Genomic DNA, 103988 nt, shown 5'->3' with positions numbered 1-103988 from the left:
CGTGGCGGCCGTCATGACCTCCCCTAAACCCATTCACCGATGGTTAATTTCGGGCCCCTGGAATATTTACTTGGTTACTATTTGCTGATTTATTTGCGATCGTTTCCCGTGCCTGCCAGTTGGCCCTGTCGTCATCGGTAAATCGTTAATCGGTGCCGATCGACGCATCCCAGAATCGTATTGGACACCGTTCACCTGCGACCGACCATCCTCTTAACTGAGGCTGATTGGTATTTTCTCTACCGGCGGACGTGTTGTCGCGAAACGATGGGCGGTTCTCTTTTCAATATGCAAATTAAAGGGAACGGTGCTTCCGGTTTTGATGGACACGCTTCGAAATACGGCTGGACTCGAGAATCGAAAGAATCAGGGGCGCGTGACGTCAGAGAAGAAAAGAACAGAATAGTTACTATAGGTGAACAAATTAGGGACAAAAATTGATCGAAGTACGATATAAATGCAAAGATATTCCGGTTTTTGTATATTACATTGAAGTAAGATCGAAGGTGCTTAAATCGATGTTTAGAAATTAAACAATTTCTTCAACGAGATAAAAAATGTTTTAGTTTATTGATAGAAAAAGATCTGAAATGATCAAATTCATAAATTCCTTAGTAGTCTATATAGCATCGTGCGTATTGTAGAGGATTTTCTATTAATGATTAATCAAAAAGCTTCAAATTCATAGAAAGCTTAATAAACGTTGCACCAATTTCTTAAGTGTCTTTTTAATGCTACGTCGATGACTACAAGATACAGGTATCTTTTCAAAGTATTATATCGTATAATAAACTTGCATTCGAAATCTGTAATATAAATATATTGCACAAAGCTTCAAGTAAATCATTAAAAATCATTAAAACACAGCAATTTACTTCCAGATAATCTGATATTTCTCTAAAAAATTCTTCATTGAAAAACGTTGTGTAAGAAAACCAGCAGTATGTTGTTAAGAAAACACCGAAGAAAACTTAGAAAAGGAAGTACCTACATTACACGATATCAATACACAGTCTCCTCTGTGAACGTTATCTGAAGCATGGCTGTCCCATTTTTCAATCGATTAACCCTCTAATGAAAAGCTGCGATTAACGATCATTAATTCATGACGCAGCTATACAGACGACGCTTGAGTAGACACGATCGATGAAGAAAGAAAGAGGAGCAATTACAAAGCTGATTACTCGGAACAATCGGGAGAACAATTTAATCGTCTAGAGTATACCTTTTTCATCTCGAAAAGAACTCTCCTTTCGTACCTTCGATACCATCTCGCCAACAAGAGTCCACCCCACCGCCCTCCTCACTAAGTAATCAGCTACTACGAATCGTTTCGCATTCCGGACAAATTCTTTCGAAAACGATGCACTTCGGTACAACTCTCGATTTAGTTACATAAGAACATTTCGTGATAGCTTCATCGGTCGCGTGTACATATTCCAAGTCGCCGTGTCTCCAGTATATTCGTTGCATGTACATAATAGTCGTCCAAATGCACGCGCCACCGCAAGACCACTTTAGAGAATATACGGACTTCACGAAGGAATTCTTACGTGTCTAACTGAGACTGGCTCTTTGAGCTTCGTTTCTTCATCATCCTGTTGGATATTTGCTCGAGTTAACTTACTCGTCGCATGACTAAGTAGATGTAAATGAACGTTCGGTAATGGCGATTGGAAACTTAGGCACGTTACAACGTGATAATGTTACATTGGACCGTAAGAGATCTGATGATGACGTTACAGTTACGGTATTCAGAAATTATAATTATCTTCTCGCGACTGCAACAATGTTCTACAAGATCGCGAATTAGTATACACCGTACTTTACAATTTCAGCGACACAATGATATAACCCACATCGTACTCAATTACACTGGGTCATTCTTAATGACTGCATTAACTTTGCGCAACGTTGTAAACCAAAACACAGCATAATTCGATAGTGCCACGATCTAAGAAACTCGTAAACATCGCCAATTGCCTATATCAACATTCAAGTTGATTAATGTACGATATTTTACGTTTCCATGCTATAAGAATGCACGATAGCCTCCACAAGGACTTTGCATAAATTGTTTCACATGGTTACACGCAGTTCTATCTTGGAATCATCCAACGATGCGAAATATCAATCACATTGTTATAAAGCTTTCGGCAACAATGTTGAACAAAATCGGTAACCACTGAGTGTAATCCGGCATACCTAATTGCTATTCAACAGATATATCGCGAGTCGTAACTTCCCTAACTATTATCAAGACGTTCATTCATCCTCGATAATACATCTCCGACAATAACCGTTGTTACCTTCAACTAACTCGTTCCACGCGAAGGGAAGTAACAAAATTTCACCCTAAACCACCCCTTTCTCCGTTTTAACGATGCAGATTGTTGACCTTCCTGCATGAAGTCCCCCTTAAAACGGAAACGAGACGCTGTTGGTACTTTTCAACGACAAACAGGAGCGATTATGGAAATTCGTGGAACGTTTGAAATATTCGACGAGAGGGTGGTTTAAGGCAGGGTGAGAGAGATCCAATTAAACACAGCGTGCCATGGCGAACGTATTTACCGCCGCATAAATCTCGACAGTTGTAATATTTCAGTTGTTTTTTTCTCCTTTTTTTTCGGTATGTTCTCGTCGGCATTATGCAGCGTGTGTTCCGTGACTTCCCCTTCTCGGCGCGTTTCCTTTTTTCCCGCCACCACCCACATCTCCTTCCATCGCCACTCTTCTTTCCACTGAAACGATGCGCCACATATTGCACATAAATTTTGCACGCACCGCCATAAAAACTCCCAGCCGTCTCTGTATATTATATCGCTATAATAGTGACCAGGAAGGCGTGGCGGTTCTCCCCCGTGGCTCCGCTATTAGACGGAAAATAAGATTCGTTTTTGCATAATGCCACCGTGACGACGCGCCAAATGGACTTTATCCGAGCCACGTAGCCGGCCAACGAGCGCCTTAGAATTTTTAACAGGCTCGTCACGCGGAATCGCCACTTGCTTGTGTTTCGAACGTGTTCATTAATTTCATACTTTTTCTAAAAATCCCTCCTGTAATGTACAGTCGACCAGAAAAGTTCACTCATAGCGAATTGAATTTCATGTAGCTATAACTAGCGTATCTACGCTTTTGTGGTAGTACAATTCCCGGTTTGTTGCTTTTTCTTCCTAATAAAAATATAATGGCTTGTATCGGGTATTGAATGTGTCCTAGTTTAATTAATGGAAAATTCGATACAGTTGGAAAATTGCTGGAACCAAGACTTTTGTGACTGACTGTAAGCCCTACTGACATCAATCGATTATTGTAACCTATAATTACATACTAAATTACAGACCAACAGCGGTAGTTATAGAAACTCTTTCGTTTCTCGTTTGATACGAAAAGAATAAAGCTACTTAGTATGAAATTGATAGCTATCTGAATTCCAGAAACCAAAATCAATCGTAACCCCTTCGTATTGTGTTAAATTGACGTAAGATGAGAGAAATAAAATCTTGAACAGTATAGTGCCCACTTATAAAGTTCTTTGATCAAAACAGAGACTTGCTCTTTAAATTAAAATAAAATATCATCTTCTCATTAACGAAAACACTAGGTAGAGCTACCAATTAAAGATTAAACAAAGGAAACCGAACGATACATCCACAAGAAGAATAACTAAGCTATAAACCTCCTAATCGCGTAGCTCTCTAGATGCATCTGCTTTCCCACACAAAAGGGACCGAGTCCTCTTGTTTTCTATTTCCTCTGGCCGCCTTATCAGGCCGCGATCGTTGAAATCCAGCAAGCATCTGTTCCAACGCGCTAAGAAGAGGAGCCAGAACGGTGAAAGGAAGCGAAGGAAGATCCTAGTGGGAGAGGGAATAGTCCATGGGATCCCGAGGCACGCACGCTTCCTCTGGGTGTAATCTTGCGGTCCAATCGCGGCCACAGTTTTTTCCAAGCGTGTGTGTCAGAAGAAACGGTGTATCAAGGTGTTCCGGTTGAATCGAGGAAATTCGGCGAAGGAACAGACGCGTTATCGTCGTTCAAATCGCCCGAATCCGCTGGCAATCGATCTGGCCGATCGTGGATTTCAGGCGTAGCCGATACTCGAGCCAAGCTTGGGGATAAAAGACGCTGTGGTCGGATATTCGTTGATAAAAAAATGTGTTAAGGATTAACCGTTCTCCAGGTATTCTCATCTTCTAACAGCGGTTGATCGAAGGTTTCGTCGAATAGTAAATTAAGAATTTGACAAATGAAGAGACTCATAAAGAAAGAAAAAACACCGTAGCATTGAAGATGAGAAAATGTATCGCGATTGAACTTCTCGCTTTCTTTCAGTTACGATACACGAAAGTTTCGTGAAGTAGTAAATTGAGAATTCAACGAACGAATAGCGATGGCTATGATGAATTTTACGTTAGGCTGAGGAACTGACGTTCTTTTATCGTCTCGTCGTCCGTATGAATTTATATCCGTGGCGTGCACTCTTCGCCGGTGGATCTCCTGCAGAGAGAGAAACGGCAAGGAAACCGGGATAGGAATAGCCGTAAGCGCGGTTCTGGCTGGAACTTTGCCGCATTATCTGGCTCGGGACGCTTGTACGGTAAATGGAATGGTAATTCCGGAAGGGGAATCTTCCTGGATGGAGATTAAAATATATTCTTTTAACGTAATGCCCGCTTTCGAGCAAACTTGGACACCGTTCGGATAATTTGAAATAAATATTTGTAGAAGATACGAGTTATTCCGGTGAAGTTCCTTTGAGACTTTCATTACACTATTCGTTTGCATATTGTACGTATAACAACCTCTTTCTTTTTTTCTTTTTTATGATAAACGCTTTATAAATTCGAATAATATTTCATATTAAATCGTATTGTATTTTGCCCGTTTTATTCAAACGATACTTTCAATAATAAGAGAAGCGAGAAATGTTATTTAGATACCATTTTGAGCGATATTCAACGTGTTATTGATACGATATTATGATGCATATATTTTTCGACAGGTCTTTCAAAAAAAATGAGTGATTGAAAGAGTTTCACGAACGATTAATACTAATCCCGTGAATTATATAAATATAAAATTCCAAGAACAATAGAAGATATAGGCAACATATGACGCAACATTTCAATATAATCGCGTGGTATGTTTCAATAACGTATAAATATTTATCCGTCCTTCTAGGCTATACAAATAAATTTTTATTCAATTGAAAAGCTATAGGTGAACGACCGGCGAGAGTCAATCAGAGTTTTTGATATTCGAGAGCGGTTATACGTGAAAACCGCGCTTAATAATCGACTCGCGGTGGACAAATCTCGATAGCGAGAAATTTGATATGATTTCATTTCTAACTGTGAAACCGATAGGACAGACAGGAGAAGAATTTAATTTATTTACCAGCCAGCTTATTTCACGCTCCGACATGTCTCTTCGAGTTCACTTAATTTGAAGAATCTCTTTCACACAACCCCAAGTACCAGGATCTGCATGACCTGCATTTATATTTAATCATGATTTAAGGGGGACGCTGTGGAAACCCTATATGAGACGATTATTTATTAAGTAATCGAGCTTTGAGGTTGGTTTACACATGAAAACATAAATATCGTAGAAATACGAGGGATCTCTGTTTTTGATTAAAAGGAAATGCAATGTTTATCTCGTTTCGTACCCGACTGGACTGCTAAAATTCCTAGATCCTTTCAACTTTGAACCGCTGAAAACATCATAGTAAAATTTTCATTGCATCTTCATCGAAATATGCTCTTACCTTGCACAATCATCTTGTGCTATTGAACTAATATATTTCATTTATAACTTGAAAATTATAGAAACGATTCAACACAAACATACAACCTACAACCCGTTATTTTCCTACGTTTACCAATTTCATTTTTATTTTCACTAATTTATTAATACTGCTCGGTAAATGATTACACAAAAAGACTGAAAGGTATATAAACATCGATAACAAAGCACCCGAACACCCCCAAAAACCCGATTCCCATTTCCTCTGAAAACCGCCCATTCTCAAGCCCACCGAACCATCTCATTCTACCAAAATCACCCTGCTGTACCCACCGCCAATTATCATCCCCTTCTCACAAATATCCACTATCGAGCACGATCTACGAGCAAGATTACTCCGATTCACCAATAAATAATGCACCGTTCGATTGCTCTTCGTACCCGGAAGAGAACCGGGAATAGTCGCGGAATCGTAGGGGGTAGTTGGTCCCGCTGTGGCATGTATCATCGCATAGCGTCGGTGGTCGAGCGTGAAAACGCGTTCTTATCTACGTCAGACTACTCGGAGGGTGAACTTGGCGTATCGTGGCGCGCGTATTACAAATAAATGACGTTCTCAGCAACGGCTGGCTCTCCTCCACGAAGAGAATCGCGGGGGTGAAGAGTCGTTTTCGCGCGTGACTCACTATGCCGCGGTCACGCCACCCTCGAAAACATCGCACCACTTCGATGCCCGATATTCCGAGTCTCTTTCTCCCTTCTCATAGACATGGTCTCACCCCCTTTGGTGTTTCGCTATCTGGCAAGGCGTACAGGGGGGTTGAAAATACCCTCGCTCGTACGGCATGCATTATAGATCCTTTCGGTTCGGGCTGAGATTAGAGAAGGCGGAGTGGGCGTACGCCGCACCGGTGCAAAAATAGTCGTCGCTTGGAAAGGCAATACCTTTAACACCGCGGATCCGATGAATATGTGCGTCGTGACTGTGTCTACGGTTATAAGCGTGTATTTTAAGCGGACGCGTCGTCTATGGACGACGGCCACTCCTCCGGACGGGCCTCCACGAATTTTAATGCGTGCGCCAAGAAAAAGTTGCCGGAGCCCCTCTGATCCCTGCGCGACAACAATCGACGATAAATAAGCCTATACGACCATGAAGGGAGATAGTGATGCGGCTTGCAATTATTCGAAGGTGTGTGAGAGGGTTGAAGAGTAAGCGTAAGAGTTTTCTGGTGCGAAAAATATGGTGTGCTGTGTAAAAATCTTTGGGCAATCCACGACAGCGATCTTGTTACGGCAATCAGTACTTATTTTTAGAAAATATTTTTCACAAAAATGAATCTTTAATCCTTCTCTTTGTCGTGTTATTTGTTTGCAACTTTTCTCCTGGTTTGTGCATTTTTTTGAAAATAGTTTAGCAAATGCAGTTGTAAATTAATCGATGTAAAATATATATGGAATGGATCATGAGAAGAAAGAAAGTCAAAAACGTGGATAAATTGTTTGAGATACTAGAAACGGAATGTCAGATAGTATCAAAAATTATTTGGCAAAAAAGAAGGGTGTCAAAAAAGCAAAACAAATAGATTGAAACTGACAAATTTATGATCAAATTTCGTATTCATTCATAAAAACATAACGCATAACACGTAGATTTTTGGGCAATATCGTATATCAAATAATTGAACTGTATTAGAATGGATATACTTTATAAAATATTGTGAACATTGTTGTTAAGATTGTTAGGATGAACAAAAGAAATAAGGATAGTTTTAAGTTTTCAAAGTTGAGGGCATGAATCAGATGACCTAGTTTTACAATCCTTTCAACCGAAATGGTGGATACTCATGACACAGTTTGTAGTACATACTGCAGACTATCGGTATTTTATGATATAAATTTTGAATAGAATAATATATATGCATGTTTGATACATGCAAGCTTTTTCTGTTCCTATTCTTTTCTCCGTATTCAACGCGTGTCTAGCGTATATGTAAAATGTGTGAAAATCCCAGGATTTTACATACGAAACGAAGAAAAAGTATCCACTTTACATATGTCCGTAAATATATTTCGTCACAGTAATATGCGGCAACGTTGATCAAACATTTGTGCAACCAAGAACAGGTATGCTTCGATCGCGCGTCTTAAAATAAAACACGTTCTACGGAAAAAATATAGTCACAAGAATAATCCATGCTGTAATTAACATAAAGCTGATAACAAAGTATTATATAACAATTTCAACTTCTAACATTAAAAGGTTCAAGTTTAATATTAACATTCTGCTAATGAAGTTCTTGTCGTATTTTAGTGCACGTGACGTATTTAGGCTGTTATCGTATGTGCCATTATGTTCGTTACGATTCACGTTTCTTTTATCTAAAATAGTAGCTTGATTTGGTTTTGTTCGGGATATTCTAAAGATAAAACATAAAAATGGAAAAAACTAGCATAAATACAATGCTGCAAAAATTGGATTAGTTACAAAGAATTATAGTAAATTTCTTTTACTAATTTTGCTACGACTTTTACGCATGATATTTCACTGCATGATCCTCAATGGAATAAAACCTACCCTTTTTGCGTATTAAAACGGGAAACTGACAACGAACTATTGTCTCTCATGATGACGATATTATTTCCTGTCTTCGGGATCGTTTACAATAATCTAAACGACAATAGTAAATAGCATCATTTGCAATTACAATGGACCACTTAGCGCGCTATAAATTACAAAGTGACGCTCGGCCGAATTACGGGAATCATTCTTTCCGCGGAAGTCGGGATAAGAAAACTTTCTTTTCTCATCTCCGTCCAATTCCGGACGGCCGTATCCCGGAAGTTGCCGCAAAGGGGACAGCCAGAATTGGTGGCTATTTAATTAGCGTCTCCTCGAAAGGCGACGAGTTTCCGCTATTCCTCTCCCCTCTCCATCCTCTACTTCTTACTCTTTCTTTTATACCACCAACGAAGAAACTGTAATGCGAATTGCGATTCCTTGTCGGGACGAATAATAACGCGAGACGAGCTCGATAATTAGTTCTCGATGATAAGAACCAATAGAGATACCGGGTGGTCTGTTAGAAACAGAACATAAAGATACGAGGAAACGTTTCAGGGACGAGTTTAATGATCCTAAAAATTGAATGAAATACGGGAATCATGTTTCTGGTTTATGAATTTGATCGATTCCAGGAAGTGGAAGTATAGTGAAAGTCTTCTTTGTTTTAATCTTAACGAGGATTCTCTTGAATTAAAATGATATTATTCATTACATTTTATAAATTGCAGGTTATTCTAATAAATACATTCTAATAAATTGTTTCGAATAATATCAATAACTTTAATAATAAAGCTAGTAACGTCGTAATATTGTTTGCCAAATTTTGAAAGAACCAAATTACAAGTATCAAAAGTAAATGTAGGAGTATCAAGTGTCAGTACCAAAATATACTTTTGCGTGACAAGTAAGACAACAGAACTACGGAATTAAACCTCTTGATTGTTTCATTTGGCGTTAAAAAGCTTATTCAAGTTGAATAAAATATACCATTCCCAATATGCAACGCGTAAAAGTCGTTCTGCATAATTGAATAACGTCACCAAAATGCGAGAAACTCAATTTTATTCAGAAATACGAAATTTATTCTGTTTCAACATTTGTTATAGCCTGTTGTCACGTTTAAAATTCTAACAATTTATCTGTACTGCTTGAAGATAAAAAAAGTAAATAACCAATAAAAATTGATTAATCCCTAAATAATAACCTTAAATTGTCGCAAAAATTATTAGTCTTCCAAATATTGTAAAAATTTTCCAAGTAGATTTTCATAACCTACAAAATCATATTCATCATATGATAAAAATAATATTGATGGAACCTGTAATTTATAAAATCACAAAATTATAAGATTTACGAATTACAGAATTCAAGAATTTTTACAACTTTTTTTCTTCTTCTCTAAGATTCACCAACATCAGAAGCTTATAACCTACAACTTGCATCTTCTTAATTTACTAACATTATCACGGACAAATTATCGCGCTAATCTCTAACCAAACACAGACACGCATTAACCAGAAGCTATTAACGACCTATACGATGCTTTCGATAGATTACTATACAAAGTTGCCCTGAAAAAGGGCATCTGAAATTCAGAATTGAAACTCCGCCGGTCAGCCGTTTATTTCTTAAATTAATCCCGGCTTAAATCCGGATTTTCTTCGCGATATCGATCGTCCTTTGCAATCGTGTCACTCGTCGCACGTCGCACGGTTCGCCGAATAAATCGTTCTTCGTTCACGTCGCTGATAAATATGTATCGTAAATCCATGCACAGAAAAAGTGAGAAAGAGAACGAACGAAGAAAGACAAAGAAAAAATGTTCTATATGGTACACCGGGCTAGTCGGTTTTTCGTCGTATGAGGCCACGCTGTTTTATAAAGTATAATTTCACTGCATATACATCGAGAAAGCGCCCTCCCTGTACACAATGTACACCGTGATGTCACACACGCGACCGTTTTAACTTTCAAACGCGATCCTAATATCAGATATCGGGGAAATCGATAACCATCCTGCCGCTTTCGACTCCATTAATTGCTCGTAAATGTTGGAAATTGATTTTTTAAAACTCTGCCTCTCATACGTATATATGTATGTACATGAATGTATGGTAGCCTATCTACATACATGTATGAAAATATGTGGTATATGTATATGTATAGTAATATAGACGAATAGGAACTTTAATAAAGGCTCAACCGTAAAACTTTTTACAATTATGAGAAAACACGGGAATGCGACCAGTTATGAGTGGAATTCCGGTTACGAACGCATTTTAAGAAGCCTCGCAAGCATAGAATGCCTGGGGTCGAAAAATAAGGGGAGAAAGCGCGTAAAATGCTTTTCGCTTCGATAAATCGATATGGATATGCGTCACGTGATTGCTTTTGATGTAGACATTTTGAAATGTGACTCTCCGTAACGTTCGTGTACCGTGAATTATGGCGAATCCGTCATAGTAATAGCAAACTACATGGAGCCTTCAAAAAGCGTTTTCAAACGATATTTTTTCTTCTAATTAATAATCTTAGTCGATAATAACGCGTTATCAAAGCATACTTCGTAATGTATAACGTGAAAGTGTTAATAGACTCACCGGTTTCGTTGCAGTCCGTTCATGATATTTCCAACTTTAACTTAAATGTACGCTGGATGTTCGAAGTCGCTAGTTTTCTGTTTGGACTAATAAAACTTTCCGTTTATCTTCGATCTGGCACAGTTTAAAGTATTGTCACAGGCCACGGACTTTTCGTTTGTCGCGCTTAATCGAAACGCGGGATTTTGCGTGTTGGACGGCACTAAACGAAACTAAGATGGTGCTGTCATCTGCAGGAGGACTGATGAAGTTCTTGGCGGGAATGAAGCGGGACACGGACACCATTTTAAAAAGGTAACTACACATATACGCACATATAGTGACTTTTAAAAGTATTTCAACATTTACCGCAGGAAGCTTTTAAAAATATCTGTAGTATTAATTATATATATACATATATTTGAAACCAATATTCATGTTGTATACTTCTATTTCTGACTGAATATATGATTATAGCAAATATTCTGCAACTTCTATATACATTTTTAGATTCGTTTTAAATTTTACTGATACGACCATAAGAGTCAAGTCTTACTATGGTGTTACTAACATTTCAAAATGTTTTGCACAACTCACATAATATATTCATAAAAGGTTCCTACAAGAATGCTTTCATATGCTACTGTACATACATAAGTTAATTATTTAAATTAATTAGAACATTAATGACAAATATAATTGAATAAAGAAAATAATTACAAGTTTATCTTGTGCTGCATGAACTGGATATCGCCAAGTTTCCACAAAATTAGATTTTATTACTTCCTTTTTCTTTACAAGAACACGAGTCTTTATTACGTATCTGTAATATGTATAAAAATTAATTTACATGCTCGTTAGAATGAAACAATGAGAAAGAGGATATTAAGCTCGAGTTATACTTTATTCCACCGGTAATAGGAATCGCGGAGAACTTTCTTTGCATAAGCGTTGTTATAACTTCGAAATAACAACAAAGACAAGAGAGAGAGACAGAGAGACAGAGGGGGAGAGAGGGAGGGAAGGAGGGAGAGGGGGAGAGAGGGGAAGATAAAAGATATTCATATTACAAAAATGAACAATTATATAGCTTTTACCGCTGAAAACTTTCCGCTTGAAAAGTTCAACGCTTTCGCTCTTCTCGCGTACGAGAATAACTAGAATCGTGCAGCTAATCCTGACAGAATAACATATAGCACCTGAACTTCGGAAACCACCGTAGCCGCAAAATTTCGTGATTTCAAAATCTCTCTGAACGAACCTAGATACATAATTACTGAAATGGAATGTCGTATATCCTTATGGTGTCCTAGAGACAAACGAAATACAGTAGAACCTCGTTTATACGAACAAGTTAATACTCAGCTTTAGATATACGAACTTATATCTAAGCTTCTATTATTCGAATTAATACGAGGTCGAGCTTACGTATGCTCGACTTAGCTTTAATTATATGAACCCGTATTCTTATATCGAATATATGCAATCATTTACTTGTATTTAGAAAAAAGTCCCTATATTAAAAATGGAACGTAGCTTTCACATTAACTTTAGTTTTCTGGAATGTCAGGTCCTTTTGCACAATTGAGGAGGTTAAAAAAGAGCTCTGCTCCTATATATTTTGTTATTCGTATTTATTTTATACTTTATTATTTCGAATTTATGGAAAGTTGAAGGCAGTAGCTAATAAACTATTATCAAAAATACTCGATTATCCCAACTGTCTTACAACTTATTCTTACCCCGACTTATCCAGATAAAAAGCTTCCACTGTAATTATTCCGCTTCGTGTAACAATTTTGCGGTTATGGTCGTTCGCAACAAGGAAAAATGGAATGCTTTATATATACCATCGTTATAATACGAAGAACTTAGAAGAACAAAGCATGCGCTTTCTTGAAAACGAACCATTCCTCGCCGATTTTATTTTCATAGATCGTTTATCTCGATCGATAATTTTGCTCGTTTTTATCGACCGATCGAAAAATCAGCGGATCGTGTGCATATTCCATATACATAAAAGCACCTCGCGTAACGAAGTCTCGTTCCATTCTGTCCAAATATCTCGAACGCGTAAAAACGAAACGCGATTCTCGACATTGAGTTAAAGCGGACCGAGATAATTGGGATTAATGCTTCGAGTCGAGGCGAGAAAGTTTGATTAATGCGGTCGGAGCGCGATGGTCGATCTCCAGAGCTGGTTAACTTATAATTGCCAACTTTCTCGCTGAAACACGGACGACACGATGGTCGCCGCGCAAAAGAATCGGCGAATTTTAAATAAGGACCCTATTAAACACAACTTATCCTTCGACTAAGATTACTAGACTGCAGATTTTTATGCGTTTGTGGAACATTTTAAGATGCAAAAATGTATAGAATGCACGTAGTATGCAAAAATATATCAAATATCGAAAATGCAATTACTCGTTATAATGTTTAATAGGTGAAACGAATTTCTCCTACGTTCTCATGTCTTACAGTCGTGTTTATAAAAACATGAACATTGCATAAATATCCACAATCTAATGATTATATTCTCAAACACATCTCAAATAAGATAATAATCGTTATTACAAACTACGAAGAACGTGGAGGTAGCGCGTCAGATCGGAATCGTTCTCGCATTCGGTGACATTTTTCAAAGTTCCTCGTGCCAAAGTTTCAAGAACCAGTTGTTCGAAAACCACCTTCCCCCTTTGTTTTCTTGGCTATCATCGTGAAAATCATCTTGCATAATCGTCACCTTGATCGACTCTTTAGTTGACTCTTTAATCAATAGTTTACTGGCAAGTAAAGGCTAATCTCGTAGATTAGTTCTTACACGTCACTCGAAGTTCCTCAAATTCATAGTTAAGAAGGAATGTATCCATAGAAATAAAGGAAATAGAGAAGAACACGATGATAAAAGAACTTGCAGCACCTTTAGTCTAGTCTCATCACATGTACCAATTTATACACGCGATGTATTTCTTCGTATCCATGTATCGAATCGATCCAGCGAAATCGTTATATTGTATATATACTATATGCATAAAAATACGAAATCGTAGTCGACGTTGCTAGTTCCTCTTGCTGGAATTAATCAGATACTTGCAGCAATGCGTGAGCAGGTGCTTTTCACCGGTGATGTCGTGGGGAACATTCGTGGGACTCGTCGATTCCCTGGTGTAAATATCCAAACCGTACTGACCCTCCTCGGGAAAGCTGATCGAGAAAGTCACCACGTCGTCGTCAGCGATCGAGTGCGTTACGTATTTGGAGAGTCGTTTTTCCTCGATTCCGTTTTTATGCAACGTCGCCATGAAGTCGGTAAGCGGTCGCGACATTCGGAATTGGATCTCCAACTCGCGACCAGCGAACACTAAGGCCTCCTGATTATAAAAACAAAAAAGTGGTTATAAAAATATAGCTTTTGTTAGAGCGACATATATCTTGTAGAAGCACCTTAAATCTTGAAATTGGCAATTCCAAATTGACATGATAAAACTCTCAGTAAAACTGGAATTCTTTCGTAAAAGTGTCTCGAGTTATATTTTTCAACCTTGGAAGCTTGTGACTGCATAAAATTTAATTATTGTTAGTTAAAAATGTCTTATTTGTGTACCTGATGAGTTATTGGTATGAGACCAAACAGTCTCGTGGCTTTGGTTGGACCCCATTCGCCACTCGCGCAGTCTGGCAATGGTACCATCACTGTTTGCAATTCTTCGCATGCAATTTTGAATTTGCACACGCTCTTGAACTTCATCGGCTCTCCGGTTAAGTATTCCTTGGGTGTCACCGCGTTGGCAAAAATATCCAGGAGAAAAGCTCCTGAACAGGGCGCGTGCACACGAAACGCAACGATATTCCCAACGACAGACTACGAACACAAATTTCCGAATAAAATCTTAATATGTAATATCCTAACGGTAAAAGTTCTTCGAAAAATTGTACAGTTAATTTTAAAGCTCGTATCATCCATACATAACACTGTACAAACGTAAATAGTACTCTGATATGTAGTGTCGTTAAAATTTGACTAATTACGTGGACTGTCCAAACAACTCGTTAAGGCCACATTGAAAATCAATATTGGAAAACGCTAATATCGTCATAAACATGGGAAATGCTGATGTTTAAACAGATCTGAACCCACCTAACTACGAGCCTTTTGCGAATTTCTGTCGGCCAATTAATTTCACTTGGCGAGTAATTCATTAGCAAACGATTCTTAAACTCCTATTAAGGGTCTCTTCCTTTAATGACACTTCCTTAATTTGTTTATACGAATGCGGCTAGCGGATAATTAGCCCGTAAAACCATGAAAAGATGTCGCTCTCCGTAGCCGTTTTGCGGCAAAGTATCTCGAGTTACCTGCATGACGAAACGTTTCAATGACACGCCGTCGTATCCGTCGCCATCGTTGTCGTAGAACTTGAGATTATAGTGAAAGATGAGGGACGACTGCATATGAGCCGGCATCGCTATCCTGACGGTCGCGGCGCCCGTAGAATCCGTGTACATAACGGCATTCGTGTTCGTATCCGGAAAGTAGAGGCCGTACCTGTCGAATTTACATAAAACGTGAGTAAATTCTTTTTTTCCGTGTACACAGTCGGCCATAAGTATTATATAGGACACCTACTCGTTACATTTATTGAAGATTCTAATAAATTTTAATTTCTCTATTATAAGTCTCTTCTAAGTTCGTTAATGTATTCGCATCAAAACATAATGCGAATGAATTGATAGATTTACTCATTACAAAAAATTAAAAAATAAAAGCAACGAATAGCACTCAATTCGTACTAAATATCCGCAAGTGTTCAAATACTTATGATCGATAGTGTATGCTATGAATAGTTTTAATGAAATGATTGGGTACGCAACTTTGTTAAGCGAGAAAGTTAAGGAATTTAGTTTTTTAACGAATATTTGGCGAAAGAGTTGCATTACCTGAAGAACAATGAACGCACGAAAGGCAGCTCTTCGAAATCTTTGAGCGAAATCGGTTGTTTAAGCAATTGCCACTCCTCTTGAAGGGGGAAGAACTCGTAGATGAACTCTCGCGGGTCTGTCAGGAAATAATGATCGTCGTATTCGTATCTGCGAAGAACGAAGAGTTGAACAGGTTGAATAATTGAAAAAAACTGTGTCATGTCAAATGTTCGAAACAGAAGGTAGGTTTCAGGGAAATACCTCAAACTATCGTTCTTAGCTTTTGGTTGACCAGGACGAGGAACTTCTTTGGCATTGACCAGATGTCGTGCCCCCCAATTGCATTGAACGAATCTCCACGCACCAGCAACGTAAACTGCGTTCCAGCTATTCCGGAATCGGTTGTCCTCGAAGCAAACGCCTGGCTGATAACCAGCCGACTTGCTGTAACCCTTTATAACCACACAGTGCAATCCAGCGTAACTGTAAGAATATGATATTCAAAGTGAGTCATGAAAAACAGAACACCAAATCTAAAATATACGATTGATCGAAATAATGGAGATCGTAATTGTATTTAATACGTTCGATCAATGTGTGAAACTTCCGGTCCGTTTGAAACGCTAGTCTATCATTATTGTTTCCATTCGTATAATTTTGAAACATGGAACCAGTCTTACGGGTGAATTATTATTTTGGGCGTGTCGTGAGAAAGATCATCGAGGTGTTAAATTAGTTGCGTTTACCTGCATAGTCGTTTGAACAGAACGTGGTAACTTTCAGTCCCGTGCTTTATGCCTCTCAGCAAGCCCATAGGCGTGTCCCCGCGCAGATTCTCGTCGAACTGCATGGTGTTTAGATTCTTCACGGTGATCCATCGGAATATCGTCCTAGCTTTTTCTATATCTGATCCGCATCTGCTCACCAACTGCCGTACCAGATCCGTGAATGTTTTCTGATCTTCTTGAGCTACCTGATTTATTAAAAGAACAAAAAAAAAAAGAACATAAAATAATAACGATGGACTCAGCAATGTTAAGACACATAAAATCATGTTAAATTGAATTATTACTATTATTAATTCCAAATAACAATTTCTATTATTTTAATAAACTTTTGCCTAAATAGTTTCCTAATGTAACAGAATTTTAATAAAATCGCTAACAAAGTTAAGTTCCGAATGCTAAGTTCGCGAACAAAGTTAAGAAAGGTATTTTCGAGACCGTGATTCCTTTTCAGTTCTATCCATAAAAATACAAATTCATAGAAACATTCACATTCTACTCATCACCCAATTTCCACCGACTCCGTATAACTTAAACATTCACGAGAACTAGCACAATACCTCTTTCACCCTTCCATCACACTAATGGTACGGTACCGTTCAATGGTATCATAACGAATAGCCTCGACACGACACCGTTGTCATAGGCGATCAACCGTTTCCTCGCTATCCTTCGAATGAAAGAAAGGTCGTAAATCGATTACGCGAGGTCTTCGTGTATAGACGGAGACCGGATAAAAGCGAGGCCGTCTCGAATATATGAAAATATCGGTCCGCACCGATTCCAAGCCGTCCGTTTAAAATTCCACGGGTGTAACACACCCCCTTTCGACTCTTCCTCGACGTTACATTTACAAGGGGATGACGGTGTTAAAGGGGGTTGGCACTACGACGGGGGCTTACCGAAATAGCTATCTGATCCATGTCAGCAAACTCCAGAGGATCATTGTAGATGTGATACTTTGCGAGGGCAGGGGGTTGTGGGGGTGGAGCACGCGATGGATAAGGCAAAGGCGGTGCTTCCTGGGCATAACCGTCCCCTTCGTCGAGATACAAGCTCTCCTGCCGCATATACTCGCTTCTTGCCTCATTGATCAGCTCCAACATCTCCGAGCTCTGTTTTTCCACCAATGCTGCGGTCGCCGCCCTGAAAATTGATCAGGAGTTACGAGAATTCGCGGTTCATCAGCGAATCGCGAAGAACCAATTCTCGAAATGCTAATGCAAAGGCTGGAACTTCATTCTGATTTTAATATCTTCAGATCCAAATTTAGTTGATACGCGTATGTGGCGAAGATGTAGATTGGTTATGTGGTTAAAATGATGAATCTCTTTTATTTTCATTTTAATATGCATATGAGACGATGTTCGTGTAAAATTCGCTTGATTTGAAGAAGAACGTTTCGACTTCTGATCTGTCTTTTTCTTTTTTCTTTCTTTTTTCTTTCTTTTTTTTCTTTTTTGCTGTTTCATATTTCTCGAGGGGGAATATTTTCTTGCTAAAATCTCTGTATTTTATGATTCCTGCGTAGGATGCGCTTGATCCCCGGCTCATGAATATGTATCTATTTTTTTGTACAACTCGAGAAAAGTTTATTAAACTCACGGATGTTTTTTTTAATATGTGCATACGTAGACGAGATGTCTTACGTAGTAATTCATACGACGTTTCAGGTGAGTATCTCGCATATTTTTTCCATTAACATACGAGATACCTTGTCTACGGATTCGAATGGAAATCACTTTCTGTACTTTTAAAAATAAATTTTTTTTATACGAAACGACATTTAACTGCGCCTATTGAATGTTAACTTCTTTTTCCAAATGAATCCCATAGAACTTAACTGAATTTTTAGATTACTTGAGTGAAACTTAATCATCGATAGATACAATAAACCAGGAAGGAATTTGTTAATTAGCAAGTAGAACGATCGTACTTCATTCGTGAAATACTGAGAAAGAGAAAGGAGAAGTTCTTGTAAAATTGTTCAATGTTTAGTGAACTCGACTGCTGCTGTGTAAACAAAAAGCAACATTTTCTTAGAAGAAATGCAAAATTATATAGAACGTGGATATAACAATGTAGTACTAACGAAGAAAAATCTCACTCGATTTTCTTTCTAACGCTCCAATCCACTTTCTACAATGTAAATCCCATTGTGTAAAAAATACTCGCTACACTACCAGGAAAGACTTTGTTGTTTTAGTCTCTGACACTAAGTTTCGTAGGTGAAAATGGGTAGTTTTCCCGCAGAAAAGTTAACAATCGTCAAATCAAAGGGTTAATCGTGGGTCAGCTAGCCCAAGAGTGTTGCTTGCCTTTCTTGCATTTCATAATGAACGTGATCAGAGCAGCGTGCAATGGAATCAGCTTAATTAGGTAATAACTACCGTTCGTGCTCCAGCATTTTGCGCGTGAGACTTTCCTTTTTCTTGTCCCTACGAAGAGTCATGTTCTTCTCCAAGTCCTCCTTCTCTTGTTGAAATTGCTGGGCTCGGGCTCTTCCACCTTTTTCGCGTTCCCATCTGGCCGATAGTTCCTCCAGTTCCTTCTCCCATTCGTCCTATTCAATTAAGAAACACGATCTTTTAATCACAGAGCTTGCTCGATATTGATCCAGATATTCCCAAAACGATTTTCTTCTCCAGGTACTTGGAATTTAAATTGGAATATATTAATTAACCCTGTTGCAAACTTTTCATGCTTCAAATTTAATTTCAACCCAAGAAGGGGCTCTCAATTTTTTCTCAAGATTTCAAGATCACCTATATTCTTTTAAACGAATTATAACGATATATAAACCAATAACTCTATTTTCTTTTTTTTTTATACAACAATCGGTGCGTCTTCTTTTATTTTTTAGACAAAAATATTAAGATACCTGGGTCTGAGAATGATTAGTTCAAGAGATACTTTCACTTTAATTTTATGAAAGAAATATTTAGGTGACCTATTTAACTGTAACATCCTGTATAATGTTCTCACGTTTTTCTAATACCAACTATTAACTCCGTTTTTATTCATTTCCATGATTGCACCATCTAGTTCACAAATACAGTATTAACAGAACTGTATATACGTGTAATATGATAGAATTAAATTCGGTTCAAGATGAAAGAAGCACGTACCCTAAATTCCTCTCGAATTCGTCTGTCTTCCTCCTCACGATGGTGAGCGAATTTCCGATAGAGGTCATCCTCCTCCTTGCGATGTTTCATCTCGAGTCGCGTCTGCTCATCTCGATCCTGATAATTGCAACAAAAAAAAAAGGGTCATCAAGGGCCTTTCTCTTAATTATGAAAGAAAAAGAAGGCCGGAATTTTTTGCATATCCTCCTCGTCTGCCGCGCGGGAAATTTAAAGGAACTCGTTGGATCGGTTTCGGGAATCGCGTTCAGCAGAAACTCGAACGAGTTTCACCAGGGATGGCTCGCAATTAAACCGAGGTATCTTCTTCGTCTATCAAAAAGCGGAGGCCGCACCTAAACGTCCCAGCGACGGTCGTCCAGTTTTTGTCGGCTTTACTTTCACGCCGCGTTTCTGCTTTCCTTTTGGCTGGAAACAAGATGCGCGCTCCAGAATCGTTCGACAAATCGAAGCGTTCGTAGGGAAAGAGAAACGAGTACCGATGGAGCATTAGTGGATTCGTTCTCCGTTTACAAAGTAACCGATGGAACACAGATAGACACTCAGTTTGAAAAAGGGTTTCTTCAGATTTGGTATAGCGTTACGCAAGCAATTTCCTGCGCAAGTCGGTCGCGCGTACAAACTCAAATGCCCACGCTACAGTTACGTCATAGCAGCGCACGTTATTGCGTGAAATAACCGCAAATAAGGACAATGTTAGAGAGCACTGACATTTCGAAGCTGTTTTTTTTTACGCTTAGAGTTTTTAAGAGTTGTATGAAACGATTCGACGGAGATATTTGAAAATTTATAGATGCGTCATGTATTGAAACATGAAAAGTAGGGGAAGAAACTAGAACAGCCTGTAAGGATCGCGTAAAATAATTCAAACAAAAATTGAAAAGATTGCAACGTAGATAACGCAAGTAAGATAAAATCTTTTTGAATATTTATAGCGAATTAACAGCAAATTATTTGCATAAAAAACCACAGAGATACAAAATACAACCGTAAGATTCTATCTCTATGGTCGAATCGCTCTGTACAGTAAGGAATGTTGCGGTTGTGCTTGCTGAAATTGCTTAGACGAGCCTCAGCCTCTCGCGGCGACAGATGCAATTAGGCTGTTTCCAGAAAAAAAAAAGAGACAACAATTTCTTGTAACGACCGAGAGGTTGCTATTTTCAAATCGATAGTCATAGTATGTTACTTGTTCTGTTAATCTTGTCGTTTGCACTCGAGTGGATCGGTAAAAATTATCGACGAAACGATGAGAAAGCGCGCTAATAGAATTAATTCGGACCATCTGTTTACTCGCGTCATTGAAGAAGCACTTTCCTGTGACTACTTTACTACAACTGACTGGTTAACCAGCATTCCATACCATAGAGTTCTCTGTTTTCTGTTTGGAGAAACACTTCTTGTAATAGCCAAGAACCGTCTTCGTCGTTTGCTATCGTTTCATATTCTACGTTCGATAGAATCTTTCATTTCGAAGTTTGTGGATGTTGAACTATATCGCGATTTTCATTTTATTTAGTGTGCTAACTAAAAGATTTAATAAAGATCTTGTTCTCTTTGGATGTAATAAAATAGAATAAAATAAGAAATCACGTTAATAGGATTAATTCGATCGATCTGTTTGCTAGCGCCGTTAAAGAAATATGATTCTTTTTGATGCCTGTTTTCGTGACTGGTTCGTGACCAAGATTCCGTCACGAACCTTCCAACTGCTGTTTGCTTTTCCCTCGAACGGACAGACGTGTTTGATCCGCGAATACGTTTTTGCTAAAGTCGATTTTACTAAAAATTGTCACGTTCAATAAGACTCTGGTTCTTCGCGCGTATTGATAAAAAGCGATACAGATAAAAAGCGTATGCTGTCTATTCAATTCCATCTTGCTAATCCCGTCGTTCGTAAACAGAAGATTTGTATCGGTCTGTGATTAAATTCAAACAGAGCTCCGCAAGATTGTCAGCTTCGTGTAGTTCGGATACTCTACCTAATTAATTTTTCCTCGAACGAAAAAATTCGTATAAAATTTATTAGAGAATTCTCAGATCATTCGAATATTTTGAACACCGATAGACAATTCTCCTAAAATTCTTCAAACACCAACAAAGACAAATATTTAATTCCAAACTCAAAGAACAGCTCGATCTTGGTAATACAATTTTAGAATCTCATTCTTATGGTTATCACATGTATATAACAGAAACATTCTTTACGAACATCCACAAAAATGTCTACGAAAATAGAAAACTAAATTAATAGCAAAACGTTATGAATAATTTAATTCCATCGTTACACAATAATCGTACGTCAATGTCCGAGACGCAAGATCAGTCCATTTGCGCCAATCTGTCGTTCAATCCGCCAGTCTGGCCGAAAAAGGAGCGAGAAGAAAGTAAGAATAAAACCGATAGACTGTGGCACACAGCATTGACCGCAACAGCGATTCCAATTAACATCCGTGGGTCGTTTGTTGGCGAAGGCGCGTGAGAGGTGAACCACAATCGTTCTTTAAAACAGGATACGCACACGGTGGCCCTCTCCGCCCCTCATTTGCTCTTTCTTCTCCTGTATACGACTTCTTCCGTGGCCGCGGAACGATTCTCTAATTAACTGTCAGCCGTGGTAAGCGAGTACCGCAAGCGGAAGCGATTCTGGGTCCGTGCGCGAGCTTTCCTTCGCGTGTGCACGCTGTCATGGAAAGAAGATACAAGGGAAACGCGTTCTTCCGTGGCAACAGTTCGGTTAATGTTCACGAGGACGTTCGTCGTTATTGTTCTTGGATGTCACGGAAGCAGGTGAAGAAAGTTGAGTCGCCGCGTCGCGTGAAACCTTGACTGAGGGACGCGTTTATAGGAGATAAAACAATAGCACGATAGTTCTACTCTTAATTTGCATCGCACGCGTATCGTATCGTAAAACTACTATTGACTTTGATTCAAGATATTATAATGAATATGTTAATTAGTCCCGCTTTATTCGATTTATTCTAGACTCGGAAGTTGTATAATTTAGTATATTTCAAAATATTCCAATTGTTCACTGAATTACCACATTCATATTTGATTCAAGTATCGTGTTATTCAAGATGTTATAATAAATGTATTAATTGATCGCGTCTAATTCAGTTTATTCCAAGCTTAGAATTTAGTATGTTTTTAAATATAAAGCATGTATTACAATTTTTTATTGAATTACCACATTCATATTTCATTCTAGTACCGTCTTATTCAAGATATCATAACAAATATATTAATTGAGCTAGAATTGTTTAGCTCGATTTATTACAGGTTTACAAGTTGTACAATTTGATACGCTTTGGAGTATTACAATTTTTCACTGAATTACCACACTCGTATTTGGTTGAAGCATCGTACTATTCAAGGACCATTCGCAGTAGCCATACGTGAAAATTCATTCCGCTCTGATAAATCCATAAAATCCAACTGTTCTTTTTTTTTATTTCAATATCGATATCAGGCTGGAGATCGCGTGAATCTCTTCTAACAGTTCGATACACAGAACGATCTCTATTTTATTGCAACCGATAATAACCAGCAGCGCGTTCGACGGGACCGTTAGCTAAAACGAATCATACTTTCTACGTTCGAGAGGATGACGGGCACGCCCGAGATCGGTTTGCCCACGCGGCTTCCCAATTATCGACCTCTCGTAAACTTTCCACGATCGTTCTCTTTACCCAACCTATAGACAATAAGACGGAAACCCATGTTGGGTTTCTACGATTCGCAGAACCATGATCATCGCCAGATCACCAGTGTTTGACGATTCACGAGGCGTTCGAACGGACAATTTCGAAGTTGATCGTCCGATCGTAAGAAACCGCTACCATTGCAACGAGCGTGAAGCGTAAACGACCGAAAAAATCAGGCGATGAAAGAAACTCCGCAGACAGTTTCGTCTCCTTTCTATAATTTTCTAATATTTTTCTAGATACTGGCAATTGTAATTATTACTGTATGATAAAAATGGCTAGTAATAATATGTATACAGAATGTTTCTGTGATCCTGATATAAGCGAGAAGATGGCAGTTTTTTATGCAAGATTATAAAGTATAGAATAAAACCTTCGCGTATAAGGCTTCATTTTTAAGGAAACGTCTTTGAAGATTCGCCAATATTCGATTAACTGTAAGTTTCAAAAGTCACGAGACTTTGTACGAAAGTTTCTATGGAAGAGATTCGCGAAGTTGTCGATGTAAAAATATTATGAAAATATAATAAGAATAAGTCATTGCACAAAATGGTGCACGTGTTACTCTACAAAACATTAGTTCTACGAAAATAAATAGCCCTTAAATTTGTTGATTTTCTCACAAGCTTCCTAAATGAACCAGTAAATCAATAATTAATATATATTTAATAGAATTAATAAAAAAAATTCTCCGATCAACGAACTTAATAACTACGTCGAAGGACGTTCATATCTTTCGATTTCTCGTCAACGGGACGCAGAAGGAAACGAAGCGTAGACACGGTGCACGACCCTGCTCGTTGCCCACGCTACTTTCGTTTCGTAAGAGTGTGCACGCAGGTAGGCTGACATTCACGAAATACTATAAATAACAGCCGTAGCCGGCGGGAGGCGTTTTGCTGAATGTACACGCGAAAGCGGATTGAGAGAAAACGCGCCGATAGTGGAGCGACTAGCGGCTCGGCCTTCTTCTTCTACGCCGACACCGATGGGAAAAGCAAGCCGGCAATCTCATTTTCATGTAGGGTCCGTCTTCGCGGCGGTACACATTCCTCGCTTGTCAAGCGATTCGCGCATGAAAGTCACGGCTGCTGGCATGGAATCCCGGTACCCGGCCCGCATTCCATCGCGATCGGAAATTCGGGCTTCCGACCATTTTCCATTAAAACGCGTCTACCTTCTGTCAACGCGTATTTCTCGCTCCAACTAATCAACGAACTTGGTTATCGTATATATTCCACTCTTCCTAGTATCTTCACGCGCCGCTGAGCACAAGCGAAATACCAGATTTTGTTCTGCAGCGTCCTATGGCTCTCAGAAACCGGATATCGCGCCATATTGCTCGGAGAGCGATTGATTGATATTTGAAATACGTACGTTTATAATTTCTACAATGAGTGGAAGAAGCTTTGGCGCGTTATTTCTCAGAGGTTTGCTAAGCGATTAACAAGAGAGTTCAATCTGGCAGATGTAAGAGTCGTTATTTATTACTATCGACTCGACTGGCGAAAAGTAATTCTGCCTAAATATCCAGAAAAGCGTGAAATTCAAATCTGATTTTCTATACTTCGACGCGAACTCTCGTAATCAGGTCATCGTTAAGAAGTTATATTAATCAAGAAACGTAATTAACGCAGTCCTGAAGCAACTTGCTCCAGATATTTTTGAAATAAATATCCCAACTATCCTCGTCTTTAGTTTAACGTACTCTTTGTTTATTGCGATCTATCATATAATATATATGTAACAAAAACTATTACGAGTGCTTCAGAAAAAAATAACGATGCCTCATAACGTCGATCATAAGCATTAGCACACACACATTAGTCTACTTACCGATTACACTTATTCAGCGATTGTAACAGATTTTACTTTATTTAATATTTTGCGTTACAAAGCGCGTACGATACAGTTTAAATAACAGGTTTATAATAAAATAAATAGAAACTAAAGTCAGAGAGAACCATCCAATTTACGTTAAATACCAGCAAGTATCTTGATATTGACTTTTTTGGTCCAAAATGCAAATACAAAGTGCAAATGCAAAATCGCAACACGATTGTTCATCCCGAAAAGCCAATATCAAAATATCTCATCATCTTAAAAGTTCAAAATCCAAAAACCAATAGCTATTCGAATACTTATGGTAGACGGTATATATAGCTTCTATATCAAATAAGCAAAACGCGAGTAACCAAGATTCGGATTAATCAAACCGCGGATAATCGAAGCTGAATTAATCGAGGGCTCCGCCGTAATAATATTTTGATAAAACGATGGCCCGCGTAGTGGTAATTAAGCTCGATACCTCGCGTAATTACGCGGCAGATCGGTGTTGGAATAGAGGTAACCCGCTCCTAATATGGCGGTGACCGTGACGAATGATTTCACCGGACTATGCGAATGACTCACCAGATAATAATCGATGGGCTTCTCGCGTGCCTTGCTGTAGCCCTTCTGAAGCTCCGTCTGCTTAAGGGCATGGGCGATGTGAAGCGCGCTCGCGTCGAATCTCCCGTACTGGTAGCTCCCGTCGCCGGAATAATTGTGGTTGTACGGCGAGGACGTTCCTCCGCCGGCGTTCCCATGAAGATCACGCTGGGACGAATTCGTGGCCGGCGGTGAACCATGTCCGTTTAGGTGCCTGGCACAATTAGGCGAGTCTACATTATCGTAACTGCAACAAAATTATGCAACGGGTCTTCAGGGGGACTAGGGATCGTCGTCATCGTCGCTGCCTCCTATAGAATGTCATCTTTCTTTCAAAAAATCAAAATGTACGATGGATGGAAAATTTAGTTAGGTAATGTTATTATACGATGTGATCTTCTTTCGAATAAATCAAATAGCACCATAAGTAGCAACGTAGCAAAAGCGAGCGATATCGCCTTTTTCACTCGATGTTTCTTGGTGAAATTCAAATGGACAATGATAAAAAAACCGTAACAAGCGTGTGCCAGTCGTGTCATTTTCCAAAGCAATTTTCCCTCACATGGTCAAAATAAAAATACTAGGAAAATATGATGAACGTAAAATTTGATCATTCGAAGCGAAAAATAATTCGACCGTATCGCCTGTCGGTGTAATTTCCCTTCGTGTGATCGAGACGAAAAAGACTAAGAAATACAGCAAAGCTAAATCGCTGCATCGACTCGATTCGAGCTTCATTTAACGACAAGAGAACCGAGAGAAAAGAAATTCCTGGTAACCGTGATCCTGACTCGTGCAACATTTGCCGCAGCTTCCGGCATTTAGCATGCAAATTCAATGATTCCGCGCATCGAAGAACTAGGTCAGCCTTTTTAACGGGGCCTTCGAAACGTTTTCCTACGTGCAAGTCTGCTTCGCGCGGAGCTCATCAACGATTCAGCCGCGTTCCAACAAGCATCCTAGAACTAATTACCACACGGGCCTGAGCCGACGAGCCTGATTCATTGGCTCGACTTAGGAAAAATCCTGACAACAGCCGTCTCGCGCACGAGCACCGCATCGCTTATGAGAAACCAGAAAGTCTCTGGTTAAATGAATGTGTTACACCTTCTCTCGCTCGTTCTCTCCTCCGGGGTTCATTCACTTGCGGCTGAAGCCGCTGCTTCTTCTTCTTCTCCTTCTTCTTCTCTCTCTGTATTCAGACATTCTGTCTTTGTCGTGTACACGCGCGCGCTCCTTATGTCAGCCGGAGGCAGAGAACTCGCGAAACGCAGCTACAAGAAATTCTTCCACTGCACACGCGTTAACCCATGTGTGTACGCATACTTCTCGCGGGTTTGTTCAATGGTGAAAACGATATACACCGGATCACGAAAGCATTTGAATGGCTTACCATAGGACTTTTGTGTTTATATTATTCGTTATCGTATGTTACAATACAAAATTTTGAAATTTCATTAACATCGTAATGAGACACGACTGTCGTAATTATATTGATCAAATATAAAACCAATCTGAGAACGTACATACAGATTACAAGATGTTCATTGTAAACATATGTATATTTAATAAAAAAATTACTGTACAACATGAATAGCCATCTTAAATGTATAACAAGAGTTAAATACTTTCGTAAGCTTGAGAAGATTATCCATATCCAAGCCATATGTATTAAAACACTTGCAGATATTTATAGAAATCTCCGAAAAATATTCAGGGTGTATATCATATACAAACAGACATAAAATATCGCAAGTGGAATACTTGTCACGTCTAACTAATAAAACCAAGGGAAAACTTTCAATTTGTATCGAATATCACATTTTCTCCAGGCGCAGTAAATATCTTGTATAAATTGACGGCTTTAGAATTTTCAGGAAACAGATGCATTCGATACTCGAGAGGTTCAAACGATTAAATTCAGACATTCTCACGACCCATCGACCTTTACGTAACGTTTCTATACTAGTACGTTTATTGGAGGTTGTACTGGTCCTTTTGGAACCTTGAGGTACTTCCTGAACGTTGCAACAGGTCTTTCTCTGATCGATTTTATAGCCTGCAGGGTGTAATTGGGAAAAAGAATTAGTCCAAACGAACTATCGTTTAATTTAGGCACAACACGCTCCTTCTTCTTGTAATTAAGCCAAATCGAATAGATTTTACCGTTTTATACTTATTTGTGAGGTACATGATGTACTATGCAGTAAAATCTTGCTGATTCTGATCTAGCTAATGAGAACTGTATTTCACTTCCAATTACTACTGCTTCTTGATTAACATAGATTAAAATCGACTGGCTGGACATTTTAGCGTTTAACTTAATGCTTCAATTTGGTATTGTACTATATCACGAAGACTGTTACACGAAAGTTTTGTTGCAGTACACGTGTATAATTATTCGGTCTAATTATCGAAAGCAATTTCACTTATATTTTAACGCGCAACGAGATATTTCGCTTGTTTTCCGGATCGACCGAAAAATGAACGCAGGATCGTCTGGTCGATCGCGTCCGCATGAATCTCTCGGAGGCGAGCTCGTTATTTCAAGGAAATCGGGTCAGCCATTGACATTCCGGCCGGAGAGCAAGTGTGCTTCTCGCGCGCACAATCGCGGTTTCACACTTTGTTCAAGACCTGGTCGGGATTAAGGCCAATGTGGCGATGCGTTATGTAACGAAGATGAACCAGATGCCTCGGCTAACACGTATGCATATAGGCCCCGGGAATGACTGCCAACCAAACTTTCTGTGGCAAATTTCTGTGGCAAATAATTATAGGTAAAAAAATTCAGGACTCGACAGACTTGTAGAGAAGTGTCCGTGTTACGTGACCGATTTGCGCGTCAATTCTCGCGTGAAAAATTTCGTGAAATCGCCAGAAGAATGAATATCTTCGGTTGTAACGTAAATTTTTGGAGAAATCGAATTTATGTTAATTTTCCAAGAGATACTAACAAAGAATATTCGTCTCGCTCGCAATTTGTTAAGATGGAAAAATTAAATTTCCTCCTCTCAAATGCCTCCGCTGTACTAAATTTGATCATATAAGACCATTCATCTCAGTCGTTTGTTATTCTGCGTTCGGAAAATGCATCACGAAGAGTATAACTGCGGCACGAATTTACTGAACGAACTAATAGTTGTAAAAAGCAAATTTTCTCTTCTTCTTTGAAACATCTAGTGTCCTTTATAAATCATTAAAAAACTCGATTTTACGGGGATGAAATCGAAACCAGTAAAAGATGAATCGAATCGGCAATAAAGCATTAATCGTGCGTCGTCAAGGTTAAGGAACACGGTTAACAAACCGTTAACAGGGTCGTTTGAGCACAAAAGGCCGCGCGACCATTTATACTCCACTTAAACGGCGATCTCGATTTAACACCGAAGGGAAAGTGGTGAAACCGAACGTGAAGCGAGTCGATCGACTTTCCGGCGGATCGTTCAAGAGCCATTAAAACACAGGAAACGTAAAGGAGAGCCGTGCACGTTAATTTTCTGTCGGGGCTGTTGTACAGCAATTTGCGTTTAACGGCTACATCGTATATGATTCTATTACTAAAAAGAAAACCAGAATGAATAATCCAAACTGTGACAGACAACGATGGAATTTTAACGAGGTTTAACGCGACTTTATCGTGACGAATCTCCCTCACCCAACCATGATTTTCTCTTTCTCATTAAGGAATTTTAAATGCATCGTACGTAGAAATTCGCGATTTTCTGCAACGCTCTCAATCTCTTGGAAATAACATATTTTTAAACAATTGGTAAAATATTATAAAAGTATGAATCGTAATATAATTTAGATTTTTAAAAAAGAAAATAGATCGAGTGTGGTTTTTTAAATGGAGTATAATCTAGTAGAGTAGAATTCCATTTATATGAATTATACTTTAGTTCGTACAGGATTAAATCGGCTTTTCAAAAGCCACATCGATAAACTTCATTTTCTCCGAAGTTTTCAATTTCAAAAATCAAGTACGTGTATTCAATTGAGTCGGATTGAAGATAGGTATTTAATATCTTAAAAAGCGAGAGACTTCTTATACTCGTGAATTTATTACGAATTTTTTAACATCTATAGGTCAGTGATCTTCGTCAAAATTTTCAAAATATGTATTGCTCCGTTTATACTTTTGACTTTCACAAAATTTCCTAATTTATCAGCTACTTTTAGAAGACCATTTTTGAACCTGACAGATCATCTTCAATTTGAATTCACTTTCATAATAAAATTCTCCTGTTCGATCATCACACGAATTTAAGAACAGAAAATCAAGGAAAATATTGTACTTGTCGCATTTTTCTCTTATAATCTACATTTGTAGAAGATATTTTATCCGTCATCTCGTGAATCGCGAAAATATTAAACTCGGAAAAATTCAGAAAGATAAGAAGAAAAAAGGAAAGACAGGAAAGAGAGAAATGCTCAAGTTAATTCAACGATCGCTTTCAACGTATCATTACTAGCAGTGCTAGTAAAACGTTCCCAGCGTAATTCAACCTGTAACCTTTGGAATAGCAATACCGGTTACGTACGATCAGGCCACGTCCTTGGAATCGGCAAGCGCGACTTAAGAAGCCGCGGCTTAATTACGCGCGTGTGTCACGTCCCTCCCACATTTAGACTTGAAAATTATATGTTACCGCGACGTTCCACACGACACGACACTTTTCCTGAATCGATGACACCTCATGCTACCGCACAGTATGTCAGCCGTTTCCGGTAACACGGCCACGAACCAACAACACGAACAGGATAACAAATAAATGCGAATAACCGGACTCTCGTTTCAATTGCAACTAAATAGTTGCCACACGTGTTACGTGTAATTAATTTCCTTATTATGATTACTGTTATTTAATCAAGATCTCTTCGATCATAGGAAGATTGCGTCCAATGTATTCTAGTAACGAAGTTACGTTGTGAATTCCGATCAGTATTTCTCAGATTCTTTCTATTTTCCCTCGTAGAATTGCTGCAATGCTGTAGATACATATAACAGTACCGAAGAATCGTCGTGTTGTACTGATATTCCGATAAACGTAACAGGGAATAAGAAAAGGGATGCATTGATTAGATCAATTGCCATCCAATTTGTTTCTCGCGTTTTCTAACTTGAGTGCAGCGATGTAAGATTGCATGAAGAAAGTAACTGTGATTTTTCTTTTCTATACAAATTTGTTTTAACAAAGAAACGAACCGCAAATTGATTGTTTGAAATTACAATGTATTTCATAGAAACTAGAAATTTAAAAAGAATCGAGTCTGAATAGGTTTGTTTTAAGAAGAAAATTTCGGCTAAACGAAAATCCTATGACCAGTTCTAAGACGAATCAAACCAAACGACTTTCAACCTGGTCGATACACCTATCCTGGTGCTAATTGATTCACCGAAGCTCGACCAATTTCTCAGTGGACCAAATTAACACACTCTACTACCTCCTGCTTAGCAAGTCTACAGCACACATTCCTTCCACAAATCCACCGCAAAGTTCTATATCCCGAAGACATGAAATCATTATCAGCTTCCATTCACTCTGTTCAAACCAGAGGATCGCTGATAGATCTACACGAAGCTTAACATTATTAACAAGTCGCGACGCTATTTAGCCTGTTGAAAATCAATTATTCGAGACCACTTCTCTATGGAATAAGAAACATTGAACTATCACGAAACGTGGACGAATTACAACAGAAGATTCCGTTTTCAATGACTACGAGCAACAATTTATTTTACACAGACTCTATCAATTATGTTAGAAATCTTCGAAATCTTACTACAGGAGTACAACAATAAATACAGAATAAACTAGCGAAACTCGAACAGTAATCAGTAAAATTGAACAATGGGAAACTCTGCTTTCTTCGAGCCTCGGCAAACAATCTATAGTACCACAGACGCTATAGTAACAAGTAGACTACAGATTTCTATACATTTGTAGGCAATTTAAAAGTGTACAATTACACAGAATGCATATAATATGAAAGAATATATAAAATACCCAAGGTATAATTTATAGTACTTGTTAAGTAAAACAATTTTATACCAAGTTTCTACCTTTTTAATTATATTCTGGAAAATATAAGTTTGCATAAAAGTCCGCAGTCTAGCGTTAAGGTACGATGGTGAGTGCCTTACCAAGGTGGATAAACTCCCCGCGGCGACGCGCCACCAGCTCTGATCTGTTCATTGACGTAACCGCTTCTCGGTACGTTCAGCGCGGACCTAATGCCTACACTAGATCCGTCCAAGGTTCCTGGACCTGGCTTGGGAACGTGGCTGCTACAGTACACCTCCTTGTCGTTGATCGTATGCTGGTTGTTGTAGTAAGTCTTCAGGGTCAGTTTAGTGCCGCAGATCGCGCACTTGAAACAACCCGCGTGAAAGAACGTGAAGTCCTTCAGTGGACCGACTCTGTCCACTTGGTAGACGGTCTGAGCGCATCTCAAACACGTGCTCTCGTAAAAATTCGGCCGATACATCGTCTTCCTCGATCAGGATCCCGTTGTTTAGGCTTCCGTTTCCTGGTTGATTCTTCTGTGTCCTCAGTCAGCGCTGCACCTCGCTGTGGAACGTACCGCGTACGACCTTGAAAGTGAAAATTATCGTATCAGTCGAAATATTAGGCGAAATTGAACGACGAAGAGAATTAAATTGAATGTTTTGTAATATGATAATTTTGGTAAAGACTTGGGCGAAGGTTAAGGTGAAGATTAAAATCGGGATTAAAACAAGGCTCGATTTCATGCGATTTCACAGTCGATTTGCAAAAAGAATAAAATTTATTTGTGTTAAATGATGAGGCAACTATGTATGTATGTAAGTGTACCGTTGTTTTTGCAATAGAGAATGCATCTTCCTTCTGTTTCCACGACAAAATGCAGAAAGGTGTAAAATACGTTTCATAAGCTGAAAACGTGTGCCTTAATTGGCGGTAATTACCTCGATGCAAAACGCGTGCAAACGAATCAGACCGCGTCTGTTTCTTAACTCTCAATAATTACTTCTGCAGGATGTTTAAAAAAGAGAAAGAAAAAACAGAAATATACAAGATAGGAAGAAACGAAAGAGCTAACAGAAAACTTGAACCGATAGCATCTCGATCGTGAGCGATTAAAAAGTATAAACCTATAAACACATTAGCGCTATTAAGAATGACCAATACCGCCGACACTTTCCTGTCGACTTTTGCAACGATTCGTTGCCAATACTTTTCATAGTGGGCGACCAGCAAACGGATAATTGCAACAGATTTCACGAGCTCACGGTACACAAGTCTGACATATAACGTCATATCGGGATTTTCACACGTACGTCCTCGTTAACGCTTCGTTCGAAAGATAACAGATTTCGTGTTACAATCACATCGTGGAAATCGCATTTTTTCATTCCACTCTGTTTGTTCATCGTTTCCTACGTTCATGTCCATCTTTACGATTGCTTCAGAAGGCTCGAGGAAATTATTACGCTTTTATAGATAGAAGTAATAATTTTATATTATCACGCTTTTTCTAGATGGAATCAACGAATTTTTACTGAGCCACTTGCGACTCTATCGAATTTTGTTCGTTTGCGTATGTTTCTAGATACGATACTCGAGGAAATTATTTACTGTGGGAAAAAGATTCTGTGCTTTTTATAGACAGAAATAATGAATTCTCGTTGAGAAACTTACGATTCCATCGAATTTCATTCGTTTGCATACGAAATTCGTGATTTTCCACGATTTCGTTGATTCTGCCTTGCGATAATTGCTTTCTGGCATATATTACGATGTTTGAACAAGCTCCGCTCGAATTTCGATAGATTCTTTCGATTGTATTCTGAATTTGTATTTCCACGAGCAGAAATCATATTCTGTTAACGAGATTTCTATAGAAGAAAGTCTTTAACGTGTTTCTAATGACGAGTTTAGATTTTCAATTAACGCTATGATTGCGATATAACTGAGAAAATGATCGTGAAGGCAGAACTGCGTGTTCGACGTTGTATCCTCTTTGCGTCACGTTATAAGCTCAATAATGAGTTTTATTTTTAACGACGATATAAAAAGTGATATTAGAGATTAATCAAAAGAACCAACGGTGCCAAAAAAAGTCTCAATGGATGTGACGACAAGAACTACTGAGCCAAAATAACCAGAAACGAGCATGAAACCAACTGACCACGCTCGAAAGTATTCTATTCACAAAATCACAAAATGTAATGCTAAAAACATACAATCTTCTTCTATACATTAATGCACGATTGCGTCACGAAATTACACGAACGTAAAGAAACATATTATGTATCTTCTTTCGAACGAAGTCACGCATCATACTGGAAACTTTCTAAATGAACCGTGGAGCGTGTTTCCCAAATTACTACCTCGGTTTCACCGGTGTAATCGCGTTACGATACGACGATCGAGGTTTCCCTTTTCTTTCCACGATTCCTCCTGTACACCGACCGAATTCTCCCGTTGCGCAGCGAGCGACCACAATGGCGATTACGTCATACCGTTAGCGACCATGCACAACAATACCGTAATAAACGCAGGATAGCTCGTCTCACGCATCACCGAATCCCGGCTTTCCGCTCGCCACGACACGCACTGATTCTTTTTTTCTGCCGCTGCGAGTCTCTCCTTGATGAGCGTAGGACAAAAATTCGCGGACGAAGATGGACACGCTGGAAAGTTCTCCTTCCGGAGAACTGGCATATGTAGGACAGTCGGTGGTCGGGGAAAGCATTTTATTTCGCGAATATCCTGTCGATATTAAACATGTTCTAGGCTTATCAACGTCTATCCTAGCGTGCAACGACGATTCTTTGTGCCACTCGGCCGTGAACACTGAAAATATCTGATTGATACGTCGACTGAACAATGGAGGCTAGCTTGTTGGAAACTTTATCGATGGAACGTGGATTCGTAAAAATAGTTGCAACGTTGTCAACGTTATCTTCGAACACGTTTTAAATCGGTGTAGGATGTATATCTAGGGAAACTTTGAAATTAATTTGCATATGGTATAGGTCAAACGTTTGGGATCGTTTTTTCAATTGTTATACCGAATCTACTATTAATCATTAACTGCAGAGGCACGAATTTTTGCTATTAATCCTCACATATAACTTGTTCGCAATCTTTCCGAACAAAATATCTAGAATAGTCCTCGTTTATGTGGAATTTACTGATTTAACGAGGTAACGAGCTCGGTCGATTTGCGTCCCATGACGTCCCGGTAGTCGTGAATGTTTAAGGACGCTCGTAAATCTCACCTGCATCCAGCGTTTCATTTCTTCCACATTGCTCGTCTTTTCCGGATTTACCTTGCTTTTTAGTTTTTCACAATCGTCCCCGTCGCGCTCGAACAGATCGCCGACTTCACGTGCATTTCAATCGCGTTACGCAACATCGAAAGAGGAAATCGTAACGAGTCCTCGTAAAACGCGACACTTCCAATTACGGTCTCTCGTCGGTTTTCATTCATCGTGTTAAGCGTGTGTGACCAATGAACGCGCAATTTTGTAAAACGAAATATCGACGTACATACGTATTTACGCATTTGGTCGTAGATATCATACGAAAAATGTGCTTTTCCTTCGATTAAAATAAATGTAATTTTATAAGCCAGCAAAGTCAATTTATTAACACACTGTGTATCAAAGCTACACATTTTTCAAATTTATAGTATTCCTAGATATTTCTCGTACAAATTCTTTTTTACATATTTGTTGTCTCGTTCATCTATTTTCATGGCTACGGTATCGGCTGGAAAAAAGTTTAGAAACCAAGGACGACTAGAATGTTCATTGGCAATGGTATCTTAGAAACCTATATTTAAAAGAGAGAAATTTCGTGTGTATTCACTGTATCATTCTAAAAGAAATACTGAAAAACTTCCAACACTACTTCAGATGAAAGATACACAAAACAAAAGAGATGAGATGATCATACCGCAAGCGAACAATATACTTCTTGACGTAATCTAAGTAAAGAATCTAAAGCCTTCAAACGGACATTTTATATGTTACAATCTTATCTATACACTTTTATCCATTAATCAGCAGACGCTTAGCACGTAATTTACGTGTTTATAAAGTAAAGTTGTCACTTATTAACCATTTATTATTATATTAGGTATATTTTCAAGATCTAATCTCAACCTATTTTAGCAAAAAATATATTTCAAACTCTCAAATATCCAGAGATTTATGAATATCCTCTAAAATTAAACCTCCTACCTAATCAAACGAGAAAAACGATTTCCCGAGCATGTGACATCGCGATTCGTTGAAAATTGGTACCGTCCAGCATGTGAAAATTATTTATTGCATTCCACGCGTCGTTTATCACTCGATAATGCCCGCTTGAATACCAGTGTCCCCATTCTGGCCCACCTTCTCCTAGGTATTTACGCTCAGCGCGCGCACATACGTATGTATACATGCAATGACACACGCGTGCGCTCACGTACGCACACAAACCCACAAACGCACATACACACAGCTACGTAGAGCGCGTGTACGAGCCACGTAACTCCATGTATCGCGTTAAGGAAATCGAGAAACCTTATATCGAGGTGGACCGAAGAGTCTGAATTCGAAGCCTGCTCGATGTTTGGAGACAACAGGTTAACGGAAAAGGCGTGTTCCCGTGTTTGCGACAGTTTGTCTGGTTACTTAACGCGCGAAAGTACCGGTGAATAGCGGGCATTCCATTGAACAGGCACATCGAAGGGGCCTGGTACACGTTGCACGCCTCCTCCTCCGTCACTCTCCATCCTTTTCCATCCCAGAGATTTGAATGATTTCACCGTGCACCGTGGAGAAGGCGAGAATCGCGAGAATCCCCCGGGGCGCATCAGATTTGTCAAACACGTGTATCACGCGAATACAAGAGCCACGTAATAAATCGTGCGCCTATGAAACCGATAATCAAAGCATCAGCGAGAATATCTCGTAGAAGAATATTCGCCGAAGCGAGTATCAAACGAGGCACATGATTCGACCGGTCGTTCTAGCGGCAAGACAATTGGAGCAGCGAACAGGAATGAAAAAAAACTGAATATAACCAGCAAGGCCGGTGTTCCCTCTTTCCCCGTGGTCGACACCAGAACGATATCTGCGTGGATACTCACGTTCTCATGCTTTCATGTCCACTAGCTTGGTCCACAAGAATCCTCGATGATCGTCCTGGTCCACCTCGAACATCTCTTCGCAAACTTTCCGTTCCTTCCTCTATACGTCCCGTCTTTTAATAAGTTTCTTCTTATTGACGATTCGATGACAGAGTCTCACGATCGACGATCGATTATATTCCACGATTTACTTTCTATTGACTTTATCGTACTCCGTCTATGAGAAACCAAGGCACTGCGAAAAAATCGCGCACGATATCACGAGCTTCTCTCTCGTTGCTGCCGCACCGTGCATTGAAATCACCAGGTCCCGATGATCACCGCAGGGCCAATATCAGAGGACCTCGTGTTCGCGCGCGCACCGTCTTCCATCGAACGAACGAAGAATTGAACGAAGAAGAGCAATTCCAGGAACAAGTCCACCTGGCAGGTAGGATATCCCGACTTCACGGATCTCTAACAGAGTGGAAACTGTGATCAAGTCGCTCCGACGCTGCTCGGAACGACGTTCCGGTTTTGGCTGTTCGATCTCGATTATCGAGTACACCACAGAGGACCGGGCTGATAGTCTCGACCTTCACGTCGACGCGTACGAACGTTTTCTGGCACGGTTTTCGTGTGTCCGTCACCTGGAATTGAGGTCCCGCCACCAAGCGAGGCGGCCACGCGAGAGGTCGAACCTGAATATCGCCACCTGCTTCCTTCGACGTTCCAGGAAGATCTGAGGTGAGAGGGACGGCCATTTTGAGGGACCGTGCTGGCTCTCAGGTGGCGCTATAGTTGGAGAACTGTGGCTACACCGGTGTGGGTATTACACTTCTTTACGTGCGCTCACCTGGCGAGGTTCTGTCTTCGTCACCTGTGATGATACACGTTCATCGTTGTCGTTCAACCGTTCGTTAGAATAAAATCTTCGTACTTCTGTCTATCTTCTTTTCTCTATTTCTTCTTTGTCACACTGGTAATGTTTAAATATAGCAAAATTGCAATTATTTTGATGAAATCAACTGCTATTAGTTGAATAGATTTATCTGACTGTAAACTCCTACTTTTTGAACGAAAAATAATAGTTACGGGAGAAATTGGTGAACTCTATTATGCAAACTATTTGTCTGCCAAAAAGTTCGTATAAACGGAGTTCTACTTTAGCGTAAAAGCAGATTGAGGAATATGATGGATAGCACTGTGCTTACACACGTGCCGTAATGATAAAGTGACAAAGTACATTCATTCTTTCGTTATTACCGCATCACATCGGCACAAACGCGTAGAATCAGCATGATGTTTATTATGCTTGATTTTGTCTAACAACTTACTCGATAAGTAGCAGATAAACGTGCAATAGAGTTTCTCTCGTGCTGTTACAGGTTCACAGTTGAAAATTCATATTCTTATAATTTCAAAACTAGTAATATTTAGATCCATATTTTTTTTTAGTAGCTTCATTGTTTCGATGAGTAGTAAGTACTCCTGAAGTTTGACTGCAGCGTATGAAATACTCTACTTATACGAATCTTTCGGTTAGATCTAATAAGTTTATTTGTATACGGTCGATGTTTGATGATGTACGAGATTCCTGGATGATTTCCCGAAGAATTCGATGATTTCTCGAGCTGGCTGGAACGTGGTCTCGGTTCACTACTTTCATTTGAGCAACTGATCGATACGTGATGGGAAAAAAGAAAGCGGAGTCACAATTTTGTTTACCGAGACTGGCGGCCACCGTTTTAGGATATGCTCGGCTGTGATCACATTTAGATGCTCGTACGCTAATTGCGAGTTGAATCAAGTACAGTCTGCAATTCGATTTATTGCGAGTTTACTGTTTAATTACAGGTGATGCGAAATCGGGATTCCTCCGAGTCGTTCGGGCGTCATTTTTTGCCTACTTCTTTATGGCCAACTTTCACTGACGCATTGGGAACACGATTGGTTGGAATGTTAAACCCGATTGGAGTTACGATTGTTAATGTTCTGACGACAATGGGCGGGCTTTAAACTGTCGTCTGGTGTGTCACGAATCGAACAATTCGAATGCTATAGCACTCAGGAAATAAATTAAATTTGTTATTGTACGTTCTAAAATAGCTTGCAAAACAATTCTTCTCAAGTATGATACATAAATTCAAGACGAGAATAATCGATAATTTATTGTGAGATACCATCTAACTATATCGTTAGCTTACTTAACAGATATCTTACAGCGTTACAGTTTTATATTTTCACAAGTCGTCAACTTTCTTTTCTGAGAGTAGCGATCTTGGACAAAAAAGACACTACGAAATACCGATTAAACGTCAATTAAACTCGAATATGATTATGCTTTTATATTGCAAATCAACTTAAATGTAAAATTAACTCTATAAACTGTCCACGAATGCGTGCATTCATCTATAACAGCTAAAATCGGTGAAATAGTTAATTAATTTCCCTTCCGTGTGAAGTGGAAAATCGTGAATAAAAAAGGACCCCCGCTTAATGAATCTGTTACAGGCACAAGAACGAAGCATTAAACCTCCATCAACCTGCTTATGGTTGTTTTCACCTGGGATACCGAGATATCGTGCTTCGATATCTCCAATGAGATCATTTGCTTAGTGGAGTGTACAGGCGGATGTTTTTTCGTTTGAATGAAAAGCAGGTTGAGCACGCGGTGGATAATAACGGCGGATTCGATAAATTATTTAAATGAATTGTTAAGACTGTAAGGCGAGATCTCTCTTTCTTGGTAACCGGCGTTCCAGACTGACGTGGCGTGCGAGCAGTTCCCGATTTAGTAAATTGCTCGTAGACCTGTTTCATACGGTTCAAGATTAAAACGACGGAGGGAGAGAAAAAAAATGGAGAGGACGAAGGCGAAGGGAAGGGAGGTATAAAGAATCAAAAGTTTTTCGCCGTCGAACGAAACGTTTCAATACCCACGCGAGTATTTACGAATGTCTCGCCACACGTGGGAAGCAAAGTTGTATGCGGTGATGCAACCATGGATATAATACAGATGCAAATTTGAGTCGACAACAGTTAGCATATAATTACACCTTACTGTATTTAGTTTTACGACTGTTCAACTTCAATCGAATACTTCACCTTTCTATCGTTCTTTACACTTGTTTTTCCTCGTTCTAGGTGTTCGAAGAATCGCCATGCTTGGAATCGCAATAAGAATTTTTACTTTTATTGAAGCTTTAGTACATTCTTATGTGAACGATGGTTTATCTAAGTTGCATATAAAGTGAAAATACTATTTCCAAGGTATTATTTGTTCTATATCAACATGTTTGGAATATCTTATAGAAATTCTTATTTTTATCGAGAATGTTCTGTATGTTTCTATGTGAAGAATGATTTATCCGAGTTGCATATAAAATGAAAATACTACTTCGAAGATATTGTTAATTTCATGTCATGTTCGATACGATACTGATACTGGATGGTCATTAAAATTCGAACACGTTTCGCTTCTTCTGTGATTATATCATTGATTCGAGTACGATTGCATTATGAATTGTTAGAGAAACAATGCCCGGGATTTATTCATAAAATTTATTGTTGCAAATGAATGGAGGGAGGGAGAGAGAGAGTTGTCTTTCATTGGTTCATTACGAATTGCTTATAAGTTGCGATGAAGTAACGGAATTAATTTGCGTTTATGTTCTCTTCAAGATAATCCCACATAATGCTCAATATCTACTAGGACTGGGATTCAATCGATGAAACGCGTTTCAAAATAAATTCATTTATTGAGAGAATAAATTTTTCATTAATTTATTGCGTGTCGTTAAAATTCCTCTAAATGTAAATTCGTTCACTTCTGTGTAATATTTTTCGATCGCCGATGCGTATTACGCTTATATTTGGGTTTTATTAACTGTTGCATATAAGACATACGTGCAACATGTATGGAAGATTCTTATTTACCAAACTCGAAAAGTAGAAAAGTCTGTTAAATCCAAAATATTAGGTTGTCTCAAAAATTTCTTTCGTTTTATAAGGAAATAATAAATGCATAACATTTTCATATTATTTTATTGAATTACGTATGATCCATTCGCTAGTAATAGAACAAAATGGATAAGCAAATGGAAAGGAACTTTTGGAACAACCTAATATCTTAAAATAGATGACAAACCTACGAAATTTTAGGAAAAAAGCTAATGTTACGACAATTCATATTTTTAGAACCATCAAGATAGCCAAAATGTATATTTAGTTTCAAAAATAAATCGAAGCACAGTCCTGATATAATTGAAGGTTGGTTGACCTATTGAGTTTTAAAATCGCCCTTGTAAAAAACGAAAAATGTCACTTATTAGATTTGTCTTCTCTAAGCGTACATTTACATAACTATATCTCTTAATTGGTCTCATCGCAGATTAATATTCCTTTTTGTATTTTATATCATATATCTTTATATCTTTTATTTATCTTCACATTGCATTAGATAATCGATAACAATGTGTCAAACAGATATCTAAAACCAAGTTTTCCACAAACAAGGCCTCGTACAAAAAATTCTTACTCCACATGTTCGACTCATATTGTCCCATAGAACCACCCTTTTCCCAGTTGCACCATTAGTTACCCTCGTGTGTGTATTTCCTCCATTCCACCCTACAAAATCTCCGACGAACGTCCCACACGAATTGTCCCAATTTTCCCATCACGATTCCCGATGGAACTCGCAGTCGCGCAAAAAAGCTCAGATCCCTCTATATAGCGTGTCTCTAAAGAACGTACAAAGACACCATTGGGTTTTGTCGAGCGAGTGCCAGCTCTAACGCTTCTAAACGCGCGCGGCGTCGCGATATATTTACGCGAACGGGGAGACTTCGGTAAAACGGTGGCATCGGTCCAGCGAGCCAACGTTACGGAAATAGATTTCGGCTGGTGGCGATGCAACAGCTTCTTGTAGACGACGAGCAGTGCCGAACGGTCGGAAGCAGCCAGTACCGTGACGACCAGTTCCCGAGGAAAACCGGAGAAATCGCCTCCGCGAGGTCCCACATGAATGTGAGTGTCGATCTTCCTTTCACGAGTGCCATTATCTGCCGCGTATCGGTGCCCGTGCGTGACGTTCCCTGATCCCGGGCCCACAGTGCGTCCTTTGTTTTCTACGTGCTCGCCGATAACACGGTGCATCAATCTGGAAACGCTCCACCGCGTACAACTTCCACCATCTTACCCTATTCTACTCTTTTCTTCGTCGACGCCTTGAAATTCTCCCAAATTCTCTCTCTTTCTCTCTCTCTCTCTCTTTCTCTCGCGGAAGAATGTATTTTTTGGAGGAAATAAAAACTTTATATAGAGAGCTATAAGCTTTATCTTGTTCAAACTGTGTGGAAAAGTGTTGATGCGATGGAGCAAGAACGCACTGTACCGATGCGGACAATGGAAAAGATTCATCGTTACGTTTTTGTAATTATTTCAATGAAACTCTAGGGAGTTTTAGGTCTCCCCCTCGCATAAAATAGCGGCATCCAGGTTGCATAAAGTAGTGACGATGTAAGAATGCGAAAATACGAAAATTCGTTACACCTATGGCAACAATCGAAGAGATTTATGTCATGTTACATTTCCGTGATTATTTTAAAGAAGCTTGAGAAGATAGGAGTTTGTGGAAAGCATTAGGCCTTCCATCGTCGAACTTGCATAGTAACGTGATGTAAGATGATGTTAGAACACAAAAATACAGCACAGATAATCGAGCAAACTTAAATTTTCTCAATCGTTCCAAAAGGATGTAAACCTAAAGCGATCGAGAGACGAAGCAGCGCGATGAGAGGCAAACAGAATCGATGAGAATAAACCAGCGAATTTCACCGGTTTTACTTTCGCGAGGTGAAACGGAAGTGCATCGTAAGACGCACAATCGATGCGAATCTTCGTGTGTATGTACCGCGGAAGACACGAGAGGATATACGCTCGTGTCCGTGTTTCCGTGGGTTTCACGTGCAGTTCCACGTTTTTTCTTCCGGTGCAGACCAGAAACCGGGGATTGAAAAGCGGATTGTTTATGAAGACACGCGATGCTAGCTACGCTTTTACAGGCGTGCAGCTCGGTGACACTATCGCGGCGAAAGCATCTGAATATTCCGCTTCGTGTGAAACCACCAAGAGGAATGGATATATATAGCGTTCTAATTTAGTTGGATCGGACTTGGAGACGCAGTTTTATGTACTTATGGCTGGTTTCCGGGGTCTGCGTGATTTGTGACACGTGTCAGTGTGGAATAATCAGTTTCTTTCCGTACGATTCTTCCTATAATTGGTCTTGAAATTTCTCGAAGTGATGGATGACGATCACGATGAATATTTCACTACAAAATCGAAACTGATGCTTGCTCGTTAGATGGAAGATAATAAGGCTCGCGAAGGGATATTATTACGTAGTTAGAAAAATGTTTGGAGAAGAAACTCGAGTGGGTAGGGAGGAGCTAGAAGTTGGAACGTGACCAACTCTTGTAGACTTTTGCAATTTTGTCGGGAAATAGAGTTTCGTGTAGCACGTTCGCTTTTTATCGAGGCAATTCTCACCTTAAAATTAACTAACATGTCGGATGAAATTCACATGTTTGTCAAAATTTTTATCTCTACTCTTGTCTGAGACAGAATATTCTTATGATGATCGTGGCAGAATCTAAATTTACAATTCTTGGGAATTAGGTGCTTTGTTGCTCTCGTAGTAGAACAAAAGAGTGTGGACAGTCGAGAAGAACAGAAGGGGTAAACGTTCTAAAGATATAGGGCTCTAATTCGAGGGACTAATTCATGCATGTGGAACTCATGCTGCCGCGAAGGCTGGAACCGCGGAATTACTCTTCTTTAATAAAAAAAAATTGTTATTCTTTAAGAATTTTTAATGCAATTCGAAAATAAGAAAGCAATACTTTTCCTTCCATTCACAAACGAATAAAATATATCTCTTGCGTAAAAAGCTTAAAAGAGTGTGAAGCTAAACGTAAACCTCGATGTTTTTAATACAATTCGAAATTACGAAACCATAAATTGATGAACTATAAAAACCCTCTTTCTTTAATCCATAAATTCATTAGCGAACGAAATATATTTGCCCTGTAAACGGTTGTAAAAACGAAAAATGTAAATGCAAATAATTAAAATAAATTCCAAAAGGTCTGGATTAAATATCGAGGAAATGTTGAATGAATTTGAGAGGATCGCGGTGCGATATTTATGTATTTTACGTATACAAGTCAACGCGAAGAGATATAGCGTCGCGTGGCTCGATTTTATTTCGAGACGCGGAACACGATTTTTCCTCGTAAAAATAGATTCGATTTTGGCCTCTTCCGGCGAAGAATCAACCGTGTGACGTCACGCTTTCTCGAGGATCCACTCGAAAAATCTTGTCTAGCGAAGTCACTCTACTCAGACACCTAGTCCAAGGTGCGATGACATGAATTCACGTACAGCTTGGCAGCTGAACACGAGTTACTCGATGCTGCCAGCTTGTCATCCCAATTCGAGACTGCAAGAATGCATCGCACCTATACAAACAATTAAAGAGATTCATTGTGCAGGCGATTGCATTTATCAATTTCATTTTTTCTACTCTTAACTACTTCTACGGTGTCCTGGACCAATCCATATATTATACAAATTTCCACTAATTTTACTTTTAAGTAATATATAACATTAAGTAATTGAATAAATGATAACTGTCAATTGGATTGAGCTTTATACATATATCATTACACGTGCGCCTCAAAACTTCAACGGAAAGTTAATGTATTTTCATCTGACAAGGATAAAAATCATTGGAGAAGCGTAATAACAACTGTGATTAGGGGAACTTCTCTCATAACCGCTAACGTAAAAATGTATATACTTCCTAAGATATAGATAATTCTAATAAACATTATATTGGAATTCAAGTGGAAATTCTTCGAGGTTCTTCCAATAATTATTAAATATCTGTTTTACAGAACCCGGGAGCTGAAAAATGGCGCCCGATGGCCATCTCGAACCCATCGACCCGGTTGCGCATGGCAAGGTCCATGCCCCACTGGGTACTGGTGCGTAACTCTCCCGTCAATATCTCTTCTTTTTCTTTCAATCAATCTTAAATACGCAATTTTTCATCCTTAAAAGGCGCAACAGCAGAAGGATGCGGAGCAGAAGCAGCAACGCCAACCACCGACCCCACCGAAAGTCCCACCGCCATCGCTCTCCGGAGACTGTGGTGACCCAGACTACGAGATCATCGAATTTCCGACCCGACCGCAAGCACAGAAGTCCTCGACACCGGGCATGACGTACAAGTGCGCCCTATGTGGCACCGAGAACGTTTTCGCCCGTTGCGATATTTGCAATGGGAATTATTGCGAAGCCTGCGATGACATGAACCACAAGCACCCAAAAAGAAAAAACCACGTACGAAGAAGAATCTTGACCGATCTAGCGACGAAAACGCGACCACCTCTACCGCCAAAAGGAGAAAATGTATCGTCTCCGCCGCCAATCCCACCGCCAAGAAGAAATCGCAAGAGCGCTCAGGTAGGATGCAACCTGGCCTGAAGCTTTCATCCCTTTCCGCGAATTTTCTTTCAGGCTGACGACGTCTTGTCGATACTAGGTACCTTTGAGCTTCAGATCCAGAATCTATTCGGACGATTGTTAGCGGATTGTATCGGGATCAACGGAAACCAAGTTGCGAAGATCACGAATCTTGTAACACAAAGAGCAATTGCAACTTTGTCTCCTGTGACCTCGAGTCGTTTATCGATGAATGTTGTTTTGTTGAATAGATGTTGCTTCTTACTAGTTGTTAGCTGTACCACGCTTCGAGCGGCGCCAGTTTCGCTGATTTCTGCGAGAGAACACGTCACACCGAGGCACCGTGAAGATTGTTAATCGAACATCGTCAGTCACATCGAGCTTTAAATAGTCATCTAAGAATTGTTCCACAGATACATCGACAGATTTTATAGAGATCTTTATTATTGTATATCGACGTTGTTTCTTCTTAATACACCACGTTACCGCAAAAATACTACTGCCGTATTCACTGATACCTGTTCACTCTTTCAACTCTGTCGATAATAACGTAACGGCGGGAAAAGATACGTGCTGACACAATTTACGGAAGCACTATGCAAATTTTGTATGCTCGTGCTTTTGTCTTCGAGCGACTGGCACGACGGTGAATATGGCAGAGCACGGTGAACACGGTGATTCGATTTAACCGTCATACACCGTTTCGTATTTCCCGTACCGTTACTAAAACATCGTTTTATTATATGCATATATTTTATTCACTAAAAATACACGTTGTTACACAAATTAGATAATTATTTTCAGCTTACAGCAATGACACTGATCATCGCCATTTCTTTGTCGCTAACGTAGAATTAAGAATCGATTTATTCGAAGTCTAATTTATTACGTTCACGTTATTTAAGTTGCAAGCATTCTCGATTCGTCGAGGACATCGTTTAATTTATTTTCTTTTCTACTAACGCTTTGTTTATCATCGATTTAGCCTCGCACGTCGCCGCAATTTAATTTTAGCGCTGCTGCCTTCAACCGCGAACACCCGCCATCTTCTTCTTCTTTCGAATACCTTTTTCCATCGTCGTCTATCCACGAAAAAAAGAAACACAGAAAACGTTTTCAACAATCATGATGGAAAATACGACAACGTTTCCAAACGATGGCCATGTAATAAAGTTCAGGTTTCGCGCTTAGGCTAAATCGACGCAAAACCAGGGATCTACGAATCTCTCCTTGATCGAAAGAGTCGACAGCTTGAAGCGAGCTCTTCCAAACACCACCAGGCCACTGTCAGCCACCCTTGACACGAAAACAGTGTCGAAATCCATGCAGTCTGTAAATACTATCACCAACGATGGAACAGGATCAGGATCAGGGACTGACAAAATGTCTACGCTGCAGGTAAACTATTTCGTCAACTATTCTTGTCGTAACATTAAATTGGTGCGTATAATATGTTATTTGTTCAAATAATAGATTTTTATACACATATACTTAATTCAAGCAATTACAGTATGCAATTCGACACAATATACTTTTTCAATGATCAACTAGTTTCATTATTCCAGGTTTACATATAAAAGTTATCGGTTCTAGAATTTAAAAATTCTTAGAATACTGTAGCTGTTACAACTTCTTTTAAAACGATTTGTATATTGAAAGATCTTTGGTGGAATGGGGGATGGTATTGATTTTTCCAAGTGAAACAGTCGATGTGATTAATAATTGACGGTAGAACAAAATTTAACAAGTCGTATTTATTCGTCAAATTCGAATTTCATAGGAACGACATTTCATATGCACCAATCTAATAGAAAACTTTAATGAACATTTTACACGTTCCCCTATTATTCAATAGTAGTGCTTGACGTTTAATGAATGCAACCTATTATTCATCGAATACCATTTACTATTACGTGCACCGCAACGTTATTCGGTAATTTAGTAGGCTTCTACTATTCATCGAGTATTATAAAATAACTAATTAATATTTGAAACATTTACGCATTATACAGTACTTGATCTGTTAAGTGCTTTTTGATAGTGTGCCTCCGTATTAAATAGTAATACGAGATATGTATTTAACAAACGTGTAAAATGGCTGGTAAAGGTAGAAACGTGAATTGTTTAACACACATACGAATATTCAGGAAAGGTACAGGAAATATCAGGAAGCAATGAGAGCGCAGGATGCTAACAGAAGGAGGCATCCTCCCTCCGATATTTCGAGAGATACATTGAATACAAGGCCACTGAGCGTAGGCAGCCCGAAACTTACGCCTCCGGTACCACCGCCGCCGCCGCCTAGATCTATGATGCAATCGGCCAGTGTTTGCGATTTATCGTCGCCACACATGTGGAGTCCAGGAATGCATCAGGTAATTTTATTAAACTAAACATCACAAATGAATGTCGTCCCATTAGCTGACGTGGTCTCTATTTTGAAACTATACAAAGAAATTTTTGTATGAATTTGTTTTTTGAATTGATCGTATGCAAATGCAGATTTATTTTTTAATAAAAAGATATATATGTCATGTATCGAGATAAATGTGTGAAGATATTTGTATTAAATCTGAGGTGGTATGGTGATAGGTGCGTAAGGAACTACTCTTGGTGTTTTTAACGAACAATAGTTTATTTAGAACTAATCAACAATCAGAGTTAACAATTAACAATTAACAATTACACTTAACAGACAACTGGTAACAACTAACAAATAACGATAGACACCGAGAGATCATTCGACGCGTTGCTATGCAAATATTACCGAGGAGTTACACATTTAATGGCGTAAGACAGACTGACTGCCCTTTTGTTTCGGATCGCGCAGATTCTTCCCTTCGTAGCCCATCGATATCCCCCACTAGCGTGCATTCATTAGATGTGCCGCCAGTGCTGGCACGTGTATGCTCTTCCGAGAATTCGGCGGAAAGAGTGTGAAGATATCGATGGTACATTGGGCACGTCGGTGTTGCGCTTTGGCGGCGTCGCGCTTTGCATCCGGAGCCGTTGAAAAGTTCCGTGGCCCGTGCCGCCACAAATCTATTGGAAACAAATTAAGATCTAATAAAATTATAAAAAAAATTCCCATATCTTCCAAATTTGTATTTTTATAATACGATAGCTCTAATAAACGATAATCGAACGCGTTATTAGGAAAAAACAAGAGCTTTATCGGCCGTAAGAATTATAAATATTTATATTCTTGAGTTAATAATGTAAAATTAATCAGTAAGATTAAACATTTATCGTTTCATATTAAATTAAAATTACCATTGAATTTTATTGTAGGCTCAATCAATGGCGCATCTAGGTCCTGGAGGTATTCCAATAATGTGGTACCCACCGAATCCACCATGGGACATGACTATGGGTGGTTCCACGATGAGTCTAAATCACCCAACAATGTGGGGTTATCCCATGGGATTCCCTCCGTCACAAATGCTTCCACCACACTATCCGGGTTCTATATCAAGATCACATAGCCCAGCAAGGAGCGTGAAATCCAGCAGAAGATCGAGAGCAGTCTCGCCATCACCAAGTCTGAAATCTAGGAAATCATTAGCTAGCAGATCACGATCGAGAAGATCGCAGGGATCACCGTCTGACGCTAGTTCTGAAGACTCTGGTGAATCAGATTTCGACGACAGGCTCTCTAAAAGTTCTAGGGGCACCAGACGTGGAAGTGTGTCTAGGAGTACAAGGCAAAGAAGCTACCACGAAGATGATGGGTCTAGAAATTTGTTAAATAGAAATCGTCGCGAGTAAGTTAGAAATTTGATTAATAATTTGAAATTCGTATTAGTAGACTGCGGATGTTTATGAGTTTGTGGAAAATTCAAAGGTGGAAAAATGCACGCAGTATACGTGATATGCAAAAATATGTAAAATTATCATTCCAATATATTTAAAACAAAATTTGTTTTTTATTTAATCGAGTTAATTACAATCGAAATACAAACGAAAGTTTTGTCAATTGTAAAATATAGAGATGGAAATTTATTAAAATTGAAATGTTCATTAAATTATTTTATAAGTTTAATGGCTCGTGTAAAACCGTATCATAGAAAAAGAAATCCAGATTCCATCTCTTTAGATATCTCCAGAAAAATATGAAATTGTCTAAATATCCACAATCTAAATGTCGCAAATTCTACGAAAAAGATTCTGGAATATTTTAAATATAATAATTCGATATTTTACAGACGGCTAATGTCAGAAGAAAGAATGATCAGTACAGAAGATCAGTGGTCCGAGAGTCACTCTATCAAACGATATCCAACATCACCAAAGAACCATGACGAATTTCAAAAGAACACTTTAAATTCACGACGACGATATGACCAAGACGAACGCAGGCTCTCCAAGCTGGATTCGCGATTAGATCGCGTTCAAAACGGCAGCTACCGTCGTAGACAAAGCACCGACGATGACTCTTCAGACAGAAGGTCCACGCTACAAACACGCTCTAGAGTAACCAGTTCTTCTGACGATCACTTCGACAAATCAGAGATGGTTCCTCGACGAAGGGACGACGAGATGATTCCAAGAAGAGCTTCCTCTGTGAGAAGAGAAGTAAGTTTGGACGATCTCGAAAGAGCCTCTCGTAGAGATTCTCGAAGGTCCTCTATAGACAGTGACACACAAATTACCAGAAGAACTCCTTCCAGAGAAGCCTCTAGAAGAATCCAAGAAGTAGAAAGAATTGATAATTCACGATCCATTAGGGATGAAGACGATGTACCACGTGCTACGAAGAATCTACGAAGTCGTGAAGCTTCGCGTGATAGAGAAAGTGTCTCAAGAAGAGAGTCTTCGTTGAGAAAAGAAATGGAAGAAGCAGAGAGAATTTCTGTTAGAAGAATGTCGCCTCATGATTCTGATAGTCAGAGTATTAGAAAAACTCCATCTCGTGAATCGGTTTCTAGGAAGATACGTGAAAATGAGGATCGAGACGTGACGCGATCTGTGAATAAGAATCAAGAAGAAGCTCGGCGATATATCGAGACAGAAAATCGGGAAGTTAGACGATTTATTGAAGAAGAGAAAAGAAGGGAAGAAGCTTTAGTAAAGAAGATGGAAAATGAAAGAAGTAAACATTTAGAGAGATCACCATCGGTAGGCAAAGAAGAGAATCATGGATCAACGAGTGTGGATCAACGTAACAAGTCGCCGAAAAATGAGAAACTGAAAGAGGAAACGAGTACCACGATGGAAATTCCTAACGAAGAATGGGCATGCGAGCATTGTACTTTCATAAACGATTTAAAGGATCGTGTCTGCGTAGTTTGTTGCAAAACGAGGAGCAGCGCGTTGCCACCAAGTAGCGAAGAAAATCAAGATGTTCAAAGTGGTTTGAGTGAGATTCCTAAAAATGAATTAGCGACTACGTCCAGCAACATTAGCAACCCTAGTCCTGATCTGGAAAAGAGGACCAGCCTGTTAAAGATTTCAAACAGCGAAGAGAGCGGGGATAGTGGTTCCACAAAGAACAAAGGTAGAGCAAGGCGTAAAATCAGCTTTTCGTTTGGTACCAAGTCGAATCAGTGATTAGAATTATTGTACCTGTTCTCTTCTTGAGTGTTTCTCCTTTTTTCCCTCGGTCCATGCACTCTGTTTGTCCTACCTCCTTTTTTTTTACAAAAATTAAAGAAACAGCTGAATAAAAGATACGATTGTCCTTTGTCGATGTATATCCTTGGATGAATAATAAAGAGACATGAAAAGTGTTTCCTACACGATCAGTGGATACCAAATGCATAGTCGTATTTGAAATGAAGCCACTCTCTCGTTCATTTTCATTTCTCTTCTTTTTTTTAAGATCATGTCTGACGCAATTATTATTCATTCAAGAGGAGCTAGTTTCAAGCATGAGCGTGCATTTGGCTGATGTTCTTTCCACCCGGAATTCGTTGTCGAATTATTTCTCATTGTAAGTCCTGAAGATCTTAACATTCTCTGGTCTGAAGTTGAATATCATTAACAGAAAGTAAATGTTTAATTTTTTCATATTTGTAAACAAATTTTTTTTCTTTTTAAATATACAAATCCTTAGAAAGTAACAAAAATAATATGTATACCCTGCCTGTTTGTATTTTCGATGATTCTAATGCCCCGTTCCTTGTACTGTGAGAATTTATACGTAATAATTTCACGAAGGTAACAGTCTGCATCAGAATGACGTTTTTCATTAATTCAAGTCTAAGATTCCAAATATTCGTAAAAAAGAGACTACGGATGCTTATGTATTTATACAAAAATGGAAATGCAAGAAAGCATAGAATACCTACGATACGGTTATATACAAATGTGTAAAATATCCAAAAGAATCTTTGATAAACGAAACAAATATTTGCGTGGATTCGAATTTTTATCTATGAAAATATGAATTTGCATAAACATCCGCAACGTTACCCACGGTATTACCAAATTAACATCTAGAACATGACCTGATTACTTAAATTTACAGATTCCGCGATGCACGAAGATTCTGCTGCGATAGTTCCAGAGAAATCAATCGTTGAATCCTCGTCAGTGATAAGAAACGAGCCTACATTGATAGCAAACGATATATCAGTGACGACCAAGAGCACCGATGCTCCAAGCAATATCGTTTCTTCGAAAATAAATGAGGAAGAGTCAATGAAACGACCAATGCTCGAGAAAATTCCAAAAAGCCATTCAGTTTCCACTGGAACCTCTCCTCCTCCTCAGAACATTTCCACTCAAGTAAGGGAAAATAGGACATCTTTTTTTTATCGCAAAATGGGTCATTGGTAAAAGGTAAAAGAAGCACGAACGGGATATGAAATATACTTTTCAGACGTACGACTATCCTCCAGCAAGAAGTAGCGCTGGATTCGTAAGAGCTGCATCCACCTCAAAGGGATTATTATATTATGAAGACAGCGACGCGGAGGTAATACGAAAGATTAATATGTAGATATTCAAGTTCTTCTATCGAAACAAAAGTCTCGTAGTTCAAATATTTAAGATTATTTAAAACGAGTTACAATAGTTTTATCTTTGGCTTTTAAAAGTTATCAAGCTCATTGGGAAAGATGTTTGATTGATCATTTTGGAAGATGACTAACAAATGCGCACTTCGATTTTTGACACTGGAACTACCAATAATATATTCTTAAATGTTAGAAGTAGATTATTAGAATTAACTAAAAAATATTCTCAAAATGAGTTCTTGAATTAATACCAATGAACTTTCGTTTGAAATATTTTTTGTAAACTATCAAATGTAACTCAAACGTTACAATGATCGATTCCTGTCTCATAATATGGATGGCCATAATTAAAAATAAATAGCAACTTGAATAAAAGTCAGCCGTAATTTTTTCAAAGACAATTACATATCTTTTAATAACTGCAAAAACAATAGAACTCGAGAAAACCTCGTCACTTTAAAAACATGGTAATTTTAGCGTTAACGCAAAGCATTTAAAGTACATACATCCAAAGACCTAGCAAGCTCATAAAACGACTTACAATTAATAAAAAGGATGCCGAGCGTCTGTTTCAGGAACAAACTAGATTCGCCAATAGTCCAGATCTGTATCCGCGAACGATTCAGGAGCAGTATCTTCAGCAGTTGATCAGCGGTCCCAGCAGAGATCGTACACGAAGAAATTCCGTCGACTCCACCCACCTTTATTACCGTTCCAGGGTAAACTTGACAGCTATCCCTCGAGAGCTATTGGTTTCTAATCCGATCTAATCTCCAATACAATTTAACACACGATTTCGATTGTGCCAGTTTCGTAGCCTCGGTGTGAACGTAGGCAGGAATTACAATTTACAACCTTTTACAGCGCAACTTCTACCTATCATTCCAACCGGAACTTCTAAGAAAATATTCTCTCCATTCAAATTTCTCTACGACTGTGTGACCATTAATCTAATAAACAACAAATTTTTGTTACGTGCTATAGATTGTTCTAGACTAGCCTTAATATAGTCTTAAGCCTGTAAGATTGTTCATTTCTCGTTGTTACTCTGCAGAAAGTGCATCTTACGACGATGAGACCTTCCTACAACTGTTTTTGACGTGTGCACCCTTCGTAAGTCTATTTTAATTATCGTCAATCGAATTATTCTTCGTGTTCCAGGAATCGAGCCAACCAAGATTCTTCGAAGCTGGCCCAAGTTCACAGGGAATTTCAACGTTGACACGACAAGGTTTGGAGATCGTGGAACTTCTAAGGGAAGCCGAGAAGCACGGTTATTCCACGGATGATGTTCAGGTGGCCTTGTCACAGGGTGCAAGTAGCCCGATCGACTGGCTGAAGACGCAGTGGCCCCATTTGGTGGAAACTGTACAAGTTTTAGTTACTACTCAGGGAAAAGAACTGAAGGAAAACAATATCGGGGTGCTTTCCGCCATCGAAGCGAAAGAGGCCTTGAGAGCTACAAAGGGAGACGTTTGGAACGCTGTCGCCATGGCTGTTCAACGTAGACAGCTAAAAGTAAGAATTTTAGACGTATTTTTCGTTAGAATCTTTCGAATTGAAGGACTGCAACAAAGAGACGGCTCCAATATTTAAATTGTATCTGTAATTATCAGAAGCGAAAGAAGCTCGTATTAATATGAATATTAGTTGACTATGAACTTGTAGCACGTCAGTTGAATTTTGTTGATTTAGTGAAATTAAGGAAAGTAGTACCGTCTTTTTGAAACAGTTTCTTTAATCTTCGAATGGTATGTTGCACTTTATTATGAGAAAAATGAAACGGAAATTTGACAGTGCGAGGAAATTATGAAGAAAGGCAACTTCGCAATGGCGGAAGTGGTGAAATCATTGGAAAATAATTCTGGTGCCGAGGACGCGGCTTTGTTCGAGCTGCAAAAGAATCAGCTCAAGCCGTTCTTGATGAGAATCTGGGGTCCTCCGGTTGGGGTGGAAAACGATGAGGCTGCACCGCGGGAAGGTCAGTAAATATTACGTATCAATTATCTGATCATATCGAATAAAAAACAGATTGAATAATTTTTAAGTATAGCCTGTATAATAAAATCGCAGATGTATTGTACTACTTCATAATTAAAAAGTAATTTTAAATTTCTTAAATAATCCTCTTAAAATTAATCCTTATCATATTATTTGTTTGATTGGTATAATGAAATCGTGCATAATAGGAATCCTTTGATTATTTTACCTAGTATCATAGAAATATATCCTCGAACTTTTCATTATATAAATCTTTATATTTGATAAATATTCGTTTTACCAAAGCGATAGTTTCGTTCTTGACTTTTCATTCACGATGATCGAGTTGAAATAATTTCAGATACAGCAGGTGCGGTCGGTGGTGGAACGGGAGGTTCCGAACAGGTTACCAACGTGTCGGACGCTGAAGCCAGGAAGCAGGTAATGTCACCAATCGTAGAAAATTTCGTCGCGTTGCAGGCCGACTTTCAAAAGCAACTGGCAGCCCTCAGACAACTGACCGATAACTGGCAACATGACAAAGACCCCCTGAATACGTTCGGTAATAAGCCTGATAATCTGTATCAAGTTAACACTGACGATCGAATCGTTCTAATCGATAAAAATCTGGTCCCAAGGGCCGTACAAGACCTCGATGTAGCCAGCACTCTTAAAACAGTGGAGAACGAGGAACCAAAACGAACCAATCAAGACGATACTAAATTAATAAGAATTAATCAGACTGATACGTCCATTATAACTGAAAAACAAGACCAAAATAACAATTCCACTATAAAGGTGATTAAAGAACAAGTTCAGAATCTATCAGAAAATTTATTAAACCAGAATCAGATCAACGTTGAAAAAAAATTAACGATAGAAAAAATTTCACATACGAAAGAAAATGAAAAAATTCGATCGGACGAGTTGCAAAAAGAAAATATCGATGTAACTAAACCCACATTACCTGAGGATATTGATCCAGCTGCTGTACCTAAGGACAACGACCCAAACATCAGTATTTCGATAAATGTAATTGAGAAAGACATCCCTAATCAATCAGAAAATTTGTTAAAGGAGAATCCGAGTGAACAAAAGATAAAAGAGATCTCAGTTCCTGATACAAAAGAAGGTAGAAGCGTAGATGAAGAAGTTAGTGTCTCGTCTTCCAGTATAGTAGAAGAATCATTGTATAAAGCAGAAGCCAAAACGAGCGATGTAACCAGGTCGAAAAAGAATGTAAAGCAAACGGTGGAGATGAGTTTGAAAGTAGCTGAGGTAAAGGGCGAGGAAGGTGGTTCACGCGTAAAAGAAAGCGAAACGACGTCTCAAAAGATTTCAGACGCCGGTCAAAGCATCCAAGGAATAGATAAAGCTTCTTCGTCGCGTTCGGAGAAAAACGAATCGCCATCCCAAAAGCCTTCTGATCCTCATCAAAGAGCTGTGCAAGTAGATAAAGGCTCTCCTTCAGTGGAGAATGTCCCTTTGCGATCTAACGTATCGGATCACGGTTTACCCGAAAGTGTATCGAAGACGTCCGAATCGGCTCGAGGTTCTTCGCAAACTGGAATCGAACGAGCCGACTTAATAAACCAAATGTTGGAACAAGGCGAAGAGTCCCTTCAAAAGGCAACAACTTCTACAGAATTAATTAAGAGTTTTAAAAATTCCGGCGAAAACGGAGACGCGGGGATTTCAGAGAATATCGACGTAACGAGTAAAGAAACGACGGGACCATTGGATAAATTAAGGCCTATAAAGGAAGATACGAAAGTAGAATCGGGCAACGTTATCGAACAAGCGCAATCACCGATAATTACGGCTGAGAATGGCTCGACAGATCAAAGTTCTGAAAACGTCTCGCCGGAAGCTCGTCCAGAAGGCAACGAGACGCAAGTAGCCACCGTGGAGGCACTGTTATCTGCCGTGAAATCGCTGCCAGAGCAATTACTGGGCCCTTTCATATCGGCAATGCAAATGCTGTCGTCGAAGAAATCGAGCAACGAGACCGATCGAGCGAACGTTATCGAAGTTGTAACAGAAGATCAGAATTCCACGTCTTTTCAAGCTTCCAGCGAAACTGGGTTTGGCAGGAATGAAAATGTACCTCTGGGAAGCGTCGAAAATGCAGAGGAGCTTGTATCGGATGTAGCCGAAACGACCGCGACTGACATCGAAAAGCTACATGATCTCGAAACGGTACGTAAAAACGAAAGAAGCGATAATATTTCGCATACTAGCGCAGGAGGAGCGACAATGGAGGTGAAATTTAACGGGAATCGGGTCCCAGGAGACACGATAACACTGTTGCAGAGTGGAGAGAAACCTGAAACAACGATAACTAAAGTAAGTTCGCCAGAAGCCGCGAATAATATTAACAGCGATGAAAAGCTAGACAAGGTACCTAATTCTGAGCAGTTATCAGGTCCAGTACACGAAATCACCAGTGATAGATCAAAGGTATCTTCGGTAGAAGTCGATTCATCTCATCGTTATCATCTCGACGCGAATCCGGAAATCCATACATGGAACGATCCACCTATTCATGAACGATCATCGTCAAAGGAAGCTGGCAACTCTTCCGTGACCGGCATCAAAGATCCTCGACTTAACAATGCATCTTTGAACAACGAATCACTCATAAGCGATAGCTCGATGAGACACAACGGGACCATTGGCGCACAATCATTATCGGACAAGATATCATCCTCGGTCGCATGTGACTCGGGAACGTGTGAATCATCCGACATGCAAACGTCTATCATCGAGACTCGACCTAGCGATGATAACCGCGTGAAATTAATTGATGGCAGTTTGATGACTGACAATAGAAGATCTGAGGATGTTATGTCTGATCGTATATCGCATGATAATAATCATACTAATTCGGTCGTGACCCAGGTAGCAGCATCTTCTCAGTTAGTTAACTTTGAAAATAATTCTGTAGATTACAAAGTTTCCGAAAATTCTAAAATTGAATCGCAGAAAATTTCTGAGGATAATCTTGTTAGAAATTCTGAGTGTAAAATTTTGGAAGATTCGAAAATTGCTCGAGATGAATTTTCTAAGGAAAGTGGAGTTGCTATTCGAGATTCTTCAAAAGATTCTAAAATAGCTCAGGAAATTTCTGCAAATCCTAAGAGTGTTGTAACTTCCAAAGATTCCAAGATCGATGAAATTCCTAGTGATCCTAAATCCTCTGAAATTTCGATGGATTCTGGTATCGTCACACATGATGTATCGGAAAATAGAACCTTTACTGAAGAAATTTTTGAAAATTCTAAAAACATTATACCTAATACTCCGAAAAATCCTGCATCTATAATCTTTGAAGTTTTAAAGGGTTTTATATCTACTTCAAATGAAGTATCTAATGATCCCAAAATTCCTATTCAGGAAGCTTCTTCGGATTCGAAAACTGATCTTCACGTAGCTTCTTCAGACTCCAAACTTATTATCCATGAAGCTTCAGAAGATCCTAAAGCTACTTCGAAAAAAATGCCTAATGATTCCAAAATTACCATTCATGAAGTTCCAAAAAATCCTAAATTTAGTTCAGATGAAACATCTATCGAATCCAAAATTCTTATTCAAGAATCTTCGAAAGACCTGAAAATTGTTGACGAAACTTCTTCAAGTTCTAATATTATTGTCCATGAAGTTTTAGAAGATTCTAAACTTAGTTCACATGAAATATCTACTGATTCCAAGATACTTACCCAAAAAGCTTCGAAAGATACGAAAGCTGTTATTGAAGAAGCATTTTCAGATCCCAAAGTTGCTAACCATGAAATTTCAGAAGATCCCAAATCTAGCTCAAAGGAAATATCCAATAATTCCAAAATACTTAGCCAAAAAGCTTCGAAAGATTTGAAAACAGTTGTTGAGAAAGCATCCTCAGATCCCAACATTGCTAACCATGAAGTTTCAGAAAATTCTAAATCTAATTCAAAGGAAATTCCTAATGACTCCAAAATATTTAGCCAAAAAGCTTCGAAAGATTTGAAAACAGTTGTTGAGAAAGCATTCTCAGATCCCAACATTGTTAACCATGAAGTTTCAGAAGATTCTAAATCTAATTCAAAGGAAATATCCAATAACTCCAAAACACTTAGCCAAAAAACTTCGAAAGCTGTTATCGAAGAAGCATCTTCAGATCCCAAAATCGCCAACCATGAATTTTCAGAAGATTCTAAATCTAGTTCAAAGGAAATTTCTAATGACTCCAACATTTCCATTCAGGAAATGTCGAAAGATTTAAAAACTGTTGACGAGATTTCTCAAAATTTTAACTTTGGTATCCACGAAATTTCGAAGGATTTCGAAGCTATTCCACGCGATGTTCCCAAATGGCCATACACTAATACTCCCAAATCAACCCAAGAATCCAAGGTTCAAGAAATTCCTAACAAACCAACAACAATCGTACACGAAACTTCGAAAGCAGTTTTGCATGTGTCTGAAAAAGTAGAGCAGTCTATCTCTGTCGCATGTCACATTCCCCAGAGCAACGACAAAATCGATACTTCGCCAATAACTTCAGCAAGTAAGTCTGTCGACTCTAAAGAAACTCGCGAACAAATTAATATTCATTTAAAACCTGTCAAAGACGATCACCCTCTATCGGTATCTCCTACAAAAAATAACGATGTAACAAAAGACTCTTTGATAGAGATAAAAAAAGATTCTTCGACGATCGTGGAACGAAATAATTCAAACAAATCGATGGAAACAATCGATGCGAACAACGAGTCAAAAATAGAAAAGAATGGCCAAGAAATATTTTCTGGCTCTATTTCGAACAAGGTCGAGGCGAATACAGCTTGCGAAGCAATAGCGAATATCGAACCGGCAATAGTAACTATCTCGAGTGACCCTCGTATTTCCGGTTCCTCGTTGACCTCGCATTCTTTGGACACCGAATCTGCCGTTAACAAGCTAAATTCTACGGATACTAACAACATTCCTAAGAACCTCGTTGTTCCTAATAACGATATGTCGTATAATGCATCGAACTCGAACGAAGAAAGTCAAGTTGTCGAGCTAAATCTGACCGATACGAATCTCGAAACTTACATCGTTCCTAACGTGCTTGGAAACGTTAACGAATTTTCCAGTTCGATTCCCTGCAACGATGAAAGTATCACGAAGGATTCGAACAATAACGCGTCCCATTTATATCCTCCAAGCTCGAGTGAAATCGAAGGGAATGAAAGGCAAGAAGATAAGAAAGCAGATGCTGCATTATTTATTAAAGATTCTGTAAATATATTAAAATTCGAATTAAGCGTTAATTCCAATAATAAAAATCCAGAGACTGAGTGTTCGATCGTCGATAATATTAACGATGTTCCTCCAGGAGTACCTGAAACTATAGAGATTAAAATCATGGAATCTCCCATGTTAGCGGTGAACGATTGTGCGCCAATAAAGGTTCTAGAAAGTCCATCAGAGAACGAAGTAAAACCGATTGAGACGGCGAAATTGCAAACAGAAAGCGCGACCGAAGCACGCAAGATCGTGACGATTTCGGGAGAAAGCGCGGTAGACGTTGAAAATAATGAAGTAGATGCAAATGAAGTTGATAAGACGGTTACCTCGAGAGTTGCAGTCAAGGAGAGATCCAAATCTCCTGCCAAAAAGGTCGGCAGAAGGAGGTCTCCCGTGAAAGTCGTTAAAAAATCTACCGGCATACCGAGAAGGAATTTTGGAAAAGTTAGCCCGAGAGGCGCAACGATTGCAAAGGCGAAAGATACCGCGGCTGAAATAACTCGAAGATCGACTTTGTCGAACCAAAGGAGAAGTCCAGGAAAAACAATCGCAAAAGTCATAAAGATCGTTCCATCGAACAGTTTGATAAATAAAACAAAATCAGCAGCTAATACTAGACAGAAGCAAGTTTCAAAAGGTTCCAAATCGACGGAGAAGAAAGTGATTCCGGAAAGGAAGTCGACAATCTTGAGTACGTTGTCCAAAGGTTGTGAACAAATTAAAAAATCAATTATGAATGCACAGACTAACGATAAAAATAGTGGAATGACGGCTAAAAAATCTTCGAAAGGGAACGGCACGTTAAAACATTCTTTCCTTTCGAGGATTCCCGTATTCACAGCGAGACGTCGACTTCCACAAGTGCAAGAGACTCCAAAAAGTTCTCAGCAATCTCTGAAAGCGGCATCCGGTGACGAGTTAACTAGCACCTCGGCGAAACCATCGATTACCCAACAAACAGCAAGGAAAAGTAGTTCGTCCGAAAGCGCTTCGAAGATCAGAGCAGAGCGAAAAATTGAGCCAGATAAAGTCGGAAATTTAAATGACAAAAAGACGCTAATGATAAAAACTGCAATCACTCGGGCGAAGACTTGCGAAAGGAGCGAAAAAACGAAGTCAGCGATGGCATCGGAGAAAAATGACGAGGAAATAGACGTGACTGGGTCCAACGAAGATCAAACGATATCTAAGAAATTGGATTTAAATGATACCACTTCCAGCGAAGAATACGAGCTGGAGGAAGTTTCTGATAATGACTCTTCCACTTCCGACTTCGAGAGCGCAACGGAATCTGAAATATCAGAAACGGGGAAGCAGCTTTCCGATCGCACGTCGGACAGCATCGAAGAGTTAACCGATGCTGAAATCATGCTACAGGAAACAATCAACGCGATAAAAGCAAAAATATCCGACTCTGAATTCGAAGATTCTGAAAATGAATACATAACTGATAATGACAGCCAAGAAGATTCTAATTCCAGTGAAACTCGCGTGAACGTGAAAGACTCTTCTTTCGAAGAAGAAGAAGAAGAAGAAGAAGAAGGAATAGAAGAAGTGGAACAAATGGATAATAAAGAACTAAACTATATCTCGTCTGAGGAGGACGAAACTCTGAGAGCTGATAGCACTGACGTAAAGGACCAACGAAAGCAAATGACAAATTCAGACAACAATACCAAAGAGACATTAAAAAATACCACTTTTAAAACTCATTCCATTAAAAAACCAAAAGAACAGTTAATACCACTAAAGAACAGCACAGACGCAATTAAGGATAAGCCTGGTAAACTAAAGGGGAAACTTGAGATGAACGATAACTCTGGTAAAAACGGGCAGAATAAGACAGATCCTAAGACTGAGGTAACGAAAGCGAGACGTACGAGCGACAAGCGAGTGAAAGCGAGTCGTAGAGCGAGCACAGGCTGTGATAGAGGGGTAGATCAGGGAGGAACATCGAAGAAACGATTCTCCTTGGTGGCCAGTTGTATCCGTCGGTTCGAGGGCGAAGAAAATACGGAACGGGAATACGTGGAAAGTAGAAGCGGCAACTTGAAGACAGGGGGATCTCCCAAAACGGAGAGGGAGGTCAGTAGACGTCAGTTGTCAGAATCAATTGTCGACTTTGTCAGTACTTGCCGCTGACAGACCAATGTCTACAAACAGCTCGATCAAAAGTGTTGAAACAGCGGATGAAACTTAAAAAAAAATCGCACGAAAAAAAGAGAGAAAAAATACCCGACAGACTCCCTTTAAAATTTTAACCCTGTTTTGACTGTAGCTTTTAAGCACACTCTTTTTTCCACCCAACTAGCGTACAGTTGGCTCTTTCTCTGTTTGCGCGAGGTAAGTACTCCTCTTGTTTCTCCCCGTGACTAATATTGCTGTTGTATAGCATGTCGCTTTGTTTCGCGTTGCTCCGCTGTGTGTTTAAATTAAAAAGTAACAGAACAGTGGTGTACACGCGAAAACGTACTCGAGGTTTGTATGCGCTCCGCGAAGAAAGCACACCGAGAGTTTAATTTAATATCGTGGAACACGACTTTTCCATCATCCAATTTGTCGGATGCTTTCGGGGATTTTATAGTAATTTAAACGCACGCGAATAACACGCTCTCTTCCGGCACGATCGTTTCGTTCCAGGGAATAAAACAACATCTCTTAACGTGCTTCAAAGAACACAAGTATTGAGCAATTTTTTAATTGTTTATTGTCATTGTGTATTCCGTGTTCGTCATTCTGTATTCTTTACGATCGTTCATTTACGTATTAATGTTCCATAATGTCACTTTCAGTAGTTTGTCCGTGACAAATAAACACGATATTAATATTTTATTCACGGACTGGACGACGTTACCTTAAAAATATGCAGAGCTCGTTTCTAGACGTTGGTGTAGTATCTTTTTATCGTATTTTTGCATGCCCATTGTCCTTGTATACTATTCTGTGCGTCAATCTTTACCCTAAGTCTCAAAAATTCCATAATTTATCTCATAATTTCGGTATTATTTTTAATCGTATTTTCATATTAAATGGATGTGATATACGTGTAATTATCATATCAGGTCCGTATTGTTTGATGTACACAAAATTGACCGACACTGTTTTCGCCGACACCAAACTTGGTCAACACTAAACTTTATCAGGAACAACTTTGACAGACAACATCGATAATCGACACAAAATTCGACAAACTGTTCACAGTGAACTCGGGCAAAGTACGAACTTGTTTTCTGGTATTGTATCTCGCTTGAAGAAATCTAGTCCAGAGCACATTGGAGCAGATTTAAAAAAATATGTTTTGACCAAAAATCGGATTCTCTTCGCCCCCTGCCACGAATTGGTATTGGTTTGGTCTAGACCTGTTTGTGCAAGCGAGTAACGTGACCGATTCTACCACTCGCTCCTATCCAACACAACATAAAACACTTGTCAATCAACGATTCACCGATTGATAGTTGTCGACTAATTCTTGTACTCGGTAGAAATCGACGACACAAATGTAAATATCGTCGACGAAGCTCGGTGACGAAGAAAACATTGTCGGTGAAATGATTGCCGGTAATCTAAATATGTCGATGACTAAATATCGTGGTCACGATTCGGTGTCACTGAAATCGTGTCGATGACATGATTATCCATGAAATGATTCTCTGTAAAGTAAATGTTGTGAGAATTTCCTCTGCACTTACAGAGAATTGCTCGACGTCTCTTAGCAGAAGGAAAAGCGTCGAACTACGATGAGGCGGAAGTGGCCGCTAGTTTGCTGGCCTTGAAATTTGGAGACGTCGAGGCTCTTCATGCGGCTAAAGAGTGTTCCAGCGTAGAATCGGCATTGGCTTTCTTGCAACAAGAATGCGAACTTTGTACAGGTCGCTTTGCGATGAGTCAGGTACTTGAAACAATACAATGCCCATTATTTCATCTTAGAATACAAAACTTATCTTTTGCATGTATAAAAGATTGAAGCCTACAAAAATATATAGAATACAGAGAGACTGTAACACGTAAGAGTATACAAAATATGCTAAGTACTATTTATAACATTGAAAAGATTAGAATATTCAAATGAAACCCTTGTTTGAGTTCTAGTTCTTTGATAATGTACACAGAAATTGAAATATCCATGAATATTCGCAGTATAATTGAATTTTAATTGAATTAAAACACATTTTTAATCCCAGATAGTGTCCATGCTGAAATGCGTGCACCGTTGCTGCAACGAGTGCGCGAAGAACTACTTCACCATCCAAATCAGCGACAGAAATATCACCGACGCAGTTTGTCCATTTTGTAAGGAGCCAAACCTAAAAGACGCCAACGAAGACGAGGTGTTAGAATATTTCAGTAACCTGGACATACAATTGAAAACACTTCTAGATCCTCCGATTCATGAACTCTTCCAAAGAAAGCTGAGAGACAGAACATTAATGCAAGATCCAAACTTTAAGTGGTGCATTCAGGTGTTTCTTCTATATAAACCGTACAATCCTCTTTAGTCGACGATTGGAGAAACGTCATGTGTGTTGTTTTCAGTGTTCAAGCGGATTTTACGCGGATCCGGATCAGAAGAGATTAATATGTCCCGATTGTCGATCAGTCACGTGTGCACTGTGTCGAAGACCGGTACGTGCTGATGTTGATAATTACGCGAAAATTAAATGGAAGTTACGCAAGCGCGGACAAACATCCTCTCTGACGGTGGTTTCACTTTCAGTGGGAGAAACAGCACGAAGGAATTACGTGCGAGCAATTTGCTGCTTGGAAAGACGAGAATGACCCGGATAATCAAGCCGCTGGCTTAGCCAAGCACCTTGCGGATAATGGGATAGATTGTCCTAAATGCAAATTTCGCTACTCCTTGTCTAGGGGAGGTAAAGTATTTCAACTAGCTCTCAAGCCTTAATTACTTGAATTGCAATGAATTTTTCTTAAAATGCTGCTAACTTTAAACAAAGAATAGAGCTTTCATAGGCGACGCATTCAATTAAGTATAAAGTATTCAAACAATTGCTAAATGAATTTTCCCTGAAATATTGAAATACATTGCTATCATTAGACTGCGGACATTTTTAAAGGAATAAAAAGAAATAGAAGCTAAATATAGATTTAATTCACCTACTGAAAATTGTGACGAATACTCTACATACTTTGGATATTTTATATATTCGCAGTCTATTATAATCCAGAAATAAATTTAAATAACTCTTACCTAAATTAACCGATGCAGGATTTCATGTTCGTGTAACTTCTGTATGTATTTCAAATATCTTTATCAGTCGAGTAGGCAATTAATTCTGGATAAAAGATATTTCTTAATTGAAATACTAATTTCTGATTAATGTTAACGATAAATACCGAAAATGATACTTTTTCGTAGGTTGTATGCATTTTACATGTAGCCAGTGCAAGTACGAATTCTGCTGCGGTTGCGGAAAGGCATTCATGATGGGAGCAAAATGCTCGGTCAGTCAGTATTGCGCGAAACTGGGCCTTCACGCACACCATCCACGAAACTGTCTGTTCTATCTTCGAGATAAGGAGCCCATGCAGTTGCAACAGCTGTTAAGAGATAATGGAATCGAGTACGACACAGAGGGTCCGGCTGGCGAGCGCAAGTGCAAAGTGCAATTGCAGAAAGAAACTCCCACCGGTGTTGTAGATGCGGTATGCAATTCAGATGTCGTTGTGGGACACGCTGGCTTGTGCAGGTAATTTGTTTGTTCCCCCGTAACTCTGCATGCATTCGCCGTTATTACGACCACCACTTTTATAATTGAATACCTTTCTCGATGAAACCAAGGTACCGTTGCAATTATACGAAAAAAAGCTCGTACAAATTATCATATTAGAGGGCTAAAAAGAATAAAAATGACTAAGAATAAGATAAATTAAAAAAGGAAGAAAAAACGATATAACTTGCGAGTAAAATAAAAGATAATGCTTTTGAGACCTTCGTTGTTATCGATCTCCTTTCTAATACTTACTAGTTACTATATTAAACAAAAAGAAAAACAAATCTATTTAAAGAAGTAGAAAACATATAATAAAAATGTTTACTTATTTAAGCTTTGAGCCAACACTGGTCCATAAAAAGTAATGCAAATGTTAAAAAAATAGTGTACTTTTATCATAACGAAATATTCAAATATTTAGGATCCACTATATCGAATACCTAGTTCGAAAGATCCGGGAGACCCAACTGGAACCGCTTCCCTTGTTAAACGTAGACGATCTCGAGACTTGCGTGAAACGTGCGGGGATCAAATTGCCCCCGAATTGGTACGGTCGTGATCCGGAACATTACAAGAGGGACTTGATCGAGGTAAATGAAAAGGCATCGTGCATTGCACGACTAAATTCTGGGTACTTTTCCCCGCAGGCAGCACTACATTGAGTACTTGGCGGGCCTGGTACTGAAGGGCAAGCTGGATCCCGTGGCGATCTTTGACTTGAACGATGCCAAGCAAGAGCTGCGCCGTCGGGGAAAAGTTCCCCCTGCGAAGGACCAGGAAATGTCCGAGCGGGATTATCTCGAGGCGTGCATTCAGGTGACTAACAACTCCTCTCCTGTACTCCTGCCCCGACACACTGACCGAATTAACAAGAAATGCACGAAAGTAGACCTTCACGCATGACTTTCGCAACCGAAAAGTGCGACGTGGTGACGCGCACGCGCCTGCACGTTGCCAAAAAATAGAGATCTGCAATTGTGGATTAGAATTTGGTTTTATCCTCGTACATTCTGTTTATTTTTATCTTGAAATGAATAGTAATTTTTCGTACCATTGGGAGGATTTTATTCGTGACATCTAATGTATGGACGTTTTACAGGTTGTACGGAAGGAGATTCCGCTGGAGTGATAAATGGGTAATAATTAATGAACGACATTACGTGAGTTCCGCTTCTAATACATCATGTATAGTGTATTTATTTTATCATATGGACAGTGATGTAGAGAACAATTATTGACGATTAAAGTAAACAAAGATTGAAAATTGTTTAGTATTTAATGTATAAAAGTAATCAGTCTTTTAGTATAGAACTTGAAAACTAAAATATCAACTTTTTTATTCTTCTCGCTATCTTCTTTTTTTGGTTTATGTATAAAAGGGTTACAGATGTTTTTTATGTAATAAACGTGAATTTGTGTTTATAGAAAATTTTATAAAACACTTTAACAATAAACTAATTTTCAACAAAGCTCTGTTAAGAAACTATGTAAACTCTTCCTTTTTGGAGGTGTTGCACCTTGATTTATTATGTTTTTTAATCGATCTATATTAATCATTTTTATTTTCTGTTGAGTTGGTGTAATAAAATTTGCAGTGCTCCTAACTTTTTTTATGTTGGTTTCTTTCAATTCCTCGGTTTGAACATTTTTCTCATTCAAATTTGAAATTCCAGAAACATTTAAGCCAGCTGTCCTATCCTTGGTCCTCTTCTTCTTCCGTTTTTTTGATCTTTCAATACTTTCTGTCCTAATTTTTTGTACTTTTTCCCTTTGTGGTTTATTAAAAGATATTCTTGTACTTTTTGAACAAACTGAGCATTTAAGTACCAACTTGTTCATTTTATTTTTTAAACATTTTTCTGCCAAACTTCTTTGAACTTCAGGTATTCTTTTCTTACCATTATTCATAGAGTGTACAATTTTTTTTATGGATTTAGAAAGTGGTTTACCTCGTGATAATCTAATGCTATGATCTATAGTATTCCAAAGTGATCCACAATATGGGCACATCACAGAAGGACCAAAATTTTGAGACGATGGTTGTATTCCATGCGTATACTGCTTACATCTTTCTCTAATATACAATAATATTAATTATTTAGTATGTAATCAATTTTTTATTTACTCAAAAATATATATAAATATTCAAATAAATAAAATACAACTTACATGTAAAACGTTTGCAAATTTCTACTTTGTGAACAATTTAATTTTGTAATAAATTGATTCACGTTCCATAAATGTGTTAATTTTTCCATATCTGTTTGTTTACACACACGCACGTACGAAAAAAAAATTCATAAATAGAGTATTGTTATGAAGTGTTAGGTTAGAGCTATTTACACTACATACAGATAATATGTATATCTTCAATGATAAAATACAAACTTCCGCTTAAACAGTACGTGATACCATTTAGCTGTTTAAAAAGTCATTAAATGCGAAAAGTATACTGACGAGCGAAACTGATCGAACTGTGTAAAGTGTACTATTATACGAACGATAAAAGTGGTAGTATGACTCCTAAACAGATTACGCTAATGCTTCAAAAAATTCTGGACTTTTATAATATCATTACCAATTAATAGTGCTCTTTGTTTTCGTTAGAAAAGTAGATAAAAAAGGAAACAATAACCTCCAAATACGATTACATTGGAGACGTCACAATTATTGAGTAACAGGGTAGCCAACCTGTGAAAATGTTACAATGCCTGTAGGATTCCTAAACCAATCCATTAAAGATCCGTAATGTTGAAACCAATGTATATCTCGTTTCGGTGAATAGTTTCTGTTCTATGAACAGACAGAACCACGCAGGGTGTTAGAAAAATTTTTATTTTGTCATCCTTGTCATCGAAGCACCGGGAGTACTGTCAAACAATACTTGAAATAAATTGTTGTCATTAAGGGATAAATTAATAGATCGACATGGGAGACGGGAAGAAGGGCGAACGACAGCCGTTGTTAAAAAATGAAAATGTCACTTATAGTTCACACGGCAGCGATTTCGTTGGTAAATAATATTCGATTTTGATCACGGAAGAATTAAGTTTGTTTAATCCGATTGCTTATGGTTACCTCTACTACATTTTACTTTAGATGAAGTGGAATCGACTGTTAGTACAGTATCTGCAATAGGTCCTGATGAAGTGCCACCTCCATACGAATCAAGTAGTCAATGTGGCAAGCCTATGGTCACTTGTAGGGTTTGTCAAGCTATGATAGATATTTCTGGTAAAAGAGATCAACATGTTGTTAAATGCTGTCAATGTAATGAAGCTACAGTATGTTATCAAAGTAATTTAATTCACTGGAGTTCATTCTCATATCGGAAATGAAAGCCATAAATCACTTTTTTAGCCCATACGAAATGCACCTCCTGGAAAGAAATATGTCCGTTGCCCATGTAATTGTTTATTAATATGTAAGAGTTCTTCACAACGTATTGCTTGTCCAAGGCCAAACTGTAAACGTATTATTAATCTTGCTCCAAGCCCAATTACACCACCTGTTTTATCTATGCCTGGAATGTGTAGGGTATGCTGTGGTCACTGTCATGACACATTTTTGGTAAGGATTTACATAAGAACATTTTATATGATTGAAATATCTTAATAATTAATATATGTGTTATTACATTCTTTAGTTTAATACTTTAAATAATGCTTTGGCTCGATGTCCACATTGCCGAAAAATATCTTCTGTTGGTCCAGATTTTGCTAGAGGTCGAGGTATTGCATTCACTATTGTTGGATTAATAGCCTTAGTAATTGCAATAGCTGTGACTGTAAGTATTTTTATAACACCTGATATATTAAAAAAATTACATAATGAAGATTTATGGTAATTTAGATATATTTTAAAACTGATTACAATTTATACCACTTTATTTTCAGGTTGGAACACATGCATATGCAAAAACTAGTGGTGGAATTTATGTAGCTTATGTTGGTGAGTATGCTAAAATTTGTTCAAATTGAATTATTAATTGAATATATAAACTTCTTGCATATAAACATTTATTTACATTTACATATTATTCAAATAATAAGTTGTCTTTTTTACTAGGTTTGTTTTTAAAATTTTATTTTCAGGTGCATTTCTCTTGGCACTTTTGTGCTTTGGACGCAGCATTTATTATTGTACAATGAAAATTAGTATGATAGAAGGTCCAATGTAATACCCTAAATGACAATCAGTTGCTAATATTTTAAAACCAATTCCTCTAACATCTATGTCGTATAATAATATATTTAGATCAAATGTTTATAGTAATAAAATGACATACAAGTCCTTATAGGACAATTGGTACATTCTTACACATGCATATGTAAGTTTATATTGCTAGTAATGAGTAATATTCTTACATATACATATGCAAATGTACATGTTACGGATGAAGAGGATGTGTAACTGTAATGTATGACATTTTCTCACATAAGGTAATATATCAAAAAGTACTAGAAGTTGGGGTATCCATTTAAAAAACAAAGGATTGTTCCTCTGCACTTTTATATTGTCAAGCACAGGACCAAGACAACAACCCCATTATATTGTTTTCATATTTGAATGAGAATATACTAATGAAAATATGCTTTCTACATCTACAGTAAATATACAAAATGCACATATATACATACATAGATATATATGCAAATAAAACATTCTTGCATGAATATTCCAATTGTAAGCAGCTATACATACAGCTATATATATTGTGTTTGCAATTACGAACTTGCATTGTCAGATAACGAAAGAATAAAAATATCTTTTTAAGAAGAAATTATAAATCGATATCGTTTGACAGACGTTTTTGGGTTTATGTATTATTTGACATGCAAGTAAAATTATATAAAATACATATGTTGAACTTTACTATTTTATTACCATTGCTGCAGTTTAAATTATTGAATTATAACGATATCATTTTTTAGGAATGTAATTTTATTCAAGTGTTGGGTAACAAATAGTTGCAAACATTCAAATTTGTCGCATTTTTCAGACATAATATATTAGATAAAAGAGATTGAAATTAGAAACTTTGATATTATAAATGTTTCAGTAACATTTTTATTACTCAAGATATTATTTTAAAAGATATAAGTATATGAAATATGTAATATTATTAAATTGATTGATTCATTACTAAATTGATTCATTACTAAACAGCAAAGCTATTACTTCTGTTTTGTAATGGCATTCCAATCCAGAAAATTATTTATGTAATACTACATACATCATATAATATTTGCAATCTAAAACCATTGTTTAAAATTTAAACCTAATTATCTGACAATAAATAGTGATTGTTACAAATTGTAGTTATATTTGTTTCATTTTTTAGTGCAAACTCGACCTAAGCTTATACTTCATGTTCTAGTAACTTTACTCATACTTAGTTATGTATATATGTATATCTCACATACATATGTGTGTAAACACCACTTACCGCCAAAACTCAGTATGATCGTACCAATAAAAAAGTATTACTTATTACTTAAGTTTCAGAAATATTGATTATTTTTATATTTGTCACAAATAAAAAGTGCTTTTTTGCTATTTTTTTAGAGATGGTGAATGTGAGGAATGGGCGATTGTTGAGTTACAAGGTGATTTAAAATTTAATTCCGTGAATATTACGAATGTATATATCGGAGATTTACACTTTACAAAATCTGGTACACCTATACTTATAATCGGCATTCATGTATTACAAGGAAAAGAAATGGCGCTTCAAAAACCATTTGCAGTTTTAGTTAAAAAGAAGAATGAGGAAACTAATACAGCTAATACTTCCGAAGTAAAAACGGCATACGTTATTAAAGCAATTGTAAAGAAGAAATTAATTTTTAGGTCTAGGCCGAAACCTATTGTAACAAATGTCCCAAAATGTCATTAAACATATGTATAAATATTGTACCTTATTGGTGTAATTTTATGGTACACTGTGCTATTGAAATAAACTATTGTGATATAAATATGAATGTATTGTTGCTGATAAATAAATTTACTTAGGTTTAAAAAACAATTTGCTTTATTAATTTTTAGTCTTACGTAATTGTACTTAATCTTACTTAAAAATAAAAAGTATTATCCTAAATTGATTTATAAACATTATGGGAACTAGTCCTTCATTTCTCCTTCTTCATCTTCCTCTTCCACGCCTCTTATATACATTACATTATTACATCTGATTAAGACTTCACCAAGGTTGCCAGTACAATTTCCTTCTATATGTTCCTCTGTATTAGCTAATTGTAAATTCATATATCCATCGACGGAAACAAGATAACCTTTATATTCATGGCCCCATTTTAATTTTACCATAACTGGTTTTCCAGTTAAACCATTTAGAAATGGTTTTGGATTTATTGGCATTGTTGCAGCCATTGTGTAGTATTTTTCCTTAATTTCTGCAAAATATATTACACAGTGCATATATTGTTATAAATATTTAAAACAACAATTTCAATAAATATAAATAGATATATCACCTAAAATATATATGCAAATATAATACATAATAGCAAAAATTAAATTAAATGAGATACTGTTTGACAATTATATTAAATGTTGAGGTTAACTTTATATATATAAATATTGGGAATATATTAAAAACTTATGTATCGTATAATTGTGAAATTATTGTTATTTTTGATGAAAATTTTGTACTTACATATTTAAAAAATGATAAAATAGAAAACTCTCCGAATTTTTTATAAGTCCTATAAAAACAAGACGCTAGAATTTGAAGCAGCGTGCAATTGTGTTGTTAGAATCAGAAATGGCGCACGCTCTTAGAACACATAACCTAAATTTATCAAAACTTTTGTAGTAATTTGTGATTTCTATCAAAATACACGATTATTATCTGTATACATTTATATACATTTAACACGATTTATTAAAAGGATCTATTAATAAAATTAAAAATAAATAGAGTTATAAGGATATCTAATTTTAATTTGTTTTCAATAAAGAATTTGTGTTTTTCATTAAAAGTAATTACACTTTAAAAATGAACATTTTACCAAAGAAAAGGTATAATTAAAATGAATTCGTATATAATGAATATTTTCTTTAGGTACATTAAAATAATTATAAAAATTATTCCTTTTAGGTGGCATGTACGTACTAAGGAAAACATTGCTCGTGTACGACGTGATGAAGCAAAAGCTGCAGAAGAAGAAAGACTTAAACAAGAACGAATTCAAAAAGCAGTATGTATGAATAAGAATAAAACAGAAGCTAATTGTTCATTGCTTATGTAATCAATGGAGTTTGAAATACTTTTCTAGGAAACTGAAGCTAGAATTAATCTTTTGAGAGAGAAAGCCAGATCAAAATACGATGGACGAACAGAAGCATTGAAAAGTGATACAGATGCCTCATCTTCAAAATGGGATCATGTTAATTTTTTTGCTGAGCTTGAACAAGGAAAACTTGATTATAATAAACCTAATGCAGAACATGAAAAAGAAAAAAAGGAAGAAAAAGAAAAGTATGAGAAACAGATTGGATATCTTACATATCTTGGACAAGATACTAATGAAGCAACAGGTAGGAAAAATTGGTATGAAGAGTTACCTGAAAGATTGAGAGACACAGGAAAGGATGTAGAAGTACAAGTTGAAAAGAAGACATTACATGATCCCATTCATGATATAAAGAAATATTTAAATATAATGGGATCTGGCTCTATAGAAAAATGTATAAAAATTAAAACAGGAACTATTAAAAGGAAAAGAGATGATTCAGATGAAAGTGATGATTCAGATCACGAAAAATTTTCGAAAAAACACAGACATAAAAAATCTAAAAAACATAAGAAACATAAAAATAAAGAAAGACAAAATGTAGAAAAACCGAGTATAGATGTAGAAAAGTTAAGAGCAGAGAGATTGTTAAGAGAACAAACTGAGAAATTAAGGACAGAAGCTTTATTGGCTAAATTGAGAGGAGATCCAGTTCCAACAGTAGCACCAAAGACTCCTCCCAAACCCATTATAAAACAAAAATATAATTCACAGTTCTTCCCTGAAATTGCTAGACAAAATGCTGAAAGAACTCCTAATGTACATCCAATGAGAGAACAGTAAAATGTAAGTTGCTTTTTATTTTATAATTACATGTATTTCTTTTATTGTGCTAATATTCATTATTACTACAATTATGTAAACATCCATATACATATGTAGATATTTGTATAAAATTTCATAACATCTATGCTTAGTATCTAATACATTAAGTCATTTGTAAAATATAAAATATAACACAATATGATATATATATATTTCTTAAATAGTACTATTTTATAAAGCGCAATAAAATACAAATAAAAAAGAAAAAAAATGAATTTTAAATTATTGCCAAATGAAATATCAAATATCCCTCGTTTTACTAGATTGTGCTAAATTTCGCGGTATGACGTGATGCAAGATGGTGGAATATCACGGATCTCATGGATAATGTATTAAAATTTGACGTTTATGTCATTTTTTCAGTATTCTTGTTCATCACTTGACTTAAATAATTTTCTCGTAAGTAATATTCTCTCCTTGTATATATATTAAATATTTCCGCTCAAAATTTTGAAGCCCCATTTTGAAATCTCGAACCAGACGCATAGAACGCGCGAGTTACTTTCGCGTAACATGATTTTCGAATTTGAACAGTTATGAATATACTTAATTACGGAGAAATGATAATTTGTGAAAGCTTTTATTTTACGTCGTTAAAATATAACAGCTTAACTTCAATTATTGTTAGAAGAATTACATTTTTAAGTCATGTTACGAATCGACCTTAAGATAACCTCTTCACTAATTTATACAAATATCGGCATTTCAAAATGTAATTATAAATAATTCATTTATTTTGTATACTTTGAATATAGTGATGCATACGTTTAGTGTAGTTTATAAAATTTTATATTAAACAGGTAATGTATAATTCAAGTAAATAAATATTGAATATTGTGTTATTGAATAGACTGTGCTATATATATGTACTCTTAAAATCTCCGTGCGAGAATATTAGTATATTATTGGTTATATATTCTAGTTTCTATGTCTAACAATATCAAATTTTGCTTTGTTAGTTATGTTTAGAATCCTTGTATAATAGATGGAAATAAATATTTGTTATTAATTAATTGTAAATTATACTTGTATTACAGGCAAGATGTTACTATTAATTTAAACGTCAAGAATTTTATAACGGTATGATTTAATTAAATATCATCACCATGAATGAGGAAAGAAGTGTTGAAGATTCTTCATATTTAAGTTATGAAATAAATGGCACTAGATATATTTTACAAACTGTATCAGATCCAGCTATAGATATATCAAAAGCTGTATCAACCACTCAAGAACAAAATACAATTAATCTTATAAATGAACCACAAGTAGAAAAAGATGATGAATCAATTTCTTTAATTTGCTTAGATGGTCAGGTTTATGCGTTTCAAAATGGAGAATTACAAGAATTAGATTTTAGTCAAGTAATAGATGAAAATGAATCACAAGAAAAAACAGTGTTGCTACCTAAAGAAGATGATAATTGTGAACCACAGTACATTACCAACGAAGGATTAGTAATTGGAAATATTGATGAACATTCTCAAGAACAATATGAAATTATTACTGGTCAAAATGAAAAAAATTTTATAATTGAGAAACATAACGTAAATGCTAATGATTTTGTGGAAGTTGTAACAGCATTTAAATGTAAGATATGTACTTATACCACTCAAGACAAAACACAATTATTACAGCATTTTCAGAAAACGCATGTAAATCCTAAAGTGGATATAGAGGTGAGCTACAATATTAATTATTTCTCTCCGAATACTTACATTGATATTGCACCTTTCAGATAAAAGAAGAATCTAAGATTACAGATGAAGTAAAATTGTTATATATGTGTGGAGAATGTTCTAATTGCTTTCCTTCTATTGAAGATTGTAAAGAACACATGATAAACGTAATTATTTAAAATTTATCTGGTCTGTTATAAAGGAAAGTAAATATAAAGATATCATATTAATGTTTTTTATTTTAGGATCATCAATTAACAGACACAGGAGCCAATAGAGGTGGTAAAGAAAATATAACAGATGATTCAAAAGATTCTGGGTTATTAGAGTGTATAGGACAGAGTGTTGAAAGTAATGATATAAAACGTCAAGTTAAAATTCAAAAACCTCTAAATTCTGAATATATGCTCAATAAAAAAATGATCGAATTAATGGAAAGAAACATAAAGTATATATATTATTCTTATGTTATATCAATCGTGTATATCAATCTTTTAAATCTATTATCTATTTTACTTACTCATTAAATTGTATATTTTGCTAGGTGTTCATATAGAGGATGTCCATACAAATTTTGTACAGAGGAAACAATGCAGCAACATGCACTTTGTCATACGGAATCACAAAATGGAACAGCATTTAAATGTAGCGTTTGCCGTGATATGAAATTTACCAAATGGAGACAGTGTAGCTTACATTTATGGAAAAAGCATCAAATTGGTAAGTATTTAATATCTATATCTGGACAATAAAATATTAAAACGTGATTTTTACTATGTATGTTTTTTTAGACATAGGATTATTTACTTGTAAAATATGTAAAGCATATAAAAGTGCAACAATGGTCAAACTTTTAACTCATATGCGTGTGCATAGTGAGACACGCGAGTATGAATGTTCAGAATGTGGTAAATGTTTTAAACAAGCCAGTCAATTGCGTAATCATAGAGTTATGCATTTGGATCGCAAAACATTGGAAGTAACGCGGTGGTATACTTCAAAAAAATGTGATATGTGTGGAAAAACTTATGCTAATTCCAAATGCTTGAAGAGTCATATTCAAGCAGTCCACTCAAAATTGCGACCATATGTTTGTAATGTTTGTGGACATTCTAGCGCTAGAAAAGCAATGTTGCAAATGCATTTACGACAACACACTGGTGACAAACCCTTTAGTTGTGAACTTTGCGAATATAAAACAGGTGATCACAATACGTTACGACGTCATATTATGCAACACACAGGTATGCATGATAATAAAGATGTGAAATGATGAAAAAGATGTGTATAGTACAAGGATGTATTTAAAAATTACAAGTATAAATAATATTTTCAGGTTTTAGACCTTATAAATGCCCTCATTGTTCTTATACAGCAATACAAAGTAGTAGTTATAAAAATCATTTGAAATCTAGACATCCTTTACTTTCTGGTTTATTTACATGTGACCTATGTCCTTTCAAAACTGTTAAAAATCAAAGTTATATACAACATGTAAGAGACCATGAAAAGGGATTAATCAAAGCGAATATGCAAAAAAAAGGTATGTTTCAATTTTGTATTTAATAGAATTAATGGATATATAAAAAAAAATAAAATTATATACTTTTGCAGATAGTGAAAATGTCGAAGTTTTTCCTGGTAATATTGCGGCGGCACAATTGATTTATAGTTGCTTAGGTGCCTTTTCAAAAGTGGGCGATACTTTAGAAGCAAATTTAATGTCTTCCTCAACGTCTGCAGACGGTACATCACAAACGATTACGATACAGATACCATCGAAACATCTTGAAGGTTCACTGCCAACAAGAGAATGTAGAACTAAAAGTAACTCAACAATTGAACAAGAAGATGAAGAAACAATGCATTGTTTTTTAAAAATTCCAAGGGAAGAGGAAGAAAGTATAGACACAGGTGGTATAACTATACCTGCAGAACCTGAGGAATCAGGCGCAACAACTATTAATGTTGATACATGAAATACGGAATATTAAGTTGCTAATTAAAATATTCCTGTATATTTGAAAACACCTAGAAATTTATACTTCAAAGTAAATGAAGAAATGCTAGTCACACGTTACTTAGAAGGTATGAATCAATTTGTTTTCTTTTGACAAGAAATTAGAATTAATATATTAATTTTTTTAAATTCTAAATCTGATACTATTTTTGGAATTGTACACTATATCAGCAAACACAAACAATAACAATTTAAGTGTTTACATTTGAAAAAATTTTTAATTTTGTACATTATTTTAAAGAAATGAAAACATATGCACATTCAATCAGTTAATTGCATTCACGGTTGCTATGTTCATATTTGTTCAAAAAATTGTTATTTTGTCCTGAAACAAGATTTTATAGTTAAAAGAATGTAATTTTGAGATATTTTATTTTAAATTTTACTAAGAATGTAATTTACTATATATTTAAACACATTTTTAAGATTTTGAATGTATTTATTGATAATTAATAAGAAATTAGTAGAAGTGTACATAAAAATTGTAAAATAATCTGGGAACCGTTGTAAAATGTAAATTACAATGTCTCGTATGGTTTACAATACGAGTAAAATAATATTTTACATGATGGACTAAAGAGAAATGCTCTGATATTTTTGTCTTAATTATTCATCAGGTAAAAATAATACTTATTGCTATGGAAGATTCAATTTAAAATCTTTTTAAAAGATTTCGTATATTAATTATTGGATTTCACAAATATGTCCCCACAAATTGGAATTACGGTATCAATTTGCTTAAGTGCGAGATTTGTGAAAATGGTAACTGGTGGACATATGTAAACATATTATTTTTAAAAAATCCAATAGGAAAGTTTTAAAATATATTTAACTATATATATAAAATAAAAAATATATAAATTATAGCATATAATACAGTTGCCTTTTTATATGTATTTTGTAAAAAAAACGTGAAGTGAAATAAAAAATACTGTTTTTAAGGACATCCTAAGCAAATTGATACAGGTTATTATTTACAGCTAATTATTCATAAAACGTGAGAAGCTCCTTTTTTTAAGCAACTGATGTGGATCTTCCCGGAAATACACCTCGTATCACAACTAACAGTCTCTGGGCAGTTCGCCATAATAAGCTGTTAAAGCTATTAGCTTTCTGTCAAGAAAGTTTTGTTCCACTTCTACACCACCACCTACTGCGGCTAACATGGCAAGCTGTAAATTTGTATATATATAAATAAAAGCAATTGATGTATAGTGCATTATAAAGTAAAGTAACATAGAATATCGAAATTTTTCGAATCTTCTTGAATTATAAAAATTTACCTGCATTGTATCTACATTTCTAGGTAGAAAGTAGGCCACATGATCTGTGATTTTTCTTGCTATATTAAATAAATTTACACCACCAATGGGATGCATAATATTATTGAGATCAAATGTTCCATTCTTGACATAATCAGGTCCTCCCCATGGAGGACTTAGAAACACAACATCTGCGCTTAACTTTGATGCGAGTTTAATAAAATCTCCAATAATGAATTCTATTCTGTCTTCAACACCATAAACTCGAGCATTATTTCGAGCAATTTCGATTTTAGCTGGATCTATATCTATTGCGAAAACTGTAAAAATAAAGATATTGAGTTTCTATGCTAATTACCCACACGCAACGAACGCACCTCTTTCACATGTAAAAGCAAATTGAATAGCGTTCCCTCCTGCTCCACAGAATGCATCGATCACGGTATCGCATTTGCATCGTTGAGCTATGTGTTCGGCAATTTTTTCTGGTGTTACAGAGTACCAGCTCTCTATAAAGAAAAGAATAAAAAAAGTATTTTATTATAAAAATTTAAAAGTTCGTAAGCACATTATTGAATAATTTATAAAATATTTCACTGTTAGTCTTTTGAAGATTACAAATCTTTATTATTATACATATAAATAATATCATAGAACATACCACGATCCAATTTAATGCCTTGATCAAATTTGCTAAATAGGCGGTATCTTTTGAACCAATATTTCATTAAAGTTTTATCATTGTCTATTTCTACTGGCAGGCTTACATTTCTTTTGGGTGGCTTCCTTCGTTTTTTCTTTTGCGTCTTCTTTACGCTATCTTCATCTGATAATTTCATACTTTGTATTTCGTTGTTACTATAGTTTTCATCTATATCCATATTGACATTTAATACATCAAAGTTCTCTTGTTCGAAAACTTGATTTTCTGGTACACATTTTGTGGAATCGCTTGTTTCATCCTGATCAAAGTATATATTATTATCTTTGATACTTTGGAAAACATTGCCCTGTTTATCAAATACGTTTAAGGTATCGTGAACATCATCAAATTGTTTTTTATCTGCTCCTGAATCTATTGAACTTGTGCTTGGTTTACTAAATACAAATCGTTTTGTTTGTAACTTTGACTTAAGGCTATGATCACATTCATCATCAGAACTTGACGTCAATTGTGCTGTGTAGGAACCTTTTTCAGAGGGTTGTAATTCTGTCTTTGCTGGTGGCAAAACAGGACAGTATGATAAATAATGCTTCACCTGTAAAACAAAACACTAAAGATAAAATACTTATATATCTACGTTTTTATTTAAAAAAAAATTATTTACTTTATCTATAGTGTTAGTAATTTCCACTCCGTTATCATCAAAGTATATATGTTTATTTATTGGCTTGGGTTTATAATATTTCATTTTTAATTGTCTATTTTGTAACCTAATATTTTTTTTTCTATATACTACTTCTCCTTGGAAATTAGATTGTTCGTAATTTTCGTTGAAAGTATATCCCATCAATGAAAATGCTTTTTTTACTGATTCCAGGCCTTCTTCTGTGTCATCATAATCAGCCTCATGACTAAAATAAAAGATATATAGATAAATATTACATATTTTAACAGATTATAAACATATATAATTACACTGCACCTCCGTTTTAATGTTATAGGTTTATCTTCATTGGGCTCATCTCCATCTCCATCATTAGAATATTTACGTTGAATACTATTGTTGCCACTAGTATCATTGGAAATAATTGCACCATTTTCATTTTCTGTAGTTGAAGTTTGATCATGTTCAACTTCTTGTGAACATTCCATTTCATTAATTTTTTCATTTTTATGTGCATCAATTTCATTATCTTTTGCTTCTACCGTTAAATTTTGAATGAGCATTCCCACTGATTCCATAATTAATCGCTTCTTTTTTGTCTTATCTTTCTTAGAATAAGAAAAATTTTTATTAGGTGCACTTCTACTTTCAGGAATATTAATTTCATTAGATGTGTCTATTTCCCTTTGTGCAAAATCTTGGTCTATACTTTCATCACTTCCTTCCTCTTTCATATCTATATCATTATATTCCTGGCTATAACTTTGATTTCTAATTTCAGATTGCTCCCTTTTATATTTTTCTATAAATAGTTTATAATGATTTTGGTACTCTATTTGGAAATTTTCTTTCCATAAATGTTGCCAATACTTATCAGTATCTTCTGGTGTGTATTCCTGATCATTATCTTGATCAGAACTTGTGTTTGTTATATTGCTTTCAATGGAACTAGTTACAGAACTGATGAGACTAGATGAATTTGTAGAAATAGAGTCACAACTAGAACTAGTAAGGGTCATCTTTGTGACATTTGTCATAGAATCTGATGTTGCATTTGTTTTTGCTATTGACTCGTTAATAGAATCACACCTTGTTAAAAGTCTTTCATCTTCCGCATTAGATTGCTGGTTGTAACTTTCTTCCATACTAAAAGGACTTAATGGATTCCAACCATCTCCAGTTTCCAGTGATGCTTCAAAATTTGTCAATTTCTTTCTATTATCTTCCGCTTCTTTGTCACTTATCTCTTGCTTGCTTATGTCATCAAATGAAAAATTAATACTACACATGTCTTTTGCTTTTATTTCATTATTACCAGCATTACTACTTTTGCTAAATAATCCCTCAAAATTTGAGCGATCAAGTTCACAATTTCTGTGTGCTTGACTAGGAAAACATGTATTTTGCTCTGAAAATTTTTCAATAGTATCTTTCACTTCTAACTTTTCATTACTTATTAAATGAGCATTTTGTTGCAAATATTCTGGATTTATATAATCTGCATATTTCCTAATCCAAGTTGTCCAAATTATACGTTCACCATTTTTAGACCAATATTTCTCCCATGCTATATCTATTATACTCTTAGTTTTAGAATACATAGAATAGTATGGATAGTCACACGAGCTATGGTCACAGTTGTACTTAAGTTGGACATCTTCCTTATAAGTTTGTGTATCATTCAAAGAAACATTTTTAAATATATTATGTATCTCAAAACCTTTGTCTTCTAAAATACATGATGGATTTTCTGTATGAAGTTCCTTTTCATTACAAATGGATGGATCATAACTTAAAATTTCAATGTTATCTGCAAGATGATCTGATGAGTGAATGTTTGTTATTTTACATTTAAATTCTACATCTTTATCTTCTTGGTGCTGTGCAATTACATTCACTTTGTCAAATTCATCTTCCAGTTCAGTCTCTGTATTTTGAAAAGTTTTCCCATAAGATGCCAATAGATTTTGTATACTTTTAGCCTCATGTTGATCATGATATTCTGATAGGTCTGCACCTGAATCTGACTGGTGCAGGCCCAATTTTTGCGTGAGGGAATGTGCAGTAGGACGATGAGCCGAATCACGAACAGAGTCATGTTCATCTGTGGAATAATTGTTGTCTGTGTGTGATGCACTGCAGTAACAGCTCACTGGTTCTTCCTAATTTTAAGGAAGAAAAAATATGTTTTTGTTCAAATGCTATATCGAAATCTAATACAGATACCAATGTTACCGAATTAACTGAAAATAACTAATAGAAAACAAAAAAACATTCTTACATCGTGTTTCTCTATGGATTGTGTTTCTATAATAGACCTTTTATGGAGGTCTAACATTTCTCCAACACAATCGCTCTCAATATCTTCATCTTTACTAGCATCTTCTAGAGCAAGGGCAGTATAAACTTCTGGGTGTCTAAAAGTAAACAAAAATTCACCTCACATAAGTTTAAAGCAACATATATGTTATTATATTATTCTTTAATTATATTTATCTTATAAAAAATGGTAAAAATTAATTTACATAGTTTTTATTATATAAATTAGATGTTCAATATGATACAATATCTCAGTGCTTAATAAGTAGAAAGTAATTCCCACGTGGTATACGAATTGTTTATTATCGATATTTCGCAGAATCAAACAGAAAAACAAAAAAATATTTTCAATGACTGTTAACTTCTATACAACTCTATTTTTTAAGAAAACAACATTATTTCGTTTCTATTATGTATAGCTGAACAAAGGAAAATAATTATTAAGTTTTCAAAAAATACATTGTGACCTAGCTCATTCGAGTGGGTGTCAAGGTTAGGTCATGTGTCACACCACTGATCGATAAAATGGTACTATTTTTAATTTTTGAAGAATTGAATAAACGCGGTATGGGGTACAGGATATGAAAATGAAACTGTGATGTTCGATAGTATAAATGAGTCATACTGTTGCAGCTGCATTTACCGAATAAATACTCTGCTGCAAAGACAATAAATGTAATGATCAGGGTCAGTAGACTCAGCTTGTTTTGCGATGTACACTTCGGCTAAAGGTTCCCAAAAGCGGTCACTCATGCCGATAGAAGTGTTTAATTGACTATTTGCTCGTGAATCGTCACAACACCCACATGTCTCACGCTCAAATTTTTACAACTTCCTCGAGTAAAAACAATCCGCCATTTCTTAGACAGCACACCATCGTGAAGTTGCTCCTGATTACCATCATGTTCTAATAATCAATCGATAAGTGCTATTTTTTGTTAAGTTTCATTTGATTTTGAAAAACATGTGTACATTAAGTATGATAGTATATTACAATTTAAAGATACATCATAATTATACACACTACTTTGTATTATTTAAAAAAAATGTTAAATATTTTCTAAATAATTTTTGTTCCACTCGAACAAAGTGTATAAATTATATTATATGTAGAAATTTATGAAGAACAAGCATTTTTTAAAAATTGTCTTTAGACTACGTTAGATACATTAAAAATAACGTGACGAATGTGATGGATAGATTTTATGCCTTTTTTTTCTTATGGGATTTCGGAAGTAACTTGACTTCCTTACCATTTTCGTGTCACATGCAACATTATCGATTCAGTATTGAAATAAACTACAGCGCGAGAGAAGCGGGAGAAGCGGGAGAATGTGGAACTAGACAATGTTGCAACCGACTTAGTGATCGACAAACGATAAGAGTACTCTTAGTCCTGTTGACATCGTTGATAATTGACAAGAGGTACAGAATAGAGATGACATTCAATGCTTCTTCGTTTTCACGCTTTGGAGATCACCTGACTCCTGTACAGTTTTCTTATCGCATGCGATATTGTCGATTTAGTATAATAGTGGTTTGAATTGAAACTAAACTGTTTTATGAAATTACAAATAAGGTATAGAAAAAGACATATTGCGCATAAAGCATAGAATTCTATACTTCTGTAATATGTATCTACTCAATTGTAGTCTTTGAACTGTATTTGAACTTTCGACCGTTCGCGGGGAGACGCGATGATCTCTAAGAAGCGCGTCAACTGGGGTCGTAAATTCCCGTTACGATTTGACTAATCGACGCTACGAATCGTTCGATCCCGTATTTCGGTTCAGATAATAAGGGTGGTTGAATGAATATAACACTGATATTAACAGGTTAATATACAGGGTGGTTGATAACTGGTGGTACAAGCGGAAAGGGGGTGATTCTACGAGAAAGAAGAAGTCGAAAATATAGAATAAAAATTAAAAAAATTTTTTTTTTTTTAATTTTTCCATCGAGACAACGATCTACAGTGAGATCCGTTATAACGTACCGCACGCGTACCGACGGAAAATTCAAAGTCGATTTTCCCGAAAACAAAGCCTCAAACAAAAAATTTTTATTCTATATTTTCGACTTCTTTTTTCGCGTAGAATCACCCCCTTTCCGTTTGTACCACCAGTTACCAACCACCCTGTATATTTTCAACTATCCAACAACTTCAATGTGATACAAGGATACGTATGTGGAATGACAAACTACGAATGAGTACAACCTGAGACTCATTTCATGTTGGCGACTGTGAATATGTATCTTCTGTCGATTGACCATCATCGACTTGGCGATTTTGCTTGACTTCTGACTCCTGCTTGAACTGTGTTTTAACTCGAGTTGGTGTTAACTAACTGACGAGATTTGACTGTTACTTGAATGTACTGTGGAACAAGTCTAGAGAGCAAGTATAGAGATGAAGTGACTGCTTTGTAGTTATGAGAACAAATGAAGTTCGTTCTTGTGTGATTACGGAAGAAAGCTCGGAGTGGGTGTCTTTGTTGTATGAAGAAAGCGGATTCATTGCTCACACTTTTCGTTAGGAAAGTGAGGGTAACGATCTGCGATGCCCATTGGTTATGACCAACGTTAGGAATGAAGATAGGAGAAAGGAGCCTCCTAACAACGTGTCTCATGGGCGACATTGTTTATGGGAATACCTGCTTTTCCGTTAGACAAATATCCGCTTTCCCCGTAATTTGTAAGAACGTGCAATAAACCTAAGGACTGTTCTAAGGACCAGTCATAAACCGAAAATACTTGCAGGATTAAAGGCTAATAAGATTCAGTTTATGGTGGGACCTTAGGTGCTTGGGCCTTGACGGTCAGACGATGAAGGAAGCCGCACGGACCATCTCACGCGAGGTAACTAAGGATACTACCTATATTCTTAATGTTTTCTCATTTTTATGCGTTCCGATTGCTGATATTTCCTGACATTTTTGAAACAATTAATTTAGTAATGTTATTTTCTTCTACTCATTTTCATGGAATTTTAAGCTTCTTAAACAATTTTTTAAATTCAAAAGATTATTTCTATTATTTGAGTATTAGAAATCAATTTTTAATTTATACCCAATTTTCTAACGAAAACATTTTTGTAAATTAAAGGAGATATTGTATTGTTTAAAATTAATTTTATGATTTATCATGTTTTCGCATACAATTTACTTGAAACTTAGTACTAGAATCAACTACATATCAATGTATTAAATCTTATGCTATGTATTAATTCATTTCGCGATATTTTAATAAACATTATGAATGATACACGTGACTGGCCACGGCGTCACGATTGTCTTGGTTTTCTACATGAATCAACTACAATGCGATAATAATTTTTAAACGAAATCCATAAAAATTCAATATATAAATAAATCAACTGTAATTTAAATTTAAATGATTTTTCGCGAGTTGTACGAACTACTATCTACCCTCTGGGAATCGTTGTGCTGCCCAGGATAATTGGAGACATTCGTATCGTCGCGTTTGTCACAGAGAAAATAGAATTGCTCCAGATGACCCCTACATCAGAAATCCACAGGGTATCGTCTTCTCTCATTCCGTGGAAACTATTGCCGTACAACGCACGCCAGAGTCTCGAGGATTTCTGCATAGACGATTCAGCATACAATATAAATTTTAGGTGATGCTAAGCCATGATTGGCGTACAAGCGTCCTGCCGCATAACTGACTAAATGTATGATTAGTGCCCTCTGTGGTCAAGAGATTGCAAACTCCCAATGTCCATGAGGAAATCGGCGCGAGATAATTCTGCGCCGGTTCAACTCCGGGACGTAACACCAGACAAAACTATTTGCCTTATCTATATCAAATGTTACGAGGTATGAACGAAATATATATATATATTTAGCGATGCAGGATCTATCACCACAGATAAGATGGATCTATCGTAACAGATTATAAACTAGCATAAACGATGTACAAGTATAGGCGAATCTTGTACACTTGTCAGTGTTACCACTGATCTATCAGTACCTATAAGATACCTATCGTCAGAAGTACTATTTACTAAGGACATCTCGTCGGTGTTACGTTCTGGTGCCAGAGGTACCATCCTTGTCTGTGATGTAGTTACTTTCCAAGCAAACAATATGCGCCATAGTGACCCTTGACAGCAAACTCCTTTTATGTTCTCGTCCATATAACACTCTAGTTCTAGCAATGATTCATAAATGATGCATGTTGATATTGGATTGTAATAATTGGCGTACATGTGACTCATTTTGCCATTTTCCAAGACTCCTAATATGAGGATAAACTTTCTTGTATTGTCCACCGCAGAGTATTGCTATAAGGTAGTCAAAACAAAATTTTTCTTTTCCAATTCACTTCAAAAGCTTCATTGCAAAAGTACACCGGAACTGTTAGTAGCTAGTACCAAAAATATGTTTCGTGTACAAAGATTAACAATGAAACCTAACAATAATAATAATAATAAAAACAAAAACAAACATTGGTTATTCTACAGAACTGCCGCTATCGAGCACTACCGAGCATCGAGCATGCAGAAAAAGGTGTGGAAAGAAGATGTGAGAAAATGAGTGATTGTGATATGAGAAAAGTCCTGTAGCGGTGACTCAAACCGCTTTGAGTTCTTGTCCAAAAGTGAAATCCTATTTCTAGCAACAGCTTACAGATGGCGGATGTATCGTTCATGATATGGGAACGGTGTTCTGCTCTTCTTACAGCAGGGAATAACACTTTACTTCCATATAATATTAAACTTACAATTGGTCTTTATTCAAAATTATCACCAGTTGTTTTCTCATACGTTTGCTCGGTGTCAATGTTAAACGCCAATTCGTACATTTTGTTTTATGCGCTTGCCGCATATCCCTCTGCACATGCGCGTTGTTAAGCTTGCTATGCTGTGTGTGGGCTTCGTCTCCCACAGTGATGTAGTTATCATTCATGTTACAACGTTGCCATTTTCTGAGTATCGTGCGCACGGGTTCCGAGTTTTGTTTTTATGGCATAATTTTTCTCACAAGTCGAAGTCGAAAATTGGAAATATCAAATAGTATTTTATATCATTTTCCCCTTTGATATTATTATTATGCACATTCTAGCAATTGCATGTATCTTCAGAATTTTAACAACTTTACTGACAATAATTAGGTACAAGTTATTCATTAACTCACAATTTGTTAATGTTGCATGCAAATGTAGCGTTACCAAGTATGGGGGTTTCTTCAGTTTAAGTAAGGAATTTTAATTTGTTGAGAATTGGAAGTATTTTCAAATATTTATAAAAAGTAATATAATTTACTAGAGCTCTCAGACTGTATTTCATTTGCAACCTTTAACAAATGAAATATGAATGTTAAACTTAAGTGTTTAAGATAGTATCATATGTATAACAAGAGAGATGTCTGTAGATTATGTTTATGATACGTTTATTGCAAGCATAGTCTAACGACTAATTATTTTATTTGTTATTTGCCTCGTATCTTTATCTTAAATAATATTACTTAAATAACAATGTATTCGGAAAATATATTATTTTAATATTTATTATTTTATTTTATAGATATTCGTTACTTAATTTCAATAGGAAAGCATTTAGTTTGATTTGATGGAATGTTTCGATATTCAGTCGTTTCTAAGACGAATATGTCATGCAAATAAATATATTTTCCTTTTTATATACGTATATATTATTTTCTTAAATATTTCTTTTCAATGTTACAATTGACTTACTTCGAGCGATCTTTTGAATTATGTTTTATTGAACTTCAATGTTCTGTGTTTTAATTATTATTAATGAAAAAGTAAAAATGATCAATCATTATAAAAATCATGAATATTTATTCTCTTGTATTTTTGAAACAAAATCTAGATAATAACTTTATTTTTATATTAGAATTCTAGTTGTATCATTTATTATTTAATCTTTATTATTATTCATATTTTAAGTTCTTACTATTTTGTTTTCAATACTGTGTTTTTACTAAGAAATTATGATATTTAATTCTTTGTTAATCATTTTTTGCAGTCTTGTTGTCTTCCACGGGCGATGATAATTATCTTTGCGGTGACTTCCTTTGGGCTAGTGTAGAGCATTGATTGTAACGTTCTCCGCATCACAGTTCTAATAATCTCAACTGCGTTGAATGTAAATCTGGCAACGGTGAGAGTCGGGCCTTAATGTAAACATAACCTAATCAGTATGACTTCCCGCGATTTTATGAAATATTTATTTGTAATAATGTTAGTAATATATATATATTATCATAGAAAATAGCAATAAACATTAATATAATGAAACAATTATAATACAGTGCAACAGAATGTGCAATAGTGTGTGTGTAACACAGTGCAGGTTTGTTCCCTATCTATGTCACTTGGTTGATGTTTATTACTGTTCTTTTTTATAACATTATTTCGTTCAATTTAAAGTCAAAACTGTCCAATAGTTATTCGATATATTTTATTTTAATTCTTTTGCTGTAATATTCTGCAATGAATTCCTCTACTATTGAATTCTACAAAGTTCTCCAAACTTTACATAATGAGATTTACTATTAACTATACAAATTTTTCTATATTTTATAGAAAGATTATTCTTATCAAAATAAAATACTACAAAATTTCACTGAAGACATGTATGCCAGGATGACTAAGAACTAATTTATTATTGTTTTATACGCTAAAAATGAATATATTATTGTACAATACCATATATATTTTATTAAAATAAAAGTAGTTCTTTTATAAAGTATATGATAATTTTTGTAGATGACTGTATATCACCATTTGCAAGTACATCATACATGAATTTGTTTATCTTGAAGTTTATCTTTGAAGTACGTATGAATTAAATACTCACATAGGATTAAATGATTCAATGCCTATATATTTTATAATCCTTTCTTTATAGTAATATATGCATTAAAAACTAAGCTTGGAAACTAAGAAAAGTAGGAGGTACTTTTTATAATTCTTTATAAGCTTTCTTATAAAATCTTAGTAAAGTATTTTCAAATACACCATTAAAAAATATAACTTTCTCATATCTTTGAATCTTATTTTCTTAATTTTAAACAGCAGAATTTCTTAATTTTTTGAGAAATAACAATTATACATCATAACTATTTCAATTTGAAATGCTATAGTGGTTTCCCCTAGAACTAGAGCAATATCGTGGTATTATTAATTTATAAGATTTTAATAAGAAAAAGCTACGTAGTACTGTTACTTATGTTTATTAATTACTAATATAATGTAACATAATATACTTTAGCGTTATAATTGATTTCAAAAGTCTTCTGATTGTTATCATTGTTGTTCTCATTGTTTTATACTGAGTTATGTTTACTCATTTTTATTTATGTATTCATTAAACTTTTGTGTTTACAATTAGTATTAGTAATGTTGTTCTTTTTATGTTCCTACCATCTGATGTGCTTCTTTATCCATTTTTTATACCTGTAGTTATATCATTACTGTAATTTAACATTATAAGTTAGTCTAAATTTGTTTTATATTTATATTTATTCAGAATCAATATACATAAATAATTTAAGTACAAGCGTCGCATCATCGAATCTTCCTAAGAACCACAAAAAAATATGAATACAATGTTCACAAAAACTAAAATGCTTATATATATATTACTTTTACATGCTATGTTTATAGTATTTGTGTGTGTATTATTTATATATGATGATTATTTAAAAAATATTGTGTATATTTAGTTGAATTCTTTTAGAAAAACGTTAATTACACAATCTGTCAATAAACTGCACTATAAGACTTCTAAGCATTGAGAGTTGAACTATCGATGCTTGCAAGAGGCGGTGTTGCCACGTTCACCGCAGCCAGTGCCGCGTCTCAAGTAGAGACTTGCCTCGCCGCATGTAGCGTGTGTAGTGATGTATCAGGTTGCATGACATATCGTTGAGGCAATCGCTATGAGTCTGCCGCGGACGGGAGACGGGAATTTACCTCGAGACAGATCTCAGCTTCTATACGAGAGTAGCACGGAAGTAAGGTCGCGACGCCGTTGTTAAAACTTAAAACATCTGTAACTTCTAGTAGCAACCTCTGTAAGAAGATATGAGTGCAATAGAAAATCACACATTCTGGGCAGAATTTATTGCATTATATAAGAGTCTTCCTTGTTTGTGGGATATAAGGTCAAAATCATATGTGGACAGAAATTTAAGAAATGATGCAATAGATGTTTTGATCGAAAAATGTAAAGAAATAAATCCTTTGTCAGATAAAGATTTCGTTAATAAAAAAATACACAATTTGCGGTGCAGTTTTAGAAGAGAATGGAAAAAAGTCAAACAGTCGAGATCGACAAAAAATGTATATATACCAAGCCTCTGGTACTTCGATATTTTAAGTTTTATAACAGACTGTGATCCAGGGAGAGATACAGAAAACCTTAATGATGTTAGTATTAATTTGAAAACTGAATGCAATGATAATATGGTAAGTAATTATTTTTTAGTATCTTTAAAGTAAAAGTTAATTATTATTTGCTCAGTTATTTTATTCATATATTTATACACAATATTTAATTAATCTAATCCGTATAAACATTATTCTCTTTTTCAAATTTACAGCTTCGTCATTATTAAAATCATTTTTGAAATTTTCTCGATTTCTCGCGAAGAAAAATTTAAAATTCATACTGTTCGTTGTAAGAGTATCAACACTTTTATAATTTTTTCTATTCCTCTGAATGTGTATTTACGTTATCTTCATATAAGGGAGGACATATATACATATACTCTACTGTTCGAATGCATCCGAACACATGTTTGTTTTTGAGAGGATGCAATTTAATAAAATTATAGTTAGATGGATTTGCAATGATTTAATTTTTTTTGTGATCAATACAGTTATGTACAATAAAATATTATTATGTCATAAAATTAAAATACGAATAGTTTAGATAAAGAAGGTTTTTCTGAACTGATAAAACTATAGACATTGCAGTGATATCTAAGATATGATACTTAATGCGAGTAGACAAATTTATGCGAATAATATTATATTTCAGTAACTTAATTATATTTTAATTTAATTATAATATAATTTAATTATATTGTACTATTTAATTACAATATGCTACCGATAACATGTTCATTGTGGATCTAATTTTCATTTCGTACAATGCTGTATGCTAACAAAAAATTTCCATACAACACTTCATATATGTGTTTAATATGAATTATTATGAAATATTTCTTCGTAATTTCAAGATTTTTAGTTCATTTGACACATTTAAGTCGATACCGTACATAATCTAAAAGTATGTGCTCATCCAATTCGAATGTGCGTGTCGTGCATAATGAACGTATTCAATTCGGTAAAATGTGCATACTACTACTGCAAATCGACTAATTTGTCCAGATATTAATGAGTAATAAGATATTTATTTTATGCATGCCACTTTAAAAATTGTTTAATAACCGGTAGTTTATTAATTACTACAGTGGCATTCACATGTTAAATGTCAGTACATATAATAATGAACAGAAGTATTTGCACAGATCAGCTTTTCCTACAAAATTTCCTGTAAATTTATGTATAAAATATACACAACCTTTTTTGTAAAATATACACATAACTTTTGACTTTAAAATTAAAATATCATATGAAACAATGAATCGACTTCATAACTGTTTTGGAACCGATTATTAGAACTAAAGAAATTAATCTAGGAGCGACATAGAAACCATAAGCGAAGCAATAATTTGTTTCTCGTAGCAGTTATTCAAAATAAATGTTATACATGATAGTTCTAAGAACTGGGATTGATATCATAACAATTTTAAATCCTAGAAAGTTATATTTTAGAGAAAAATTAAATAGAGTCACGTTTTTTTAGAAGCTGTGAAAGGGTTTCACAAGAAAAGCTAATTTGTATCAATACCTTTGTTCCTCTGTATTAGAGGATTAAAAATATCAAACACTGAAGCCATCAAATGCGTTTCCATTACAGTGAGCCCTACTAATTCTAAGCTCATAATTAAATATTTTATGTCGTCTTGTTAAAATTTGCCTTCTCCTTTACTCATGAAGGAGCTTGATCATCCACAAGTGTACATGATATGATAAAATTTCTTTCTTTGAGTATTGTAAGATTGGATAAATTTAATTTTGTAGCGAACTTTTGATACAATTCTGTCTTCTGCAAAATTCTTCCGTCTTTATCTACATGAATCGTTACAAGTTCATACATTGCATTGATGGTTTCTGGTACAATAATAATAGATATTCCCTTATAATTGTTGCGATATGATATGAATTACCAGCTAATTTTACTATGTATATATGTTTATTATATATCAATTGCTATAACACATTCATTAGTTTATTATAAGGATTGAGAATCGATCAAGGCTAGATTAATGTTTTTGAGGCCTAAGTATATCGATTTCTTTAATAGAAAAAGAAGGGGGAGGGGACTTAAAGTGAAATAAATTTACGTAAGCGTGATATAAAATTTACGTTGTAATCAATTATATTTAAATTTCTTAGTACACAATTTTATGACATAGTTGTTATTTTTAAAATTTTTCTTAACACAATTCGCCCGTTATACTCGTAGAATAAAATGCACTTTTCTCGAATAGCGAAGCCCCTGAGGAGACAAGGCCCGGGCCATAGTCTCGCCCCCTTTAACCTGTGCCTGGAATCGATTGTCATTTCTGCTCTAATCGTAAGCCTAAAAAACGAAGAAATGTATGTATGCACATATCCTTATCTATTTCAGGAACAAGACGATGTCGATACAGGAGGAAATATGTTATCTTCATCTCCGGAAGTATCAACTAGATTAAGTTCTTCTTTATCAACAACTTCTTCAATGACAAGAAATGTATTTAAACGAAAAAGGAAGTGCAAAGATAAGAAAAGTCAACCGGTTGAACTTGCTCATAAAATTTCAAAGGATGCAATATCTAATACACACGTCCGAGAAGATATTTTTGATATTACTGGAAAAAAGATTGCCTGTGACCTTAGAGAATTAAACGAGCAACAAAGAATAATAGCAGAGAAACTTATCAATGATATTATATATTATGCAAAATTAGGTAAATTGAATGAAAATTGTTTAGTACGTCCTACGCACATGCGACCTACATAGCAAATTTTTCTGAGTATGACCTGTCATTTTAAAAATCGGAGTGATCTCCATCATGTATTTTACAATTTTGTGAAAATTTTCGAGTATAAAAAATATACATACATTCATATATGCATATAGGTATAATATTTATATTGAACGTTAAAGCTGAACTAAGAGGTATTTGTTTTAATAGAATTTAAATCCCATAATTAAAGAAATTTGGTAAAACATGTAAATAAAAAATTCCTTAAGAAATCATTAATAATATAGTTTTCTTTTAAAAATTTGTACTATTCACCAAGTTTCTGGAAATATTTGATATAAGAACTATAACGATGTAGTGCAGGAAAATTTGCGAGCTTCGTAACTTCATTCGGTAACTAAATATTTAAGCGTAGTTATCAGACGTTCTTCTGCAGATATAATTTCTCGTGTTATAGTGTTCTTTTTCTCGATACAAGAAAATGAAATAAAAATTCTCTTGTACATTGTGTGTGGATAATTTTAAAAATATTTTAATCATATTTATCAAACATTTCTATAATGGTCATATGTAAGAATATTCTTTCTTTTGCTTTTCATCTCAATACCTTCTTTTTAATTTTCTCCTATTGCATAGAAAGATATTGGAATGCCATTTACTTATTTTAAAATTGAGATTAAGTGTAAGTAGGTAACATGATACATATTGAGACTGCCTCATCTGGTTTCGAGTCATGTGGCGAGGCCGAGACTTCGCTATGTCTAGGGTACTTTACCGTGAGTCGTCTATATATTTTCGGTGACTTAATTACGTTGTATATTAAAAAATTTGAATAGATACACATACGTGACACTATTTTATATTATGCAGAATTTTATTGCAATTGTGAATACTACACGCACGCACGCACGCACACACACACGCACTATTCTTTTTATATTGGTTAAATTTCTTTGTACACCACCGCTTTTGGATATTAATAGTATGAAATTGCTAACTAACATAATATTAGTAATTAATATATAACATAAACCTAACATATAATATTGATAATTAATTCGATTATTCGCGATCGAAAATGGAATATACAATAAAATTAAAGAGTCATTCAATTTTTGTCGAAAAATTGTCAATCTTCGTACTATTGTTACTTCCTCCTTCAATAAGTTCATCTTTCTCGAAGATGCTTTCAGAAGGTTGCGTAGTCCGACTTGTTCTTCCTGTATGTATATTTAGTGTGTAGGTATACATGCATACATATACATACACTAAATGTATGTATATACGCACATTAACATACGCACTAAATTTATATGTATATACATAGATATATTACCGCATAGAAGTACGCGGAAACTTTGATAAATTTGTTTTGATAATAATTAATTCAGTAGGCTATAAACATTTAAATCTGTTCGGGAATGTAATTTTTATTTTGTTATTCAGCAAGTTTCTTTGCAATAAGTCTACATTCGGCACGTAGTGAAAAGTCGTTTGTTAGAGGCCGGTCATTGTTCGGTTCCATGCTAGCGAAGTATCATAAAGTCGCATCCCAAAGGATCTTCTGGAATCCAGATGCTCGGTTCCGAGCCTAACGGTTCTCGGTACTTCGTAGTGTCGAGTCTTGACCTAGCGGGATCATCCTGTTGCCAAGCCGCTGCGCCGTTCACCAGCGGTCAGCTCCTTCACCCCTGCTCCAAGGACATATCTTGCCACGATTGCACTGCAACGAGGTGACTAAGGGTTGGTCGCTTTTAGGTATAAGTTAGTCGCTTTTCGAACATCACTAGTTTTTTTTCGTCTATCACTCGCTGTCATTTCGTTAGTCAGTTAGTCTTCGTAGTTAATCACATCTTTAATTAGTTAGCAGTTCTAATTTGTTTGTTGAAAATACATAGATTTTAGTCTTCGATACCAAGTGATTCGGTGTGAAGGTTTTTTATTAAACTGCACACCACGCGCAAATTTTAACAAACTTCGAACCATCCGTTTCTATCGACCACGGGCAATAAAGAAAATTATATGTATGTTAAAATAATCAACAATAGCATGTAAATTTATTTTTACAATTAAATACGCGATTTATTAATAAGTCGGTCGATTATTTATACAATTGTTTGAAATAATGTTATTAATCGTACGAGCTATCGTACTAGCTCTTGTATGATATATTGCGTATCGAAGAATGAAATTTGTATATGTTTGTTGTAGAATTATATTCATGTTCTATTTTTAAGTAGGCATTATCTTCTCTTGTTTTTATTTCTATAATCTTTATAACCATACATTAAATTGTATAATTTTGTAACTAAATTAAGTTTTATCAATTCGTCGCTTTAGTTCTTAACTGTTTTGTTTTCACTAACTTCTAAACTGAGAAGACTGAGTTTGAAATTTATGAAGATTAATATTATTGTTTGGAGGTAGAATTTGAAAGAACTGAATGTTGCTTTCTAGCTAAGATGTTGCGTTTTAAGCTGAACTTTCATCGTATTATCGTGAATTTGTATTTTTTACGCATATAAGACATACGTGGATTTGTTAATTACATTTTTCGAAAAATTAGGTTAGAACAGTTATGAACTAGGGTAACAGTATGTCTACATTTCGTTTAAAAATAAAAAATAGTATTAAATTAACAATTAAATAATACTAAATGCATGTAGTCTCGCTTTTCGTACAATTTTGCAAGGTAAATATGTAAATGGAAAATGCAGCAACGCTTGGAAAAATAAAAAACGTCTGCCGTCGGTAACATTTGAAAAACACAAGATGTCGATTGACGTCTCTCGACGTTAATGTATTAAATTAATATTACGTTATTATGAACATGCATATTAGTATATTTATCTGCCCCATTGTATTCAACATAATTTTATTTCACCTCGTTCATCCTTCGAAACTTCGAACTTACGTATAATTTATTCAATCCGGATTTAGTCGATCGTCTATTTGGTATTATGCAGTGACGTATATATTGTTATCGACTTTCAAGCTCAAGTGACAATTAACTGCGTTAACAACTTTTCTCACTCTCCTATAAATTAAAAAATTCATAGATCATAATTAATCCTCTGTTATAGTACATATCATTCACGATGAATCTTTTCCGAAATTGTATGAAAGAATAAGTTAAAAAGTTTCTTATCTATTCATTCAAATGAAGTTAGTTTATAATTACATATTTTCCATTATCAATATATTGTCAAGATAGAGCCACAAACGAACTCGACGACAGTTGACCAATCAGGATATAAAATCTCCAGTGATTGTATTGCAATCGGCATGAATCCTAAGAACGCAATATAATATACATATCTCTCTAAAAATAAACAAATGTAAAATAAAAATTTTACATCCATTGAGTTTGTCGATTTTGCTAATTGGATTCAATACGTATATGTACATAATTCCTATGTAACAATATTTACATACATCCAAATATACTATGTAAATACTTTAAAAGATAGAGGGCATGACAGAACGTCTGATGTTTTGCACAATTGGTATTTCAGAATATGAGATTCGAAAACTTATAAGGTGGCAGATCTGTCTTGTACTTTTTCTGTGGTGATATATAAATTCTGCATCTCGTTCGTGTTAGAGTAAAAGGAAATCAAATAGGATCAATACTATTAATGTATATCTTGATAGCTTATAAAATCTTCTAATTTTCAATTAGTTTATTTTAATTTAGTTACAACTCCTAATTTATTTACATTTGTAAATATAATTATATTTAATATTTCAACTAAGAAGCGCGAACACTAAAAAATTATATTTTGAAATACTTTATTTTAAAAGTTACTTCATAATATTGTCGTAGTACAATATAAACGTGAAAAATTAAAATAACTTAAAACCTTGCAAGATGGAAACATAAAATTATGTATGCGTAGATATAATGAAATAGCTATTGTTAGATATAATAAGCATGTAAGAAAATTTTGGTTGCAATGTATGATATTTATGTTTCTTTTTAAGTACTGTATCAGTATATACTAAAATTTTGTGATTTTTTTATCATCGAAGCACTAGCCTTGTAAAGATTTCTTCTAAACATTAAAAAATTGATTAAGATAATACAAAAATGGCAATAATAGCAAAACAATTATAAATAATATTTGGATCAATATTAATAATTTCATTGTCTAAGGATACTTAAAGATATGTATATATTCGCCAGTTGAATTCAAGGTTATAACGTCATAACACCACGATTATTCACTATGAGAGACTCGTAAAAAGTATACCTGATGCGTTAATATAGTAACAGAAGGTTCTTTAAAGTATTTTTGTACTTCGGTAATATCTCTGTATTTAATTATTAATGGTAGAATTAGAAAAACAAAAGTAAAGAATATTTAAATAATAGTTGATTCATTCCAATTTTGCTTAAAATCCATTTTATCTTCAATCACTGTATAAAAATGTTATTTCCCAAAAACATAAGATAATTTTTCTGGTTAATTGACTTGTTACTATATATTATTATATATTATATATTATTGATATAATTGATATGTTCATACGTATGAAGATAATTTTCTTATCATCCAGAAGCGGTCATCCTTTTCAAGTAATAGGATTTTAATACAGGAAAATGATTATATCCTAGACTGAAATAAAAGCTTCCTTGACAAGTTCTATTTTGAAGACTGTATGAAATATTTCTTCATGAATAATAACAATATGTGTTTACAAACAACTTAAGAATATACACGCAAACCAATCAAAATGCCAAAAGAATTGAAGACAATTTAGAACTGAGTATACGCAACATATCTATAGAATGAATATTTATGTTCATAAATCTTCCTATAATTATTCCAATAATTATAAAATAAGTACAATCAAAAACAATAATTATAAAATTTTTACAGTATTAATCATTTTTTCTTACCTAATGATTTACAATGAATAGAACTTGAGTTTTTAAAAGTTGAAACTACTATATATAAAATAATATCCATAATAGTGTTAAAGTGATAATTCTTATTTTATCGATTTCATCCTGGAATAATTACGAATGAAGCAACTTTTGTAGGCAATAGGTACGTAAAATTCAACATATTATATAAATTAAACCCATTTAATACATAATACGTACTTTCATATTTTTCATATGATGAATAAACACTACATATGAATAAACATTAGAAGCAAAACATCTATGACAGATACTTAAACAAAGATATAATGATATAGAAAGGAGATTTCTACGGTATAGTTCAGCTTTCGATGACTTACTTAGAGGCAATTTTGAAGCAATATCCAAAAAGGCGTTAATAACAATTTGTGTGTTATTTAAATAACGAATTAATAATAATTGACTCTAGAAGGTTGTTATGTTTTACATAATCATCGACACATATTGTTTAAAATAATTACCAACGAATTTCATACACGATTAAAAATTCTAGGTTTTTCCTACGAATTTCTTTATATTCATTGTTTCAAGTCATCTAATAAAGGACGTGACTCAGGTATCCAGAGCGTTTTGTTTTTCTTGAAAATTCTAAGCACTGAATTCAGAATTTCTTTTCCCGTATTCCAAGGATACCTATCGTTTTGTATTTCTTTTTTTTTTGTAGAATTTGATTGTTTTTTATTTCTTGTTTAATTTAATATAATAGCGTTAAATATACATATTTATATAATTGCATGTTTATTAAATATATACACTGATAATTTACTTATAAATACTTATAAGTGTAAATCAAAAGGAGTACAAAAGTTCATATTTAAAACAAACATTTACAGTATATACGCATTTCGTCAATATATTTCGATCCTAAAGTTTTAGCCCTTGCTTGCAATTTGTCTTTATTGAAATATTAATAGTTATTAATTACAACTTAATTAAAGTTGTATTAATAAGTACTTATCATTATTTTTAAAATTTCCTAAAAAAAAATTACCAATCGTGTGTATGGAATTTTTGAAATATAAGGAACTCTTTCTTTCTTGAACTAAACATATCGTGTAATTATTAATGAAAATTTAATCGCGTGACCTATGACGCTTGTAAAATTTCCATTCTGTTATATTCGTTCAAAAGTTATAAATTCCGAAAATATCAAGAAACAAGTTATAGGAATGGGACAAATATACAACGAGAGAACAAAAATGCAAACTACAATTTTCGTCACACAGTTGAAAAATGTGTAGCTAAATATACTGCTCAGGATCGTAGAAGCTTGTCAGTTTGAAATATCAATAAAACTCTAAGCAGGCTGCGCAAATGTATTTGCATTATAGTCTAAATTCATCGATGACAACTAAATTATAAGTGTGCTAGCTTAAAATTTGTAGCAGTTTGTTTACTGAGCTGTCGGGAATATTGATACAGTAATTTCGACACCCACGTTCGAAACCTTCTTATTTCATTTTCCTCAACTATTAGGAACATATATTTAAAGAGCGTGTTAATAAAATACTTAACGATGTATAAGAGGAAATATTTTACTAATAACAGCTTTATGTAACGCGATTATTTACATCATATTTTAACACTGAATTATTTCCAATAAAATACACTTATTTCATGCTTATGCGGTATGCAATAGCGTAGGTAATTGTTTTAAGTGATTCGTTCTGCTGGCGGACGTCATCCGATGTGGCTATATTACCGGTAATTTAGAAAATCCCCGACCGTGGGTGAAACGACTAATTTACTAGTTGTCTCTCTAATTGCATATCGGTATATACCGCGCATATTATGCTGTACATTGCATATCAGTGTCAGTGAACAAACTAGTAAACTTTGTATCAGATTCAGCTTCTAAGAATTTTGTTTCCATATAGGAAAACAATTAGTATCTTACCAGTAGCACATGTGGTAGAAGTAACACGAAAAATGGATATATCGTATAATGTGTACAATTGTTTTTTTTAATCATTGCCAATCGTATGTTACCTTTCCTGAGAAGGGAATATGAGTTTTAATATGAATCTCTGATTAAAATAAATAAAATTCATGTATAAAATATAAAAATATATGTATGTTGATTTTGTTGCTGAAATGATTATTATAACACTTGTGATGAGCATTCATAAGCTTAATGGTAATGGAGCTATAAAGTATAAAGCGAAGAGTAACAGAAAACGATGTTTCTTGTAAATTATAATATTATACCTTTTTATGTTGTTATGCCTTTATACGAATTAAAATACATTGTTTAAATTTTCGTTATCGCTGTATCGTGAAAAGTGACGATTTAAGAATTTCGTTATCTTTTTGCAGACGAAGTCAATAAATTAAAAGTTCAAATTAATTAAAAAGGATAAACTAAAACACTCTATACCGTTAATTATTCGTACGTTGCTAAATTTACTTTTAGGACATTTTTAGTTGAAAGATTCATTGAACTTTTAAATATATAATTTTAACTTCCATCTTTTCTTTTTATTTATATGTACGTGGGAAAAATCTTTTAGCCGTTATTACACGCGCAGGTGATTACGACAGTGGCCTAAGTAATATACATGTATTTTTTGCTCAGAGACATTTACAGTTTTTGCATTTGACGTATCAACTGAATTTTGTTTAACGACGCAACAAACAACACCAACCAATGATGCAGTTTCTGCTACTTTGTAGAGATAGTTTCAGATTATTGACGCGACGCAAAATAGCCGATGAACTCGTCTTTTTTAGATTCTTGACATAGGTCACTTTCACAATCATCGACATATATCTAATTGCTCGACTATTCACTATTTACTAAGACTTAACACTATTTAAGTATGCATGTTTATTCCTAAGAAATAAAAATAATTAATTGATTAATAATTAATAATGTTGTAGCTTCCTACACGCAACCATTCATCATTCAGTCGTGCATTCTTGTACTTGAATGAATATATAAATGCAAAAAGTGGAATTGGCCAGTCACGATGCACATCGGAAAATGATTTATGGGATTGTGGAAAAGTACGAACGCCGAGTATAAATACGAATTAAACGGTGTGATCGCGTGAATCACAATTATAGTTAGGGGCAATCAGATTTTTTCTACGCTTGTAGATTAACGAAACAACAATTTATTATTATTTTTATTTAAGTAGCATTTTAAAGCTGCGATAAATCTCTTGGAAAGGTATTTCATCAAAGAGTGCATATTAAAAAAAAAAAAAAAATTACATGAACCGTCACAGATGCCAAATTGTGCCATACTTAATAAAACATTTAAAGATATAAAAATTACTGAAACGTTTTTAGTTACTTTCTAGAAACTTTTACCCCTTTCAATCTTTATTGAGAAATGTGTTCATCGAATTCTTTACTATTCATAGATATCTCTATAGGCCAAGGTTATGAAAGATTAAGATTCTAAAACAATCAACAGGAAGAACATGATGCGATTACTTGGCTGATAGCTTTTAAACTTCTACGATTCGTACGAATCACATGAAACAGTGATCTCACCATTTTGCTTAAGAATCTCCATAAATTATCAATCAGGTAGACACGAATCAAAAAGAACCGCAGCTGTAGATGTACAATTTACAGTTTTCCTAGTATCTTATTTGACTATCTCTGTATATCATCAAAATGAACACAAATTACATTATTCATAGAAGGGGAAAAGTTCGTTCCTGTGAATTAAGAAGTTGCGCAAGTATTTTCTTTGTATTGTATTATTATTGCATCATTGTGTTATTTTTATTTCCTTGATTTATTTGGTATTATTCTGTATTCTGTTCCTTAAATGTATTAGAACTTTTATTTCTTTAATATATAATATTCTATCTTTAAAATCTGGCTAATCGTGATTCTTTAAACTAAATAAAATTGTTTACTATATTATTCTGCATTCATGTTCCAATTTATATTTAGCGGAAGCACATTTCGTCGAATTGAATTTTAAAAATAGTAACGTGTAAATCGTCAAATATTTTCTTAATTAACAATTCCGAAATCGAGTTATTTCTTGCGAATTATAATTTTGTGAAAACAGTTATAAAAACACAAACAGTTATAAAAACGATCATGATACTGTAAAAAGCATATTTATTGCATTCATGTAGCGCATTTATGTGAATCATACGCTTATTTAGTATTCTGTCCTTCTCGAGGTCCTCTATACCGTTTACTCATTTTAATATCTATTTCTACATGAGAATGTTTATCTGCCTGTTTATGCTTCTCTATATACGTTTTTCTTTGAAAATAATATCGTAACTTGCGTATTTGAAAATTAATAACAAGCGTTTATCGAACAACCACGGTATTCCAATTCAGATAACAAATACTGAAACAAAGCCGTTGTAACTTCTAATGATCGTTACTACGAGTCATTTCAACCTTTCACCGATTTCTACCTTTACCCATAATAATGACGAATTTATCATCAAGATTGGAATATTCGATTATTTTCTTTTGTAATATTTCATTATTCCACTGGAACATTTTTTAGTAACATTAAGGGATGATAAATTGATATGATGATAAATACAATGTACGACAAATTCGAGATATAGGAAGGAAGAATCGGTAAAACTAACGTAAGTACTAGATCTGGATCCCGATCTACATAATCGTTAGATTACTAGACCTTTTCCAGTGATCTATGAATATGTATATATGCATACTAGATAATCATTGATTACGATCGAATAAATTATAACATCTACTACGATGTTTCGAGTGTCTAACTATTAAATTTATATACCTTAATTCAATTATTATCATTATCTTCTAACATTCTTTTTATCATTACTTACAACAATTATTTGCAAACAATATTATTATTCGCGACATATTTATTTTATCGTTATGTTAAAAAACATCGTTTATTTGAAAACAGTGATCGTTTGCTATTGCATCCAACATCTCGTGAGATAACGATACTCCATTCGACCTTGAGTATTAAAATAAAATGCAATCCTTATTAATTAAAAGAAAAAAAAAGAAGTTGTTAACAACTATTGTCAGTATATGCATATATGAAGTAAGTCTCTACATCGTAATTTTACATTTTTTCTTAGAAAGGATTATATGAACTTTAAAGATCCATACGAACGTGGATACTAGTTTTCAATCATTTCTGCTCACTTCACAGATATTTTAAATTTAACTTATTATGCAATCGAAATAATGGCAAACTCAAGAGTTTTAAATGGAAAACAAAAGATAATTTTTGTACGTTTTATTTAAAGAGTAATATATATCAAGACAGGAGAAATTACTAAATCTTTGTCAAAATCACAAGAGAACGTAAGGAGAATTGTCGTCTGTTTCTATGACAGAAAGTTATTTGACAAGTAAAAAGATTCATCAACTTAATGTATATTATCAGCACGCTCTTTTATTACGGAACGTTATATTTTTAGGAGATGTTATTTTTTAACGTCCTTTCTTGGTATCTTGACGTAAAAAGTTTATGCTACATTTTATCAAACATAATACGTTCATTAGGGTCAAACATAGTCTAACTGCTGATGTTATTTAACGCGTTCGAAGAATCGATAGAATAGTTACTTTTCATTTCACTAATCTGTTTGGCACAACGAGAAGGTTATGTTATCGAGATAGTTCGCGTGATGCTTTCAGAAATTCGATATATGCACGTGAACAAACACATTTCACAGGATAGTTTTTAAGATTTGATTATTGGCGTGTATTGTTTTCTGACTCGACACTAATTACATTTCTTTCA

The 103988-nt window shown here is 35.7% G+C and overlaps 10 protein-coding genes and 1 long non-coding RNA gene across 21 annotated transcripts; 6 read left to right on the top strand and 5 right to left on the bottom strand.

The window, feature by feature from the left end:
* Nucleotides 1-11787: 11787 nt before the first annotated feature.
* Hil (peptidase hillarin) lies at nt 11788-37754 on the bottom strand. 2 transcript variants are annotated; one of them, XM_033341019.2, is made up of 12 exons: nt 37027-37754; nt 32042-32491; nt 25876-26140; nt 19739-19855; nt 19001-19173; nt 17513-17756; nt 16572-16798; nt 16087-16308; nt 15844-15993; nt 15262-15451; nt 14510-14767; nt 11788-14276 (listed from the first exon to the last, which is right to left on the bottom strand). In XM_033341019.2, exons 2-12 carry the CDS (start codon nt 32383-32385, stop codon nt 13965-13967), a joined length of 2502 nt encoding a protein of 833 aa, XP_033196910.1. In that variant the 5' UTR covers nt 32386-32491; nt 37027-37754; the 3' UTR covers nt 11788-13964. The 2 variants fall into 2 exon arrangements, with proteins under 2 accessions (XP_033196910.1, XP_033196923.1); XM_033341032.2 differs by having other exon boundaries at nt 25876-26107.
* Nucleotides 37755-41884: 4130 nt separating this feature from the next.
* LUBEL (Linear Ubiquitin E3 ligase) lies at nt 41885-66746 on the top strand. Its single transcript, XM_076618770.1, has 22 exons — nt 41885-42036; nt 44970-45059; nt 45136-45540; nt 46732-46938; nt 47688-47915; nt 48832-49304; nt 49746-51037; nt 52010-52269; nt 52364-52459; nt 53054-53218; nt 53661-54017; nt 54297-54480; nt 54841-58413; nt 58816-61835; nt 63442-63639; nt 63932-64210; nt 64284-64373; nt 64465-64621; nt 65128-65458; nt 65904-66029; nt 66130-66298; nt 66582-66746. Exons 1-22 carry the CDS (start codon nt 41920-41922, stop codon nt 66609-66611), a joined length of 11847 nt encoding a protein of 3948 aa, XP_076474885.1. The 5' UTR covers nt 41885-41919; the 3' UTR covers nt 66612-66746.
* Nucleotides 66648-68169, bottom strand: LOC117162954 (uncharacterized). 3 transcript variants are annotated; one of them, XM_033344939.2, is made up of 3 exons: nt 68061-68169; nt 67652-67742; nt 66648-67556 (listed from the first exon to the last, which is right to left on the bottom strand). In XM_033344939.2, the coding sequence occupies exons 2-3, from the start codon at nt 67738-67740 to the stop codon at nt 66944-66946; spliced, it is 702 nt and encodes a 233-aa protein (XP_033200830.1). In that variant the 5' UTR covers nt 67741-67742; nt 68061-68169; the 3' UTR covers nt 66648-66943. The 3 variants fall into 3 exon arrangements, with proteins under 3 accessions (XP_033200830.1, XP_076474884.1, XP_033200827.1); XM_076618769.1 differs by having other exon boundaries at nt 67835-68150; XM_033344936.2 differs by having other exon boundaries at nt 67652-68149.
* Nucleotides 68170-68271: 102 nt separating this feature from the next.
* LOC117162943 (type 1 phosphatidylinositol 4,5-bisphosphate 4-phosphatase) lies at nt 68272-70798 on the top strand. The gene is made up of 6 exons (XM_033344927.2): nt 68272-68495; nt 68582-68766; nt 68843-69052; nt 69129-69269; nt 69379-69433; nt 69577-70798. Exons 1-6 carry the CDS (start codon nt 68411-68413, stop codon nt 69660-69662), a joined length of 762 nt encoding a protein of 253 aa, XP_033200818.1. The 5' UTR covers nt 68272-68410; the 3' UTR covers nt 69663-70798.
* Nucleotides 70799-70882: 84 nt separating this feature from the next.
* Nucleotides 70883-71460, top strand: LOC117162965 (chromosome transmission fidelity protein 8 homolog). The gene is made up of 2 exons (XM_033344947.2): nt 70883-70965; nt 71051-71460. The coding sequence occupies exons 1-2, from the start codon at nt 70892-70894 to the stop codon at nt 71379-71381; spliced, it is 405 nt and encodes a 134-aa protein (XP_033200838.1). The 5' UTR covers nt 70883-70891; the 3' UTR covers nt 71382-71460.
* Nucleotides 71461-71498: 38 nt separating this feature from the next.
* SmF (small ribonucleoprotein particle protein SmF) lies at nt 71499-72294 on the bottom strand. The gene is made up of 2 exons (XM_033344956.2): nt 72159-72294; nt 71499-71895 (listed from the first exon to the last, which is right to left on the bottom strand). The coding sequence occupies exon 2, from the start codon at nt 71870-71872 to the stop codon at nt 71606-71608; it is 267 nt and encodes an 88-aa protein (XP_033200847.1). The 5' UTR covers nt 71873-71895; nt 72159-72294; the 3' UTR covers nt 71499-71605.
* Nucleotides 72295-72385: 91 nt separating this feature from the next.
* LOC117162926 (leukocyte receptor cluster member 1 homolog) lies at nt 72386-73702 on the top strand. Its single transcript, XM_033344910.2, has 3 exons — nt 72386-72523; nt 72603-72702; nt 72781-73702. Exons 1-3 carry the CDS (start codon nt 72501-72503, stop codon nt 73579-73581), a joined length of 924 nt encoding a protein of 307 aa, XP_033200801.1. The 5' UTR covers nt 72386-72500; the 3' UTR covers nt 73582-73702.
* On the top strand, nt 73446-78575 carry LOC117162904 (uncharacterized). 4 transcript variants are annotated; one of them, XM_076618766.1, is made up of 9 exons: nt 73446-73584; nt 74661-75302; nt 75362-75469; nt 75548-75750; nt 75847-76022; nt 76094-76546; nt 76639-76845; nt 76917-77390; nt 78303-78575. In XM_076618766.1, the coding sequence occupies exons 2-8, from the start codon at nt 74730-74732 to the stop codon at nt 77279-77281; spliced, it is 2085 nt and encodes a 694-aa protein (XP_076474881.1). In that variant the 5' UTR covers nt 73446-73584; nt 74661-74729; the 3' UTR covers nt 77282-77390; nt 78303-78575. The 4 variants fall into 4 exon arrangements, with proteins under 4 accessions (XP_076474881.1, XP_033200787.1, XP_076474883.1 ...); XM_033344896.2 differs by lacking the exon at nt 73446-73584 and adding an exon at nt 73887-74022; XM_076618768.1 differs by lacking the exon at nt 73446-73584 and adding an exon at nt 74093-74335.
* On the bottom strand, nt 77741-83116 carry Tgs1 (Trimethylguanosine synthase 1). The gene is made up of 8 exons (XM_033344890.2): nt 82875-83116; nt 82194-82329; nt 80231-82074; nt 79913-80159; nt 79246-79843; nt 78962-79093; nt 78606-78904; nt 77741-78494 (listed from the first exon to the last, which is right to left on the bottom strand). Exons 1-8 carry the CDS (start codon nt 82982-82984, stop codon nt 78384-78386), a joined length of 3477 nt encoding a protein of 1158 aa, XP_033200781.2. The 5' UTR covers nt 82985-83116; the 3' UTR covers nt 77741-78383.
* Nucleotides 83117-87156: 4040 nt separating this feature from the next.
* LOC117161688 (uncharacterized) lies at nt 87157-93606 on the top strand. 5 transcript variants are annotated; one of them, XM_076618904.1, is made up of 6 exons: nt 87157-87367; nt 88245-88571; nt 88988-89055; nt 89130-89176; nt 89961-90691; nt 92985-93606. In XM_076618904.1, exons 5-6 carry the CDS (start codon nt 90308-90310, stop codon nt 93357-93359), a joined length of 759 nt encoding a protein of 252 aa, XP_076475019.1. In that variant the 5' UTR covers nt 87157-87367; nt 88245-88571; nt 88988-89055; nt 89130-89176; nt 89961-90307; the 3' UTR covers nt 93360-93606. The 5 variants fall into 5 exon arrangements, with proteins under 5 accessions (XP_076475019.1, XP_076475020.1, XP_076475021.1 ...); XM_076618905.1 differs by having other exon boundaries at nt 89947-90691; XM_076618906.1 differs by lacking the exon at nt 89130-89176.
* LOC143302745 (uncharacterized) lies at nt 92710-100940 on the bottom strand. Its single transcript, XR_013058526.1, has 2 exons — nt 96239-100940; nt 92710-95047 (listed from the first exon to the last, which is right to left on the bottom strand). It is a non-coding gene; the product is annotated as an uncharacterized LOC143302745 (long non-coding RNA).
* Nucleotides 100941-103988: the final 3048 nt, after the last annotated feature.

The sequence above is a fragment of the Bombus vancouverensis genome, chromosome 5 (assembly GCF_051014615.1).
Source record: "Bombus vancouverensis nearcticus chromosome 5, iyBomVanc1_principal, whole genome shotgun sequence".
NCBI lineage: Eukaryota > Metazoa > Arthropoda > Insecta > Hymenoptera > Apidae > Bombus > Bombus vancouverensis.
This window is presented reverse-complemented; position numbering and strand designations above follow the sequence as displayed.

Bases quoted from the DNA above. Each gene is read 5' to 3' on its own strand.
- LOC117162943 (XM_033344927.2), top strand. From the start codon at position 68,411: ATGGGAGACGGGAAGAAGGGCGAACGACAGCCGTTGTTAAAAAATGAA. The intron at 69,053-69,128 runs GTAAGGATTTAC...TACATTCTTTAG, and splicing joins ACTGTCATGACACATTTTTG to TTTAATACTTTAAATAATGC. The intron at 69,270-69,378 runs GTAAGTATTTTT...CTTTATTTTCAG, and splicing joins TAATTGCAATAGCTGTGACT to GTTGGAACACATGCATATGC.
- LOC117162904 (XM_076618766.1), top strand. From the start codon at position 74,730: ATGAATGAGGAAAGAAGTGTTGAAGATTCTTCATATTTAAGTTATGAA. The intron at 76,547-76,638 runs GTATGCATGATA...TAATATTTTCAG, and splicing joins TCATATTATGCAACACACAG to GTTTTAGACCTTATAAATGC. The intron at 76,846-76,916 runs GTATGTTTCAAT...ATACTTTTGCAG, and splicing joins AGCGAATATGCAAAAAAAAG to ATAGTGAAAATGTCGAAGTT.
- LUBEL (XM_076618770.1), top strand. From the start codon at position 41,920: ATGCAACAGCTTCTTGTAGACGACGAGCAGTGCCGAACGGTCGGAAGC. The intron at 47,916-48,831 runs GTAATTTTATTA...ATTTTATTGTAG, and splicing joins GGAGTCCAGGAATGCATCAG to GCTCAATCAATGGCGCATCT. The intron at 49,305-49,745 runs GTAAGTTAGAAA...GATATTTTACAG, and splicing joins TTAAATAGAAATCGTCGCGA to ACGGCTAATGTCAGAAGAAA.
- LOC117162954 (XM_033344939.2), bottom strand. From the start codon at position 67,740: ATGGAAAAATTAACACATTTATGGAACGTGAATCAATTTATTACAAAA. The intron at 67,557-67,651 runs GTAAGTTGTATT...ATTGTATATTAG, and splicing joins AATTTGCAAACGTTTTACAT to AGAAAGATGTAAGCAGTATA.
- Hil (XM_033341019.2), bottom strand. From the start codon at position 32,385: ATGTATCGGCCGAATTTTTACGAGAGCACGTGTTTGAGATGCGCTCAG. The intron at 19,174-19,738 runs GTACGTGCTTCT...TTAATTGAATAG, and splicing joins GAATTCGAGAGGAATTTAGG to GACGAATGGGAGAAGGAACT. The intron at 14,768-15,261 runs GTAACTCGAGAT...TTGTGTTCGTAG, and splicing joins TGAAACGTTTCGTCATGCAG to TCTGTCGTTGGGAATATCGT.
- LOC117161688 (XM_076618906.1), top strand. From the start codon at position 90,308: ATGAGTGCAATAGAAAATCACACATTCTGGGCAGAATTTATTGCATTA. The intron at 90,692-92,984 runs GTAAGTAATTAT...TATCTATTTCAG, and splicing joins CTGAATGCAATGATAATATG to GAACAAGACGATGTCGATAC.
- SmF (XM_033344956.2), bottom strand. From the start codon at position 71,872: ATGGCTGCAACAATGCCAATAAATCCAAAACCATTTCTAAATGGTTTA.
- LOC117162965 (XM_033344947.2), top strand. From the start codon at position 70,892: ATGTATATCTCACATACATATGTGTGTAAACACCACTTACCGCCAAAA. The intron at 70,966-71,050 runs GTATTACTTATT...CTATTTTTTTAG, and splicing joins ATGATCGTACCAATAAAAAA to AGATGGTGAATGTGAGGAAT.
- LOC117162926 (XM_033344910.2), top strand. From the start codon at position 72,501: ATGAACATTTTACCAAAGAAAAG. The intron at 72,524-72,602 runs GTATAATTAAAA...TATTCCTTTTAG, and splicing joins AACATTTTACCAAAGAAAAG to GTGGCATGTACGTACTAAGG. The intron at 72,703-72,780 runs GTATGTATGAAT...ATACTTTTCTAG, and splicing joins AAGAACGAATTCAAAAAGCA to GAAACTGAAGCTAGAATTAA.
- Tgs1 (XM_033344890.2), bottom strand. From the start codon at position 82,984: ATGAGTGACCGCTTTTGGGAACCTTTAGCCGAAGTGTACATCGCAAAA. The intron at 80,160-80,230 runs GTGCAGTGTAAT...CTTTTATTTTAG, and splicing joins CCTATAACATTAAAACGGAG to TCATGAGGCTGATTATGATG. The intron at 79,094-79,245 runs GTATGTTCTATG...TTTTCTTTATAG, and splicing joins AGGCATTAAATTGGATCGTG to AGAGCTGGTACTCTGTAACA.